The 144179-nt window shown below is 44.6% G+C and overlaps 1 long non-coding RNA gene across 1 annotated transcript; it reads left to right on the plus strand.

Annotated features, from left to right (window-relative positions):
* Positions 1 to 37962: 37962 nt before the first annotated feature.
* Positions 37963 to 80401, plus strand: LOC138259057 (uncharacterized). The gene is made up of 3 exons (XR_011198629.1): positions 37963 to 38022; positions 38151 to 38220; positions 80323 to 80401. It is a non-coding gene; the product is annotated as an uncharacterized lncRNA (long non-coding RNA).
* The last annotated feature ends 63778 nt before the right edge of the window (positions 80402 to 144179 follow it).

The raw sequence follows: 144179 nt of genomic DNA on the forward strand, positions 1-144179 counted from the left end.
TTGGTTGTTGAGTGAGTATGCGGAGACGATGGATGCAAGAAATTGTCTTGTGTTTACTCAAATTCCTTCCTCTGTGGAAGAAGGGGTTAAGTACCATAGCCTGCCACTAACTTATGGCATAATTTGTAGTTTGCTTCTAACAAGATTCTATAACCAAGAGTATATTCAGTATTTTTATTCTAACCATGACGCTGTGTTTTCCTTTGATCCTATTATTAGATATCTGAGTAAAGTAGCTAAAGAGCATGATATAGTATTAGTTAGAGGATTCTTTGAGCCAACACTAACATTTGGCACTGCTTATGCGCATAAAAATAATCTAACCTGCTTACTAACCTCGTTAGAGAAGAGCTTCATAGAGCATACTGACGACAGGAGAAAGGCATTGAAGGAGCAGTTAGAGAAAGGATTGGAGAAAAGGACTTATAAGAATGATTATGCTTACACTGCTATCAAAACGCAAGGGAAATTAGCTTTAGATGCATTACATGTAGGGAAGCTTTGTATATATAGGCTGAAGTCACGCACTGACACTTTATTTGTGGGAACGAGTGAATGTAGGCATGTGTTTTGTTTCAGAGTAAATGGACTTTTATGCTGAATGGTCAGGACCCTACGATTCGTGGAATCTACTATATTTGTGGACTTAATGCCTATTACCGTCTTCTTAGAGGATGGTATGGGACATGCTATTTGGGGATAGTTTTCCCTAAAATTTATCAGACAGATGATTTAAAGAAAGTGACTGAATTACATAATGAGCAACAGAGGAAGGAAACCTCTTCTGCAATTGTGGGAGACATTTTTGGTGCAGTAACTCCTTCTGTAGGAGTTATTTTTAATGCAATCAAGATGCAAAAGTTCAAACCGTATGAAGGAATGAGAACCCACGTTGATAAATTTAGTGTGCACAGTCTTTATTTATAAGTTCATAAGTCCATTCTGGTGCAGTAGATAGAAATTGAATCAAAAAGAAGAAAACAATCATTGATGCATAAATATATCCAGGGAGTTAAATGAATATAAGACAGTTGCAGCAGCTGACACGTGTTTCGCCCCCTACGGTAATTCCGCCTGGGGTTTTCTCAAGGCAGTATAATATTCATGGTTATGCAGCACATCATTATGGTCAATGGTCCGAATACCTAGGAAAAATGATGATCTTCCGGGAGAAGGGCAGCAAGTTGCAGAATGCGCGTCTCAAGATGGCGTCCAATTAAGACTGGGCCTCGCACTCTCGAAACATGGAGAAACCGGACGCCTTGCAAAGGACTGGAAAGCGCTGTATGCAACCTTGACCCGTTCAAAGTTCAAGTTACTTAGCTAGAATTTTCTGCAATGTACCGGCTGACAGGAAATGATGAAGACAATCTGATACAATTATGTGTAGAGCAGACTAAATGTACTTTCCCAGGCACTGACTGGAGCGCCATATGCAACAATTTTGATACCTAAAGGGCCGGATGATGAGGGCATCGTATGAAGAACCAACCCGCTTCTTGTGACTTGGGACATATGAAAATTAGTAGAATTGGTAAACAAAAACTATAGGTTAAAGCCATATCTGCTGACTGACTGACCAATTAGCAATCAGTGGGATGGACTGAGAGACCCTAATAAAAAGTCATGACAAGGGGTGAGAAATCAGAATTGCGGGAAGAAAATTGATGGCGTCAGGAGATGCTGTACGAGGTGCTGATATTGGGTTCACACGCTGTGAGCCTGATCTGTAGCTGACTAATTAATGTGCTGATCCATCCTGGATAGGTAGCTTTGACATTTTGTGCCTTTTCTTCTAGGTACCTACACTGTTTTATAGAGATTCTAACTTAGGTAGAATTTTCCAAATTTATGTTTTCTCTAATTGCATTGTCGCATATGTTTTCTTTAAGAAATAATGTCTTTCTATTAAAGAATTAATAAAAGTTTGATTTGAATAAAGATTGAACTAACAAGTGATATAGAATTATAATCAATAGGGAAATAAAAATTGTTAAACTCTTTCCTGCATAGTGGTTATTCTTAATTAATGTGGTTTATAGTTGTTTTCCATAGAAAGTTTCTTGATTATTGATGTTAGCTACCGTTTCAGTAGTCACTGCGTGACTAGGATACTCCATGCAGTTCAAAAGGTTCATCGACCTATACGCGCCCCTTGTAAGTTTACTTACTAAGGACCAGGTGCGCTAACACCTAATGCCCAATCAAAATTAGAAAATTTCATTTTCTTATTACCATGGAAGCGTAAACTCTTGCTCTTCAAAACATTAACCTCTAAGAAGTGGGACTCAGAGAACTGTAACAGAGATTGAAGACTGTTCTGTAGGCCTTTAGGAGTTAAATCAAAAATAATAATATCATTGGCATACAACAAACAACAAACCTGGAGTCCGCCTATTTGAGGGCGAAAACCCTGACTCTGAGATGGAAAGGAGGGCAGATCCAAGATGTAGAAGGAAAAGGGCAAGGAAGCCAAGAGGCATCCCTGCTTTAATCCATTCAAAGTAGGCATCTCAGATGATAAACCTCTAGCCCCCCCAAGAGGATTCTACACCAGGTAGAAGAGTGGAGAGCAATCAATAGCTCAGAAGGTTGGAAGGAATGGTAAGGAGTGGCCAGTTTTCCCATAAAAGAGCTCTATCTACTTTATTGAACACCGTTGGGAAATCGTTAAAAGCGGAATAAATCGCTTCGTCTCTTAGCCTCACATATTTTTCTGTAATGACTTCTAACACTGCAATATTATCTTTTGTACCATGACTGCGCCTGAACCCCATTTGCTCCAGGGGGATAATATTATTCTCCTTTGCCCAATCAGTAAGTCTAGAAAGGATACCTTTAGCAAAAACATTTCCTACTGCATCTAGAAGGGCGATCTGCTGATAATTAGCTGGGCAATTGCGATCACCTTTCTTAAATAGAGGTATGATGATGCTACCAGTCCATGAGAGAGGGGTACTTCGAGAGAGGAAGCACCTACGAAAAACCACAAATACGATCTTACTCCAAGGACCGATATCTTGTTTTACTACGGAAATAGGCACATTATCAGGGCCCATTGCTGCAGAGAACTACATAGAGCAATTAGCTTTTTCTATCTCTTTCACTTTCGGAAAGGAGATGGGATACAACTCCTTACTTTAAAGAGGCCGAGAAAATGCAACCCCATTTGAAGCAAACAGGAAGGCGATAAATTCAAACCACCGGGCATCAGATATGGCAACGGCAAAGGACTGAATTCTAGCTCCACACGCCTCCCCAACCAGATCCCAAAAACATCTAGCTTGACCCTTTACTACTGCTTCCCAGAGAAGAATCCAAAGCTTGTTACAAGCGTCTCTTGCGATGCATAACTCCATACCCTTCCATCTCCTTTTTAGTAGAGCCACCCTGGCGTTTCTTACAGAGAGTAGTCTAAATACTATGCATGAACCAAACTGTTTATTTCCCTATTTAGAGTGAGTAGAGGAAGCAAAATAATCCTCTGACTACTTTTAGGGGCACTCGGGGGAGAGTTGATTAATAACTGATTCATAAATTTTGTAAAATTTAGCAGTTTGTTTCCCTCCTTGGTATCCAAGACTACAACCGCAGATTCCAGTAATTCCCTAACACCTAACATCCTTCTAGGGTCTCTCTGGGTCCTTCCTGTCTTTTTTATCAAAGACCTGTCCAACTCCTGAGCCCTCGTCATTAACAGATTCAAATCTAATGTAAATAAGATAGAGTTATGATCACTTATCAAAGTGTTTATAACCTTTAAGCCAACTAACAAGGAGTAAGCACACTACCCCAATATCACATAATCTAAAATTGCATTTCCCCCTGGATCAACATAAGTAAAAGAGGCAGGAGAGTCAGGTAGAGATCTTCCATTTGCAATAATACAGTCACTTTCCATAAGGAGATTAAGCAAGAGTTTCCCTATTTTATTTGTTTTAATCGAGGAAGGGATGAGGTAAGCAGGGATTTGTAAGGCTGTCTCTCAAACTCAAAAACTTGCAATATGGCATGGTTAGATATCTTACAATTTAGGTCACGTACCAGTACTATAAGAGGAGGAGACTCACTAGTTATAGCATTTTTTATTTACGCAAAGACTTTTTGTATCAAAGCATCGTAGTACGAATCAGGCGGGATGTATGCGTTTACCAATAGCAGAGAGGTAAAACCTGTGCTATTTTGCATCTGGAGAGATACAGCCATGAAAAGGTTACTGGGGTCTTTAAAACATTCAAAATTCCACTTAAGTCTAGTTGACAACAGACAGGCCACACCTCCCTTGGCATGCCCCATCCTAGAGGGGGTAGCCTTGCAATCAATAACATAATAATGAACCCACAATAGATTTCTATCAGAGCATGTCTCCTGAAGACAAATCAGATTGGGTTTTATTGTCCCTTAGGGAGCTAAGGGACAATAACTTTTCCTTCTCATATTTTACCCCTGTTATATTCCAAGAACTAATATTTGGGCCTGCACTAGTTAAAGTAGCTGGATAGCGGTCTGGACCCCCGTGCCTGGATCAAGACGCCCGGGAGCCAACTCCACCCATCCAAATCAGAAACACTTTGCTCAGGGATAACCTGCCTATCATTCCCAGCTAAAGAGACTTTAATGGCCTGTATGTCCATCCTAGGCCTAAACTCATGATACTCAGGCTGATTGTAGGACTCAGAGACTGGATAGCTGTCTGTGAGCCTATTAAAAAATCTTTCCTCACCCCTCTTATCACCCACCCCAGTATAGCTAAAGCCTAGAAAAGGAACCACATCAATACCGCGACATTGCAGAAAGTCAGCATTTTGGAGGACCAAGTTCATCACACGCTTACAGTGAAATGTAATCCTTGATTTACAACCTCCATGAGAGACCTATAACTAAACCAAAGTGATGTCTTCACTTTGAATTGACTTCCGTGAACTAGAATCTGAAAACCAATTTAACATGGTAGATCTATTCAAAATTAAATCAACATCAAAAAGTGGGGAAAAATCTAAAGTAAGGGAAGCCCCATAATGTCCCCCCACAGGGGAACTCTCCAATCATGGGACATCATTAAGGTCTCCCGAAGGCCTTGACGGCAAGAATACTGGAGCTGTTGGGTTCAGAGCAGGAAACCACCCAAGAGGGAGGGTCGGGGGGAGCTCCCTTCTAGGATCCCATCCATGCTCCTTTGAGGGTGGCAAAGTTGGAAGAGTTAATCCTTGAGTGGGGCAAGGCTCCATAGTAGGTTGAGCAATTGAATTTAAAGACTCTAGACAAACTTGTGAGGAATCGCTTATCTCAGGAAAATGTACTTTTCTTCTGCCTTTTTTATTAAACCTTTGAGTCAGCATCTCACTTTTAAGGTTCTTCCTCTTACATTTCTTATTTTTCTTATGTTTTCCTTCCACTCTTTTTAAAGGAGGCTGCAGATCCGAGGAGCCTTTCTTATGATTAAAAGAAAGTTTGAAAATTGGAAATATCTGCTGGGCAGCGTGGTTAAGATTTTCCTCTTGTTTAGTGATAACTTGGGATGAATAAAAGATAAATCTGATAAAGTCCACTGGACTATCCTGCAAAGACCATTTATCATGTGGCTTATGAAGTTTAGAAGTTTGTGTACTCACTTTGGCTCTGAAGCCCCTACTAAGAGAGGCCTGATCCTTTGTTAACAATGATGTCACAGTCCATGCCTCAATAAGGTCTAGGGGCAGACGCCAGTTATTATTATCTTTAGTCAGTTCCTTCAGGTTAGCCGTCACAGATTCGAGAATACAAACTGATCCACCTACAAATTTCTTCAGCAATTTTAAAATTGAAGAGAGAAGCTTTTGCAAGCTATTCAAGAAGGCAGAGAGCCTAACCTCCTGATCAGGAGGTTAACTAGGGAATACACTTTACCAAATGCCCACATCTACTGCAGAAGTTTAAGTCCAAATCGGGCAGGGTAATGTCTTGAAGGCTGATAGCTGACGAATCCACAACCTTTATCTGGAAACCAAGTTCTTGAGGTGCTGACATAAGCTGTTCCAGCGGGGGAGAATTAGCAAATGACAGGTGGGAGGAGGGGGAGGAGAGAGGAGGCTGCGTTCCAAACAGACTTTGTGTATCCTGAGAACTCTGAATATACTCCGTAGTTACTGATGGAGAGAACCGGGTAAGTAGATCCTCTGCGCCCCCCTGAACTTTTCTCCACTGGGCAAACACCTTTTAAGGCCTCTTTTGACGAGGGATCAATTAACTCGATACCCTCTGTCAGGCCAATAGAACTGTTGCACTTTGACTCAACCTGGGAAGATTTACCTTTCTCAAAAAAGAATAATTGTTTCTGTCCTTTTTGCTGGAAAGCCAAGGTGCCTTTATTTAAAAGAGGATTAGATCTAGTTTTTACGCAAGACCTTCCAGGCAACAAACGTCCAGAGTGAAGGTTCTTTAAGGTCATGATTTCCTCCTTTCGTGGGCCGCTAAGATCAGAAGTATGATAGTGCGAGTAAATCAAGTCAACTTGGACTTAGAGATAAGGAGGCCAGTAAAGATTACAATTGACAGGCAGGCACCAATGTCTCAGCACAATATTGAGCGCTGCCTAGCCCCCCCATCTCTCCACCACTGTATTCTGATTTTCTATCACCATAGGCCAGGGGGGCACAAACACGCTCAAGGAGTACTCTGTTGTAGAACCAAGCAATAGTGCACTGCTGGCATTCAATATTACTGCACAGCATTTTGTGAGGATTGGATGGGCTTTGGGGGGATGTGACAATGCGTGGCGTGGGGGTGCATAAATTCAACCCCTAGGTTCTCATTCCGACTTCAGCAGTCTTTTCCTCAGACTGCCGAAGTCATGGATGCCAGAGGACCGCCAGTGCTGGCAGTCCTCCGACTGCCATATTACGAGTACTGAAGGATTTCCACCACAATTTTGGCAGAAATCCTATAGTAGTCGTGCTGGTGGTCAGAGGTGCTGGGGCGGTTCCACCACCGGCCCGCTCTGCCAGTAGGACACCACCAGCCATATTACAACCTGTAATACTGCCTGGTGGTGTCCTGATGGAGGTACGCCGCCGGTGGTGGGAGAGCCTGGGTCCCGTCTCCTCAGGGAGGAGCACCTTGTCGGACGAGGTAAGTGTCCTCTGCAGGGGGAGAGTAGTGGGGGGTGTGAATGGGTGTGTGTGTATGCATGTCATGAATAGGGGGTGGGAGGGGAGTGTCTGTGCTTGCATGCGTGTGTGTCTGTGTGTAAATGTGCTGATAGTGATGCGTGTGTGGGTGAATGTGAATGTTGAGATGGGGTGCATGTGTGCATGCATGTGGACAGGGGTGGGGGTGTGTGTGCGTGTATGTGAGTATGGATTTGGGGGGTGTTGCGTGTGTGCACATGAGTGTAAGTGTGTTGTGAGTGTGAGTGAGTGTGTGTCTGGGTGTCCGTGTCTGTGGGTGTGTGTGGGTGCATGCGTGTGTGCGGGGGCAAGTACAGGGATCAAGGGGAGCGAGGGGTAAGTACAGGGATCAGGAGGGGCAGGGGAGTTACTACTGGGAGTTTGGGGAATGAGGGAGTCATCTACCGGCAATAGGAATGCAAATTCCTGTCGCAGGTAGCCTTTCTAACAGGGATTTTGTGGCGGCGTTACTGCCATGGAATCCCTTGCGGAAAGGGGACTCGGAATACCGGCAGCGGTATTGGGTGGCCCCCCGGCTGGGAGATGCTCATCTCTGGCCTAGCATGTCCAATCACCCTGGCGGTAGGAAAGAGTAAATGGCGGTTTGAAACAGGCCAAACTGCCATACTTGTTATATGGTGGTCTGCACCACCACCCTGGTGGTGGTCAAAACACCGCCGCCGGTGTGGCAGTTCAGTTACTGCCATACTCGGAATGAGCCCCCCAGTGTTTAAAGTACAAATTTAAGGACAAGCTATGCTCAACTCTGCTTGTATCTGTGCCCACTCAGCTCCACCCATCTCTGGGATTCCAGTAATCCGGCACTCACCAGCTCCAGCTCTGAAGTTCAACAAAGGGGTTACAATCGGACAACAATGTCTGGCTCCGACTCTGGTGGTAAAGAGGTAACAAGGAGGCAACAAGAAGCGAGGACCATCGGGGGAGCAAAGAAACACCACAAAGACCCTCGTCTACCTCAGCCCCACTAGACCCCCACTGTCCCCTGTCCCTTGTCCATCCGTTAGAGGGTGGAAAGTGGAGAAGGCGCCAGGACAGGGAGACAGGGGAAGGACAACACTGCGAACCTCCACGTTCCGCTCTCGGTGTTTCAGCGTTCAGCGATCAGAGCCGTGCCGCGCTGCTGCTGCCGGACCCGCCCTGCTACGTCTCAGCATCAGCATCTCAATGTCGTCAAACTCTCTATCCTCTACACCTTGAGACCTAATCCAGTAGGAAAATGCATGTATTCTTCTCAGACAGGACCTTAGATACAATGTAGCTCAGAGAAGAGGATAAAATGGGAGATAGACATGTTCTTGTTGTTTGTCTTTGGACAGCAGTGATCCTCCAGCTTGCTCTCACCATTGTATACTAATGAAATTTCATGGTCATCTCAGTGTAATTCTAATGACAGATGTGCCAAATATGTGAGAGACCATTCTGCAGTCAACACTTCTTCCAAAGTTCAAGACTATTATAGCAAAAACAATGAACATAGGGAGTCATTCCAACCCTGGCGGTCGGTGTTAAAGCAGCGGTCAAACCGCCAACAGGCTGGCGGTAAAAAAAATGCAATTCCGACCCTGGCGGAAACCGCCAACAGAGACCGCCACTTTAACACACCGCCCGCCACGGCGGGACAAACAAACAGCGCGGCGGTCACCGCCAACAGACAGGCGGGAGACAATGTACCGCCCACCCTATCACAACCCACCAATCCGCCACCTTTTCCGGGGCGGTAGCCCCGCCGATAAAAACACGGTGGAAACAGCCATTTCAAACGGAAAACGCTCACCTCCATACACCCCACGAGGAATCTGGACAGCATGGAACCCGAACTACACATCCTACCAGCCATTGTCTTCCTGCTCCTCTACCAGGAGCACGAACGCCGGCGCAGAAGACAACGGTGAGTACTGCACCTACGACACAGGGGAGGGGGAGGCAAAAAATTACGGGGACACACATATGCGACACACCCACCCTCACCCTCAACCACTACAACACACACATCAATGCATAGCAACACATCACAGTTACACCCCCAAACCCCCCAGAAGAATGCAAAGGCAAAAGGAAATGATTATAAATATAGAATTATATTGTAAGACTGAGTATAAAATATATCACACATCTATAACTTTATACATAAATTGTCCAGTCCGATATGTCTATCAGCCATTGTTCGTGGGCCACTGGGCCAAAACACATGGGCAAAGACCACACAGGATACCTGCCTCCAACGGAGAGAACACTGCAGGGGCATCAGATAGGAAAACTACAGGCACCTCAGGGGGAAGGGAAGGGGGGGCACCTAAGCCAGATGAGTCCACGACGCCAGATCCACGAGGGGTCTCCATGGCCACTGTGCCATCCTGGGGAGTGCAAAGCCACAGTCTCACAAGTCTCTACAGTGGGTGGGTTGCCCACTGTGCCATCCTGGGGAGTGCAAAGCCACAGTCTCTCAAGTCTCTACAGTGGGTGGGGTGCCCACTGTGCCATCCTGGGGAGTGCAAAGCCACAGTCTCTCAAGTCTCTACAGTGGGTGGCTTGCCCACTGTACCATCCTGGGGAGTGCAAAGCCACAGTCTCACAAGTCTCTACAGTGGGTGGCTTGCCCACTGCCATATCCTGGGGAGTGCAAAGCCACAGTCTTTCAAGTGGATAACAGTCTCCACTGGTACTGGAGGGGGACTAGTGCCCAGAGTCCTTCGTGCAGCCCTGCCCGACACAGATGCGGGCCTGCCCCTTCCGCCAATGGGCCAGCGGTGCTTGAGATGAAGGGCCCAGTTCAGCAGTGCTTGAGACGGCGGTGCCCTGTTCAGCAGTGCTTGAGATGAAGGGCCCAGTTCAGCGGTGCTTGAGACGGCGGTGCCCTGTTCAGCGGTGCTTGAGACGGCGGTGCCCAGTTCAGCGGTGCTTGAGATGAAGGGCCCAGTTCAGCGGTTCCTGAGACGGCGGTGCCCAGCGGAGCGGTGCTTGAGATGAAGGGCCCAGTGGAGCGGTGCTTGAGATGAAGGGCCCTGTTCAGCGGTGCTTGAGACGGCGGTGCCCAGTTCAGCGGTGCTTGAGATGAAGGGCCCAGTTCAGCGGTTCCTGAGACGGCGGTGCCCAGCGGAGCGGTGCTTGAGATGAAGGGCCCAGCGGAGCGGTGCTTGACATGAAGGGCCCTGTTCAGCGGTGCTTGAGACGGCGGTGCCCAGTTCAGCGGTGCTTGAGATGAAGGGCCCAGTTCAGCGGTTCCTGAGATGGCGGTGCCCAGCGGAGCAGTGCTTGAGATGAAGGGCCCAGTTCAGCGGTTCTTGAGACGGCGGTGCCCAGCGGAGCGGTGCTTGAGATGAAGGGCCCTGTTCAGCGGTGCTTGAGACAGCGGTGCCCAGCGGAGCGGTGCTTGAGATGAGTTTCCTGGTCAGCGGATCCGGCGCAGGCATGGATGTCACTCGCCACCTGACATGTGGCTGGCGGGGCCTTCCTGCCCATCTGTCTGGTGGCTTGCGGGCCCCTCCTGGGCTGCAGTTCTCGGCCTGTGGGTGCCCTCCTGCCCACCTGGGACGTGGCTTGTGGGGCCCTCCTGGGCTGCAGTACCGCGCCTGTGTGTGTCCTCCTGCACACCTGGGATGGGGCTAGTGGGGCCCTCCTGGCCAGCTGGCCTGCTGCCGGACTTGTCGGGCGTGCTGCCCTTCCCACCCTTCCCTGCACGCTTGTGGCCCTTTCCCACCTTTGGCGGTGTGCCAGGTGGCACCCGACTTCCTGGCGGAGCACATGAAGGGATTTTTGTCCCTGGGGTCTCTGGTCGCTCGCGCTGGGCACTGGCAATCTTAGGATGCTTTTCCGGTGGTGGGCTGGCCGTGCCTTGGCTCCTAGCTGAACTGGATGCCCTTGAGGGTGGGGGACTCCACAGTCCATGGACAACAGTCTTCACAGGTCCCGGTTTTGTGGTGGCTGAGGTGCTGATTGGAGTCTTATGAGATGGACGGGGTGGGGGAGTTGTTGGAAAGAGGTTAAGGTTGGCAAGAAAAAGCAATTTGGAAAGAGAGGGACGGGTAGGTGTAGTGGGTATGGGAGTGGAGGAAGAGGATGTAGTTGTAGGAGTGTGAAGTCTGGTGTCTTTTGGTGCAGGTGCTTGGACTGGAGGCTGTCGTGAGGTGGATGGCTCTTGGGTGGGTGGCTGCCTGCGTTTGTGTAGTTTGGAAGAGGGGGTGACAGACACACTGGGAGAGGGCACAGGGGACGTGTAAATGGTAGTGGGGGTGGTGACTGCATGTGTGCGGAGTGTTCTGGTGGGTGTGCTGGTGATGGACGTAGTGGCTGAAGATGTTGTGCATGCAAGTGTGAGTGGAGACGTGACAGGGAGGGAGGAGGGAGACGAGGAGGAGGGGGACACAGTGGAGGCAGTGGCTGTTGGTATGTCTGCATGTGGATGTTGCTTGGGTGAATGCTTGTGTGATGTGTGGTGATTATGTCTGGATGAGCTTCCCTTGAGTGTTGAGGTGTGTGCAGGCTGGTCTGATGGTGTGTCTGGGATAGGCAGAGGTACAGGGGATTGGGTCTGGGTGGAGGGAGTTGGAGGGGGGAGGCTAGAGACAGGGACAATTGCTGCAGTCAGTGCTGAGGCCAGAGCGTTGAACGATCGCTGATGGACAGCCTGACCCGAATGAATGCCCTCCAGGTATGCATTACTCTGGTGCACCTCCCTTTGTACACCCTGGATGGCATTCAAAAGGGTAGACTGCCCAACAATGATGGTCCTCAGGAGGTCAATGACCTCCTCACTGAGGGCAGCAGGGGCGACATGGGCAGGGCCTGAGGTGCCTGGGGCGAAGGAGATGCCCGCCTTCCTGGGTGAGCGGGCACGGGGCAAACGCTGAGGGCTGCTGGGAGGGCGGTGCTGGTGCGCTGGGTGGCGGCTGTACCTGTTGTTGCGGGGGGCACGGATGTTGCCGACACCACAAGGGAGCTCCCTTCAGAGGACGAGTCGCTGTCACTGACATCAGCACGAGTCCCCACTGTGGAGCTCCCCTCGCCCTCCGTCTCACTGGTGAAATCCGAGTCAGTTGCATGGCCCGCCATGGCCATGTGAGATGCAGCTCCCTCGTGCTCCGATGCCACTTCTCCTCCGCCTGATGATGCTAATGCACACATGAACAGGAAGACCACAAAAAAGGGGGGGAGGAGAAATAAAGACATGTTGAGTGCATGGATTACCGCTACAGTTGGCGGACAAGACAGACACAGAAGCCCCCTGCACTACGCCGCGCACTTGGGGTCCACTATGCAATCCGTGGGACATGGCCTACAAGCCTATGGATGACAACTGCACACATAGATGACACAGGGCCATGGATACCTGTACTTGGCACCCTACAGAGGTGGGGGGCGGGGGCACTGGGCCATGCCTTACGGAGGGACCTAGCCTACAGAAATTGCCCTGGCCTAGGGATACCCACAGCCCTCCTCCCCCACCCAGACACCTTCACTGCGCGCAAAGTCAGCAGAATGTATTTGTACTACCCCCTTGTGTCTGCTGTGATGTCCTCACGCGCCCATCCAAATCAGGGTAGGCCACCGCCAGGATCCGGGACACCAGAGGGGTCAAATGACGACTGGCACCCCTCCTACGTTGGGAGGCCATCCCCAGCTGAGCCTCTGCCGTCTTCCTGCTCCAGCGTCGGATGTCCTCCCACCTCTTCCGGCAGTGGGTGCCCCGTCTGTTGTGGACCCCCAGGGTCCGGACGTCCTTGGCGATGGCACGCCAAATCGCGACTTTCTGGTGGGCGCTCACCTATGTGACATGTACAGGGAGAGAAAAATTGTCGTCACCTTCTGCATGCTCGATGTGAGTGGCCCCCCATCCCCACCCTTGCCATGTGGCACATGCTCTCATCTGTCGTTTGATGCATGCCTCAATCATCGCTCCCCTCCCCACCATCTTTCATCCACCCCACTCAACCCAGGCATTGCCCACTAAGCATGGTCCCAGTGTACTTACCTGTTGGTCTGGAGGACCGTAGAGTAGCGCATACTGGGGGAGGACCCCATCCACAAGTTTCTCCAACTCCTCCGCAGTGAAGGCAGGGGCCCTTTCCCCAGTCGAATGAGCCATTGTCTCTTCCAGACCGAGGTCACAGCAGCACTTGCAGTGTAGGTCCTCTCCTGTGGAAGATCAGGTATCGAGTGATTAAGCAGATAGAAAATGGCGCACATCGTCATTGGCTCCTGAAACCCATAGGGTTCAATGTTAACCAATGCGGCTTAGAGCCGCGGTCTTCGACCGCCTACCACTGCGGTGTGCCACGCCAGCGCATTGACCTCACATCCCAGTGTCGCACTTCACAGGTCAGGCAGCCGCCATTTCAAGGGCCCACATGGCCTAATTGCCAACTGCGTCACACATACCTAGGCCATGCACCAACACTCATACAAGCCATTCAATGCATTGGGAATCGTGTTCTGTGCAAGCTGTGGTTACGTACCTGTGGGTTGCTTGACTCTGTGCTCGCTGTTGTCCTTTATAGGCACCGTCCGCTGGGACATGCGAGGAGATGGAGGAATCTTCCCGTGTACAGACCGCTGGTGGACCTGTCGACAATGGAGGAACGACATGTCATACTGACATACAGGCTTGACTGAGCAACTATACAGGAACTGTGTGCCCAGCTGGAGCCAGACCTGATGTCACCCATCCGCCAATCCACAGGGATCCCCCTCTAGTGCAGGTGCTGTCACTACTCCATTTCTTAGCAAGTGGGTCATTTCAAACAACAGTGGCCATATCATCAGGGATGTCCCAGCCTATGTTTTCCAAGGTGTTGTCCAGAGTTTTGTCTGCCCTGCTGAAACACATGCGGAGCTACATCTTTTTCCCTGAGGTGGGGGATTTGCCTACAGTGAAGGGTGATTTCTATGCCCTTGGACATATCCCCAACATCATAGGTGCCATTGATGGGACACATGTTGCTTTGGTCCCCCCAAGCAGGAGTGAACAGGTGTACAGGAACCGGAAGAGTTATCATTCCATGAATGTACAGATGGTGTGTTTGGCTGACCAGTAAATCTCCCATGTTAATGCCAAGTTCCCTGGGTTAGTGCATGACGCCTACATCCTGCGGAATAGCAGCATCCCGTATGTGATGGGTCAACTCCAGAGGCACCGGGTGTGGCTATTAGGGGACTCTGGTTACCCCAACCTGTCCTGGCTACTGACCCCAGTGAGGAATCCCAGGACAAGGGCAGAGGAACGGTACAATGAGGCCCATGGGCGGACTAGGAGGGTGATCGAGCGAACCTTTGGCCTCCTGAAGGCCAGGTCAGGTGCCTCCATATGACAGGTGGATCCCTAATGTACTCACCAAAGAAGGTGTGCCAGATCATCGTGGCCTGCTGTGTGCTTCACAACCTGGCTTTGCGCCGCCAGGTGCCTTTTCTGCAGGAGGATGGTCCAGATGGTGGTGTTGTAGCAGCTGAGGAGCCTGTGGAGAGTGAAGAGGAGGAAGCCGAAGAGGACGACATAGAGAACAGGAACACAGTAATACAGCAGTATTTTCAGTGACACACAGGTAAGAGTAGACACCAGCATATTACATTTACTTAATGACTCCTACCTCTCTACTGTCTGACTTTTTCCCCCAGTGTATGGTAACTGTGTTGTGACTTTCCCTTCCGTTTTCAGAGATGTGGGCCCCACTGCGTGACATCTGCTTTGTTTCCCCATGGACTACAGCTGTGTGACAGCGGTTTGTTAGCATCACAATGTGAATGAACATTTTGGCACAGTCATGTCTAATACATTTGTTCTAAATCACAGCCAGACTCCAGATTGTTTTGTGCAATAAGTGTTTTTATTCCAGTGCTCTAAATTGGATGGGTGGTTGCAAATCGGTGAGGGGTGATGGTGGAGGATTGTCCATGGCAGAGTCCAGACTATCAGTTTCACAGGTGCATTGTCCAAATGCCTGTGGGAAGTGGAGCAGGGGCAGTTTAAGGTTGGACAGGGTGACAATGTGGGACAGTGGGATGACAATCAGGGCGGTATCCTTTGCTGGCGGGGGTCTTGACATCTTACTCTGTCTTCTTCCTGGATCTCAGGGCCCGCTTGCGGGGTGGTTCTCCTTCTGCAGGGGGTGGGGTTCTGGTGGCCTGTTGGTCTTGTGTCGGGGCCTCCTGTCCACTAGCGCCGGCGGAGGTGGTAGGCAGTTCTTGGTGCATGCTAGTGTCAGGGGCCCTTTGAGGTGCCACAGTGTCCCGCAATGTCGTGACTACCTTATTCAGGGCCACTACGATGGTACCCATGGCGGAACTGATGTTTCTTAGTTCCTCCCTGAACCCCATATACTGTTGCTCCTGCAGAAGCTGGATCTCCTGAAACCTGGCCAGGACCGTCGCTATCGTCTCCTGGGAGCAGTGGTATGCTCCCATGATGGGGGAGAGGGCCTCATGGAGAGTGGGTTCCCTGGGCCTGTCCCCCCCCCTGTCGCACAGCAGCCCTCCCAGTTCCCCTGTTTCCCTGGGCCTCTGTCCACTGGACCGTGTGCCCACTACCACTGCCCCCAGGTCCCTGTTGTTGTTGGGGTGGTGGGTTAGCCTGGGTTCCCTGTAGTGGTGGACACACCGCTGATTGACGTGATCTGGGGACAGAGGTATGGGCCCGCTGGGTGGGTGCTGTGCTGGTGTTCCCAGAGGGGGGAAGGTCTACTGTGGCCTGTGGCTGTGTGAGGGGAACCGACTGTCCCGAGGTCCCCGATGGACCGGGCTGGTCATCTAGATCCAGGGAGACAGAGCTGCTGTCCTCACTGTGGGCCTCTTCTGGGGGTGGAGTGGACATTTGTGGACCCTCCTGCGCGGTGACGTGGCGTTCGGGTCCTGCAGGGGTATAAAAGTATGGTTATTGCTTCTGTGTGTGTCATAGCGTGCAATGGGTGGGTGCCCGTGTACCCCAGTGGTGGCATTCCTTTGTGGGGGCTGTTGTGAGGGTGGTTGGGGGGGGGGTTGTATGTGTATGTGCAGTGGGCATGCTTAGGTGATGGGTGTCCATGCTTTGTGGACGCATGCAGGGCTAGGTGTTGGGATGGGTGGGTTGTGATGGTGAGACAGTTGCAAGGAGTAGGATGTGATGGGGGTGAGGGTGAAGGTGGGGGTATGAGTTGGCATGCAGGTGGGGTGGGGGGAAGAAGTAGTTAAGATTTGCCTTACCAGAGTCCATTCCTCCGCCTACTCCTGCGAGGCCCTCAGGATGCAGGATGTTCAAGACTTGCTCCTCCCATGTTGTAAATTCTGGGGGAGGAGGTGGGGGTCCGCCGCCAGTCTTCTGCACCGCGATGTTGTGCCTGGATACCATGGAACGCACCTTCCCCGTAGGTCGTTCCACCACTTCCTGATGTCATCCCGATTTCTTGGGTGCTGTCCCACAGCGTTGACCCTGTCCACTATTCTGCTCCATAGCTCCATCTTCCTGGCAATGGTGGTGTGCTGCACCTGTGCCCCGAACAGCTGTGGCTCTACTCGTACAATTTCCTCCACCATGACCCTGAGTTCATCATCAGCGAACCTGCGGTGTTTTTACGGTGCCATGGGGTGGTGTGGGTGATGTGTACGGTGGATTGTGTGGTGCTAAGTGTGGGGATGTGTATTGTTGTGTTGTGTGAAGTGCGTGCAAATATTGCTGGGTGACAGTGAATTGGGCGTCTGGGTGCTCGGATGTCTTTTCTCGGTGCGTGTTCACGAATCTCTAGGAGTGGAGGTTTGTGGGTGATGTGGGTGTGTATTTTATATTTAATTGGGTGTGTGGGAGTGGTGTGTGTATGTGTCTCAGGTATGTGTATTTTGAATTGTCCAATGTGGTTGTATTTTGTAAGTGTGTGTGTATTTTGAGCGTGGCGGTGTGTACCGCCAATGGAATACCGTGGTTGAAAGACCGCCGCGTGGATTCGTGTGTCGTGAAAGTGTGGGCGTATTTCTGTTGGCGTGACGGTGGAGGTTTGGTCATCGCCAGTTTCTCGCTGCCCTTTGGTGTGGCGGACTTTTGTGGATGTCTGTATTTTGGCGGTTTGCCTGTTGTGGGTCAGAATGACCGTGGCGGTTTACCGCGGCCGCTGCGGTGTTATGGCGGTCTTCTGAACGGCGGTAAGCACCTTTTACCGCCGAGGTTGGAATGACCACCATAATGTTAATCTCAAGCATAAACAAAGTAAAGACAAATGGGACCCTTTTGCCTCATGTCACTGGACTTAACTTAGATGGGCAGAGTCTCTCCCTTAGACTGTGTTCCAAGGTTACGTATGAGCAACCTTTTTTAGTGACTAACCACAAGAGAGTGAACACACTTCCCAACTATGTTTGTTTCTCTACTTCAGATTTGACCTCTGTGCAAACCACTATACTGTACATTGTATTTTTCTGCCCAAACTAGACCAGGCAAAGATCAGTCTGATTTAATCTGAATTAAAGGACTAGAGTGCTGATCTAACATTTTGTAGATATACAGAGCTGAGGAATTTGCGTTCAAAACCGATAGCCAATTTTATATGAAGTTCTGGAGAAAACTTAGAAACTTTGTCTCATTTAGTATCTGTTTGCTATTGTGTGCCACAATGAATAATTTGACAATTTCAAGTCTGTGTTGAATTACCTCAGGCAATAAAAAGAAACATTAATTGCTGTTTTCATAAGTGTTTAATAATTTTAATTGATGATGCTGTTTCAGTACATTGCAATTTCCCATTTGGAACTCTACCATATTATGAAACTGTCTGAGTGACTTTCAGAGTAATTTGCAATCTTGCATAATGCCTTTCAAGGAATCCCATTTATTTGAATTTGAATTCCTTTTTTATGGTCCATTTGCTCCTTTACCCTGTGCACCCTGGCACTAATAGCCTTTTCAAGGCAGAGGATATGCTAGTGTCCATTTAATGTTCACGCCAAACTCAGAATCGGGTTCTATGCCAGAATATCATTGACCAACATATCGTCTGACATAAATATTGTGTCCTAAATATCATTTTGGTGTAGATTTTCTATGTGTAAAGCTAAAGTTGTGATATTTTTGTAAATTACATTTAGCATACAATATTTTTGTAAATGACAATTAGGGCCAAAATAACGAGTTTGACGACCTGAGGACCAACAAACCTGTGGTGGAGGTTGGACCGGCACACTCCTAGAGGTCTGACCGCCAGATTACAACTCCGGGTCCCTGTCATGAAAAGGCTGGCTGAAAGCCAGTGCTGGGGGCCCCTGCACTGCCCATGCCTATGGCATTGGCTGTGCAGAGGCCTCCCTGCCTGCACCCTTGGAATGCACACCACTGTGCAGACAGTGCGCATTCCGAGGGTGCTATTGTCTGACGGCATTGTCCTCGGCTCTTTAAGAGAGCTGAAGCCAATGCCGTGGCACTGTTTCTCCCGGGCTAACCGATGTAAACAGCATTATACAATGTTTATGCCGGTCAGCCTGGTGGAAACATCATCATATGACTGAGGGGAGGCTGCCAGTATGACGGCAGCCTCCTCCCTTGGGCTTTGGCAGTCAGCTCATCCGAGTGCTAAAGTCGGAATAAGGCCCTTAGTCTAGATTATTTTGCCACCATACCTATAATCAATATGCACGTAGAACTGGAGTATGCAATATAGTAATCCCCAAGATTATTCACTCTAAATTGTGATGCTGAAATGGTTCTAATACTCTCCTAGACTCTTCTCTTTCTCTTTGCTTCAACTCCTGCACCTTTCTCCGACAATCTTTCCTCTCCTATTCTTTCAACTTTCTCTATCTTCACAGCCCTACTTTCTCCTTCTTACTTCATCAAATCTGCCTTTTCGTTCTTACCAATCTTGGTCTACATTGTTTTCTCATCCATTGTCTGAAATCTTTCACCTCTTCCTTTTGCTATATGAGTCATTTAAAAAGGCAAGCGATTCTCCTATTCCTTTTTCTTTTTCAATGCCTCATTCTTACAATTGCTACTGTTTTGTTTATTTTTCCCTCTGAAACAGCTACTCAATAGTGGGTCTTTGTCATTTTCGAGAAAACAGTTGTCTCACTTTATTTGATTCCTCAAGCACTATCGGTTTTGCATGTTCAACAAAATTATGGACATCCCTCAGGTTTACTCCCTAATTTTGGCTAAGAGACTTTTTTAAGATACTTGCTACGTTTTTCCAATGAACCACGATATTTTATTATACGTTTAATTTGAAAACATCACAGAATAAATGATACACACACATATATGTATATTCACTGAAAAAAAAAAACTTTCCCCGAATTCACAGCTCCATCATCAATAATTTTACAGCAAATTTTGCAGTGATATTATGAATGATGTCAAAAAAGATGTCATGGCTGATATAACGTGAGGTAATTAGCAGTGCATTGTAAAGGCGTGAGTTCTTGTTACCTTAGGGCACAGGTTATAGTTACTTGAGATAACTCTAAATATAACTGCTGAAATTATATGGTATGGTGTGTGTAAAATCTGAACCTAACTATAACATCCCTGTAACCTTTGGTTTTTAGTGAATTTCTAAGTTGTTTAATTCCATTTCCTACCTATAATGTCCCTGTAACCTTTGTTTTTTTTCAGTGAGTTTCTAGGGTTTTCTTAGTGTTAAGTAATATTTAATTACCTTATGGTAATCAAACCCCGAAGGCCGTGAGTGGCAGGGTCTGACTGCAGAGCCTGGCCTGTGGCCAGGCCCTGGAGACAAACCCCATTAGGCACCCAACCGTGCGCCACACACAGCCTTCAGCTATGCACAGCGGGGTTGGCTGCATCCAACCCCCAGCCATTTACTAAATGGGGAGGAGGCCATATGGTCCTCCACCCTAGGCTGGTTTCACCCCCAGGGACCCAATCCCTGGGGCCCAGCCAATTAATGCAAGGGAGGGGGCCATGTGGCCACCTCCCTGGGCTGATTTTGGCCCTGGGGACCCCATCCCTTGGGGCCCAGCAAATTAGTGAAAGGGGAGGGAGACCACATGCACCCCCAAAGGCGGATTTTGGCCCTGGGGACCCCATCCCCAGCCAATTAGTGAAAGAGGACGGGAGACATGTCCCCTCTCCCTGGGCTGACTTTGGCTCCTGGGACCCCATTCCCCAGAGCCATCAAATTAGTAAAAGGGGAGAGGGGCCCCCTCCCCAGGCCTAAGTTGGCCCAGGGCCCAGATACTTCATTCTGGGCCACGCAGTGTACACTTTTGGGCCCGCAGGGGGAGCCTCAATGCCCATACAATCCCTGCCTCCTCCCCACCTCCAGTGGGACCCACCATTTGCTCCTGCACACAGGGACCAGGGGCCAGAGAAACAGATGAAAAGTCTGCTCCAAGGGGGCAGGAACAGTTTTTTTGAGTGGGCACCTAACGACATAGGGAGCCAGTCCTGTGGATTGGCAGTCTCCAGGACCATTAAGGCTTCTTTTCTATTTGCAAACCCTGGCCCAAGGGAGGAGGTGGTCCCCGGGCCAAATATGGCCCAAAAAGAGGAGGCAACATGACTCCCCATTTCCAAAATCAGCCCGGCCCTGTGGAGGTGGTTTCCCTGGAGGAGCAAATGGCCCAGGAGGGGTTGCAGGAACCCCATCCACTGGGCTGGTGAATTAGCAAAAAGGTAGGGGAACTGCACTTCCTGGGCCAATTGAGGTCAAGTGGATCACATCCCCCAGGGCCCAGTTACTTGCTGCTGGGTGTCCTTACCCAACTGTTTTGCTTTCCTTCTCTTATCTTACGACCGAGCTGACAAAACTTCTCTAGAATGCACTTCTTAGTTTAAAGAAGACATTTCTTATTATTATTTCACCATGAGGTTCCTGAAAGACGAGATTAGTAGGTTGGACGCACAAGTTTAAAAGTAGTCCCAGCAATGAAACAAAATATACCAAAGTACTTATCAATTGCAATGTACACAGCAAATACATGTGATTATATTATAGCATAACTTCAAAGCAAAGATTAAAAATCAAAATGTAATCACCGTAGTGCCTATCACTGCTCGTCATCCTTCTCATGCCTGCAAGTTGATGACTCCTGTTCAACTGCGAGAAGGGGATTTTCCACCCTAACGGGAGGCCAGGCAGCTGACGTCCGCTCCTGATTGAAGTCCTGGAGAATCTCCCCTTGCTGCTGCCCAGGGACACTGTTAAAAAAGCCTGGCCCCTTCCTCTCAGACCTGGGAAATAAAACAAGCCATTGGAGATTGGCCAGATCTCCTAAGCCTCCCCTCTTCCCAAGGCAGAGCAGAAAGGAAAACACCAAATATACGCTCTCTTATCACGTTAGGGTTCGTGTGAATTCAATTTGAAAAACACAGCTTGGTCTACCATGTGGAAAAACACAGCTCATCTGCAATGTCTCAACTGCAATGTCTAACTCCACGTTAAAGCCAATAGGTAGCTAAACTGAATACAGAATGTAATGTGCTCCTGATGAACATTGAACAACTAATATGCGCAGTGGTAAAACACAAAGTCTTTGGGCAAACACAATTAATGGCATAACACCAACCCAGGGTACCCAGTGTGCACTGTTGAGGGCTGCAGGCGGAGCCTCAATGCCCCACGGTCCCTGCTGGCTCCTCGCCTCCAGTGGAAAGCAGCACTGCAGGGAGTACAAAAACTGCTGTTCGCTGCATGCAGGAGCAATTTTCTCACCTGTTTTCCTGCCCGCTTCACAGTGGGCAAGGAAACAGATCAAAAGTCCTTTCCCAGTGAGGGGAGCAGTTTTTCTGCTCCCACCCACTGGGATCGGACTCACTGTTTGCTCTTGCTTGATGGGAGGTGCCAAAGCTCCTGCCAAAGCAAACATTTATGTCCTGAGGGTGGGAACCTCTGGACATAGGGAGCCGACCTTCGGGGTTGGTGGTCCCAGAGCCATTAATGGGATCCTTTCTATTTCCATGGACTAGCCCCAGATAGGTGGTGTTCCCCGGGCCTGGCAACAGCCCGGTAGTGCGCGGTCCCCTTACCCATTCCCAAAATGAACCTGGCCCCTGGCAGGAGCTGGTCCCCAGGGCAGAAAATGGCCCAGGAGGGGGCCCACACATCCCACCTCCCATTAGAAACATAGGTCTTGCCCTGGGGAGCTGGCAGCCCCCGGCGCTATAAATGGCCTGGGGAGGGGGGCCATATGCACCCTACCCTTCCCAATATACTAATTAAGGTTTTCTCCCAGGATCTGGCTCATCCGGGGGGGGGGGCTGAAATATAAACAAACACAGGTGACACTGCTTGTTTTGTTTGTAATTTTTTCCCAAGCTTTGTGGATCCTCCGAGATTATCCCTGTTGGGCCTCACCACTTGGCCTAGGGGGTTAGGGTATTCCTACCCTGCCCCTTCTCATTTTATTTTACTTTATTTTTGGGACTTGGCTGACTCTGAGTCCCAAAGTGACTGCCAACACTTCCTGGTTGAAGTGTTGGCAGCCAATGAGATTGCTTGATGAATCACCCCAAAGCATTCTAGACAGCAGCTGAAGTGATTGCCAAACTATTATTGACAATTTTGTAAAGATTCATCGAACAGCAGCAAAAAGTTATTGAGTTATTGGCAAAACAAAGAACCCTTTATTTCTCTCTCTCTCTCTCTATATATATATATATATATATATATATATATATACACACACACACACACACACACACACACACACACACACACACACAAAAGTTTAGGTGGAGAGCAGCTCCAGTAAGGAACACCCTGCAATACCAGCAGCACTCCAGATTTGCTCACCTCAAATTTCTGTTTTTCTAATGAAGTTTTAAGCAAATAATTAGAACAGTACCATTCACACCAAGCTAGAAAGGGACATAGGCCCTCATTATGAGTTTGGTGGCCAGACGAGCCAACCACCAAACTTGAAGAGAGGATGCTGCTGTCATGCTGGCGGCATCAACCCTGTCGCATTACAATGCTCCAGCCGAGCTGACTGCCAGAAACATCAGGCTGACCGTCGGGAACAGTGCTACGGTATTGGTCTTGGCTCCCGCCAATACCATAGCACAACAGCACCCTCGGAATGCGCAATGTCTGCAATTCTCAGGGTGCTGGGCAAGGGGGCCCCTGCACTGGCCATGACATGGTCGTTCAGGGGCCCCCCTGTCACCCCTGCACTGGACTCCTGCAGCCTTTTCATTGCAGGGTTCACACCAAGAAAAGGCTGGCAGAAAGTTCAGTTGCAATCAGCATGGCGGTACTGGGTGCAGCGCCGCTGTGGCTGACCACAACTCAGACTGCGGTCAGCCCTTCAGGAACCAGGTTCCTGGCAGTGATGGCAGTGCCCTGGGGGTCCGACCGTCAGGGTTGTAAAGTGGAAGTCAGACGGCCTACAGTGAGGTGGTCCGACCATCACCGTCTCATGACTGCCAGCCTCGTAATGTACCCCAAAGATTTTTGCCATTTGTACAGCAAAATCTTTAAGCATATGATTAGCGCAGTGCCATCCTTGCTAAGATGTAAAATGACAAAAGCCTTTCACCACTCCAGAGAGCAGCTGAAGTGAGTGCCAAACTACTATTGAAAATGTTGTGAAGGTTCAGCAAATGCCGCCAAAGTTATTGCCAAACAAGGATCGCTTTGTCTATGGGAATTAGGTCTTATCTATATGCATATATGTGTGTGTGCATATATATATATATACATATATATATATATTCACTTAATACACCAAAGGTTACCGTAAGGATGCCCTAAGGTAAATATAGCTTGCGGCCCTGCCATGCAGTTTTTTCCTAAAATCTTTTACTGCAAATATTACGTTGATATTATCAAGGACATTATCAAAGATGTCATGGGTGCCGTAATTTGTGGGGTAATTAGCACTGCATGGTGAGGACCGGAGTTCTAGTTACCTTAAGGCACGAGTTATAGTTACTTGTGATAACTTTAACTATAACTGATGAATTTCTATGGTTTGGTACGTTTAAAATGTGAGTCTGACTATAACACCCCTATAACCTTTGGTTTTTTAAGTGAAATTCTATGGGTTTTTTTAAATTCTATTTTCTTACTATGAGGTCCCTGTAACCTTTGATTTTTTCAGTTTATTTCTATTTTTTAACATATAGTTATTTACATTATTGTACTTTATTCCAACCACTGCCGCACAAGGCCTTTGCACCCAACCTTACATCATACACGGCCTTTGCCCATGTGCAGCAGAGGTTGCCCCCAAGACCTGGCCTGCAGCCAGACCCTGCAGCCAACCCCCTAACCACCCAGCCCCATGCTGTGCACGGCCCTTTGGCCGTGCATGGCGGAAGTTGGCCACGGCCTCTCTGTGTGTCAGAGTAGGTGTGAGAGGGTGTATCTGGGGGTGAGAGCGGCTGTGACTGTGCCTGTCTGGGTGTGAGAGTGTGTACATCAGTGTTTTAGTGGGTGCACCAGTGTCTGAGTGGGTCTGTGAGTGGGTGTATGAGGCTGTCAGTGAGTCTGTGAGTGGGTGTGTGAGAGTCTGAGTGGGTCTGTGAGTGGGTGCGTGAGGGTCTGACTGGGGCTGTTTGTTTGTGCACGAGGCTCTGAGTGGGTCTGTGAGTTGGTGCCTGAGTGGCTGAGTGGGTCTGTCAGTTGGTGCATAAGGGTATGAGTGCATGTGTGAGTGGGAGAAATTGATTGAAAGAGAAACAGAGAGAGAGAGAAAAAGAAAGTGAGAGGGAGAGAGATAGAGAGTTTGTTTGGCTTTGATGTATGATATACTAAGAATGAGATATTTCTGTACAATTTTTAAAAAAGTATATTATTTAAAAAAAATGTAAATACTTTGGCCCATATTTATACTTTTTGATGCAAAAACTGCGCCGTCGGCTAACGCCATTTCTTTGCGCCGTGCGGGCGTCAAATTTATACTTTGACGGACGGCGGCGCAAACCACAGGTGTGAGTCATTTTTTTTTTACTCAAACCAATGCGTTACGTCGTAAAGGAAAACAACGTTAACGCGGCGAAAATGACTGTGAGCCGGTTTACGATGTCACAAACCGGATCCCAGACGTTTTTTGACGTAATTGCATCAAAAAGCGCAGCAAACACTGCAAAATGTGCAAAGGAGAGCCAAAATGTATCCCAGATGCTTGCACAGACACCAGGAAGATGACAACAGACCAGGACCCAGCCAGGAGGACCCACAAAAGACCCAGGACAGGGAGAAGGAGAACATAAAATGTCGCTTCAGTGCAGAGGAGCAGGAAATTCTGGTTAAAGAGGTGACGGAACACCAGCACCAACTGTTTGTCACCTCAAAGTTGCCAATCAGTAGGAGAGAGGCAATATGGCAACAAATTGTTGACAAGATCAACAGTGTGACAGAAGTACAGAGAACTGTCATTGAGTGCAAGAAACACTGGCATGACTGCAAGCGCAGGACCAAGGAAAAGATGGCCAGGAACAGGAAGGCAGCACTGTAGACTGGAGGTGGGAGTCCAGAACCGCAGGAGGCCCTGGACCACATGGAGGAGATGGTCGCAGCCGTCCTCCCTGAGGAGATCGTCACAGGGATTCAAGGACAGGACAGCGCAGACTACCAGGAGACAACACACATGCAGGGTAAGTGGCATGGGGAATTAAATTGCACAAATGTTAACTGTAAGCAGGGGGTAGACATACCTACTACACAATGCATGTAAGTCATGAAATTCAGGGAGTGGAATGGGTAAAGGGGCACGGCATGGGGGCATGGCCTGTTCTGAGGAAACCTGGGGCACACTACTACACAACACCAACAACCTTTGCATGGGGGTATGCTGCCATGCCAAGGATGTTGCAAAGGTAAAGCCAGGCCAGGAGGGCAGGGTACTGCGTAAAACTGGCAGCCCGTCACACGTCAGCCAGTATTCTCCCTACAGTAACTAGGGCCCAATTAACAACCTCTGTCCATACCTGCAAGTGGAATGTAACATTGACAACATTTGCCATTACCACCACTGCTGTGTGTGCAGGTCAAGTAGCTAATGGCAGTAACGTCCCCATGGATCAAACACACCCAAATTAGAGGGTTCAGGATGCCAACGTTATCAATCACCTGAAATCAAGACAAATGTTCCAATCCAGTCAAATGTGATTGTCCAAAGTTGCTACAAACATCAGCCATTGTCATTAACATTAGGAGGTACACAGCACTAATGCCATAGCCATGCTGCATATATCAGGGTCCACCATGTGCCTGGGTCACAATAGCTCCAATGACACCATGCAACATCCCAAATGTCATACTGCTCAGACAACAGCATTGAGGGGGAGGACACATGTAACTGGTTACAGAAATACACCTGCACAGTCAGAGGAGGAAATAGAACACTGCTACGACTATCAGTGCAATCCAATGTGCCACACATTCCCCAACATCAGCAGTACACATTACCAATGCTGACATCCATATTGTGCCATAACAAAGCTATACAATGTATATGCTAGATCTCAACTACATATTAGGTGGATGTGAAAGATCAGAGACTGGGGCAGGTCCAGATTGTTAAGTGTGGTGCTAGTGCCATCAGAGCACCCGCAGCCAGTGAAAGGCCTCACCATGAGAATGGAAGTAGACGGAGGGTTGAGTAGGACAAGAAGGTGGCAATTCACAATTTGGCCTGAGCCAACACCTAGAGGATGTGATGCTGACAAGTCCACAAACTGACCACAATACATGTGACATGCAGGTGGGGCATAGGCCTGGGAGAATGCTAATATGGAAGACAGGAACAATGAACAGGAACCAAGATCACAATGTAAAAATAATCGGAAGGCAGGCATGTCACATTACAAAGCCCACAACACAGACACACTAATTGTACCGTATCTCATTGCAGAGGACGATGGCTCTCCTGCGGATATACCTATCCAGGACTCCCCTGATGACATGGATGACGAGCTGACAAACATCAGCCAGCAGATTTCCCAAGATGTCCTTGGAACCCTCCAGACCCCACCTTCAGTCACAAGGAGGAGCACAGATACCGCAATCATCACAGAGGACACACCCACCACCCCAATTGTACGACCTGCCAGCTCCAACACAGCTGAGGACTCTGACGGCCCTGGCACCAGCTTTAAGAGAACTGTAGTTGGAGTACAGCAGGAGCTGGCCAAGGAGGTGCGGTGGGGATGCAAACTATGGCAGCCAGCCTAGAGGGGGTGCGTTCGTGCATGATGTCAACTGAAGAACAGGCAGCAGCTATGCAAGGGCGAACAACAATCTTGCAGGAACTTGAAAAAAGGTTGAAGGAAATCAGCACAGCTGTAATAGAGTTGACCCAACACCTACAACAACAATCCTGTCAACGCGTGCACGAATGCAATATAGAACCCCTGAGGGCCGACCTGGGTGCCTACCACCGTGATGTCGCTGCTATTTTTAAGAACAGCAGCTCCTCCTTGCTGCAGTACTGCCCTTAAGACCCCCACAGTTAGCAGCTACCGGGATGTCTGACTTCATGCCTTCAAACACTGAGGTGTGTGTTGCCCCTTCACAACCACCACCACAAAGGGCAGAGGAGACTACACACACATCAGAAAATGAAGACATGGAACAGATCACCTTCACCCGTAAGAGTACCCGGTAGCACTAGTCCCTGCCACATGGCCACCTATTACCAAGGTCCTGTGCTTTGTAACATGCCGGCTTTGCAACAACTGTACTCAAGCACTGTTCTTCAACACACTGTTTATCTTGTCACCCTGCCCTGTGATTGTCTCTCACTAACTCATTGGCAAATCCTGTCCCTCTGCACTGTCTGACACTTCACCCCAGCATGTCCAATGACATGTCCCTTTGCACTTGTGTAGGATCACAATGGAAGATGTCACACTAATTGACTCACAATCATGGACAATGTACATATAGCACTACAGCACTTTTAAATAAATAGCACTTACACAACAACTTTGTCTCTGTGTAATGTGACACATCAACTGTGATGGCCATCAGTGATGTTAACCTCAGGTCAATGATCATTGATTGTCTATACACCAGACCTGAACGAATCTTGGCTAATAACTATGCACAGTGGCCCGGATTGTACCATCATCTGCCCTCCCTGAATATTATTTCAGAGGAAAACATAAACTATACACCAAAATGCTGTGTTGTACAGAATAACGCCTCCTCAAGGGATGTCTAAGCCAGAAAATCGTGCCTTCAATTTTTACTGAAACTCAAAACTTACGTATGTGACATTTTCCCCAATTTTTACCTAACACACACCAAACAGCATGAAGGGATGTGTATGATTTTCCATACAAATAAGTAACCGTGCTGAACATTGTAACAAATGATATGTGTGAGTTATGTATACCATACTACATGAGACCATACTACCACTCACCTTATGAGGATTTGCTTGGACATCAGGCTGCAGGCAGACTTAACACAGTGTCCCCAATACCAAATCTGTTAGCAAAGTATGTGACATTGAAAACATACATCACAAAATAACCACACTTTGGGATCCATAGTAACTGTGAGTGGTGGGTGCAATGGATGGCCGAATCTTAGCTAAGTAGTTTTGGTGTAGCTGCCAGTGTAACAGGTCAGTTGGGATATGGACAATCCTGTCAACACTTATCTTTGGAAATGCAGACCATTGTCAACATAATTTCCTACCAGTAACCCATTACTTACAACAAACAGATAGATGCAAGCACACCTCTGGCCATGAGCTGCATGCACACCTAGGGCATTGTACTCAAGTGCCTCGTACTCGTAGCACAACATGTGGAGCTACATGCTGCTAGGAAGTTAAACATACAGTCAAACATGTTCATTAGTGAATAGGGAAGCTGAACTCTGTGGGTAAGACTTTGGCATCCCTATTCTGGGAGACTCAGGGTCTGACTGGCTGACTAATTCACTACTATGGTCCACTGCTACATTTTCTGATTTCAGGTTTTATCCACATAACTTATCCCTATTCACATTGCCGTGCCTACAAGGCTGACCTAGAATCCCAAATTATGACAATACGATAAGGATTGGCCAACTCAAAGATGGGGAAAAAATTATACTCCACTCAACGAACAAAACAGATCATTGACCAGAGCATCACACCTTGCTATGTGTCCAACACACAGGAGTCAATCACACATCATCAGCAAACACAACACAGAACAGAAATATAAACACTTACTGGAGATGTCTGGGTCCGCAAATTGAGCCACCTCTCCGATAGTGTAGGGTGCAGGTCCACCTGTAAGGCATCGAAGGGAAAAATGTGCTTAATGTCTGTGCACTGTACAGCACTTCCAAATACAAATAATATGTGTAATAGTAACTAGGAAAGTAAAGCCTCTCAGACATAATGATACTGCATTCTACATACCACTGCAAACATGTGCAGACCCGGGGACTCCAGTAAGTGATACACACACATCTGCACACATGCAGTGGCCCTAACTATCATGTGATGGCAAACATGTTCCTTCATTAGTGAGCAGACAAAATCATGGAGTGTATTCCTCTCATCATGTGTATCCATGAGAGACAAGCAAAGCCATTTTCTGTGAGGACTGCAATACCAGTCACCCAGACATTGTGACTAAGACCAATTTTAGACACACAGGTACAATGTACAGAGGGCCAGGGACAGTTGTTAGCCCTCAATTTGTATCATTTTCTTTATTTGATGTGCCACAGCTATGGTGAGTTGCACCAACCATAGAGATATGAACCCGTGTGCATACCTTTTGCCAGCCAAACCTAATTGAAATGTGGCACTACAAACTCAAAATATCAGTCTAAGATGTTACCTGAGGTAAGCTATAACTTGTTACGTATGTGTCAGAATCCAGTTCAGACACGTATCCGAAAACAATTGAGGGACACAATATTTCTTGAAAAATTCTGGAATTCCAAGATATGTTTCCTGATACACTCACCGACCACACATGAAACATATATTTGAGCCACATTGCCATCATCAATTGACGTGAAGCCAGCACTAATTTTCAGGCTCCTGTTGTGTTTAGAAAGTTAGTCTAGCTGTTGCGTCAACCAATGACGGTAATATGTAGGAAATTTGTATACCTCACAGGCAACTGTGGCCCATATCTATACATATTTGGCACCGCATTTGTGTTGCTGATGACACAAAGGTGGAGCAAACTTACAAAATACAGTTGTATTTTGTAAGTTTGCACCGCTCTTGCTTCAAAACAGGTCACAATTGCGGTGCTAGCAAAGTAGAAATATGGCTCTGTATGTTTCACTAGCATTCCACATGTTCAAAAACATTGCCGGAAGAATATGAACAAATCAGCTACTGTCACTACAGAGCATTTAAACGTACAAATTTGTACTCACCAACAGGGCCACCAATCACAATCCCCAGGTGGTCCAGCAGGTCGTGCTCCCTGGCAACAAGGTCAGCCCAGCAGTGCTTCAGCTGGTGGTCATTTTGCGGTGTGTTGTATATTCTCTGCAGATGGTACAACACCTTTGCCCACCGGAGCCTCCTTGCCTCTGTGTGATAGCCTTGGATCACACAACCACCTGCCTCTATCATTAAGGGTAGGAAGTGGCACACCAGCCAAATAAACCCACCCAGCTCCTCCTCTCCCATCCTGCCAAGACGAGTCCTACCCAACATTATTGCACCAAAAATAAAGAGGGGATCAAGGGGTACAAATGAGAATAGAGGGAAAGTAGGACAGGAAAATGCAAAATAACTAAGAACATATCCCAACTATACCCAAACTACCACTACCCACAACAGACTCCCAACACAACAAAGACAAATGTTAACAACACAAATGACCAAAAAACACTCAGACAGGATACCACAGACAGTTATTATACACAAAAAGACAATTTAAAGACCACACTGGAGACAAAATCACAAAATGCACAAAGAGACAAGTCTAAACACAGCCACGCAGTCAGGAAATATCACAGACTGCAAAGTGAAAGTGAAAGTACACCCACTGTACCAAATTAGTAAATAGGATATCCTATTACATCACTTCCTGCCTCAAATGCGGTGCGTTTTTCTTGTTATGCGTCAAAATATTATGACGCTTACAGTCTATGCGCCATTTTGTTTTTACGCACATGATTAGAAATAACCCCGCATCGATATTGTTAAATATGTTTCATTCTTAACCAATTTCCGGGTGTACAGTGTGGGAATTTCCGCTCAGGGCCAATGGATGTTTCATGGCAATGTGTGTCATATTTCGATGCATATGCGTCATTTTTTGATGCGTATGCATCAACATTTCTGTCATTATCTGGCTTTGGGTCATTTCTCATTTGTAATGGGGCATGCCAGTTGTGACAATACAGAGATAGGCTGATTGCACCCACATTGGGAATTGCGGTGTATGGGCACATGTGACAGATCATACTACTGCGGACCATGATCCTCTACTTGGTGTACCGGATTTTCAGTCTTCACTGACGCAATAGATGGCCAAACGCTTGGGATACAATTATGTATTACCCAGTTTGGGCATGTTTTGCGTCAAGAGAGGATAGCAAGACGACGCAACTCACTACAATAACTCAATGCCTATGGATCAATGTGTGTGATTTGGCTCCTACTATTGTTGTTGACCCACTGCGTGAGCATCACAAGATGCATTTTTGCAAATCTGCTTGTATGCATGTGGAGTCAATATGTCCAACCCTCAGATGCAAGTCAGTGTGGAAATGAGAGAGGACATGTGTTAGTCATACACATAGCAACAACTGCTGTGTGCACTTCCTAGGTTTTTTGGAACATAAATACCACCAATGACAAAGCATGCACTGGATAGATAGCAGACGGTTGTTCATGTCAATGTACCAAAACTTAGCCATCACATGTCCTGGAATGTTGGATACTACTTCCTAGGCACTTGTTTGTTAACCCACCATGAGTCAGGCATGGGATCATACACGGAGTCCAAAATATAATACACAATTGTAATGTTACGCCACAGTTTGAGTCATATAACTGAGCCATGTCTCTCCTGTGGCTGTGGAGGACCAGCAGACCAAGCAGCACGTGTTCACATATTTCCAGTGGTAAAATGCACAGAGGTGTCTGGTTCATGTGTGTGGGCCAATGTTTAGCCTGTATAATTATTGGGGTCTATGTTGTCACAGTTACGTGCATGTCTAGTCATGAGTCTATGGAGCCATTTCCTGTATCTACAAAGTATCCTTCGCAGATCAATAGAAGGAAAGCCAATGAGGATTTAAGAACACACATGGGGATGGTCCAACCCTGTCATTGCAGACGTGTTATGAGACTGTCAACAGGGCAACCTTGGTGTGCTGACAAAGTTAATGTCTCAGGATTCTTATACCGGCAGGTGTCCTCACAACATTTATACACAGGTTGGCCTCTAAAATTCCCACTGCATCTGGGAACATCAGTGCCTCTGTACTGATTAATCTCACAGCTATTCACCACACAAGCCCCATCAATATGTTGGGAGCAATGTAAATCAGTGTGTGGACTGTCTGGGTCCTAACATGTGTAGACATTTCATGCACATTATCTGACGTTGTTTGTTGTGCTGGAGGCACCATACCCAATTCATGCATACAGCCATGGTACACTGTCACAAATTGTCACTCATGCTTACATGAAACCCAGACAAGGGATAGGCCATGATTCGGCTATTTGGAGACAAGTTCACCCCCATGGCACAATAAATAAACTGATTATGCTATACAATGTATTTTAGTGTGCATTGTAGACGCACCTGACACAATACCCCAGGAGGAATTTGAGGGTTGGGAAAGCAACTATGATACAAATATAGGCCCAAGGAACCTTTAGGGTAACACAAAGACAGGAGCCAGTCAGGCTAACAGGATTCAGGGTCAATCAGGATCCAAACATTTCACAAGGTAAATGCACAGTGGTCAGACTGAGACTGGTCAAAGGTGGAACAGGACTGTGGAAACGGAAAACTGTTTGTCCTGTGTGTTGGAACGTAACACATTAACCCAAGGGCTGTGTTACACAGCTGATTTATACGGCAATGCGTAACACTGTTATAGATAAAATGGCTGCTTCTATGCTGTTCCAAGCAGCTGCAAGGGCAGTGCATGTTCAAATCGCTGGTCTCCATGGAGGTGCTCACAGGTGTGTGCAGCATCAGTCTCTCACAAGTCCTGTAGGTGAGATTCAAGTTCAAAGGGCCAACAGTACTTTTCACATGGGAAGCAATGTACAGGTGATTACAGGTCCTACAGACTACAAGCCAGTGCATTATTTAACCTGACGTCCATGCAGACAGAAGTACAATGACTATGGCATACCATACTAAAGAGGGAAGCACACTGGATTTACATTGTGAGTCTGTGAGTGTGTAGAGGAGGGATTATCTGGGGACACATATTCCCATTCCAGGGACCTCTGAAGAAGGGTGGGCTGAGACAGGGAACATTGGTGTGGCTGGACTTACATTGCGTCTGTTCAGATACTTCGGATTGGTTCAGTGGAGACTTTGTGACTAGCTTTGTACATTCTTTTTTTGGGATTTGGCTTTTGTATCTCTCTTTATATATTTTCTTTAGATGGAGAGTATTAGAATCTTTGGGTTTTCTGAAGCGGATTTCACTAGAATTGTAGGTGCTAGTCTAAATACGGGGTCTGAACCCCTTTTCTCCAACAGTTTAAACAATGATTGGCTTAAACTTCTCAATTTAAAGAAAAAAGCCTGTAGAACTGATGCCCATTCAGAATCCCTTTTAGAGTATCTAAGAGCAGGTACCATCCGCAATGGTTTAAGAGTAAGGAATATTCCTGGCCTGTTTGTGGAGATCAAACAATTTCTAGAAAAATGGTCATTGATCTTGAATCGCTGCTCACGGGACTATATGCTATTAATTATTGAGACAGCTAGAGAAATTGTGTCTGCATTACTCATTGAGATAGAGGAATTGGAGGCCAAACTAAAACAATCGACAGCAGTTGAAGAAGCCAAAAAAAGCTTGACCAAATAAATGTAGATTTTGAGGCATTCAATCAATATCTCATTAAGAGAAAAAACGACAAATTGAAGAAGGATATTAGGTATTTTACTCTAGAAAGGACGTATCCATAATTGGCAGAGCAGTATTACAAACAATCGTCCGGGCCTGTGGGCGAGAGGCAGAATTGGACCTCGAAGAAAGTTGTCACTTTCTCAGATACGTCTGAGTCGAAGGGAGAAGGTAGTTCTCATAGTTTTGATACATTTGGTAATAGACACAATCAGGCAGATTATTTTCAGGCCAATCCTCGTTTTTTAGGCAATCGAAGACGCAATTTCAGATCCAGATTTCGGCAAAATCGTGGGTCCAGACCCCCGAATTCAGATCAAACATTCCATCTCCTTCAGACAAGACGCAACCAGTACTGGAGGGACTGAATAGTATCCCTATCTTCAGTCTAAGTACTAGTGTTTTAAATAAGAGCTCAGAGCATCTGTTGGCAAGGGGCTTGTCATTTGTGCCTAATATGGGTATTAATACATTTGAATTGATGAGAAATCTACAAGCCTTTTTTATATTTATTAGGCTTAAAAAATACTTTTTCTCTTCTCCACCTTCGCTTGTTTCTAATAGATCAAGTCTGAAGCCTCCGTCATCCTTCACTCTGAATTTAGAAGTTGTAGGACCGGAAGTAGCCATTTTTTAGAAATCGGTTGTACAGAAATTTGAGGACATGCTTAGACATATACCTAAATCGAAATATAATCTTGACAAAGAGGAGAACAATTCTTTATGCCATTTAAGAGATAACAACAAGATTACAGTGAAATCTTGTGATAAAGTGGGAGGTATTGCCATATTAGACAACGCAGTATATACGGAGAAAATACTTAATATGCTAAAATGTTCTGAATTCTATAGAGAGATACCTGTGAACCCTTTGAGCGTGATTAAGAGACGTATTAAGGACATAAACAATACTGCCTTGGATTCAGGCCTTATTTGCCAGAAGGAGTATGAATTTTTGATTCCTGATTATACTAGAGTTCCGATTATATATGGACTTCCTAAAGTCCATAAGGATGCGAAGGATCCACCATTACTCCCCATTGTATCTATGATTGGCTCAGCCATTGATCCACTGTACAAATACGTTGAAACATTCTTGAAACCTTTAGTTTCTCAGCTTCCTTCGTACGTCCACGATACGGGTCATTTTATCTCAAAACTTGAGGGTTTGCAATACAACCCAGAACAAGAGATATTAGTTACGATGGACCTGGAGGCACTATATACTAACATACCACAGCAACAGGCTCTTATCTTGAGAGTTTGGGCGAGGATCCCCTCCATGGATTCATTTTGAATTGTCTTGAGATCATCTTCTTTAACAACTATTTTGACTTTAATGGAACAATTTACCAACAAATCAAGGGGCGTCAGCATGGGAGCTGTCTGTGTCCCCAGTGTAGCCAATTTGAATGTTGGAGCATTTGAGGAGAAACATATTTATAATGAAGTGGCTCCTTTTTTTGAGAATGTACATCTATGGTGTAGATACATAGATGATGTGTTTTTCATTTGGAAAGGTGAGGAGTATGCGTTACACAAGTTTTTCCTATGGTTGAATCTTTGTGACAGTAATTTGAAGTTTACTATTAAACAAGATCATAATCAGGTGGAGTTTTTAGATGTTTATATTAAACATCTAGATGGACACCTTGCAATGTCTCTTTTTACAAAACCGACGGCTAGGAACACTCTTCTACCCTTTGATAGTTTCCATTCCAGGAGTCAGAGACAGGCGATTCCTTTTTCACAGTTTCTACGATTGAGAAGGAACTGTACAGAAAAGAAAGATTTTCTAAAACACGATGAGGTTCTCTCGTACAAAATTGAACAAAGAGGCTATCCTAAGAAAGTGATCAGAGATTCGCTAAGGCGAGCGAAGTATTACAATCGTGATTCTCTCTTTCAAGTTAAGGACCAGAGTAGCAGTGATAGATTAGCCTGTGTAGTACATCATTCCACTCTGAATAAACAGATTAGAAAGATCATTAAATCTGAGAGGCATATCTTGAACACCAATACAGATGCAGTTTGGCTTGAGAAACCATTATTGGCATTTAAAAGGAATAAAAATTTGCGAAACATCTTGGTGAAATCTGCTATGAGGCGTACTTCTGATCCTGTTCAAAGATCAATCACAGGATTGGACCAGGTGAAGGGGAATTTTAAATGTGGCAATTACCATGTCTGTGAAACAGCTTTGGCAACTAGGGACATTACACACAATGGGAGGAAAAAGTTCCTCACTGCAAAGACAAATTGCAGATCCAAAAATGTGATTTATGATTATCTCATCCTATGCCCGTGTAACCGGGGACATTTTGGTGAGACTTCCAGGGAGTTCAGAATTCGTTTGTCTGAACATAAGTCCACAATTAGAACTCGGAGACCCAATGCTCCGTTAGTGGCCCATAGGGTTGCCCACAACCATGACGAGAATCAGATGAGATGGGTCATACTGGAAAAAGTAAGTGCAAGGGATGATATGGGTTCAGAACAATCTAGGAAAAAGAAGGAAGTATTTTGGATTTTCTTTTAAGAGACATACAAGAGAGGCCTGAACGAGGATATTCCTGGTGTAATGTCATGTGAGATCTCTGTGGGGGGTCTCCTACGTTCCTACCTATTGGACCAGTCTCTGTGACTGCATTTTTGAGTCAGGGATTTCTATTTAAGTTATTTTTTCCAGTGTGAAATTTTTTGAGTGCTTATTTATGTATATATATTTTTTAATGTACGGTTACCAAAGGGTGGATATGATTATACTGCGTAGATACTCTGAATACACCTATTGGGTGACTGGTTATTTCGTTTTTCCTGCTGCTCTGCTGAGTATCTGTATATTTTCTACATTAAGTCTGAAAGTATTATCCATGGGAAACATCCTTTTTTACGACTTTTTTTTTCCGAAGGTCGTGGTTAACGAAAGCGCAACAACGCTTTTTTTAACCACAACTTCGGTTTTTTGTGCCTTAACTACGTATGTTCTGAACAACGAACATGCGTGGTTAAGGTACAAAGAAGGGACTTGGCGAAGGTAAGTGTGGGTTTAGGTTTTGGGGAGGGGGTGGGGGGTCAGGGGGTTTTAGGTTTTGGGGTGGGGTTGGGGGGGGTGGGGCGTTTTTGGGAGTGGGTGGGGGGTCAGGGGGTTTTAGGTTTTGGGGTGGGGTTGAGGGGGTGGGATGTTTTTGCTTTTGGGGAGTGGATGGGGGGTCAGGGGGTTTTAGGTTTTAGGGTGGGGTTGGGGGGTGGGGCGTTTTTGGTTTTGGGGAGTGGGTGGGGGGTCAGGGTTTTTAGGTTTTGGGGTGGGTTTGGGGGGGTGGGGCGTTTTTGGTTTTGGGGAGTGGGTGGGGGGTCAGGGGGTTTTAGGTTTTGGGGTGGGGTTGGGGGGGTGGGGTGAGGGATGTAGGGTGAATGGTGCCTATTGCTAATGATTTTATCAGGAATGCCTTTACAACGAAATATCGTTGTTAAGGCATTCGTGGTAAAATCATTAGTAGTAGCAACGAGGTTGGTGTTCCGACCTCGTTGTTAAGGCAGTAGTTGTTTTTGCAGTCGTTGTTTCGTCGTACAGTCATTATCCATTGTTGTGGACAGGATTAGGAATGGTTAAATAACCATTTGCATCTTTTTTTTCCTTCTGTTGCAGGTGAACGATATTCGTTCACCTGTCTACATCATGGAGTATTTTTGGCACTATTTGCGGTGTATTTTAGCGTATGTATTACCCTCCATGCTAAGATGGCCGCCATTGAGAAGGGATCTGAGGATGTGATGTGTACATCCTTTTTCTATGTTGATTAAATTCTTCTCGGACGCGGTTATTTGGCGTTGTTTAAAGTACAGAGAAACACGGTGTGTCAGTTTCTTTACTGCCGAACCGGTTGTTTCATATGGCTGACCCCCGCTACCAGAACGATAAGGTATGAGACGGTCTTTGGGTATATATGAGGAAGGAAGAGGCGATATTTAGAAGGCTCTGTAGTATTGCACGATTTGGGCTAATTACAGCGTTTTTGGTTCTGTTTGCGCTATTCCCTTTTGCCAACAGCTGTAGCCCCGCTAGATCGAATAGGGGAAGAGTTGATATTTGAGAAGAGTTGAGCTAGAGGTTATACTGGGTAAGCAGTTGATTATTGTTTCACGTGTTGGGTTATCCTTTTCTTCTTCTTTTTGGGGTCTAAACTCTTCTTTTTCTGAAGACACTTGGGCTTTTAGGTGACCTGCACTATTGGTTGCATGGGCACGTATTCTCACTGATTCCGATCAGTTTTATGTGTGAACAGACGCAATATATGTTTTGGTGTTATATTGAGGTGTTTGGTATAGGATTATCTTTATTATTTTAATTAGATACTCAATGTGAAGAGGATATTTTGTGAACCACTACGGATTAATTGCCCTGATGAAGGTGGCTGTGAATAAGGGGTATTGACCCCGATGTGGAACTCCACCGAAATGCGCGTCGGCAATTTCAATAGCGCATGATTGAAGATAACGGGAAATGGATTATACTCCAAAGATGGACAGGATGGAGTAGCGTCAGTGAACATGTGAACTGACGGTACTAGCACGAACCTTTGTGACATTCACTTCGATAAGGAATGCTCGGATCTTTTGATAACCATTTGAAGACCAGTTTGATTTCATTCAGCCAAAAGTTGAATTTATATATGGACAATATTGGCGATCTGAATGTGATTTGATGTTAATGTCGTATGTGTTTGTAGGATGTGGTGTTGTGTATAGTGAATTGTTTTATTGTTTTCTTTGTTTGTATTGTTTTATGAGCTCTGGGTAAGGGGGGTTTATTGATCAAGCATTAAAATAATATATTTGTTTTTGAATACATATTGATATTGTGAATACATGTTGATCATTATCAAAGAAAGCTATATTTCAGTTTCTGTACTTCCTGGACTGAACTGACTGGCGAAAGGTTTAGGAGAGTGATACTTCTTTCTACTGGTGTGGCTGGACTTAGGACATGGGCTGCCATGTGCAGGGGATGTCATGTGAGCAATGCTAGTCATACCTGGGGCACTTGTGCTATGAATTTGCTGCTTATATGGAAATCTAGTCACACATAGGGGGTCATTTTGACCTCGGTGGTCTTTTGACCAGACCGCCGAGGGACCGCCGTGCTGAAGACCGCCAGTGGTGGCGGTTTTCCGCTCGGCGTATTATGATTGCTGGCAGCCCTCCGTCCTTTTTCGGACGGAGAGCCGCCAGCAGCCATACTGGCGGGCGGCGGGGAAGTGGAGGTTGCTCCACCTCCACCGCCACGTCAACAGAACACCGCCCACCGAATCACGTCCCGTGATTCGGTGTGGCGGTGTTCTGTTGACGGTGTGGTGGCGGCGGAGCAGCCCCCATGGGTCCCGTCCCCTCCCGGAGGATCAATGGACCAAGTAAGTTGATCGTCCGTTAGGGGAGGGGGTTGGGGGGGTGTTGTGTGTTTTGTGCGTGCATGGGGGTGTGCGTGTGTGTATGTAGCGGGGGTATGTGAGTGCGTGTATGCATGCGGGGGTGTTGTGTGTTTGGAAATGAGTGCGTGTATGTCTGTATGTATGTCTGTATGGATGTGTGCGTGTATGTCTGAATGTGGGTGTGTGTGTATGACTGTGTGTGTGGCTGTTGGCATGTATGCTGATGTGTGTGCGGGTATGTGTGTTGGTGGTGCCTGCGTGCGTGTCGGGTGTGTATGTGTAATGTAATGTTGGGGGTAGGGGTGGGGAGGGGGGTCCTTCCACCTTTGGGGGTGGCAAGGGTGGTGGGGGGTGTAGGGGAAGGGCTCGGGGTGGGGGTGGCGGGTGGGGGAGACCCCTATCAGTGCCAGGGAAGGAATTCCCTGGCACTGATAGTGCTCACCGCCATGGATTTCATGGCAGTTCCAAACACCATGAAATCCATGGCGGTCAGCCGGGTCATGATACCACCGGCGGTATTGTGACGACCGCGGGGCTGGAGACCCAGGTCTCCAGCCCAGCGGTAGTCTCCGCCCTGGCGGTCGGAACGGAGAAGTGGCGGATGACCATGGCGGTAACCGCCATGGTCATAATTTCAAAATTTTTACCGCCAGCCTGTTGGCGGTAAGACCGCCGCTTCTCCGCCGACCGCCAGGGTCGTAATGACCCCCATAGTCCTTGCAAAGATAGGTGATGTAAGACTTACTGCTGTCAAGGGTCTGGTCATACATTCCTGTTACCAATGCAATAGCACATCCACTGCCTCATGTATGAGGCATTTTTTTACCTTATTGACTGATGGTGTCTTTGTTGTGTGCCATATGCTGCGATGAACCATGTTGCCAACATGCATGTGTGAAATAGGTGTGGTCCTCTGCTATTGCCCTTCAAATGTGAAATGTACAGGATATATGTCATTTACAGTGTGAGTGAATGTGGCTGTACATTCATACGCATCTAACTAGTTTAGGAATGTTCTGTGTCCTAATCGGTATTTCAGCAATGCTCCATGAGGCTACACTCTGATTCTGATAATTAGAGATAATGTTATGCACAAATGATTATCCAGACCATGATAAAGTGATTAGTGTAGGTGTTTATTTACATATGGTAAGACAGTGGTGATGGATGAGTAGAGTCAAAAGAAATTGTGGACAATGTGTTGTCTCCGACGCAATCCTGCAGCTGTGTTTGGATGGTCCTCCTCATGTTGATGGACAACATCCTCTTCTTCCTCCTCTTCAGGCATAGGGGAATGTTCCTTCTTACACATATGTTGTGCAGGATGGCACAGGTCAAAATTATTTTGCACACCATTTCTGGTGAGTATAGGAGGCTGCCTCTGGTGATGTCGAGGCACCTGAATCTTGACTTCAGGATGCCAAAGGTCCTCTCGACTATGGCACGTGTCCTCCTATGTGCCTCATTATAGGCACGCTCTGCTGCAGTGCTTGGGTTTGCAAATGGGGTCATGATCCATGGCTGGATCCCATACCCTGGATCAGCTGAAATAGAAAATGAGTGAGAACATGTTGATGTACCTTGCACCACAAATATCACTTTGCATGGCAGATGTTCTCTTGTGTTGTCTGTGACTCATTGGTGTTTGTGTAATTGTGCAGAATCCTAAGCTTCTAGGATGTACCCTCAGCATTTAGTTGTTTCCTTATCTGAATGGGTGTTTGGCTGTTGACCTGATGTCAGCAGTATTTTTGTAGAGTTGCAGTACAGTGTGTACTCCCTTGCATTGTGACTTGTGAAATAGGTGTCCCTGTTTCTTAAATGGGGGTGAGATGATACTTTCATACACAGAATCAATTCAACAGTGGTGGTAACACAGTTGCATCTATATACCCTGGACATCCCATACAATTACACATATGCAATAGAATTATTTAACCATCAGTGAGACCCTTAGATTTTGCAAGGTGACAATGTGCAAAACATCTCCGTACGTTGTGAGCACTGACGTGTTAACAATTGACTATGCACTAATTTTACTTGTGTGACAAGTTCACTGCAGACCTATTTCTCTGCCCTTGCCAAGTCGACTCAGGTTGTAACGTGTACCTATACTACTGAACATGTTCTAGTTCAGATAGCTAACTTGGTTGTGAGGTTGTCATTTAGAGTTTCAGAAGGTCCGTATGCCAGTACATCTGTTGTGTGTGTGTTAAGTTGTCGCAATGCGTATGTGTAGGAATGTGCACTTTCAATATTGTCCCATCAATACGTGTTTTTCGCACAGTCCACGTGCTTCTTGGTTGTGGGCAGTGTGAGAGCAGGAGTGATGTGAGATATTGGTACAGCCTCAATGATTGCACATGACCTTCAATGGAGTCATCATCATGCAATGTGTGTCATGGTGTTTGACCTGCAGCAAAAAACATTACACACCCCTTACACAGTACGTATTGGTTTGAAGGGTGTTGGATTGAGTGTTATTGATGTGATATTGAAAGATTAATCTTCCCAAATGTACTGCCAGTTGGGGCCATGTCTTTGTCATTGTGTTGTTGTAAATGTTTCCCTGTGTCTGTGGAGTGGCATCTGTTGTTATTTGGAACTGTCATTTGTCCCTAGGTGTGTCTCCCATTGGGTGAGGATATCAAACATGCCTAGCGGTGTCACAACTTCAGTGTGTCCCTGTCCACGTGTCGATGTTGTGGTGTATGTGTTGTATGTCCTAGAGGGTTGCTGTGCAGTGTGTATGTAACTGGGTTTCTGTACTTACCAACAAGTAGGCCATTTCCATATCTTCCATCCTGGAAGTGTTGATTGATGGTGCAGTGACGGGAGATGAATAAATCGTGTACACTCTCAGGATACTTTGCCACGATGTTGGTGATCAAACCCCGGTGATCGACAATGGCCTGCACATTAATGGAGTGTATGTGCTTCCTGTTGCGGTATAGATGTTCGGTTGCAGCAGATGGCACAATGCGTACATGTGTGCAGTCAATGGCACCAAGGACGTGTGGGAAGCCATTAATTTGGTAAAACCCCTATTTTGTCTCCTGCTGCTTCTGCTGTGTGTTGGGAAAGCTGATGTGGGGCGGGGTGTGAGGGAGATGATGCCATCCAGTACCTTGGGTAGGAAGGCGGAGAATGATGGCTGTGAGATCCCAGCAACCAGGGAGCCAGTGGTTTGAAAGGAGCCACTTGCCAACATGTGTAGTACAGCTAGCAGCATGGTTTCTGGTGGAATGGTGCAGGGTGTCTGCAAGTTGGGTGCCAACTGTGGCTCAATGTTGCACGGCAGCTGCTGAATGGCTTGCCAGTTAAGCCTGTACCTCTGAAAGATGTCTTGTTGGCGGAGTCCCAGAAGAGTTGTCCTGGTGCGGAATATCCTCTCCTGCCTTCTGCGTTGCCTTTGGGGTCCCTGCTGGTGTTGTGGAAGCTGCTGTTGTTGGTCCTGTGCTCTGCGTCTGCGTGCATGCTGGATGAAAAGCACCTCCATGTCTTCCTTTTGGAGCTCTGCTTTTGCTTCTGTGTGTTTTCATTAAGTACAGGTGGGTTTGCCCCATTTTAACGCCTGCCCTGACCCAGGCGTTATTTTTTACGCAAATCGGGCTGTGCGTCATTTTCTTCCTCCGCCTCCCGGCCGTGCGTCATTTTTGCGAAGTAGCATAAATAAGGCGCACTGGGTTTAAGTAATTTTTGGGACGGGAACGCCTACCTTGCATGTCAATAACAAAAGGCGGTTTCCCGTATCCAGAAAATGATGCACACGGCGGAATTTTGCCATTTGTGGGCTCGGGCGTCAGAGTTTAAATATGGTGCACGGTTTGCACCGAATGTACGTCAAACTTTTTGATGCACATTTGGCGCAAACAGAGTATAAATATGCCCCTTTGTACTTAAAAAAAAGAGAGGGAAGCAAACCCAGCTGGACGTGAACCCTGAGTGCTCAGTGTGAAGGTCGCAGCTATAGCTTTCTTTTTATGCTTTTTTTTTTTTGCCCTTTATGGGCTATCTGGTATCTCGAGGGAGCCCTCAAGGGATCCCCTGTGATCCCTATATATTTTTTTAAAACATTTCACAACGCCCTTTACTGGCTATCTGGCACAACCTTAACATGTGTTAACGTGTTTTGCAAAATCAGAAATTCACAACATCTATGCTACCCATTACTTGCACATCTGCTGCAATACTTATGAACTCACAACATTTATACTAATAGTAAGAACACTTAAAACCACATCATTAAATAACAAAACATACTCAAAAATAAACAATACTAAATTCATTGTTGACATTAATTCATAGTTTTAATACTAGTTCGATAGATAATCTGACCTGTTTTATTGCTTGTGTCATTTGTAAATGCAACTGTCACAACAAGGTGCGGTCATGAGCAGTGCATGTGATGTGTGCATCTCTGATGTTTTTAAATGTAGGTCAAGGCAGAATAACTTAAGCTAATCAAACTTTCATTTTAATGCAAAAAACATACATGTATATTACAGGGTAAGCCTTCATATTGAATGTTTGCCAGTTGTTTCAAAAATTAAAATTCACAGATAAGAGGCCCCTTCACTGTGGATAGTGAACCAGATGTACAAAGCCATTTAGCATTTCTTAATGGTCCGAATCGCTATTTCGGGCCGTTAAGAAATGCTAAATGAGATTTTCAGATATACAAAGCCCTTTAGGTAATCGCAAATTACGATACTCTAAATAGGAGATCGCAAACAAGGATTACCTATTTGCGATTCCTATTCAGATGTACAAAGCATTTCTTAAATGCGAATTGGGCTTTTAGGAAATGCAATTACTATTGACTCCAAGTCGATGTTAAAAAAACACAACCAAAGATGCTTTTTTTAAAGTACAATAGGGCATATGTGTGCTCTACATGTGCACCACTATTTTTGTGGTGCATCACGGAGGGGCCTTTTGCCCATAGCCATCCTTGGTTTTGCATTTACAAAATAGCGATTTCCTAACCTAATAGGAAATTGCTATTTTGCAAATGAGAAACCGGCCCATTTTAACAAATGGCATGGAATTTCTTAAATGTGATTTTGAATCACTATTAAGAAATCAGTATTTTGATACATATAATTCTGCATTTCCTAAGTAGCGATTTCTATGGAGTTGCTATTCAGGAAATGGAAAATTGCACCTCTGTAAATGCAACCCAATGTCCCATAATTCATAGTCTTGAATTCATTTGCAGGACATTTATCTTTCCTAAACAAATAGTTACATATTTAACATAGCAAGTCTTACACGGGGACCTCGCTGCTCATATAGCATTAATCAGATGACATAATAAGCTCACCCATGCAGACTGATCCATGGTTCAGGCAAGTATCAAATAATCCTTGAGTCTGTGAAAATAAACATTGTAAACACAAAACCCTGTCAGAAAATATGTAAACACGCTGTCCCACACTACACTTACACCTGAACATAACTAAGCATTTCAGTGGTTTTATGCGTTTGAGCTCAAACATGCCTCGCTTTTTAACTGTTTTGTCAGTGAATTTCATTGCTTTTTTCTGTGATTAACTTATTTTATTTTCAACCTACACTGTGCTCGGCCTTCGTTTGTGTATAACAGGAGTTGGCCACTGCTCCAGCGATTAGAAATCCTAGCTGTTACCTCAGATTAAATAGTGGATCTCACACCTTAGGCTGATGACTCAACACAACATTGATTTGAGAGGATCTCAATAGTGCATGTCATAATAAGCATCAATTAACAATAGATCAATAATCTAATTACACTACAATGACCACACCAGTTTATTAAGAAGGTTTATAAATTTATTTCCCTATATCAACAATGCTAAAGTCCCGAAAATAATTCTCAAACATAAATGATACACATAAGGAATCATAAATGACTGATTAGAACGCCTCATATATATGAGTTTAAGTAAAGCAAGTAAACAAATTAATTCAATTGTTATAACACAACTTATTAGCACCAAAATCTGCGACAGCGAAAAATATACATTTAAGCAATAGATCAAAGAATGCCAACATGAATCATGAGCATTTAATGATAAACACCCTCACTAACCACTAATTAGCATTAACATGTTTGGGCTTCAAGTAAAAGTTTTAGAAACACAAATTTAGAAAAACATACTAACTTGGATTATTTAAAAAAATTATATTATTATGCAGCAATTAATCCATGAGTTGCAGCTGGTACCTGTAAAACAAAAGACACATATAATAATTGCAATTTATACATTAACCGTAAGATAACAACAAGAAGATTGCTTCAGTAAGGGGACACCATCAGTAAGAACAATCTATAAATCTCATAAGTCTATATGACTGGAAAACACTCCATTTATTCTAACTCTGTCTGTAACACTGGAAAGTCTCTGAAAAATCTCATAAAGTCTGCTGTTAGCTCTCTCTCTCCATCTCTCTCTAAGAATAAGTGACAGAATGTTATATTAATCTTTACAAAGCTCACGATTGGTCAGGACATGGGATGTTGCACATTCAGCCAATAAAACTACTATAATAACTAAAATTCATTGACGACATCACTATCTAAACACAATTGTAACAATTTCTTTGTCTCTTCCATCTCGTCTGTGGCTCCATTGTTCCAACTCGTCAGAATCTCAGGTTCAGAAGGAAACGTCTAACATTGTTTCATCTACTTCCATCCTCGAGGAAGAAACCACACGTTAGTGACATTTTCTAAACAATAGGACAGTCAAACATTAACAATGACCTAATAAATCTGACCTTGTAAGACATAACACAAAACTCCACTAGGAGAAGCTGTTTGCATGTCTATAAACTATTAAGCACACTGTCTTTTGAGTAAGCATTGAGCAATGAAAAGCAACTGCAAAGCTATCTAAAGTAAGCCTTAAGTAGAAAACAAAATGGATTATGGTGGCCATTTACAAAAGTCACCCATTTTGTTAGCAATCATTAGATAAATCACACATTAGTTTATCAAGATCAATACATTAATAATCATAACTTTTATCAGTAAAATCTCTGCTCCTGCACCACCCTACCTGGCCTGCTGCCATGCCCTGCACCCAAACAGCAGTGGATGTCATGACCGCTCAACCTAGGCTGCACATGGTGAAGGCCATGTGCAGTAGGGTCGGCCATAGCTTACAGAAGGTTGGACACTGGCCTGGGCTGAGCAACCTACCTCTTGCCTTACAAGCAATATCAAACACTAATTTGAGAGTTTTGGCTTTACTTGTACTGTTTTTCTTTTTACACAGCCTAGAAAGTCGCAAGTTAAAGTGACTTGTGACAAAATGTCCATCGAATTTAGCACCTAAAATGGCTGCTCACTCATTGCTGTGTACTCATGACTCAGAGCCACCAGAGTTTTAATACATCCCAAAAATATTTCCAGCACTAATCCAGCTAGTCACGTTGTAGAGTTTGAAAATGGAATTGACATGATTGATTCACAAGTTTAAGCGCCAGAGATACAGAAACGTATTAACCTGTTAAAGCCCACCGGCATCTCTTTTAAAAACTAATATCACAAAAACCTTTGAATGGATTCACAAACCATACCGAAAAAGCTCACTCCCTGGGTAAAGTGTCCTTTCATGCTAAGGTTGATGTAAAGAGGCCTCTATAAATTCAACTTAGAGTCATACCTCTTGGTGATGTGTTGTGATTCATTTACAAACCTACATTGTACCAACACGCTGCAAAATGGCTTTCTAGTAAATATTAGTTAACCTACTAAAAGAGAAGGAATTACAATGAAACACATACTGCATATTTCTTAACGAAATCACATTGTAGGGAACAACAAACTATGGCCCTCATTACAACCATGGCGGTATTGACCGCCTACCGCCATGGCAACAGCCGCCAACATACAGCCGCCGTGGCTACCAGCCAGCAACGCGTATTATGACCGCCAACGGTATGCCGCCAGAATCTGGCAGAACACCGCCGACGGTCATGGCGGCGGTAAGGCGGCGCTGCTCACAGCAGCACCGCCTCGCCAGCAAAACACCGCTGACCGTATCATGAGCAATGATATGGCCTGGCGGTGTTTTGCTGGCTGACGCTGCTGCTGACAGCAGCGCCGCGGACCGTCTCCAGCCAGAGGACCCCCTGCAAGCAGGTAAGTCGGGTTCTCTGACCGGAGAGGGGGTTGGGGGGTGTTGTGTGTATGTGGGGGTGTGTGTATGTTTTGGGATGCGTGCATGCGGGTGTGAGTCGCGTTGGATGCATGCATGAATGAGTGATTGTGAGTATTGTGTGTTGTGGATGCATGTGTGTGACAAGCTATGTTGGTGTGTGTTGTGGTGTGTGGGCATGTATGTGTGCATGCGTGGGTGGTGGTGGGTATGCATGTGTGCATGTGTGTATATGGGTGCGCATTTGTATATATGCGGGGCAGGAGCGGGTAAAGGAGGGTGGAGGAGGACTCTGCGGAGGGGGTAGGGGTGGTGGAGACCCCTATCGGTGTCTACTGCCATGGTTTTCGGGGCGATAAGTTTGGTGCGAAAACCATGGCGGTAGGCCGGGTCATAATCCCGAAGGTGGGAAAGTGACGGCCGCCGGGCTGGAGACCAAAGTCTCCAGCCCAGCGGCCCTTACCATCCTGGCAGTCGGTGTGTTAAAGTGGTGGTGTTGGATGGTGGTAACCGCCAGGGTCCAAATCCCATTTCTTTTACCGCCGGCCTGTTGGCGGTATTACCGCCGCTTTAACACTGACCGCCAGGGTTGTAATGAGGGCCTATGTATTCATCATATAAGAGGCCTTAGAAATAGTTCTGATTTCACTATTCCCAATGGTTTAACCACCTGATATGAGTCCAGTGTGGGGTGCAGAAATCCAGAGTGGGGTGGTGTGAGGAAGAAAGTTCTGAATATCTTTTTGAGGGGGGAGCATTACATGAGCCCTGGTCATTGGTTGCAATTTGGTTTGCGACTGCCGAACAAGTCTGTGCTGCAATGCAGCCCATTCCCCCAAACTGCTTTTACTGACTGACGTTTCCAGCTAATAACATGGGGGTCTTAATTCCTGCTCTCTGGAAATTGGGGTGTGGGAATCATGTCATAATTGTACAGAGTGGCGCTCTACAAGGTATTTCCACACCACACAAGTCATAATCAAGTCTTTGTCTTTGCAGTGCCAGGAGACCACTACGGTGCTGAATGATTTTCTAAACAAATGCATAAGGATACGTTTCCGCCCTATCAAGAATGTACCTAGATTCTTTCCGGCAATTGAGAAGTATAACAATAGGACAATTTAATTCTCTATAATAGTTCATGTGCATATACCGATAAATTAAAATGTTAAGTGACAAAATTAAGGGGATGAATATTCGAAAAAAACTAATAGAGGTCCAGAAAGTAAAATGAAATGTCCAAAAAAGCATGAATTTGTCCACGACCGTGTTCCATCACGGTGGAGTGTTTGGAACATTGAGGAATAATACAACATGAATGATTTTAAACTGTAACTAACTTGAATTTATTATAAGTGATTGCAAAAGTGGAATTAAAAAGTGTATTCAAAATGATAACTTGGAGAAAATAAAAATTTGCCCCAGAAAGCACAACTGGCAGAGAAAAGAAAGCAGTTCTAAAACATTGCAAACAGAGAAGGTTTGGGAATTCATTAGACAAAGAAGAACCCTCGTGGCGGAGCCTGCAAGCTGGTATGGTACCAGAAAACACGTTATCCAAATAACAAGAAAACAGCGCATGAGGAATATTGTTCAGGAAATCAGCCCAGCATGCCTGCATTAAAAAGTAGGAGCATGTTCAAGCAGGCAATGATATAAATGTTTGTCAACTATAATGCAGAACTGAAAACACGCCATATGACAAGAGGTTGTTGTCGGTAGCACAGAAAAAAAGAAGAGCAACAAAAGCTCAAAAATAAAAACTCCGATAATAGGCCAACAAATAAAAAGAACTCGCGTCAAGAAGAGATAATACATCAGCTGCCAGCTGCAAACAGAAATAACACCTGGTGTAAGGAGTACAAAAGGAACAGAGCTCGATTGTGAAACATTCCCTTAGTCAAATATTGATCGATTCAAGACACTGGTGTGCAGCACAAAAAACTAAAAATGACTGACCTGATTAAACCAGCATACTGTGGATACTTTGTGGAATTAATACATTTCCATGCAGACTCAAATATGTATCGGTTATATGTCTAACTATTCAGGGATATGAACTGTTTAATTACTATTACGCTGAGATCCGTAATCACTTATGAATCATCTCTTTACTCCTGCTTTTTTTTTCTTTACGTGCACTGGAACAGTGCTCCATGAAATCCATGTAGGCTGTCACTTATGTACCGGATCGGATTTCTTGTGTAAATTTCGCTGGAGAGTGTGATTCAGTGATATTTTACGTTGGATTATCAACATTGGATTATTATTTTATTATCTTAATGCTCCCTACTTCCCATCATTTTTATAATTTATGGGGAGGGAGCCTGATTCAAGTAGGTTGTAGCTTTGCAGGGCCTTGGTTGCTTCCAGACTTTGGCCCAAATTTCCGAAAAGCTAGCTCTGTCTTTGGGCTATTTTCTTTACGCAAAAGAGGTGCTACCCAGCGATATATTTAAATATTGCGCTAGAGCAGTTTAACTAAACATTTCCTAACTTTGCATCATTTTTTAGGAGCGTCTCCTCACCTTGTGTCGTTTAACGACAATGATATGCAAGGTAGGCGTTCCCTCCTAAAAAATGACACTAGCCCGCTAGCGCCATATCTATAAGCGATGGAAAAATGACGCACACCTAGGATCGGACCCAAAAAATGACACTAATGCCAATTAGCGTGAAAAATTTAACGTCTGGTGAGACCGGGCATTAAAAAAGAGGCCCAGCCACAGCTACATAAGGTAAACACATAGAAGGAATCCCTTTCTGCCTTCCTCCCTATGGTAATGGACGCCATCATCCACCTCACACCCCACCACATCCGGTTCTCAAACACCCAGCAACTGCAGCAGGAGACCAAACAAGGTTTCTACAAAATTGCTGGGTTCCCGCAAGTGCTGGGTGCAATAGACTGCACACATGTCCAACTTGTATCTCCTGCTGCAACAGAATACTTCTTCAGGAATAGGAAACACACACTCAATTAATGTGCAGACCATTGTGGGCCATCATGGAATATCTACAAACATCCTGACTAAATATCCTAAAAACGTCCATGATGCCTACATATTCAGACACTCAACAATTAATCAACGCTTTCAGGATGGACAATATGGCAATGACCTACTCGTAGGTAAGCAAGCTTACACATCATAACACAGACAAAACACTAAACATGTTGGAGAAACAATACCTACACCACACTACACACACATGGACAGGGAAAAACAGATGTGTGCACAACAGCACATATGCCACATTCCTCACTACCCCCCACTCAATGCACAATGCACATCATCTTCATATATGCCCATATGTAGAAGTTCTTAGCACCACCTGAGTGACACTTTACATGAGGGACTGGTGGAGCAATGTCCCCTTTGCATTCAAATGCTGGGGTCAAACCACTACATGTGCCCACATGTTTATAGCAAAATACAGATTCCTTACACATAACACTTAGCAGGGAATAGCTCAGCTATATGTATTGCATTGACCATGTCACCGTAAAACAACTGACATATTGGTACAGCCCCACATTTACCATGCTGTAGAAACCTGAAGCAGCACCAACAATTTATGTCACCCTATTGGTGGCATCACCATCTACAAACCACCAAAAAATCCCTGATATACTCGCATTGAAATAGAACATCACCATCATTGATAGGTCATGTGTAGGAATAGACACCTCACAGCACACCAACAATCATACCCGTAAATCACACATGGGACTTTACAGGGCTGGATAGGTGATGCAGGGTAGTGCAGAAAAGCACCTCATGCCCTGTCCTGTCCTACAGGTGTCTGGAAACCCGTTGAATACATCACAATACACCCCATACAACTGTGCTACACTGTACATACGAACCACAAGCACATATGCATGCTACCTAGCAAATGTCAATAACAACACTTTGCTCAAGGGAGGTATTTCAAGGCCAAGGGTGTGGGATCCACATGCAATACACAGGGCGCAACACCTGTCTCATGGAACAGAACACACAAAACTGGTAAAGTTACGCAAATATCACTCTTCTGTAGGTCTATAGTAATGGGACTAAGGGACATACATAGACAACACCACACATATTCTGCATGGATAAACTGTCAGACCAGAAATTAAACAACAATCATCAGGTCCTTGAGGCACAACCCATGACTGGAAAATGCACCACCACATCCAATACAACCATGCATTCAACAGGAACACACACAATACTAGATACAAGTCTCAATCACCCCTCCACTGAAAACAAATATGTGTCATGGCACATAGCAAGTAACAAATATGCACATTTTCTCATATTCCATTGTAGCAGACAAAGGTTATGGCATCTTGCCATGGATCATGCCCCCATATGGAAATCCACAAACTGATGCTGAGCGGGCTTACAATGAAGCAAACAAAAGGACCAAGAATGTGGTGTAGAGAACATTTGGCCTGCTGAAATCCAGGTTCAGGTGCCTAAGTCTAACAAGAGGAAGCCTGTTATATGCACCACCCCTTGTATGCAAATGAATACTTGTCTGTGCAATTTTGTGCAACATCTGTGTACACACCAATGTCCCTTGGGGAGAACAGGTAGATGTCCCCAATGAGGAGGATGAGGACAATGATGCACAACAGGAGGATGGAGAACAACCAAACTCTGCTGCTGGAGCGCACAGAAGATGCCAAATTGTGCACAGCTTTTTCTATTAGAGACTGTACTCCAAGCATCAATAATTAACATTTGTAAATAAATCACTTGAACTCTGATTTCTCATGGCATACTTCTTTTTACCATCACATACCTATTTAACTCACCCACATCTCAGAGAGCATGACTAAACCACAACAGATGTAAAAAACTTAGGAACATAGTCAGGGACTGAGAACAAATAAAACAATGCACTACCACATGAATGTGTGGGTGAAATGATGGCATAGTCTGTAACACTAACAATTTACATTGTCACACACATATCACACAAGTGTGTTGGCCTGACATATGCCTGCAGCAATCCTGGAAATACACTTGAAGACTGCTGTACAGATGTATGGCCAAGGTAGGAAACATGAAGCAATTACCTACAATGACAGGTTTGTGTCTGCTATGTAACCAAGCAATGACTGAATGTCACTATCACAGGTGATAACAGAAGATATACTCCTCAGAGGCGCTCACATGTTTGATGAAGAGAGAGTGACACACAGGGACCAAAACACCTAAATGTCTAGGTCTCTCACCCTCAATCCTGTTTGGAATGTGCATGTAAGTCAAGAAAAGTCTACGCAAGTCACAGACCCTTGCCAAATTGTACATGTGATGATGGACACAAATAGGTTGAATGTCGTATCTTCTCTACTCATAGCTGTCATGAATAATCATACAGTCTAAATACACCCATAGTAAGTGTGACAAAGGTTGTAGAATGCAGATGTGAGTGTGTGCCCATGTCGAATAAAAGATGTGGAAGGACAGCTTGCGTCACTTTGAGATCCAATATGTGCAGGTCTCTCAGACACTACGCAAGTGCTGTGGTTGGTGCTCTGTAATGTGTGGGGGTCAGTCACGTTATCTCACAAAGCCTGGAAATGTGAGGTCAAATATTGCTTAGCCTGTAGAAGAAGATATGTCCATCAACAAAGTACACAAGTCTGACTTAGTATGCTGTGCATGAATGAAGGGACAATGTGGATGATGAAGATGGGTACTAAGGGTAATCTGCAGAAATTATGCCAGCAATGTTGAACTAGAAGCATACCTGACAAAATATGCCCTCAGCATGTGTGAAGGAACACACATAGACTAATACTGTACAACACATCAATGTTTCCATGTAACACCAAACAAATATTCACAGAGGTTGTGTAAGTCTGTGCATATTGCAGTCACATTGGCGACAACTACAAGTATGTGCTTGGCCAGCACAAACAAGTGTGACAGAAGCAAGTGACAAATGACAGTATCTGTAGCCTGGGTCTGCAGGTATGACCCAGTTCCACAATCTATCAATGACCTAACCGAGCATCATAGGAATAAACTCACCTGTGTATGCCAAGACATGTCAAATCATGCAAATGATGAGACTTGTCCAACACAAACACTCTCTAAGTCCCTAGTAAATAACAGGAAAGTCTGACATCAACAACCTCAAAGTTAACAAAACATACTTGGCCATGGGACCACAAATGTGCAGGTGTATGCCTGCAGGTGACTGTGCATTGCAGTGCTGATGATCTTGAGGATGGAAGACCTCCCCCACAACCCTCCAACTAAATACCCAGAGGAAGCTACTTCAACTCTAGACACAGTCAGGGGCCTGCCTGCTGCCTGTGCTGAACACCTGACTCTAAGTGGCAAAGGGGATGCATTTGGAAAGCCCAGCAACTTCCATCACTCTGACAACACTTGTGTGGTGGCATGAGGACCTGACACATTTTGAGGCCTGTTGATGTGTGGATGCATCATGTTGGGACAACCCATCAGCGGAGGCATTGTAATCATAGAACTAAGGAGTGACATTTTTGTAATCCTATTGTGGACTACTTTCAATGTGTATTGCAATCGTCATCAACCATTGTAAGTGGCAGGCAACATTTCTGTTAGTTGAATTTGCAGGATGTGTACCTTCCTGCACATGTGCATTAGGACTGGCAAGAGGGACACCCTCACACCATGCAGTTTGTATAGCAAAGTTGGTATTGCCGTCATATGTTTTGCCATAACCATGGTTAATAAAGGGTTGCATTGACTATCTGTGACAAATACACATCCCTGCACACTTCAAATGGTGCTGCACACCACAGCAAGCTGAGCTGTTGCACTGCATCTTTCTTCATAAATGGGTAAATATGTGCTACAGTATCCAGAAACAGAGATAATAGTGCACTACCAATGCGTATTTTTTACATTACACTCCAGTGGTGGATAGTAGTACCTCGTAATTAACATGCCAAGGTAGAGCACCTTGCATACCCTATCCTGTCTAAAATCTCTTGTGCCCCTCTCACACCTGACACTGCATGTAGTAGGCATTCCATGTGTATAGTTGGGATCTTCACGTGCAACACATGTGTGACCCACTCAGCTTCTGATGCCTTTAAAAATATTGCACATCTGTACTTGGTTCAGTGTAATCCAGGAACTCAAGGGTGGTGTAGGAGTGACAAGTGTGTGTGTGACAAGTTTGTATTTCCAAAGAATGTAGTTGTCCATTGTGTGTTGCATTGTGTATCACAAATAGGGCAAACTTTCTGTGAATTAGGTGGATTGATCCCAAACCATCATTTTCCTTGCAGCCCCCTTGCCCCAGCCAACAACACCATGGAGGCACCTTATTTACATTACTGATCTCCATGGTAGACATTTCCACAGTAGCCTCATGAATTGTGTCACTATAGTTGTGCTTTACTGCATTATACTCCATAAATAATGGCACTAGTGTAGCAAGGCACCGGTAGGTCCACTGCTTACAATGCTTGCATCACTTTCACACCTGCCTTTGGCAGGCCTCACAAATCAGGGTAACAGACAGCACAGTGAAATATTTATGGAATGTCTGCCCCATATGTTATTCCCTCCCTGCGTAAGAAATATTTCCTTGAATGCATCATATGTAACACAAGCATATTGTGGTGCAGGGATGTACAAAGAGGATCTATGCATGCATTGTGTGACTTTGTTAATGTAGCACAAGGGGAGTGGGCAGCTTGAGTCCACATTGGCATCAATCAGTATGATGCTAATGTTGCAGTAAGAGCGTGTAAATATGGGCCCCTAGTGAGACAGTGAGACCACATGTAGCTGATGTTATGCATGAAGGTGTACCTTTGTGCATCACACCAACCATTCCCACTACACAGGCAACTTTGCTACATGGTCACATAGAAGCTACTTGTACAGCAGCATAGATGATGATCACAGACATGCCCCATATGTTGTGTATGATCACTTTTGTGCCCATTCTTAATGGTGCATGGAGGCATCTCGCAGTTCTTGTTAGCCCACCCTGTGCAACAAGTGTAGTACATGTTGACCAATGAGTGTTACACATGGGCAGGTGGTTGAGTTGCAACAGTGAAGGGATTGATGTGTGGGTTGGGAAATGGTCTGTGCATATAGGGGGGAAGGTGTGAGCGCATTAGAAGTGTTTGGCCATTATTGTATCCCGATGGAAACCTTTTGCATGCATTCAGTGTGTCCTATGTGCCTCCCCCTTCTGTCATTTGTTAGTTTCAAGATGACCTTCCCACTGCAACTTGTCCTGCATTCGTGGTAGGTCTTGGAACTCTGAACTGTCCTTTCCCTGAGACTCTGGTAACGCGCTCCTCCGGAATGACCGCTGACACCATATCCTCCAGGTCATCCAGTTCCTTCTGGGGTGCTGGACTTTTACCTCCAGTCTGCAGTGCTGCCTTTTGGTTCCTGGCCAATTTCTCTTTAGTTCTGCGCTTGCAATTATGCCAGCGCTTCTTACAATCAATGGCAGTCCTCTTCACCTCTGCCACACTGTTGACTTTATCGACAATTGACTGCCATATGGCCTCCTTCCTACCTATTGGTAATTTGGAGGTGACAAAGAGCTGGTGTTGGTGCTCTGTCACCTCTCTGACTAAGATGTTATTCTTCTCCTCATGGAAGTAACACTTCCGCTTCCTTCTCCCCTTCTCCTGTGATTTTGTTTGTCCATCCTGGATTGTACTGGGCTGATTGGGGTCCCTCTGTGGGGCTGCCCTGACCTGTATTGTCCATCTTGGGCCCTTGGGGCTTGATTGGAATTGTCACTGGCTATTTTTTACGCTAATGCTGCGAAAATGGCACTAGCACGATTAGCATAAAAAACATGCCACTAATCATGCTAACAACTCTTTTGCAGTGTTAGCATCATTTTTCTTTGCGATGTGTCGCAATGGTTAGTCGTTTTCTGAATACTGTGCACAGATGGCGCTAGGAAATGTCGTTAAGCGGCCTTAATTTTTTTGACGCGCAACTGCACTAGCGCGATTGTACATCATTTTTTTCACAATCCTACAAATAACCCATCATCAGCCACCCCTTCACTAGTTAATGTATGTAACCATATTACTCAAGACTGCAAATGCTTGACCTTTCTAAGCAGAGTGTCCTCCTTGTTTCAGTTTAACATATTCGGTACACATACCCAAGCTGTGCACTTACCCCCTCTATGCTTTCCTTTGTTTTTTCATGCCATAGTTTTCCTATTAGCACCAAATCTTTATTCCCTCTAAATCTGTTTTTTGGCATCAGCGTTTTCCTCCGTGAATATTTGTAAACTCTTTCCTCTATGTCCACTCACTAAATGTAGCATCTTCTTCCGGTGATAGACCAGAACCCAAGCTAACCTCTCTGTCTTACCTGAGATTTGATTAAGCTCTCCTTCTGTATTTTTCCTCTACCCTCTTATACTGTCTCCTTTTCCCCATATCGTTCCTACTGCTTTTCTTCATTAGCTTTTAAGCCTGTAATTTTCACATTGGCTCCAAAAGAGCACACAAAGAAGCCCACCAAATCAGACTATATGAGAAACGTGTAACACTCTAGAAATACTCTATATTTCCAATCTATCAAAAAGTGCCACCAAACATTTGACTTTTTTTGTTTGAACCTCTATTCCTGAAACTCTTGTATCTAGCAAATATCATATCCAAACTAAACAGACTATCCAGACAGACCTTCTTTTACTTGTTTCCCAAAAGCCATGACCTGCATTATTATGTTTGTAATGACTTCTTTTTAGACAAAAACTATGAAGTAGCCTGCTGGAAAAAACTATTGCCCCTGCTTTCAAAACTAAAACTGTGAATTATGCATCATCATTTTCAAAAAAATGGGCACATAGTGATCTAATCCTCAGATAAAGACCTTCAAAATCCACCCAAGCCATTTAACTTATTCAAAATTGAAACAGCCACCTACTATTCTCCTGCACCAGTGCCCCTCCACAGCTCACTGCCCCCTTTGACCAAACATCTGAGAACACCCATCAACAAATCTCAAGGCCAGTGACTCAGGCAACATACTTCACCTGGCATAAAAAACAAGCCCACATCCTTATGTTCAACTATGGGACTATGATAGGTATAGTTTGCCATGATTCAAATTCTATGAACTCCAGGCCCAATCATAACCTCCAATATCCCTTCTTCCAATGCCTTCAAACTGATATTCAGATTTTTCCCCCAGACACCATTAAATCTAACCCAGTTTATCACTCCTTCAGACCTTCACTTCATAGAGGACTTCTTTGCCCACATATTTTGCCAAAGGCTAGCACCTAAACACTGTATCTTCCTTACTGATATGATTATCCACTGGAAGAACTGCTCTCATTTCAAGGGCAAAGCACTCTTGGCCTTCCTGCTTAAATATGTTTCAGCAAAACTGCCTAAAACCTACCAAATTCAAAGGCACCATAGCAAACTTCATCAAAACAGAACTCAACGCCATAGTATTGGATAACCCAGTCCCTATCAGTTGATCAGGTCACCTTAGATCCCCTTCTACAGCCATATCTCATCATCCCATACCTGTAATCAACATGAGCTACCTACTAATTTGCTAGAAATGTTACTTATAGCTGTATGACCCTGCTGAAAGGCAATGCTTGCTCTCTTCTAACATATTTTCCAGACAATTCCTACTTTTCTCCCTTACTCATGACTACAATACCTCTTTATTTAGAACTGTAAATGGGATTCCTCTTGCAAAAAAGGAAAATAAGCCAAGAAATCTGCCAAGTAGTACTCAGCACCTTCAGACACAAAAAGAGGACATTTTTGTGATCAATAGAATGTTAATCAAGATAAACCCCTTCTGCTATTCTAAGATCATCACTGAAAAAGGCAGACGACTGAGAGCCAATTCAAACATCTTCAACAGCAAGGCTAAGTTATTTAAGAGTCAACAGAAATATGGTAAAAAGTCTTAAGAAACTGAACTTGCCAAACAACCAACACATCCATTCATTTGATTTCCCTTCACCTAGACTACTGTTAAAAACTGTTTAAATTCAATGAGCACGAGATCACTAATATTAGAAAGGACATTGAAATGACAAATCCACTTTCTCCTTTTCTTAACAAGTCCAGCTGTCCCAGATGTCCTTGTAACAGCTGGACATCCTTTATTCCAGTAGTCTCAGTTGCACTTGATAACACAGTAGTAAATACTAAACCATCTAGCTACTGTCCGATCCTCTCTCTTCCCTATCTAGCTAAATCTGTTTGCCTAACTCTACTCCGTTAGTGACTAATTATCAGAAATGTTTAACTTTCTTGAGGAACAGTCCTTATTGCTCTCAAAATAGCAACTGTCAACCATTTCCATAACAACTCTCAGGTAGACCAAAACTACATCTTTGGTTTCCCATTTTTGATGGAGTTTTTAGAAAATATGTATCTAAACAATTAAAACTCTTCATAAACTAGTGGGTGATGCTCTGAGAATTAGGGGCAATGGAAACCCATTTTTACTAGTATTCCTAGATTGTTCATGACCATCAACACACTGACCACAACTTTCTATATTTCGCATTACGTACAGGGTAAACATCGGAGGAAAGGGCTTAAACTGGTTTAAATCATACTTATCCAATCAATCCCAAAAATGCAATTTCAAAAACAATTTTCCCCTCTATTTTCTGCTAAATTTGGTGTCCCTCAGGCTGTATTCTTGCACCCACCTTTACTACTGTGCACATCTCAAAAACGGTCTCAAACAAATTCCGCCTTGGATCATCCATGTGAAGCTGAATTCACAAAAACAGAATTCCCATTCCTTTCACCTGAAAACACAAAGGTCTCATCTGAAAACTGACTTGTTGTTTTCAGGACATCCAGCATTTTCTCCAATATTATTTCTATATCTATGGGTTTTAGTAATGCTCGAATGGACTTACATGTACATACCATACAAACGCAGGTCAATGAGTACTTACTGCCAACTGAGACTTTTTAGAATAGGTAAGATTTTTGCCACCGTGAAATAATCTTAAGCATACTGTACACAATCTTGACAACTGTTGCCTATATCATGGGAAGTTCCTCCTTCTACCCCCCGTGCCATCCATCTTTCACCTGTGTCACCAGTTCTTCATACAGCTGCAAACGTCTGCTCTGAAACAGAGAAATCCGAACAAATAACACCTGTACTAAAACCCATCAAATCTCTACTTATGCAAACATGCTGCACCTTCAAGACAGCATCCATAATCTAAGAGTGAACAGCCCCCAATATCTGGCAAACAAACTGATCATCCCATGGAGGTATCGAGCCCTGTCTAGCATACCTTTTTGTCAGTCCTAAACTCCATTTGCACCAACAAATTGTGTTCTCAGAATCATGTTGGTGCCAAGTGCCTGAGATATACAAAAACATTACAAGTGACCTCAAAAAGCTACCAGTGTTACCATCCCTCAAAAACGGTTTGAAAGCTTATGTGTTGCATAAATCCCATCAACACACCTAATTTGATAGTCCTCTGAAACCCTCTATTCTTGACTACAACGTCCTGTTCACTACTGTGCTAGAATTGGCCTCCTCCTTTCTACTGTACTTATTGCTCTTTCTTTCTCTTGTCTCCCAACATTATTTTCCTACGATACAATGCCTACATGGTATTGTGAATTACCATCTACATTCTGATTGTTAATTATCTCACATATTATCACTTGAACTATCATATATATCAATCAATCAAAGAGACTTATAGAGCGCGCTAATCACCCGTGAGGGTCTCAAGGCGCTGTGGGGAGGGGGAGGTAGGGGGGAAAGGGGGATCACTGTTCGAAAAGCCAGGTTTTAAGGCTCTTCCTGAAGAGTAGGAGGTCCTGGGTCTTGCGGAGGTGGGTGGGGAGGGAGTTCCAGGCTTTGGGGGCCAGATAGGAGAAAGATCTGCCTCCAGTGGTGGTGTGTTTGATGCGAGGAACTGTGGCGAGAGATAGGTCTATATATATATATAGACCTGTAGCGTTTGCATGGAAATAATCCCTTTCCATAGCAATGTGCATCATTTGTTCGCAATTGAGGTGATTAGGCACTGGCTTCACACCAAGCAAAAAGGAGAGAAAAAGCCATAGGGTGGATTCTTGTGACTCACCATTTTAAATAAAGCCAACAATCACTTGGCATGGGTCGCACATTTAAAGCAAAGTACATTTCAAAGTGTAAAATAGTTTCAGATGATAGTCGTATGTGATGTACTGTTTTTGATGATCAGCAGAGAATCTGATTTATTTGATTCATGGTTTAAAAGAATAATATAATAAGTTGAAATAAAAGAAACATGGGCATTAAAACTTGCTTGAAAAAGGCAAATACACAAAAGTTTATTCTACAACATAGTGTTAAATCTTAGCAAGGAATCCTAAAAAAATGTATATCTAGCAGGGGTAAAATCTACTCACCATCTTAAATTGGCATCAGAAAAGACTGAAAGCAATTAGATGATGAACAAAGTAATTGTGTGTATATATATAAATATATATACACATGGCCCAGTCGAAGACTTTTTGCTGAAACTCGTAGGCCAGTGTTTTTTGTGGCACCTCGCATTTTGCTCTTTGCACTTTGCACTTTATTCTGAAATAAATGAATTCATTTGCATGAACACATCGACTCATACCGGTTTGTGCTGTTTTCCTGGTTTTGCCTGTGGGAGAAGGTTGACGATCGATCGGGGCAGAACTCCCTGGAAGTGAAAAATGTATATATATATATATATATATATATATATATATATATATATATATATATATATATATATATTGTGTATATATATATATTTATTTATATATATATACATTATATATTATATAAATATATTATTATATATATATATATTTTATATATATATATATATACATTTATATATATATGTGTGTGGCTTGTAGAGTTGAGTTACAATTATATACATTTGCATTTCTTTATAAATACAGTGATAACTCATTGGAGTTTTACACCTGTTAAGTCACCTAACAAAAACATGCAAAAGTTATTAATCCTACATCTCAGACCATAGGTAAAAACATAAATGTTAGAAACCAGTACTCTTAGTTTAAATGGAACAGCTAACATGAGATCATTTTGTTATTTTACTTGGAAATTCATTATTAGAACAACAGACACTCCTTCCAAAGGCTAGAAAGTAAAAGGTAAAGAGCCACATACAAAATTAAAAGAGAAATAAATGTGGACAATTGTTAACAATTCAAATTGTTTTTTTTTAATTTAGAAGGGGAATTAAAAAACACTTTTAACTCTTAGAAGTGTTAATGTGACACACTGCAAACATGGAAATAATAAGAAGGGTTGAAACGTACAAGTGATAAACAACCAGCTATTGGTATGTTATTGGGATGAAATATAGTATGAACAATAGAAAGACGTTTAAATGGATATGGCTAAGTATATTAGTCTCTTGAATGGCGATGTAACACAAAGGTAATTGCCACTGTGATTTCAGTAATCTCTAACTGTGTAGCCATGCACACTTGCTGGATATAACAATGGGTATATTGTTCTAGTCAGAAAAAGTAAAACTAAAAACTAAATGGATAAAACAGTATGATACCCAGAAACAGTATATACACAAATAGACAATAAAAAAAGAGCAGACTGCGATAGTAGCAATGCTTTTTGATCCCTTGTGCAGTTGGTTTGCTGTCTAAAAAGAGAAAAAGGCTATAGGCACTGGAAGTAAAGGTGCAAGGGGTGCTGCAGCACCTCCAAAATAACCGCACTGAAGTCCAGAAGGTAGATGAGCAATAAAGAGTTCTTTAAATTTTGTGTTTACCTTGTTAATTTTGGTGTGTTTTTAAAGACACGTCAATTGCTAGGCTGTGTTTTCTGACAAATGTTATTAGGATCAGAACAAATCAAGATGCTTTTCTTGGTGATATGCAAAATGAAAAAATCTCTTTGCAATATATTGTTTTATCAATAAAACTGCATGTCAGTGAGATTGGTGTGCCTACTTCCATTGAAAATTTGCTGTCTATAAATGACAGTGCACTACGACACCAGCTTCAGTAAAACATTTGTGACAGATTGCTCCAGAATGCACCACCAGCTACATACCACACCCTTACCTCCTGCTGAATGGGCTGGCTCATCTACTGAACTTTTTCTTTGTGTGACACTTAGATTTTTCAAAATCCGTATGACTTCAATGATGTACATTGATGGTAGCAACCCCACTCTGAAAATTGTATCAGCACAACTGAAGAGGGCTTTTGCTTGCAATGGTTTATAAAACCCATTAATTTTGCATCTTGAATGGCGATCAAAAAGTGTCTGTGGGAAAGTCACCCTTACTGTCCTGGGGGAAGGTCGGGTATGACGGGTGCACATCCAAGCACGCTCTAAGGAGTCGGCCTTCTTTGTGACCGGCATTACATAATAGCTTCTTAGCTGGTTATATTTTAGTGTGTTTGTTTATAATAGCTTTAAGGAAGTATCATGTCAGAACACTCGAAGGCAAAAATCATGCCTGGAAATGTGTGTATGTAGTATATGTGTTGGGGCATTGCAAACCTTTTACCAAAGTCAGTGGTGTCTCAATACCCTGGATAGAGACTTACTTATAGAGGGGTGAACATGACAATAATATTGAGTCATAAAAGTGAGCTATATTAACATTCCGAATCGGGTGATAGCGTCTGGCAGGTATAAGATTCTTGGAGTAAATAACATCATAAACAGAAGAATTGCATCAGAAGGGTTTAGCACAATGACCATATAGGTAAGAATAAATATGTGCAATTGTTTAGAGACAGTACTACTCCTGTGGTATGCAGACTGATTAGAGACTTTACAATGATGAAATTTGGTGACTGATACAACCATATGACTACTTAAGTCAATTTACATAATTGCTAATGTAGCAATGGAGATTCAGCTTGTAGGACTGGTTTGAAGTGCTGAAAGGCTCATAGATGCATAGGCCTGAGTAAAACATGTATCAACTAAACACATTTCGACTATTTGTTAATAACCAATCTCGGCTGTTAATCCAAACAACACGGCTGTTTGGACTAACCTGATACAAGTTGGCCCATTTATTAAGGTTGAACTATGTAAAAATACTAAATTTATGATGCAATTAAAAGAACCTACTCAGGATTGTATTTGCCCATTTATTTTTACAAAGCCTTGCAGAATGTGCATGATTCCACCATCAACTGATTGTAATTGACCGGGCTCTATGTCCAGGGAAGCTAGCACCTACTGTAACATAACTTTTATCATTTTGGCAATTACATTGAATGTCAGAACCTTTCTCATGGTGAGAAATCTATTAAAATCTATTAAGAAGAGATGAAATAGGGGCAATATTTGTATCATTTTTATAGCTCGACTGTCAAGAAGGAATAGGGCTAATGAGAGTAGTAAACATATGTGTCAAGAGAGGAAAATTTGCCTACTATGCCTGGTAAGAAGATTGAAGAATAAAAAAAGTGGGGTTGAGCTGTGGTAGCTCTAAAAGACTAATATGTGTGATGGTAATTAGCAAAGAAACGCTGGACCAATCCATATTTGCTATCATTTGTAGTATGAAGAGAGAGTAGGACATTACAGTGTTTATAACAAACAAGCATGAAGCTCTGGGTCTTGATTTAGTCTCATATCCACACTCTGAAGAAAGAAACCAATATGTCACTTTTTATATTGTTTAGTTTCTTTATCTTGCTCTTGGTGGTCCATGGAACCTTCAGCATTGTTATGACATGTCACAGGGTGTTTTGCAATCTTTATTTATGTACATAGTTATTGTATGTGTTTTGTCAATGAGTGAATCATACAGCTATTACCAACTCCATTATCATTAAATGGACCCTCATAATCGAGGATATAGGTGGTCATTCCAACCTCGATGGTAAAAGGCGCTTACCGCCAGACAGAAGACCGCCATAACACCGCCGCGGTCGCGGTAAACCGCCACGGTCATTCTGACCCACAACAGGCAAACCGCCAAAATACCGACATCCACAAAAGTCCGCCACACCAAAGGTCAGCGATAAACTGGCGATGACCAAACCTCCACCGTCACGGCAACAGAAATACGCCCATGCCATTACGACCCACGAATCCACGCGGCGGTCTTTCAACCGCGGTATTCTATTGGCGGTACACACCGCCGCGGTCGAAATACACATACTCGTACAAAACACTACCACATTGGACTATTCGAAATACACACACCTGATACACATACACACACCACTCCCACACACCCAATACAATATAAAACACACACCCACATCACCCACAAACCCCTACCACCAGAAATTCTGAGAGAAGGCGAGAGAGAGACACCACAGTCAACTACCAAGCATCCACAGGCACACAATACCAATACCCACAGAACTTCCACGCACCTCACACAACACACCACTAAATAGCACCCCACCTATCACTACACACTCCACCCCACACATCATCCACACCACCCCATGGCACCTCAAAGACACCCCAGGTTCTCAGATGCTGAACTCAGGGTCATGGTGGAGGAAATCGTACGAGTAGAGCCCCAGCTGTTCGGGACACAGGTGCAGCACACCACCATTGCCAGGAAGATGGAGCTATGGAGCAGAATAGTCGACAGGGTCAACGCTGTGGGACAGCACCCAAGACATCGGGACGACATCAGGAAGCGGTGGAACGACCTACGGGGGAAGGTGCGTTCCATGGTATCAAGGCACAACATCGCGGTACAGCGGACTGGCGGCGGACCCCCACCTCCTCCCCCAGATTTTACAACATGGGAGGAGCAAGTCTTGAACATCCTGCATCCTGAGGGCCTCGCAGGAGTCGGTGGAGGAATGGACTCTGGTAAGTCCCATCTTCACTACTTCATCCCCCCCACCCCACCTGCATGCCAACTCATACCCCCACCCTCACCCTCACCCCCATCACAACTACCCCTTGCAAATGTCTCACCATCACAGCCCACCCATCCCAAAACTTAGCCCTGCATGCTGCCCCAAAGCATGGACACCCATCACCAAAGCATGCCCAATGCACATACCCATCACCCCCCCCCCCAAAACACCGTCACAACAGCCCCCACAGAGGAATGCCAGCACTGGGGTACACGGGCACCCACCCATTGCATGCCATTGGCACACACAGAAGCAATAACCATACTTTTATACCCCTGCAGGACCCGAACGCCAGGTCACCGCGCAGGAGGGTCCACAAATGTCCCCTCCACCCCCAGAAGAGGCCCACAGTGATGACAGCAGCTCTGTCTCCCTGGATCTAGATGACCAGCCCGGTCCATCGGGGACCTCGGGACAGCCGGTTCCCCTCAGACAGGCACAGGCCACAGCAGACCTTCCCCCCTCTGGGAACACCAGCACAGCACCCACCCAGCGGGCCCATACCTCTGTCCCCAGGACACGTCAATCAGCGGTGTGTCCACCACTACAGGGAACCCAGGCTAACCCACCAGCCCAACAACAACAGGGACCTGGGGGCAGTGGTAGTGGGCACACGGTCCAGGGGACGGAGGCCCAAGGAAACAGGGGAACTGGGAGGGCAGCTGTGCAACAGGGGGGGGACAGGCCAAGGGAACCCACTCTCCACGAGGCCCTCTCCTCCATCATGGGAGCATACCACCGCTCCCAGGAGACGATGGCGACGGTCCTGGCCAGGTTTCAGGAAATCCAGCTTCTGCAGGAGTAACAGTATATGGGGTTCAGGGAGGAACTGAGAAACATCAGTACCGCCATGGGTACCATCGTAGTGGCCCTGAATGAGTTAATCTCCACATTGCGGACCACTGTGGCACCTCAAAGGGCCCCTGAAACTAGCATGGAACAAGAACTGGCTACCACCTCCGCCGGCGCTAGTGGACAGGATGCCCCGACAGAAGACCAACAGGCCACCAGAACCCCACCCCCTGCAGAAGGAGAACCACCCCGCAAGTGGGCCCTGAGATCCAGGAAGAAGACAGAGTAACATGTCAAGACCCCCGCCAGCAAAGGATACCGCCCTGATTGTCATCCCACTGTCCCACATTGTCACCCTGTCCAACCTTAAACTGCCCCTGCTCCACTTCCCACAGGCATTTGGACAATGCACCTGTGAACCTGATAGTCTGGACTCTGCCATGGACAATCCTCCACCATCACCCCTCACAGATTTGCAACCACCCATCCAAATTATAGCACTTGAATAAACACACTTATTGCACATAAACAATCTGGAGTCTGTCTGTGATTTTAACAAATGTATTAGACATGACAGTGCCAAAATTGTTATTCACATTGTGATGCCAACAAACCGCTGTCACACAGCTGTAGTCCATGGGGAAACAAAGCAGATGTCACGCAGTGGGGCCCACAGCTCTGAAAACGGAAGGGAAAGTCACAACACAGTTACCATACACTGGGGGAAAAAGTCAGACAGTAGAGAGGTAGGAGTCTTTAAGTAAATGTAATATGCCGGTGTTTACTCTTACCTGTGTATCACTGAAAATATTGCTCTATTACTGTGTTCCTGTTGTCTATGTCGTCCTCTCCGGCTTCCTCTTCTTCACTCTCCACAGGCTCCACAGCTGCTACAACACCACCATCTGGACCATCCTCCTGCAGAAAAGGCACCTGGCGGCGCAAAGCCAGGTTGTGAAGCATACAGCAGGCCACGATGATCTGGCACACCTTCTTTGGTGAGTACATTAGGGATCCACCTGTCATATGGAGGCACCTGAACCTGGCCTTCAGGAGGCCAAAGGTGCGTTCGATCACCCTCCTAGTCCGCCCATGGGCCTCATTGTAGCGTTCCTCTGCCCTGGTCCTGGGATTCATCACTGGGGTCAGTAGCCAGGACAGGTTGGGGTAACCAGAGTCCCCTAATAGCCACACCCGGTGCCTCTGGAGTTGACCCATCACATACGGGATGCTGCTATTCCGCAGGATGTAGGCGTCATGCACTGAGCCAGGGAACTTGGCATTAACATGGGAGATGTACTGGTCTGCCAAACAGACCATCTGTACATTCATCGAATGATATCTTTTCCTGTTCCTGTACACCTGTTCACTCCTGCTGGGGGATACCAAAGCCACATGTGTCCCATCAATGGCACCCATGATGTTGGGGATATGTCCAAGGGCATAGAAATCACCCTTCACTGTAGGCAAATCCCCCATCTCAGGGAAAATGATGTAGCTCCTCATGTGTTTCAGCAGGGCAGACAACACTCTGGACAACACCTTGGAAAACATAGGTTGAGACATCCCTTATGATATGGCCACTGTTGTTTGAAATGACCCACTTGCTAAGAAATGGAGTACTGACAGCATCTGCACTAGAGGGGGGATCCCTGTGGGTTGGCGGATGGGTGACATCAGGTCTGCCTCCAGCTGGGCACACAGTTCCTGTATAGTGGCTCGGTCAAGCCTGTATGTCAGTATGACATGTCTTTCCTCCATTGTCGACAGGTCCACCAGCGGTCTGTACACGGGAAGATTCCTCCATCTCCTCGTATTGCCCAGCGGACGGTGCCTAGGAAGGACAACAGCGAGCACAGAGTCAATCAACCCACAGGTACGTTCCCACAGCTTGCACACAACACGATTCACTATGCATTGAATGGTTTGTATGAGTGTTGAGGAAAGGCCTAGGTATGTGTGACGCAGTAGAAATGAAGCCATGTGGGCCCTTGAAATGGCGTCTGCCTGACCTGTGAAGTGTGACAATGGGATGTGAGGTCAATGCGCTGGCGTGGCACACCGTGGCGGTAGGCGGTCGAAGACCGCGGCGCAAAGCCGCATTGGTTAACATAGAATGCTATGGGTTTCACGAGCCAATGACGATGTGCGCCGGCGGTCGCGGTACGCACCGCCGCGGGCGTGACCGCCATTTTCTATCTGCTTAATCACTCGATACCTGATCTTCCACAGGAGAGGACCTACACTGCAAGTGCTGCTGTGACCTCGGTCTGGAAGAGACAATGGCTGCTGCGACTGGGGAAAGGGCCCCTGCCTTCACTTCTGAAGAATTGGAGAAACTCATGGATGGGGTCCTCCCCCAGTATGCACTACTCTACGGTCCTCCAGACCAACAGGTAAGTACAGTGGGACCATGCTTTGTGGGCAATGCCTGGGTTGAGTCGGGTGGATGAAAGATGGTGGGGAGGGGAGCGATTGAGGCATGCATCAGACGACAGATGAGAGCATTGGCCACATGGCAAGGGTGGGGATGGGGGGCCACTCACATCAAGCATGCAGAAGATGATGATTTTTTTTCTCCCCCTGTACATGTCACATAGGTCAGCGCCCACCAGAAAATCGCTATTTGGCGTGCCATCGCCAAGGACGTCCGGACCCTGGGGGTCCACAACAGATGGGGCACCCACTGCCAGAAGAGGTGGGAGGACATCCGACGCGGGAGCAGGAAGACAGCGGAGGCTCTGCTGGGGATGGCCTCCCAACGTAGGAGGGGTGCCAGTCGTCAATTGACCCCCCTGATGTCCCGGATCCTGGCGGTGGCCTACCCCGATTTGGATGGGCGCGTGAGGACATCACAGCAGACACAAGGGGGTGAGTACACTCTCATTCTGGTGACTTTGCGCGCAGTGGAGGTGTCTGGGTGGGGGAGGTGGGCTGTGGGTATCTCTAGGCCAGGGCGATTTCTGTAGGCTAGGCCCCTCCGTAAGGCATGGCCCTGTGCCCCCGCCCCCCACCTCTGTAGGGTGCCAAGTACAGCTATTCATGGCCCTGTGTCATCTATGTGTGCAGTTGTCGTCCATAGGCTTGTAGGCCATGTCCCACTGATTGAGTAGTGGGCCCCAAGTGCGCAGCGTAGTGCAGGGGGCTTCTGTGTCTGTCCACTCCGCCAACGGTAGCGGTAATCCATGCACTCAACATGTCTTTCTTTCTCCCCCTCCCCTTTTTTGTGGTCTTCCTGTTCATGTGTGCATTAGCATCATCAGGCGGAGGAGAAGTGGCATCGGAGCACGAAGGAGCTGCATCCCACATGGCCCTGGAGGGCCATGCAATGGACTCTGAGTACACCAGTGGGACGGAGGGCGAGGGGAGCTCCACAGCGGGGACTCGTGCTGATGTCAGTGGCAGCGACTCGTCCTCTGAAGGGAGCTCCCTTGTGGTGGCGGCAACATCCGTCCCCCCCGCAACAACAGGTACAACCGCCACCCAGCGCACCAGCACCGCCCTCCCAGCAGCCCCTCAGCGTTTGCCCCGTGCCCGCTCACCCAGGAAGGGGGGCATCTCCTTCGCCCCAGGCACCTCAGGCCCTGCCCCTGTCACCCCTGCTGCCCTCAGTGAGGAGGTCATTGACCTCCTGAGGACCATCATTGTTGGGCAGTCTACCCTTTTGAATGCCATCCAGGGTGTAGAAAGGGAGGTGCACTGGAGTAATGCATACCTGGAGGGCATTCATTCGGGTCAGGCTGCCCATCAGCGATCGTTCAACGCTCTGGCCTCAGCACTGACGGCAGCAATTGTCCCTGTCTCTAGCCTCCCCCCTCCAACTTCCTCCACCCAGACCCAATCCCCTGTACCTCTGCCTATCCCAGACACACCTACAGACCAGCCTGCACACACCTCAACACCCAAGGGAAGCTCATCCGGACATAAGCACCACACTTCACACAAGCATTCACACAAGCAACATCCACATGCAGACACACCAACACCCACTGCCTCCACTGTGTCCCCCTCCTCCTCGTCTCCCTCCTCCCTCCCTGTGACGTCTCCACTCACACTTGCATGCACAACATCTTCAGCCACTACGTCCATCACCAGCACACCCACCAGAACACTCCGCACACGTGCAGTCACCACCCCCACTACCATTTACACGTCCCCTGTGTCCTCTCCCAGTGTGTCTGTCGCCCCCTCTTCCAAACCACACAAACGCAGGCAGCCACCCACCCAACAGCCATCCACCTCACGACAGCCTCCAGCCCAAGCACCTGCACCCAAAGACACCAGACTTCACACTCCTACAACCACATCCTCTTCCTCCACTCCCTTACCCACTACACCTAGCCGTCCCTCTCTTTCCAAATTGATTTTCCTTTCCAAACTTGACCTCTTTCCAACAACTCCCCCACCCCGTCCATCGAATAAGACTGCAATCAGCATCTCAGCCACCCCCAAACCAGGACCTATCATGACTGTTGTCCAAGGACTGTGGAGTCCCCCACCCTCAAGGGCAACTAGTTCTGGTAGGAGCCAAGGCATGGCCAGCCCACCCCGGAAAAACACCCAAAGATCACCAGTGCCCGGCGCCAGAGGTCAAGGACACCAGGGACCAAAATCCCTACCCTGGCTCCGGCTGGAAGTGTGGTGCCACCTGGCACACCGCCAAAGGTGGAAAAGGACCACAGACGACCAGGGAAGGGTGGGAAGGGCAGCACGCCCGACAAGTCCGGCAGCAGGCCAGCTGCCCAGGAGGGCCCCACCAGCCCCATCCCAGGTGTGCAGGAGGGCCCCGCCAGCCACAGCCCAACTGGGCAATGAAGGAGCGCCAGCCACAGCCCAGCTGGGCAATGAAGGAGCGCCAACTCAAGCACCGCTGAACAGGGCAAGGACCGCTGAACAGGGCAAGGACCGCCAAGGCAAGCACCGCTGCACAGGGCACGGACTGCAGAACAGGGCAAGGACCGCCAAGGCAAGCACCGCTGAACAGGGCAAGGACCGCTGAACAGGGCAAGGACTGCCAAGGCAAGCACCGCTGAACAGGGCAAGGACCGCCAAGGCAAGCACCGCTGAACAGGGCAAGGACCGCTGAACAGGGCAAGGACCACCAAGGCAAGCACTGCTGAACAGGGCAAGGACTGCCAAGGCAAGCACCGCTGAACAGGGCAAGGACCGCTGAACAGGGCAAGGACCGCCAAGGCAAGCACCGCTGAACAGGGCAAGGACCGCCAAGGCAAGCACCGCTGAACAGGGCAAGGACCGCTAAACTGGGCCCTTCATCTCAAGCACCGCTCCGCTGGGCCCTTCATCTCAAGCACCGCTCCGCTGGGCCCTTCATCTCAAGCACCGCTGCACTGGGCCCTTCATCTCACGCACCGCTCCGCTGGGCACCGCCGTCTCAAGCACCGCTGCACTGGGCCCTTCATCTCAAGCACCGCTCCGCTGGGCACCGCCGGGCACCGCCATCTGAAGCACCGCTGCACTGGGCCCTTCATCTCAAGCACTGCTGCACTGGGCCCTTCATCTCAAGCACCGCTCCGCTGGGCACCGCCGTCTCAAGCACCGCTGCACTGGGCCCTTCATCTCAAGCACCGCTCCGCTGGGCACCGCCGTCTCAAGCACCGCTGCACTGGGCCCTTCATCTCAAGCACCGCTGCACTGGGCCCTTCATCTCAAGCACCGCTCCGCTGGGCCCTTCATCTCAAGCACCGCTCTGCTGGGCACCGCCGTCTCAAGCACCGCTGCACTGAGCCCTTCATCTCAAGCACCGCTGGCCCATTGGCGGAAGGGGCAGTGCCGCATCTGTGTCGGGCAGGGCTGCACGAAGCACTCTGGGCACCAGTCCCCCTCCAGAACCAGTGGACACTGTCATCCACTTGAGAGACTGTGGCTTTGCACTCCCCAGGATGTAACAGTGGGCAAACCACCCACTGTAGAGACTTGAGAGACTGTGGCTTTGCACTCCCCAGGATGGTACAGTGGGCAAGCCACCCACTGTATGGACTTGAGAGACTGTGGCTTTGCACTCCCCAGGATGGTACAGTGCTTCCCATGCCACTGGATTCAAGCTAGCCTGTTTGATGAGGGGTGAAACTCCAAAACCGGTCTCAGGATGCTTGTTTCCGGTCCTGTGAGGACCTGGCTTGGCAGTTCGGGCTGGACTGTTCCCATGAGGAACAGGGTCAAGACTGATTTGCATATGGCTGGGTCCAAACTGGGGTGGCATGGTGAGCAAAAGAACGATGGATTAAACCCAGATCTGTGACTGGGGGTGAGTGTTTGACAATGTTCAGCATTCCGTCCATCACTTGTTGTTTTTGCTTTGTTGCCCTAAGTGGGAAGGGTATGCCCAGACGTGGGTCCCGTGCTTCCCATGCCACTGGATTCAAGCTAGCCTGGCTGATGAGGGGTGAAACCCCGAAACCGGTCTCAGGATGCTTGTTTCCGGTCCAGTGAGGACCTGGCTTGGCAGTTCGGGCTGGACTGTTCCCATGAGGAACAGGGTCAAGACTGATTTGCATATGGCTGGGTCCAAACTGGGGTGGCATGGTGAGCAAAAGAACGATGGATTAAACCCAGATCTGTGACTGGGGGTGAGTGTTTGACAATGTTCAGCATTCCGTCCATCACTTGTTGTTTTTGCTTTGTTGCCCTAAGTGGGAAGGGTATGCCCAGACGTGGGTCCCGTGCTTCCCATGCCACTGGATTCAAGCTAGCCTGGCTGATGAGGGGTGAAACCCCGAAACCGGTCTCAGGATGCTTGTTTCCGGTCCAGTGAGGACCTGGCTTGGCAGTTCGGGCTGGACTGTTCCCATGAGGAACAGGGTCAAGACTGATTTGCATATGGCTGGGTCCAAACTGGGGTGGCATGGTGAGCAAAAGAACGATGGATTAAACCCAGATCTGTGACTGGGGGTGAGTGTTTGACAATGTTCAGCATTCCGTCCATCACTTGTTGTTTTTGGTACAGTGGGCAAGCCACCCACTGTATGGACTTGAGAGACTGTGGCTTTGCACTCCCCAGGATGGTAGAGTGGGCAAGCCACCCACTGTATGGACTTGAGAGACTGTGGCTTTGCACTCCCCAGGATCGGACAGTGGCCATGGAGGCCCCTCGTGGATCTGGCGTCGTGTACTCATGTGGCTGAGGTGCCCCCCCTTCCCTTCCCCCTGAGGTGCCGGTAGTTTTTCTATCTGATGCCCCTGCAGTGTTCTCTCCGTTGGTGTCAGGTATCCTGTGGGGGCCTTGCCGATGTGATTTGGGCCCAGTGGTCCACGGACAATGACAGCTAAAATTATCGGAATTTTAATATTTATGTATATATTAGTTTTAAATGTGTGATATTTTTATATGCCGATAATGCAATATATTCGACTGTTTATGATCATTTCATTTTGTCTTTGCATTCTTCCGGGGGGTTTGGAGGTTGTAACAGTGATGTATTGCTATGCATTGATGTGTGTGTTGTAGTGGGTGAGGGTGGTGGTGGGTGTGTAGCGTATGTGTGCCCGTAATATTTTCTCCTCCCCCCTCCCCTGTGTCGTAGGTGCAGTACTCACCGTAGTCTTCTGCGCCGGCGTTCGTGCTCCTGGTAGAGGAGCAGGAATACAATAGCTGGTAGGATGTGTAGTTCGGGTTCCATGCTGTCCAGATTCCTCGTGGGGTGTATGGAGGTGAGCGTTTTCCGTTTGAAATGTCTGTTTCCGCCGTGTTTTTATCGGCGGGGCTACCGCCCCGGAAAAGGTGGCGGATTGGTGGGTTATGATAGGGTGGGCGGTACATTGACTCCCGCCTGTCTGTTGGCGGTGACCGCTGCGCTGTTTGTTTGTCCCGCCGTGGCGGTCGGAGTGTTAAAGTGGCGGTCTCTGTTGGTGGTTTCCGCCAGGGTCAGAATTCCATTTTTTAAACCGCCAGCCTGTTGGCTGGTTAGCCGCCGCTTTAACACCGACCGCCAATGTTGGAATGACCCCCATAGTGTTTAAAGCAATATGAATAATTTGAGTGTCATTAATTTATGCTCCTCCACATTCAGCCCAAAGTGTCAGTGATTCCATCCAAGAAATAATTCAGCCGTACATCGAGGAGCAAACTGGGAGACCTTCTTTTTGGATAATTTCCATCAACCAGTAAGGAATTCTAATGAGTTAGAGAACATGGAAACCAACTGTAGCAGTTCAATCATACAAACCTTAATATCAGCCAGGATCAATTCCAAGCAAGTTCCCCTACAGTAGTACATAAGCCTCTACCGGAATTCTTACCAGTTTGTGAGTTTCCATGAAGGTGAGGAGGCAAGTGATGTTCTTAGTAGCCTATCGCTACAAAAGTCTGAACCACTCTGCTCTTTGAAACATCCGCTAATGAGGGCACAGTGCACAAAGAAGGAGTTAGAGTGTCATCTTCTTTCTTTCAGAAGGACCCTTGTTGACCCCTCGTGATGATCACTTACTTGGACTTGGAATCCAATTTAGGTGATGTCTCTATCTCCCCTGTACTTTTGGCATCAACAGTATATGTTTGCAAGGCCTCAAGGAAAGGAAACGTGTTATCCATTTCACAAATATAAGCCAGAGAACTGCCCATATTTGTTGGTGGGTTCAGCCCCCGGGGTGTAAACAGTGGATCCATTTGTTTCAGTAATATGAATTTTCCTTTTAAGGATGATTCAAGTCACTGGGCTCAGGCACATCATTCTCAGAAGTGCCCATAGCCTACGTTGGTCCTGCAGATGTTACACTTACTTGCTATAGAACTGTTGTCCAGTTTGTTGTCAGTACTGAACCTGGCAAACAACAATTATCCTGAAGATAGGAAACAACTTAATAGTGCATTGCATGAATTGACTGATACATTAATCAATGGCATCAGTTGCAGGAGTTCTACCTTCTTCAAAAGATCTTAAATCAGACTGATCACATCTCATGAGCATCTTATGTAAATGAGAATTTGAGAGATTCGAGCAACTTTGCTCTTTCTTTACAGATTCAACAGATCTTCTATGTCAGTGTCAAATACCTATTTGTGGACAGCCTGGATGTCAGCTCCAAATGTTTGGAACTGCTATCATGTGTGGCACATCACATTCTTCATGACTGAAAACAGAGTTCTATTAATGCTTTTCCCACTTCTGTGATGATCTAATGGACATTCTGTCACGTGCTATATCATTTGGCTTCTCTTACAATGGTGGCCCAGAATGGCTGCACCAACCTCTGTTTGCCATGTCCATCCATCTTCTAGTGCACTAACAATGTTATTTCTGTAGAGACAGACTTTTTGACCATTGTGCTGAGCTACCCTCAAGATCTCTGTTTCAGAGTTCTCACTTTTTGGCATTCATAAGATTCTCAGGGGATTCCCTGGCTTCATGAGCATTTTAACAGAGAATGCAGACTTCATAGGGGGGTTTTGGGTCCCAGGCTCTAGAAAGTGCTCTCTGTTTGCTAGGGACAGGTGGGACAACCATTGCTATAAAAAGCTCACGGAACCTTTAAATCAGACAGGTCGGCAACTAAGCACATTTAAACAACTGGGATTAATTAAAGTGCACTCATTAGACTTGCGCGCGCTGACAAATCCCATTTGGAAAGTTTAATCAAGTTTACTTTGCTTCCAAGTGTTTTACTATTGGCACATCCGCTGTTTTGTCTACTATTTGTACTGCAAAGTTTTCATTTTTTGTGTAATCCATGTTTGTGATAACTAGTTATTAAATTCAGCAAAAGGGTGTACATTTGCTGTACATTAAATGCATGCAGGATTAACTCTCTCCGGCAAGAAAAGAAATGTGACTATAAGTGAATTCCAGGTGAACCGCTGTACAAAATGTATATTTACAGTACCAAGGGGCTCTATGTAAGGAATCCTGGGGTCCTCCACATGTGATAGGGATCTTTTGTGACCTGTAGGTGCCCATTTGATCCTACTGGTGTCAGCTGGAAAAGTAGGAGTTGAACCAGGGAAGGACATTGCCAGTGGATCCCATTCACGACTCTAGGGTGGATCTGAGGGTGGAATGGGTGACTATGTTGAAAGCAGCTGAGAGGTCCAGCAATATCAAGAAGCCAGTGTCCTCTTCATCTATGGTCAAGAAGGAAACTTCTATGATGTGTGATGTGGTGGCCACCATACTGCAGGGTGATCTAAAGCTAGACTGGTAGTCATACATGAGATGGTTATCACTGTTGTGATTGAGGAGTTGAGTTTTTTCATTATCTTGCTGATGAATGGTTGGTGAGAGATGGGCCAATAGTTGGAGAGGTCATCAGGGTCTAGTGTAGATTTCTTTCGGAGTGGAGTATCTTGGAACATATCATGAGTGAGGGAGGCCTTGACAACAAAAATTAGGAGTAAGAGATTATTCCCAGAGAGAGTTTGGTGAAGGACAATAGTAAGACAACAGTTTCATAAGAAGTGACTTTGAGGGAATTTAGTATGTCAGCCAGATCTGAGATACATAGGACTTTGAATGTTGACTATTGTGGTATTGTATGGGATGGGATAGAAGTAAGAGATGAAGCGGGCTTGGTAGCCCATATGTGCTGTTGGATCTTCTGTTTTTGGTCTCTGAAGGAGAGGTTGCAGCCATTGTACTTTTCTGTGGAGTGAGGAATAGATGGATCTTGCAAGGACTTGATGCAGTGCTTCACTATCCTGAACAGTGTTCTGCTTTTGTTGGTGACTTTGTTGATGGTAATGGTATAGTACCTTGGTTTGGCTGATGTGATGAGCCGCCTCATATTGCACAGAAGGACTTAAGCATCAAGAGGTCCTCAGGAGTTCTGTTTTGCTTCCATTTTCTTTCTTGTTTGCAGATGATTCATTTATTGTCAGCAAATGTTTTAGAATATCAGTATGCTGAAGTCTTTGGCTTGTATTTGCATGTTGTAGTTGCCTGTACTTGCATGTTGTAATTGGGCATGGATTGTTACATAACTTTCCCAAAAATTGTTAGTGTTGTTTAGAAGGGTGTTGGGATTGGAAGTGAAATTGATGGCATGAAACATGAATTCAATCATTATGTTTTCATTGAAGGATTCGAAGGCTTGGTCCTCTTTTTTGTGTTGTCCTTGGCTTGTTAGTAGTGCGCTGAGCAGGGAGATGGGAATGGGAAAGTGGCCAGTCCAGTCTAAGGATAGGTGTGCTTTGCATTAGATTATTGGTGATTTAAGAAGACAAGGTCTAGGATGTGGCTTTTGGAATATGTTGGTTGTGTGACATGCTGTACCACGTGAGTATATTGATGAGTTTGGCATGGGTCTCTCTTTTTTGGAGCCTGTGTTACAATCTGGGAGGTTTAAGTAACCCAAAAGGGTGTGGGCATGTCAGATGAAAGAGTTGGTGAAGAGATCTGAGAATTCATGAATGAAGCCATGGTTCTAGATGAAGTCCTGTAGGTGAGATTGACAGTGACGATCTACATTGAAGAGAGAGGGAAATGGCTTGAAAGCAGCTCCACTGAGTTGAGTGTTACTTGGCTGACTGGGGTGCAGGATCAAAAGGAGTTATGGATGACAATGAGGCCTCCTCCCTTTATCTGGCTTTTTCATCAGAAGGAGTGCACTTCCATGTTGACAATAATAGATCTCTTACCACTTTGAGCTTCTGGTGTGGGTTCCAAACATTCCCATGCACAGAACATACTCAAATGCAAACTTTAATTAGTTTTGTAAAATCCCACAGTGCTGTCCCCCTTGCTTACCATCATCTTTAGATTAAAGAGATGATAGAGAAGATGTATTTTGATATTGTTAGATAGGGGGCCACTTTTCCCAGAGACGTCATTAATAGTAAGTTAGATGGTACTAGAATGTGGTTTGAGTAGATTTTCAAGGAAAGCATTTGTGTCTATGCATTCACCATTTGCAGTTTGCATTGTAGGACCTGACATTTTTCAGCATTGTTGTGGTACTGGAGTGATAGTGACCCGTCTTTAAACGTGCATATTATTCATATCTCTCTGTAAGTTCAGCAAATAATACTTTTGAGAGGCAATTGATGGAAAATAAGAATGTTATACTCAATAAATTAGAATGCTATACTCAATAAAAAGGCACACCACAATTTCCACTGTGTCAATAACTTCCTTTCAGTTTGCTATTTGCATCCCGTTTTTTATTATATAGGGTTGTCTTGTGTCTTGCTTACGGTATGAACGTGGATTCTGTCCAACTGTGTTTGACACTGAGCTTGATGAAAAATATAAAGACGTTTACTAGTGGTTGACAGAGATTTCGATTTTAAGGTTCGTTCGTTAATATGGCCAAAAGAGGAGGAACCGTGACACGGACGGATATGAATGAGGACCTGTATGTGATCTCTGGCTAGCTTAAATTGTTTATATCAAAAGTGCATTTACAGATTTCTTCTTTGTTTGGCTATAATAAAGGTGATTTGTATATCCCTCCGCATCTCAGTATCATTTACACAATTACGATTTGTAATCAAGCTCCTCTCTGAAAATTCTACGTTTTCTTAAACATAGCAACTTTGTAAGAATACACCTATGTTGGGCAAACAATTCAGCACAGACAATTCACCTTTATCAGGTAGTTGATTTACTACATACTGGTGTATCCATCACCTAATTTCTCCCTATTTCTTCATAACCACAGTCAGCTCTGGCACATTTTCCCTCAATAAACACATTCAAATAAAACCTAACCACTTCATTGTATAGTTTTTAGGTGTGCATTTTTCCTATAAAAGCTCACTGCAAGCACTATTGAAAATCCACAACACATACTTATAACTGCTGACTGGGTGCTTGTACATTACTCCATATTATTGAATAGCTGGTTCCTTTAGTCATTGGTTCATACTCAACTCCTAAATCCCTCTTGAGCTTCGGGTGTCTGATTTATGCTTCTGGACTGGCCTGCTACGGTCGATGGAAATGTTCCCAGAATTAGCCATGAATCCACAGTGCTATACGGCATGGTTAGTAATTTGCACAATTTTCCAGATCCTCGGATAGATCAGGCTCTTCAAATGCCTATGTGATTCCCATCCCAAAAAAATATTTTTGAATGAAAGGGGTAACATTTAATGGTCACCAATGACTGTATGACAATAACTGAATTACTCCTCATCAGAACCAACATTTTGGAACTTCTCAGCAGTACATTGTCCGGGCTTTTATGTAACTAATGTGTGTACTGGGTACGTGTTGCAGTACTTTTTAGATTGGTGGCTTAGTGCTCATAGGTTTTTCGGGTCTTTTTTAAGTAGCTACCTTCATTATCCTGATTCGTGTTTTATTATGTTTTACTATTTTCTGACTACATGTTTTTATTTCAAGTATCAAATATCTGTAAGTATCATACAGATGAATGAACTTTGTTAGATAGTCACACAAGCAACGTTTTCATGACTAAAATCAGGTTCAATCATCCTAATGTGTTGATCTTCCTATAGTACTACTTAATTCAGCACACTTTAAGAAGGTTTATCTATGGCTGTATACTGGGTTTCAGCATTGCATGCTGTTAGGTACTCCACTCCCAAAAATGAATCTTTACTACTTGTTGAGTCGTCATGTAACTCTGGAGGGATTGCTTGAATGAGGAAGTATCTTTTTCAGAGGCACCTGGGAGGCAAGTTTGCAAATTTCAGTTGAAAATAAGTCTAGATTTCAATATGACTTTCTTGTCGATGCTCGGGTTTCAGTTAAAGTGCTTTTCTTAGCTCATCGAGCATTGTATGGCAAATCTCTGTCATATCCGGAGAAGCATCTCTTTTCCTATAATCCTTCCAGAATGCTTTTGTCTCAGGAGACAGGCGTTTAACTCTCACCAGATTTACATCAATGGCTACTCTCGTTGTGTAATCCTCCCAGCAGAGCTCTGCAAAACTGAAACCTTGAATATGAAACTGAAAACTTGAATTCTTGTTTGTCACTGCCTCAAAAACAATTCTTATCTGATTAACTCCTTCTAGCTATGTTTTCCTGTTTTTGATTTTTTTTTGGTTAGCGCTAAGACGGTATTTTGCATCTACATCTTGAGAACTTCACCAGTACCACCGAAAAAGAATGAGCATGCCTTCTCCCCAAACAGCATCTCAGGTACATCATTTAAATGTTATCTATGGCTGTATTTCTAGTTTCTTCACTGCTCCCTGGTTTTGAATCTACCCATGAAAATATTCATAAATTAGCACAAATTTAAACTTGCCTTCGGATGAAGGCTAAAACTCTAAAATGTATAGAAAACAAAGAATGCCCAGAAGCTTTCTCCCCAAATGGGGAGAGCTGATATTATAGGGGGTGTGATGGGCCAGGCAGCGTAGCCCCTATGTTGGGCTCGACCCGCCATCTTTTGAAACCTTGTGCCTGTGCTGCATTAGATGCTGTCTCACAGCAGCTGGTGGTGACAGTGGGCTTGTAAGCAGGGTGGGCCTGGTGGAGATAAGGGCAGTGAGGTAGGGCATAGCTTTGTTTTCTGCCCTCCATGTAGGATGATGCCACCACCCACCACAAGGAACCAATATTATTTTGGAAGCTGTTGCAGTCTCAGAGATCTCTCTTTTCCTACATCGGATGAGCGGCTGCCTTGGCGGAGAATGGGGGCTGTTGACCGGCTCATAGGCTGTTTTTCACAGGCATGCTCACCCTCTTTGGTGGCTAGAGGGGCCAGTGCAAGGTTGGTTTTTCCTGAAGGGCATCCTTTTAGCAGATAATATTTAAAACTTCATCACTGTTTTTGGTGGGAACCATGTAGCAGCGTCCCAGGGGGGAGCAGTCAATTTATTTACATTAACTGCTGTGGTTATTTCCAGGACAGCGGATGTCAGCTTGGGACATTTGTTTGTACGTCTTGCACTGAGTGTCTTTTTATTTTATTGCTTTCCTTAACACTCAGGGAAGGGCAGCGCCTTTTGGCAGTATATTTACTCCATATTTTCACCTTTTGGTATTTGCCAATGCTCTGAGCCATAGCTGAGTAGGAAATCATTTTCTCTCTACTTATGACTCACAGAGCCATTAATAGGAAATAGGGCCTGCCTGTGACTCAGGGAGTCCTTGAGCTAGGTCTTGTGGTGGGGGGATGGGCTAAATCACTAGTTTTCAGCAGCCACCTGGTCACACGCTGCCCTTACCCGTTTTGCTGGGGTCAACTGCTTGCTCCCTCTCCAGCACCTGGACTAAGGAGATAAGTAGTCAAAAGGGGAACCGATGTTGCTACTGCTCAGTGATTGTGTGTATTTTTCATCTTCTTGGGGAAATTAAAGTGTGCTGTGTTTTCTTTTGGTATACCAGCCAAGCTCAATTAGAGGGTGGTGAGCCACAGTGAAAAGTACCGGGATAAGGAGAGAGTGACGAGTAGGCTGAATTGCATGAACAATTATTGTAGTTTTTGCATCAATGTGGGTTTCAGGAAGGGCATTGCACCCCAAAACCAGCACGGGGTTCAGAGCTGCCTAAGAGAGCAGAAGTGGCTGCCAGGGCTGTTTTTCCCCCTGTAGAGAAGAATTCTACAATGGGGCAAAAGAGGGTTTGAGGATTGTGGGCCTACCCCCTGCTCAGACTCTGCAGGGTCCCAGGGGTCTCAACAGTGCTGATTTGGGAGGGTGGGAAGGAGCATAATATGAAAGGAGAGGGGTCCCTAGAGCTAATCGGAGGGGGGCCAGGAGGAACTGCAGTTAACCAAACCATTGCACAGAGCAGTATTAACTACACAGTGGTCAGTTCTACACAGTGGTCAGTGGCGTTGCTCGTTTGCCAGCAGCTAGCTGTTACAATGCTGTGCAGCATGTGGTGCCCATGCCCGTACTGAACAAAGACGGTTTCCTAAAGTGTGGGGGTAAGGGAGGAGCCTGCCCAAGGAGTACAATCTCAAGCCCTGCATTGAGGTGTCTGCACTGGTAATGGGGGAACCAACAGCACCAGTGCAGTGCAGCTAGCCAATAGTACTCAGCAGGGTTCCAGCACTCAGGGGATAAGCAGCAAGTGGAGGTCAGCACCAGTCCTAAACGCATTGGCCAGGGAGGCAACCATATCAGGTACGATTTCCCCATTGCCTTGTTTTCGGCTGTGTTCTGTGCAAACAGAACTAGATCAATTGCAGGAATGAAAGACAAGATTTTAAAGGGTACGCTTGTTAAAATCTTTGACTTGATCTTGGAAACCCCAGCAAAGGAAGAAACTAAGCAAAGCAAAAATGTTCACAATCTACAGAGTGTTGACACACAGCACAAAGAGTGGAGGAAAAGTTAGCAAATTGGGTCAAATTGTTCACTATGTTTCAGTGTGTTGGTTGAGAAATCCCCAGAGCTAGAGCCTCAGTTGTCATGCTATCAACGTAAAATTGTCTGTTCGCATGATGAATTTGGTGGAAAGTCATCGAAGAAGCAGGACAGGATATTCAGAAGAAAGAACATCACCTGTAAGATTTAGTTTTGGGATCAATTGGGGATTAATGCATCATATGATTCTTGAAAAGTCTAAAGAGCATATTCAACAGCCCTTTCTCTCAGTACACAGAGGGGGAGAGAGGAGAAGGGTATGTTGTGCAAATAATAAGACAAATAGCAGGTGCTGAGGAAGATATATGTTCAAACACAACAGCTCGTTCTTCAGTATGCTCTCCCATTCGGAGATTAGATGTGACAAAATGGGCATGAGAAGGGGCAGAAGAAATTCGGAAAGTCAGTCTCCCTTTGCAAAAGTGTATTCTGCAGGGATCCTACAGGTTATGAGCCCTTGGTTAAACAGTTATAACAACACTCAAGCAACCCAAATTGTATATGAAGGCTTCAAGTGTAGTTTTAGGATTCTGGATCAATGCCTCCTTTCATAAGTACCAGCATTCCTTATGTCAAAACCAGGCATTAGCCTTGCAAGAGACGGACAAAGAGAAGAGGTAGGGGCAGATAAAAGAGCATTTTTCCAAGGTACAAATAGATGGGTTTGTGTTTTCCACCCTGAGGGTGATGCCTGAAAACATCCGGGGGAGTTTTGCTTTATACACAGCCTATCTGCCCCACACAATAAATAAGTCACTCAAGCAATCGACTCAACCCTATCCTCTGGAAACTATGCGTTGCTTGACAAAGCTATTGCCATGGTGCATAAATTGGTTACAGGGATATTATTGGCAAATCATAACCTTGAATCAGCTTTCAGACTAATACTAGTGCATCCAGGGGATTTCTGTCTTTTGGGTTTCAATCTGAAATTGCATATTACTTTGACAAATGTGTGACAATGGGCTGCTAGGTCTCTTGTTCATTCTTTTTGAAATGTAACTCAATCCTGGAGTGGGCATTAAAAAAAAAATCAGACTCTCTCATTGGGTCCTACAAACCCAACATACTCTTATTTTTGGGGTCCCCAGAATCCCCTTAATGTGGGAAAGCTTTAGAAGATCTTGTCCCTAACCCAGGAGAAGACACGTGGACCCCTTTCAACTCTACCTTTTTGGGTATTGAAGTGGGCTCTGTAGCTGGTCTGTGCAGGCTCTCCCAGGGCCAGAGTTGGTTTTCAGAGATTCAATAAGGGCCCTTTTGGCAGCTAAGAAAGTGACACGTTATCATCTCCAAGTCTTGGTGCAACAGCTCAGTGGGCTCCACATCATTCCTATGGGGCACCCATTCTTAAGATACATTACACTGGCAATTTCAGGCCTTAAGCTGAAGCATCACTGAAGGCTGCCTGAAAAGATGAAGCAGGACCTGCAGATTTGGGATTCTTTGTTGCAACAGTTTTATGGGTTGGTGGTCTGGCCAGCACCGCCCCCCCCCCACCAGATCTGATTAGGAGCTCAGTCTATTTACTGATGCTGCTCAAAGTGTGGGTTTCAGTGAAATTATGGGTCACACATTGTTTGTGCAACAATGGCCTGCTGAATAGTTTGGAATGGGCATGGTAAGAAATGTGTCCATCTTGGAATTGTTTCCTATTTTGATAGCTCTCACAGTTTGGACTGGTCATTTCTATGATCAGTCTGAAATGTTCTGGTAAAACAAAATGGCAGTTGTGGAGTCCATAAACCAACAAAGAGCTAGCTAGATTTACCATTGCATTGAGTTTCCTGAAGGAAATAATTTTGCTGAGTCTGAAAGCTAATGGTGCCTTTAAGTCCTTGCACGTACCAGGAGTTTTGAATACTGCTGCTGACTCTCTAGCTCTATTTAAGCTGCAGAACTTCAGGCATTTCCAGACAGAGGTGGCAGACAGAACTTCCTATACCACTGCTAGAACATCTATGGAGACCTTGAGTCCTGATTATGTGTCTTTCGGTCACTAGACTGCCAGGCTTGCTGTGGCTGTCAGGACTGCTGCTGGTAAGACAGCCCCATTATGACCCTAGCCATCAGACCAGAGGATGCCACCATCTCCGCCAGGATAGGTGATTCCAACAGGTTGAAGCGGGTGCAGGTCACAATCGGCCAGGGCGGCTCTGCATGCAGCGCTGCCCTGCTGATTATGACATGGTTCCCTGCCAGCCATTTCATGGCAGTTTTACCACCATGAAAACACTGGTGGAGAACAGGTGCATGGGTAAAGGGGGGAGCTGCACTACCCATGCACTTTACATGGGCAGAGTAGGGGTCCCCCTGCCTAGCACCCTCGCAATGCTCACTATTTGCTAATACTTTGGTTTCCGCCCGTCAGCTAAGCAGGAAAGTTATAATGGGCCCGTCAGGGAGGTAGCCAGTAAGGCAGCAACCTCCCCGTTGGAAGTTTGGCAGATGGGTCATCCCGTCTGCCAAACTCATAGACAGGCCCTTGGTTTCCATACTATAGAATTTGAGGCAACCACCTTATCCCCCAAGTACAGGAGAGTCTATGAATGGGCATTTCAGTATTTTCTTTCATGGGTCAGAGGGGCAAGGGGGACATTTTCTCTGGGGCATCCTGGGTGGCTTTCCTTGCACTACTGAGACACAAGGGCTTATCTGCTACCTATGCGAGGAAGCATTTGTCTGCCATGTCGTTTTTTGTCAAAGTACAAGACATAGAGATTAGAGATATTTTAATCTTAAGAGGGCCATGAAGGGCTGTCAGAGGTGAGATGGAAAGGAGGTAGGATTCTAGGTGACTGATTGATGGCAGCAAGCTGCCTGTTATAATGCCTGGGCTCCCAACGAAATGCTGGTCTGACTTTAAGACCTTGATTTTTAGGGTGTATTTTCCTTTGGCATTAATGGGGTCTTGAGGGTGGGTGAGTTAGTGGCCCGATACAGGTCAGACACCAATGTGGTTGGGGGGTGGCAGAGGAGCTGAGCTGGCCAAACAGTGTGATTACCTTTCTCAAAGAGAAGGGGGGACAGGAGGAGCAAATTATCCTTCAAAGGGCCCCTGTGTCCAAAAATTGCCTAAGCTGGGCTGTGGAAGAATACCTCAAAGTTCATCCACAGGGGCAGACAAGACAGTATTGCTCCTCTGACACTGATGGAACTCTACTTTGGTCTTTTCAGTAGTAAAGATTGACTCAGCATATTTTGAAGCTCACTCTTTCTCCATTAGGGCAGCACAGCTGCTAAGTTGTCTTGGCTTAACGATCAAGTAGTGCAGAGGATCACACTGTGGATATTAGAGTGTTTTAAATGGTATATTCACCTTAGCATGATCTAACGTGTTCAATTTGGTGGCACCCTGCTCTTCCTTAATCATATATTTTTGTGCATCAGGTGCTATGACTACTCGTGAAGTACTAATGTTCAGCCACGCAAACATTGGAAAGGCTCAAAAGGTGTATCAGATCAGAGGTTTTGTGAAGTGTGCCAGAAAAGTAGGTTCCGCCATGAGGTTATATAATAAAGGAGGTCTGTGCATGAGGAACTTTAGGACAGAGTTTGAGAAGATGTTACCAAAGGAGCTTCTTCCTCTGGTCATTGTGATACTACATTTGGGGAGCAATGATCTTGCTAGATTTGCTTTTGGCAGAAGTGTTGTGGTTGGCAAAGTGTTTCCGCAAAGCAAGGATAGTTTGTTCACACATAGTGCCAAAGTAGGTATGTCACAGAGGGCTCTTTGTTCAGGTGCTTACCGAATCAGCAAAGAGTCTGAGCAGAAAGATATCTAATCTCATGAGGCCAACTAGGTTGAGGTACGCCCCCCATATTTGTATCAGAGGAGGAAAGTTTTTTTCTCTTTGATTGGATTCACCTTTCCACAAGAGATAACAACATTTTCATAGAGAACTTGCTTTAATTTGCGTGCCAGAATATTCTTCAGCCAGTTGAGCAGATGTTGGGTGAACCACACTGGCCTGTGATTAGTTGAGACCATGGCTGATGGGACACTTCAGGTCACCTTGGCATCTCACATGTAAATAGGCAGAGATAAAACCAGGGAACATAGACAGGGATGTAATGCAAAATGATGGGATCCTCCTGCTGAATTTTGTGAGGGGCCCCTGAGTCTCACATATCCCAAAAATATTCATTGACCTTGGGCCCTTGGAGGGCTGAGGTCCCCTGAAGGGGTAGGGGCCCCCACTGCTCTGCAGGGTCAGCAGGGGCCTACATTATACACCTGTCTCTGGACCTCACCCCTGTAATTAGTATTAGTTTTTGGTGGCTGTTGGCCAGTTTGTGATAGGGCATCTTTGTTGTTTTGTCAATGTATAAACATATTGTGAAAGACAGTGCCTCTAACTCTGTTTTGTTGCAGGTAGATGCTAGGTTACATTGTGTTGAGTTGTTCATTTTATACCTTTTGCCTTATTGGGGTAGGGTGAGTTTATGGTTGGCACTAACACTTCAGGTCCCATTGGCATCTCATATGTAGTTAGGAACAGTAAAAAACAGGTCACCTGGACCTCAAATGGGGCTGTAATTCGGCTGGTGTAGGGTCAGTCACTTTTGCTGTCTTTTACCCACTTTTCCCGATGCTCAGTTGGTACTTTCAAGATACTGAACCCTTTAGGGTTTGTTGGAAATGCGGTCTGCACCTGGAGACATGACCCCGTTGCCCAACTAGCCCTCTAGCAGCTGTGGGTCTGCACCAGATAGGGTTGTTTAGGGGCTAGAGGGCCTTCTGCATGAGTTTAGAGAGCACAAATTTGCTTAAGAGGGAGTTTCCAGTTTCTGTTCTGTGAAGTGTTGTTAACAGGCAGAGGCCCTCATTATGACATTGGGGTAAATGTTGCTTACTGCTGCAGTGACTGGTGCCAACATACCGCCTCGGTGGCACATATCCGTTCGCCATATTATGACACATACACACCAAACCAACAGAATACTTCCACATACACAAATCCGCTAGCCCAAATGTCAGTGCAAAACTGTTGGTGCGAACACCCATACCGTTACGCCAACAAAACAACGCCCACCACATTATGACCCACAAATCACCACGGTGGACATTCAGTGGCAGTAAACCATTAGTGGTACTCCCGCACGCTCAGAATGGCCACCAAAATACAAAACGTCACAACATTGGCCTAAACAAAATCCACACACCAGACACTGATACACACACCATACCCACCCACCCATAGCACTATAAAACACACACCAACATTACACACAACCCTTTACAAACACCAATAATCACCACGAGACCAGTGAGACAACTACACACACACACCACAAACACCCGTCCATCCGACACGAACCCCCATCCCACATCCCACACCCCACCACATCACTCAACACCCTCTGCACAACACACTCCACACAACACCCACGTCCCCACTAAGGCACCCCATTTCACTGATGAGGAGTTGTAGGTCATGGTGAAGGAAATAGTCAGGGTAGAGCCACAGCTGTTTGGAGCACAGGTACAGCAAATATCCATTGCCAGGAAGATGGAACTATGCCGGAGAATCGTGGACAGGGTGAACACCATGGGACAGCATCCAAGAACAAGAGACGACATCAGGAAAAGGTGGAACGACCTATGAGGGAAGGTACGTTCCATGGCAGCAGGGCACCAGCTTACCATCCAGAGGACTGACGGTGGATCCCCACCTCCTCCCCCACAGCTCACAGCATGGGAGGAACAAGTCTTGGCAATACTGCGTCCTGAGGGACTCACTGGAGTAGCCGGAGGACTGGACAATGGTGAGTCAACATTTACTACCTGTCACCCCCACCTACCTGCATGCCATCACACCCCCTCACCCTCACCCTCACTCCCATCACTCCACTCCATTCCACATAGTGCACCTACACATCTGACTAACCCCTATGCCAACCCTGCATGCTATACCAATGCATGTACAGCCCTCCCAGCCCTGCCTGTACACCCATCGCCAAAGAATGCACAGCATGGAGAACTAACAATCCAACAATACATCACCATGTACAAACAAAGGTGGCAGGGCAACAGCAACAATAGAGGGGAAGCCAGGGATGTACAATATGTCACAGACATGAAGCATAATACATCACATGCATCCCCACAGGTGCCCCAGCCAATCTCAGAGGAGAGGAGATACCACGACTATCTAGTCCCCAAACAGAAGATTCCTCCAGTGATGACAGTAACTCTGGACTTCAGGATCTGGATGAAATACCTGGCCCACTCACAGTCCACCACAGAGCCTCCTCCATCAGTATCCAACACCACAGCACCCACCCAACATCCCCACACCTCTGTCCCCAGGACATGTCAATCAGCAGTGTGCCCACCTGTACAGGGACCCCAGCCCACACCTCACCCCCAAGACAGTCAGGGACCTGGGGTCAGTGGCAGTGAGCACACCGTTCAGGGGACACAGGCACAGGGTAACAGAGACACTGGGAGGACCACTGTGCGCTAGGGGGAGGCACTCAGTAATGTCCTGGGGGCTTACTAACAATCCCAGTACAAGATGGGCCAGATCCTTACCAGCATGCAGGAGAGCAAGCGGGCGGTCATTTGGAGGGGCTGCAGTGGGAACACCATCAGGAGATCAGGGAGGATTTGCAGGCCCTCAACACCAGCATGGTCTCCATGGCAGGGGTGCTGGCAGATATGGCCACCATCATGAGGGAATGGACAGCACACCAGCAGGCCCCTACCACTAGCCAGTCTACTGACCATACCACAACTTCCACTGCAGCTAGTGGGCAGGAGGGCCTGCCACAGGACCCACAGGCCACCAGCACCCCTCCCCCTGCAGAAAGTGAACCACCCTGCAAACATTCCCTGCAACCCAGACAGAAGCCAGAGACACTTGCCAAGACCAAGACCATCGCCAGGAAATGAGACTCTCCTTAATGTCCCCCTTGTGTCCCACCCTGTCACCTTGTCCACTTTGAACTGCCTTTGCACCCCTTCCTATGACCCCTTTGGAGACTGGACCTGTGCTACCAACAGACTGGAACAATATCCTGGACTGTCCTCTACCATCACTCCATTCCATTACACTTTTCCGTTAATTATTTGCACTACAATAAACACCCTTGAACACAACTTGAGTGAAAGTGTTTTATGTGATGAAAATGTGCATTTATGGAAACATTCACATCTTGTGCAAATGATCTGAACATTGTGAGAGCATACATATATGACCTGTAGCTGTCTGTAGTCATCTCATCAGTACACAGTTGTTATATCACCAACATCTGCAAAATTAGAAGCCATAGGTGACAGTAAGTTGAGATGCAAAGGAAGTGAATGCCATCCTGCTACAGCCACACAGAAAACAACAATATTCAGAGGAATGGTCAGTTCCACTGTCTCATCTGTGTGTCATTGGAAGTATTGACGTATAACTGATGTTCTGTTGTCTACATCCTCATCCTCTGCCTCCTCATCCTCACTGTCCTCAGGGTCCACTGCTGCCACAGGGGCATTTCCAGTCTCCTCCTCCTGCAGATAAGGTACATGTCGTCTGAGGGACAGGTTGTGCAACATGACATGCAGCATGCCACTACTATCTGGCAGACCTTCTCGGTGAGTAGCACAGGGATCCACCTGTTACATGGAGGCATCTGAACCTGCCCTTCAGGAGGCCAAAGGTCCTTTCAATAATTCTCCTGGTTTGCCCATGTGCATCATTATAACGATTCTCAGCCCCTGCCTGGCACACCTCACAGGGGTCAGGAGCCACAATAGGTTTGGGTAGCCAAAGTCACCTGCAAGTATTGAGGGACAAACATCAGCCTTACACAGTGGTATGGGGTCAACACCCTGTGCCTCTGTAGTTGGGCCATCACATTTGGGATGCTGCTATTCCTCAGGACGAAGGCATCATGCACCGACCTAGGAAACTTGGCTGTGACGTGGGAGATGTACTGGCCTGCTAGGCACACCATTTGCACATTGAGTAAGTGGAAACTCTTCTGATTCCTAAACACCTGTTCATTCTGGCGGGGGGAGACAAACACAATATGTGTACTGTCAATCGCCCCAATAATATTGGTTATGTGTCCCATTGCATATAATCCTGCCTTCGCAGTGGCCAAATCTTCCACCTGGGGAAAAGCAATGTAGCTGCACATGTGTTTGAGTAAGGCAGACAAAACCCTTGCCAGCAGGATTGAGAACATTGGCTGTGACATTCCTGCTGCCAAGCCCACTGTCACTTGGGGGATTGTCTCCTCCTCCTATTCATCCGCAGTGGTAGATATCTAAGGGGCACAAGAGTGAGTAGGCTGTCACAATTTGAACAATGGAACCACCTCCTCAGTGTACATTGAGCATTGATGTGATGGGACAATTGGAATGGCAATGTATGTGCAAATTGTAGCAATGACGCAGTTATGGATTATCTGAATGTAGTCCACCACCATGAAATGACGACTGCCTGTCCTGTATCTAGGGACAGGTGGAAGTGAGGTAACTTCACCGACGTTGTGCGTCATGGCGGAAGGTGGTCTTGCACTGCCATGCAATTCCTCATTGGCTAATATGGGGCTCTATGGAGTACAGTGGCTAGTGGGGATCAGCGGCGGCGGTGACAGTGTACACCGCTGCGGACGTGACCACCATTTTTTATCTAAATCCTCACTTGATTCCTGACTTTCCATAGGAGAACACCTACACTGTGTGTGCTGCTATGACCTGTTTCTGGATCCTGCCCTGGCCCGTGTGACCGGGGAAAGGGCCACTGCCTTCACTTCGGAAGAGTTGGAGCACTTGGTGGATGGGGTCCTACCTCAGTATAGACAGCTGTATGGGCCTCCAGATCAACAGATGAGTACACCTTGGGCACGATGCATGTGACAAGCTTGCACGGAGATGTGTGTGCAAGCATCGTGGCATTTGGGGGGGTGGTATGTGTGTTGGTAGTGTACATGGTGGGTGCTGGGTGATGTGTGTGCCAAGGAAATGAAAATGGAATTTGTGGGCCGTACGTGTGACAGGCTGGATTGTATGTGCAATGGTGTCCTCCTGTCTGTGTTTTCTCTGCAGGGCAGCGCCCATCAGAAGAAGGGATTGTGACGTGCCATCACCAAGGATGTGCGGACCCTAGGGATCTACAGCAGGTGGAGCACCCACTGTCGGAAAAAGTGGGAGGACCTGAGAGGCTGGGCTCGGAAGACTGCAGAGGCCCAGCTAGGGATGGCCTCCTAATGAGTACAGGGTGCCCATCGGAACCTGACACCCCTAATGGTCCTCATACTGGAGGTGGCCTACCCAGAGCTGGATGGGCGCTTGATTGCATCAAAGCAGCCACAAGGGGGTGAGTATAGTGGGTGTTACAACTATAATTAGTCGGTGGCATGGGATCCTGGTGGTGGATGTCAGTTAGCGGGTGCCCATTAATGCTAGCTCAGACATTGCAGTGTGATCCAGTTCAAGGGTAATAGGTTTATTGCAAAATCTGGTAACCTAGCTAGGTTGCATTCCATGTCAGACAGGGCTTAGTGACTCCCAGGAGGGGAGGAGTTGGTGGGGGTTGGCTCACATCCTGCTGTGGTACCTAGCCAATGGAATGCCAATGTGATGCATGGTGCTCAATCCTGATTCCTGTGTGTGACGGTAATATGTATGCCATCTGTGGTGTTGGTGCTGTAATTCACCCAGTGCTTCCTTTCTCTCTCTCCCCCTTTTTTCTTCTGTCATCCTGTCCATGTGTGCATTAGCATCAACTGGCGGAGGAGCAGGGGCACGGGTGACAGAGGGAGCTGTATCCCACATGACGGAGGAGGCAGAGTCCACCATGGCCGAGGGGACCAGTGGGATGAAGGGCTAAGGGAGCACAATGGTAGAGACAGGAGGAGACAACACTGACTCTGAGTCCTCCTCCGATGGAAGCTCCTTGGTGGTGGCGTACTCCAACAACCACTCCCTCAACCTCTACTCTCATCCCTACTCCCTCATCCCACCCCACCGTCCCTAAGAAGCTTTTCTGTGCCCAACTTGACCTCTTTCCTCCCCCTCCAACTCCCTGCCCAGCCCGTAAGAGCAGGGTAACAACGACCCAGCCCAGCACCTCAGCCAAACAGTCCACGGGTACAGTGGAGGCACCTCCTAGTCCTGGAGGCAAGAAAGGGAAGGATCCCACTCCCCCACCCAAGAGAGGGAAGGATCCCACTCCACCAGCCAAGAAAGAGAAGGTTCCCACTCTACCAACTAAGAGAGGCAAGGGGCCCCCTCCAACAGCAGTGGGTATGAAGCCCTCACCTCCAGCAGAGGATGGCAGGGTTTCCCCTCTAACAGCAGTGGGCAAGGATCCCTCACCTCCAACAGAGGCTGTCAGGGTTTCCTATCCAACAGCAGTGGTCAAGGAACCCTCACCTCCAGCTGGGACACAGCAGCCCTCACCTCCAGCTGGGACACAGCAGCCCTCACCTCCAGCTGGGACACAGCAGCCCTCACCTCAAGCTGGGACACAGCAGCCCTTACCTCCAGCTGGGACACAGCAGCCCTCACCTCCAGCAGAGGGCATGTAGGCACCCTCTAGGGGCTGTTGTACAAGGTGTCCCCTCCAGAACCAGTGGGCAAGTTCCCCACCTCAGAAACTGTGATCTTGCACTCCCCAGCAAAGAGAAATGGGCATGGAGCCCCCTGCAGAACTGTGGGCAAGTTCCCCACCTCAGATACTGTGACCTTGCACTCCCAAGCAAAGTGAAAGGGGTGTGGAGCCCCCTCCAGAACCAGTGGGCAAGTTCCTCACCTCAGAGGCTGTGTCCTTGCACTCCCCCACACAGAGAAATGGGCATGGAGCCCCCTCCAGAACTAGTGGGCAAGTTCTCCACTTCAGCTGAGGTGCCCCCAAGGCCCCTTCCCCCTGAAGTGCCTGGTCCTTCCCAACATGATGCCCCTGCACAGTTTAGTGCGGATTTCATCAGGGAACAAGTTGGGCTTTGGACAGTGCCCTGTGGCCATGTGGACCTTTTGCACTTTGGACTGGCAATAGGCCCTTTCTGAACAGTGACTCAAATATCTCTTGTCACACGGACAATATGGTGGCTGTTGGCATCAAATTACACTATCCGTTCTGGCTAAATTTTGTCCTTGCATTGTTATGACGTGTGTCCTGTGAGACTGGTTTTCCTCTGCAGCTCTTTGTGTGTATGGTGTGTGTTGTGTGTGTGGGTCACTCTCCTTTTCCTCCCTCCCTCACCGTCGTCTTCATTGGCGTTGGTGTTCCAGGTAGAGCATGGCTTAGAAGAGCATCGGGAAGGCTTGAAGTTCCGGTTCCATGGTGGCACTGATCTTCTCTGTGTCTCTGATGGTGAGTCTTTTGTCTTCTATGTTCTGTTTCCACCAGGCTTTTGGTGGCATTGGTACCGCCCCGGAAATCGTGGCTGTTTACTATGTCATAATATGGTGGGTGGTGCCTTATCTTCCGCCTGGATGTTGATGGCTACTGCTGTGGTAAGTGGTGTTTACACCCTGGCGGTTGGTGTGGTACATTGGCTATCGATGGGAGTTATCTCCGCCTTGGTCATAATTTGGTGGTAATTACCACCAGCCTGTTGGCAGTGTTCCCGCCACTTTAACCTCCCCACAATTGTCATAATGACCACCAGAATGTCTTGTTGCACTGGAAGGTATTGGGTTGTGGGTGACACCATGTCTTACAGACTGTGTTTGTGGTAAACAATATTCCAACCTGTAAATATGTTTGATTTTACCTACTCAATTAAAAACTGCCAAAGACTTTATATCGCACACGAAAAAAGAGCATTAGTCTCAGGCTTCTATTGTGTTTGAGGGTTGGAAAATTGTGTTAGAGTTTTAGCAATGGCCATCAATATATCCTTTCCATGTAACTTTACTTTTTAAAGTGACCGAAGAAAAAAGGGAGGCATGCATGTTAATGTAAGGAAATGCCTACCTACAGGACACAAACATCAACAATCAAACTCAAAACATACATGCTTTAGTGCCAAAATCCAAAATCAGGATGAAACATTGGGACACAGATAAGCACAAATGGTAAAAGTAAACTAGCACCATTATTTGAAAAACCACAAATGCAAGCAAAGCAAACTTTTATTGTGTCAAGAACTACTTGAATGCATTTTTACTTGTTGGAGTAGTCTGAAGCCAGCTTAGTAGAGTAATGCACACTGTTACCTGCTAGTAACAAATACAAGTGCAATATGCCCATCAAAAACACACACACAGTCAAATGTTATAGGAAAGGGAGATGTAGGTCCGTAATACATACTGTGCGTGTGGGGTGCATGAGGTGTCTGGTTTCTGTGCCACTAGGGCACTGCAAAAATACAGCAGAGACCACAGATGCTTGTGTAGTGCCATCTATAATACAGATAGTGCTGGCGTACATACAGTGCAGGTGCTGTCATAACAGTGCATTCCTTCATTTGTATAAGGGCATTGCCCCATACAAATGAATGAAACACTTTGCTTCTATGCCGCTCTTTAATAAGGGTGCAGAGGCAAAGAGGTCTTCAAGAGGCATACAGGCCCATATTTATACTGTTTTTGTGCAACATTTTCGTAATTTTCTGATGCAAAAGTGGTGCAAACATACAAAATACAATGATATTTTGTAAGTTTGACCGCTTTTGCGTCAAAAAATGACACAAATGCGGTGCAAAAAAGTATAAATTTGGGCCACAGTCTGTGCACTGAATAAGGGCACCCTCTGAAGGATGGAAAACGGTGTCCCAACCCTCAGACATTCCTCTGCAGGTGGATGCAGTCACTTTTTCTTGTGGTGGAGATGTGTAAGTCTACACCTTTGAATATCTTTACTCTCAGGTTTTTTGAATAGCTAAAATCAGTGAAGTTACTCAAATAAATTACTCACAAGTGTAAGTTACCTTTGTGAATAGGCCTGTCCATCCTCATGTGAATCAATGTTATTAAATGTGGTTAGATTACTTCTTGTGGCGCAAAGATTGGCCTGGACATCCTTTTCTTACCATACTTCATTGTATTTATGATGGTAACCTGATTTCAACAGGTTATATGTTTGAATGGCAAGCCATTATGACATCCTTATACTACAGAGTGTTGACCTATAAAAAGTAAATCTTGAGGACAAAATGTCTGTGTGAAAATAAAACTGATTTATCTCCTCTGTGTGTCCCTTATTTAAACTCATTCAGTTTTGCAACCCTTTATCCATCCTTACCAAAAAAATCTTAACATCTGTCGTAATGATACAGGATCATATTGATCGATCCCAATATGAGGTAACCAATTTGTACAAAGCCTATGGTATTTAATACAAAAGTCTTCATTCCTAAACCTTGTTTCAACTTATTTCCAAAAACATTTAACAGCACCTCACCTTAACACTATTAGGGCATGCGCCTTCACCCTCACTCAGACTCATTAACGTGATTGGTAGAATGTATTATTGCTTTCAGATTTCTAAGTAGAACAACAATAAATTCCTATTTCATTTATGCAGTCATATTTTTATTCATAATCTACAAATAGCTGACCTGAAATCTACGACATCATCTGCAACTAAAACAGTAAAATAATTTAACACACTATATATGATATATTAAATGCATTTAGAGCTGCAAAACAAGAGCAAAGAGCAAATAAAATTGTCACTATTATATACTCTAAATGCATTTTTCTATTCATTCAGGAATCTCACCTCACAATTATTGATCGTTGCAGGTCCCTACGTCATCTATCCATGTATGCCTATGCCTGTGATGTCTGTTACTATATAATGTTTGTCTATGTTTGTCTATGTGTGTGTGAGAGTGCTATGTTTCTTGTCTCTGGACATAAATTAATGTTCTTTTTTATAGACCCAGTTCACAAAGTTTAATATACATGTGTACATTTATTCACATGTATATTTACTAACACACTAAAGTGTAACTCTTCATGTTGCCTCTATTCGTCATTTCCTTGTGGAGATTTACACATACATGTAGATTTACACAACTACACCCACCACTTTAATGAGGGTTGTAGAACTTCCTACAATGGTATTTACAATGGTAAAGTTAGTAGAAGTAACTTTATGGCGATATTTTACATTCTGCCTAGTTAGTGGACTTGTCCAGCACCGGGCCAGAAACAGGGGCCATGGAGATGGAGATTTGTCTATGGGAAAGTATAAAGAACTTTAATAAAAGTTTACTATCAAATACATAAATACATGTATTTTAACGTCTAATATAAATGGAAATTAGTTTCTACTTGCATTATTAACCTGGATATAATACAATCGAATTTTACCTCACTCTGCAAATTCACTGTGAACTGAACAGTAAAATAATTTTAATAATTAACGTAATCTATAAATAATGAATTTAAAACAAATATTAAACAAATACTGACCTTCACATTTTGATCTTTATTTCATATTTATTAAACTTGCTTAAAGATAATATAATTAATTTCAAACGTGTTACAATTTTTAAAAAATGCCAATGCACTTTTTTCAAATGAGGTGTATTATTACATTAAAAGAATAATTATAGTAATTATATCGACTTTTTAATCACTTAAAACATATATATTTATATTTTGTATAGAAAGTACAGATCCATCAAGTATGTTCTACTCAGAAGTCATTTAAAGCCAATTCAGAATGAAGAAGGTTAATTGAAAGAAAAAAACAGGGTTCCAGAAACACAGAAAATGTAAGACTTTTAACCACAGCTCGAAAATGGCTTATTATACCTTCTGTGTAATAATCAAAACATATTGGTTGTAATCTGACTTTGTAGGATGTGAATTTCTATACCCATGTAACAAGGAGACAGGGAATGAAAATTTAGAAAATTATAGTCCCAGCATATACTCAATCCTGAAACCTGCGAGCACCAGAGGTTGGGGAAGAATTAATTTCTCATTGGATCCAATGAACGCATTCCATGATGATTGATTTTAACTGGCTTAGCACCAACAAGTTTCTAGGTTGTTGTTTTGCTGTAAAAACTTTCTTTTGTTGTTTTTTGAGAACCATTTTCTTTCTATTGACATATATACACATATGAGAATAGGAAAAAATAGGTTATAAAATTATTTTAGTTACCTTCCAAACCATCATGACTTGTGAAATGTGGACATCTGTACTAATGTGATTATTCAGTCCCCCTGTGGCTACATAGTGTTAACAATAGAGGTTGCCAAACACGATTACCAGCTGGTACAATGGATGAGAAATAGTCTAACTGTATTATGAACAGATTTATTGTAGATGTATTGTAAACTGGTTATAGTGCTGGGATTGGGAAGACATTAGAAATCTATTTGAATTTATCAGATGCGTGCTCCATGTTATACTCAAATCAAGGCCAATCTGGCAAATATTACTACATAAATCGCTATATTGCTATGAAAGACGAACATTGGTGTATGTTCATGCAGACTAGGGCTTGCCTATGGTCTTCAACACAAGAACCAGAATGATTTCCATCATCACTGAGATTTTATGAAATACTCCTTTAATTTTGATACATTTCTGTTTCCCTGAGCAATGTGTAACAGCGTAAACACTACCTGGCCCTAACAAAAAACTTTTTGGCATAGTCTGTTTTCTCTTTTCACTCTTGCAATTTTTTTTAGGCAATCAATAAAAAAATATGACTATTTGTGAACAATACTCGCTCTGATGAGTTGAAACACTTTGGGCCTACTTTTTCCAGCAGAAAAATAAACTTTAAGAAGCAACATATCTCTGTTACATGTGTGTGTTGCAGAGAAACAGCCTGGAATCAATAGATTCATGGCAGCCTGTACACATCTGCAGTCTCATAAAGGCAGGCAGATATTGGGCAAATAATTTGTAATATATATGTTGTACAGCAGGAAATAATTTAATTTATTTAACATTAGTTTATAAGGTGTCCTATTTTAATTCCCTGCCTACCTTCTTTCTATTGCAGTGTGATGTAGTACCAGTTGTTGCCCATGTGTGATGCATGACTTACTCCAAGACCGGGCTGGTGTACATTTGAACTTGTTTTGACACCTTCAGGGCTGTAGCAACTTTAGAAGTATATTTTGTTAACTGCAATTGCCTTACTATTTTGTAGGTGTGTTTTTTATTAGTGTGTCCTTCACTAAACCAGTCCTTCTATTTCCCTGAGCTACTCCCATCTAGTAGTACATATTCCCCATGCTCCAGCCACACCCCCTTTTCCCTTGCATATTTACAACAAAAACACATATCTATGTGTGGGGAGATCTCTGTACACATAACAGAATCCCCCACACAGAAGAGTGGAGAGGTGAAGGTGGAGGTCTGTGGTTGTAGTTTTGTGAATGGCATGTTGTTCAATGTGAGCAGTATTACTGTAGTACTACTGCTTATACTGCAAAATGCAGTTGGTGAATTGGGCCCTATGTTGCTCTGTGTGTATGTTGGGTGTATGTGTAAATGCATATCAGAAGAGAATTTGTTCTGTCTGATTTGTGCCTGTTTGCTTCTACACGTCTCTCTATGTTACATGGTTTTTGTGCATCAGTTGTACAAATGTCATTCCTATTGGCTTAGACAATGTCTTCATGTGCATTCACCTGCACCCTATAACTGGAAACAGAGTATACATTTAACAGCCCTTTCGGAGAACTCTGTTAAAAACACCTAAATTCCTCTTTTTTTGAAACTCTAAACTGCAAAATATAGAAAAATCGAAGCAATAAATAAAGGTTGTGGAAGTGTAAATCTTATTCTCAGTAGACCCAGATGTATGCTAACAACTGAAACCGTTTGATTACAGACACTGTGCCCATCATATAAAATGTATTAAAACCGATGCCCAAATGCTTGGGCTTTTTTCATGTTTGCTATCCTAGAAGTTCAGCATCGAAGCAGAACAGCGAGAGGCATTTGAATTATTACTAGCTGGAATATTATTCGCCTCTAACTTTTTCTATTCATTTTCATAGTTTATCCAGAAGAAAAAATTGAAGTTCTTATGAACTTTGGATCTGTGCTTCTATATTCAAGATCTTTTCAGCAACTGCCTGACCACTGCATATATAGTATAGTTAGCTTCACAGCATCCTCCCATACATCAGATTAGGGCTCTGATTATGAGTTTGGCGGATGGGAACACCCTCCCGCCAAACTCCCGCCAACCTCCCCGCCCGACTTTCCCACTGGGTTGACGAATGGAAACTTGGTTTCTGCCAGCAGGAAAGTGGCGGCAGCATTGTTGCGGGTTCACAATTGAGCCAGTGGCACTGCTGCCGCCTTCAGGGGGCAGCAGCACCCTTGCAATGTTCACTGTCTGCACAGCAGACAGTGTGCATTATGAGGCTGGGCAGGGGGCGTGGGCAGTGCAGGGGCCCCTGTGTGGCCCCGTGCATCTGTTCTCCACCAGCCTTTTTATGGTTCTTTAACTGCCATGAGGAGGCTGGCAGAGAACAAGAATGTAATGAGCAGGGTAGCGCTGTGTGCAAAGCTGCCCTGGCTGATTACAACCTACAGCTGCCATCAACCCATCTGGATCACCGATCCCAGCAGATTCAGCGGTACCCTGGTGGTCGGACCACCGGGGTTGTAATGTGGCGGTTGGACCACCACAGCAGCGGTGTTCCAGACCACCACCGCAAGTCTGGCTGTCTGATAATTAGGCCCTAGGTCTTTTGAAGAAGCAGGTGAACATCGTTGCAAGACACAGTATGATTAAAAGGGTGTAGAGCAAATCTTGTCTTCAGTTTTGCCAAAATGCCTGAAATATTTATTCTTTTTTTGATTGACTTGTATGGATTGGATCACATTTTACAGAAGAAGGATATTCAGAAAAATAACTATTGAAATGTCTTCAGTTTCAGTTGGTCCTCTGCCTTTTTTGGTGGACCAAGAGTAGCACCTGTGAAGTATGACAGTTTGAACATCAGTCCAAGAGATGTACTTAGCAGAAGGTGCAGAAGGAGCAGCCACCCTATTTGTTTTCTGAGTATGAGTATTTTCTAAGCTCACTTACCCGTGTTATTGTTTCTCTCTGTTTATATTTTACTTCAATATTTCTGAGTGCTTAACAGGTGACCTTGTGGAGTGAGTGATGTTAAGAGTTGAAGTTGTGACAGAAGACTTAATGGAGCTGCCTGGCAGTTTCTCCCAGAAGTTCCTTCATGAATGTAGTCGCAGGGTAGAGTTTAATTTAATTAAACCTACCTGAGACCTTTCCCATGCTAGATCATAGGAAAGATTTGTGGTTAGAAGAGAAGATGTTCCACACAGGATGAAAAAATCACTAACAGGATCTCCACATTAAGCAGCACAGAGGAAAGGTTTATGCATTTCCTTTTTAAACTGCCTGAGGAGCTAGTAGTAGGTAGGACAGAATGACTGAAAGGAGGTTATGCTGTAGTCTGGCAGAGAACCTGTGGATACTCTTTCTTCCAGGGAAGATTAGTTATTCAGGGAGTACATTTGTTTCAGTGTAACAAAACAATGCCATACTTACTCACTAGAGCCAAAGCATGGTTTATGAATTACCTGTGGCATTAAGAGTTCACCTGGAGCTCTTTCATTCTGAAGTTACTGAGTTGAAGAATTTAATCATGTATGGTGTAACTTCATGGCTGGCCAAGACATAAAGTGACACGTTCTTAGTTATCTTATGTTTGTTTTAGTCAACCACAATTGAGGGCTTGATACAGAACTAAATGGACCATATAAGTAATCTCCACTAACATTCAGTATTTGTATATATCCTTACTAAATTCAACTTTAAATTTAGATAACATGACAAGCTGCAATAGATGAGTAGGTGCTTTACGAAATCTTCATCGATTGATGATGATTTTCCAGAAATCATTTCTTCTTCCATTCTGGGTGTTAGATCAATAAAGGATAAGAGTCTGTAAAAGGAATTAATGGACCACCTTCATAAAAGGAAATCTGGAGGTTAGAACCTCCAAACTCTCCTTGAGAAAATCAGATCAAGAGGCCATATGTACCATATAAGTAATCTCCACTAACATTCATTAATTGTATATATTCTTACTCAATTCAACTTTACATTTAGATAACTTGACAAGCTGCAATAGATGAGTAGGTGCTTTACGATATCTTTATCTATTGATGGTGATTTTCCAGAAATCATTTCTTCTTCCATTCTGGGTGTTAGATCAATAAAGGATAAGAGTCTGTAAAAGGAATTAATGGACCACATTTATAAAAGGAAATCTGGAGGTTAGAACCTCCAAACTCTCCTTAAGAAAATCAGAACAAGAGGCTGCCACTGCCATCTTGCTCTACATATTAGAGAGGCACCTTGTGAATACAGGGATGGAAATGATGCTTTAGGTGATGGGGTTCAATTTAACCTTTAGACTGATACTGGTCTTTGAATACTTGGCAGGAGAGGAATACAATTGGCAGTGGTACTTTACATGCCAGGGATCACACACACACACCTAAGGAGTAAAGATATGATATGATCAATGAAAGGCCTGATGGGTGAATCCCGTTGGAAACCAAGGGAATCCCTTGCCCTTATCTGAATGGAAAGTCACATCCGGGCACTGAGGTGGTGGCTATCTTAGACAGTGGGATTCTCATCACATCCAAAACATCCAGCTAAATTTGCACTCTAGTCATAATATTGTTACTGTCAACGACTGGATGCTGAGAAGGCCTGCTGAGTTCCTTTCTTGGCTGCCTGAGGAAAAGGTGACTTCTCTGAGTATCCACAATGGCACTCTTCACAGATTATTGTGCATGAAAGGTGTCAAGTGTCTCTGTGGGTGGGGGAGGGGAGTCCACTTAAGAGGAAAAAATCTAAAGGATAAAAAGCCTTCTTGGCCATATTCTAGCTTTAAATATGGGTGATGAATGAGGCACCAACTTGGAGATGCCAGAACAATGTAGGTGGAGATCTATGGTTAATTCTTTGAACTGCACTCAGCTAAGCTTTTGGCGTAAGTCTCAGTACACATGTATCATGTAACAGTAAGCCCCCCCTTCTGAAGCTCCAGGGTTCTGATAAAATAAGCAGCAGGCAAACAGTGCAGCAAGAACTGATGAAGCACCCACCCTCACTAAAAGGATAATCTTTCAAGAAGATTATAAAGTAAAGATGAGCTTGAATCACCACAGAATCACAAATCTTCCTAATTTCCTAGTTGTCATTGTACAAAAATGAATCTAAAAATGCAGCACAATTTCAGCTGAAAGGCCACAGGATTAATCTGAAATCTGAGGAGTTATCACAATAGAATCAACATATTGGGGTTAAAATTTGATGGGCAAGTTATGAATGGGAATATGTATGTGTATTTTCCTTCATTTCATTTATGAGAAGTGTAGGCTTTCAAAAACAAGTTGTGTATGCTTCTGCAACTGGTTCAAATAATCAGAACTAGAGGAACAATGCAAGAACATGTGGGTGGAAAGCTTGCATGCACAATACGTGGCACTATGAGTTGCATTAACAATAAAAATGTTTGTAGGTGGTAAATAGGAATACCAAAGGTCTTGAGTTGCACTATAGTAACACTGTTAATGTTGCACTGATTAGTTTGCTCTGTGTGATCATTTAACTGAGGATAATAAGCAGAACAAAGACCTCATTCAGTTCCCTATGTGTTATAGACAGCTCTTCTAAAACCTTGAAATGTATTGAGAACCTCTATTAAAATGCTATTATGAGGCAGCTGGAAAACAAAAAGCTTGTAAAAGTAAAATTTGAGTAGTCTTTATTCCTAGATGACTAGACTTGGCTGCAGAGTCATGACACATTTTTCTAATTTCCAAATTTAGAGCCATACGTACGAACACATTTTCCCATAGACACAGAATGGGCAAAACTGCTTGCCACATCTGGCCCCTAATTACTTAGTTGGAAGTAAAATAGATTATTGCATGGAATACAATGCATTTAATCAAACTGAAGGAGACATTGGGTGAAGATTTTCTAATACTTTTTTAATACTTTTCAATTCATCTGTTTTTGAGCCATCTTTGCCTAAGAAAGACAGAACTATTCTAATAACATAATACAGGTTGATCATAAGAAGCCAGGTTAATTAGAGGAAAGAGCATTGACTGACATGAAAGGCATGAAGCAGAAGCAGAAACGCTCGCAGTTCGCCGTGTGAGCCGGTCGGCAGTGGCTGAGCTTCCTCAGGCTTCCTCAGGTTTCCGTCAGAGCTAGCAACCCGGGGTCTGGGAGCCAGGAACCACAAGCTGGGGAGCAGCAGTTTGGCAGCTTGGAGACTAGGTAACTGTGGCTGCTGGGCTTCAGGCTGGGCTGCAGGGGCTCTGGGTTCTGCCTGGCTGACACCAGTATCATGGGAGCCCCGGCCGGGGGGGCCCGAAAGGCGGCTCTGAGGAGCAGCTGAGAACGCGCCCCGAAGCACCACCCATACTTGCAAACTGCTGGGGGTCTGAACAGCGGCCTTATAGCAGCAGTGGTGCCAGTATCTGGGAGGGGCAGTCAGCAAGTGACCTGGCACTGGGGCCCGAGGAGCGAGAACGCAGCCCGAAACCATGTGAAAAGTGCTGTTCATGTTTGTGGAACATGATTGTATAAGTCTGTATCGTGGCCAGGGAACCTCAGAGCAATAGAAGGGCCGAAGTGTGACCCAGTGGTTCTGGGGGACAGCAATTGAACTGGAGTCAAGACCCAGTAGTGGCAGCAACAGTGGTCCGAGAGCACAATCCAGTAGAACCTGGATCAAGTTCAAGGAGATCAATTAATTTGAGCCTTGGCCAGAGGGGTAGGCGAAGTGAATTGGAATGAGTGGTGGTGATGAATCATTTTTGACTCAGTTGTAAGGTAGCAACAATTGCTGTACAGGGGAAAGGGAGCGGCAGAGAACCTTTAAAGTTGACAGCTTATAACCGGGGGTCTGGCTCGTACAGTGTCTGGGAGACCCTAGACAGTGGCCTGTCTTCGAGGTGCATGAATATTTGGTGCCATTCAAACAATCATACGCTATTCCGGTGCTCTTTCAGTGCAATAGGTTACATACTGTTGTTTAGTGGCATTTCGGTGGCATTTATCCTGACTCTTATCCTGGAGCTTTGACGTTCACTCTGCCAGGCCCAAACAGCAGAGTGTTCTGATTAGTCCTTACTGAGTGGGCTTTGGAGTTTTGCTCCTTATACCCCATGCTGTTTACTCTTTGCGAGACTTTTCAGAGACTTTATAATATTATTAACTTGGTTCTACTCTAGAGTGTGTGGCATTATAATGACCATGAAAAAGCTACGCTCAGGTCACCTGCTCCTATGAAGATCATGTATAAAAACTAAAGCCAAACTCCTTCGGAATAAAGCAAATCCTGCTGTTCAGCTGAAGGGTCAGAAGCAAATAATTACCTTTTGAGAAAAAGAAAAAATCCCACACGAGGAATCAAATGGAGCTATCCTTTTTTGCATGAAACTCGATATGGAGCCAAAAGGGTAGCCTGTTTAAGAGGTCTTCAAAGCATCCTTCAAGGGAGTCTTATCACATGGATAAAATCCAGGAAAGGGGAGTTTAAGTTTTGGATCAGACCTTCCCAGAGCCTTTCTCTGAGACCACAGAGAATAAACAGAACATCCAGATCATCCAGAATATTCAGCGCACTCAGAACTCTCAGAACTCTCTGAACTTGTCCAGGTTATAGCCTCATTCCTCTCCTCCCTCCCTATCCACCCTGCTAATTAGTCCTCCCCCACTAACTGAGCCCAGTGGAAACCCCCTTATGGTAGTCAACAGTCCCCAAGAATTTGGTGCCCTTCAGTTATATACAGCATCCTCTGCTGTTGACCCCCAAGACTTTACCGTGCCTGATCTGGATTTAGACTTATGTCAGAGATACAGTTTTCAGGCTAAAGATTTCTCTCCACCATGCCCATGCTTATACCTTCATCTACAGGTCTGCACTTGTTTAATAGTACTCCCTCTCTACAAGACTTGGTGTATTCTCATCTGTCTGTGACTTCTGCCCAAGAAGTAAGTGGTATTCTGCCTAGTCAACCCCCGGAACTGGAAGTCAAGCTCTCGACCTCCCTGAATAGCCTGGAAAATTTACTTTAATCAATCATAAAGCTTCTGGAGAAATTTGTAGGAGGATCGCACTGCATTCTCGACTCCAGGACTGCAATTTTAAAGGAATTGACTAAAGAGAATAAAAAGAGGGATTCAATTGCAAACCCATCAAGGAAAAGGGCTGACCACTTGCTGTTATCAATAGATCAGATGACCCCCAGGACATCTCCCAGGGTAACTCATGCGGTATGCTCGAGAGTGGATGTGAGCACACAGGCTGGTAGACCTCAAAGTAATAGGTCCTGTGACGCAAAAGCTTTGCTGGACAGCCCAGTGGACTTCATTCGATTTATTTTTGATTCCATGAAGGTCGAGTCTAAACAATCGCCAAAGTCGAAACAGCCTGCGCAGAAGTTATTCCCAATCTTTAAAACCTTGTCCAGCCAAAAGAATGGTTCTATGGAGTCTCCCTCGTCATCACCCATAGGAGGAGGAAAAATTAAGGGAGATAAAGCTAAAGGCATGAAAATATCAAAAAGATCTATTTGGCGGATTAAGAAGAAAGGCAGAAGGAAAGTACATTTCCCCGATTTGATAGTTCTTCCACAAACACGCCCAAAGTTACTGTCTCCGTCATCACATTCTCTTTTAGCGTCACAGCCTAGGGTTCCCTTCAGGAAGCCTGGAAGGGGGCATAAGCCTGAACTTCCTCTCACCCATCCCTCAGGAATGCCTCAAGCTTTGAACCCAACGGCTATGCCTTTCTTGCCACCCGGGCCGGTGGGCGACTTTAATAACCTTAATGTCTTTTTTCCCAGGAATGGTGCTTCCCCATTTGGTCATAATGGGGATACCCACATAGTATACTTTATCCCAATTTTTGCTAAGACTTAACTCTGCATAGATCCACTCTGCTAAGATGCTTCTCAGAGTCCAGCTCACTGAATCTAATTTCAAGCCATGACATTGATTCGGTTTCCTTACTGGATTCTAATGTAGTCTTTAAGTCTAGGATCGCATTTCGCTCTATGCGTTTGGCGAATTTGGTCCATCAAAATGCCAATTTTATGTAATGTCGTGGGATTGATATAGTTCCTTTCTTGGGTCATGCTGATGCCCTTGGGAACACTGGAGTAGCTCAGGTTAATGACTGTTACTCATCTCCTGATCTATTTAAGTTTACTGAACATTCTGTGCTTAAATCTAGAACAGATCAGCAATCCCTTAAAGTCTCCCTAATAGGGAATGATAGACAGGTGCAACTGCAGGAATTACAATCTGTACTCGAGCAACAAAATACGAATGTTCTGGACGAGTGGGGCTGGCTCCCGGGTGTCCTAAATTAGACGCTGGGGTCTAGGTCCCTGTCTCAACCCTTTAACTAGCATTAGCCTAAAAATTATCTCATGGAATGTAGCAAGGGTGAAATTTAGTCGGGAAAATTTATCCTAACACAGTTCGCATAATCCCAACTTGATCTGCCTTCAGGAGACTTGGTCTGATATAGATCTATTTTGGGATTACTTTTTTGTTATTGATTGTAAGGCCACTACATCTCAAAGGGGGCACACTAAAGAGGGAGTTGCTTTCTTGTTGTCAAGTACACTTAAATGGGATTTTTCTTGCAATAAAGACCCCAGTAATCTCTTTATGGCCTTAACCCTTCAACTTCATAACACTTCTTGGGGTTCCAACCCGTAATTACTAATTAATGCGTATATTCCTCCTGAAGCTCCCTATGGTGCCTTGCTGCAGAAGGTTTTTGCCTTTGCAGAGAACACATTAGATAGTGAGTTTTCCCCATTTATAGTATTAGTAGGAGATTTAAACGGCAAGATATCCAACTATGCCCTTTGTCAAGTGCGCAAAGCTGAGAGAGAGGCCGCGCTGCGAATTCCAGCTTGTTTCTTCCCCCCTCGATCAGAACAAATAAAAGAGGGCAACTCCTCCTTAGCCTTCTCAGGAAAAACAATTGTATTATAGCTAATGGAAGGTCTCCCTCTGACTCTCCTACTTCCTTTACTCACAACTGCCGCTTCACCTGCCTACGGACCCACACCGCCACCACCAAGAACGACGCCCCCGGAAGCAACCTCGAATGCATCCTGGTCAACACCCGCTCCGTCCACAGGCACGCCATCGAACTGTGGAACCTCATCAACTCAACGAACCCAGACATCGCCTTCCTCACCGAGACCTGGATGAACCCCTCCTCGGCACCCGACATCGCCATAGCCATCCCCGACGGCTACAAAATCATCCGGAGAGACCGCTTCAACCGCACCGGAGGAGGCATCGCCATCGCAAACAAAAGCTCCATCAGCATCTCGACCCACACCGACAACTCACTTCCCGACGCCGAACACCTCCACTTCGCGATCCACATCGACCCCAAGACAACCCTAAGAGGCACCCTCATGTACAGACCACCAGGACCCCGCACCAAGTTCAGCGAAGACATCGCAGACTTCGTCAACCCCCACGCACTCTCATCCACCGACTACATCCTCCTAGGAGACCTCAACTTTCACCTGGAGAACCACACCGACAACAACACCACCGCCGTTCTAGACAACCTCGCCAACCTGGGACTGAAACAACTGGTCAACACCCCCACCCACTACGCCGGACACACGCTCGACCCCATCTTCTCCTCAAGCAAACACATCACCTTCAGCCACACCACCGAACTCACATGGTCGGACCACAGCTGCGTCCACTTCAGCTTCAAGAAAACCACCGTGCATCACCACACCCGGCAACCACCAAAAAGATACTGGAACCGAATCACCACAGAACAACTCGCAGCAACGCTCTCCCTGAACCAACCCACCAGCACCAGCAACCCCAACGAGGCCGCCAACAACCTCACCAACTGGATCTCCGACTGCGCCAACCTCCTGGCCCCTCTGAAGACCCAAACCAACACCAACAACCACAAGAAAAACTCCTGGTTCACCACCGAACTCAAAAACTCCAAGAAAGAATGCCGCCTCCGCGAGAAGACATGGCGCCTCAACCCGACAGAGGAAAACCTGACAGCTCTCAAGGACACCACCCGCCAACACCACCACCGCCTCCGCACCGCACGAAAAACAGCCTACCAGAACAGACTTGACAACAACGCCCACAACAGCAAGGAACTATTTGGCATCGTCAAAGAGCTCTCCAACCCGGACGCAGAAACCAACCCCATCCCTCCCTCACAGGACCTCTGCGACTCCCTCGCGACCTTCTTCCACCGTAAGATTGCCGACATCTACAACAGCTTCACGACCACCAACATGAACCCGCCCCCGGAAGCCGCAAACGACATCTCCACCATCCTCGCCTGGAACCCTACCACCACCGAGGAAACCACCCGCGTCATGAACTCGATCCACTCGGGATCACCCTCCGACCCCTGTCCTCACCACATTTACAACAAGGCCGACAACATCATCGCACCCCACCTCCGAGACGTCATCAACGCCTCCCTCACCACTGCTACCTTCCCTGAAAGCTGGAAACACGCAGAACTCAACGCCCTCTTAAAGAAACCTACAGCAGACCCCACCGAACTCAAAAACTTCCGGCCTATCTCCCTCCTACCGTTCCCCGCCAAAGTGATTGAGAAAATCGTCAACGCTCAACTCACCGCCGCCCTGGAAACCTCCGACTCCCTCGACTCCACTCAGTTCGGATTCAGGGCCAACCACAGCACCGAAACCGCCCTCATCGCAGCCACGGACGACATCCGAGCCCTGACCGACAAGGGTGAAACCGTGGCCCTCATTCTCCTGGATCTCTCTGCAGCCTTCGACACGGTCTGCCACCGCACCCTGATAGACCGCCTCTGCACCGCCGGCATCAGAGGCAAGGCCCTGGAATGGGTCATCTCCTTCCTCTCCGGAAGGACCCAGAGAGTCCGCCTCCCCCCCTTCAGATCCGCAGCCACGGAGATCATCTGTGGCGTACCCCAAGGATCCTCCCTCAGCCCCACCCTATTCAACGTCTACATGACCCCCCTGGCAAACATCGCACGCAAACACGGACTCGACATCATATCTTACGCTGACGACACCCAGCTCATCTTATCCCTCACCAACAACCCCACATCAGCAAGGACCAGACTGCACGACGGCATGAAGGAAGTAGCGACCTGGATGACAGACAGCCGACTGAAACTGAACACAGATAAAACGGAGGTCCTCATCCTCGGCCCTACCCCCTCCGCATGGGACGACTCCTGGTGGCCCCCCGCCCTAGGCAGCACTCCCCAACCGACCAACCACGCACGCAACCTCGGCTTCATCCTGGACTCCTCCCTCTCGATGACCAGACAGGTCAACTCGGTGACCTCAGCGTGCTTCAACACCCTCCGCATGCTCTGCAAGATCTTCCGCTGGATCCCCATCGACACCAGGAAGACCGTCACCCACGCCCTCGTCACCAGCCGCCTGGACTACGGGAACACTCTGTACGCCGGCATCACCACCAAGCTACAGAGGAAACTTCAACGGATCCAGAACGCCGCAGCACGACTCATCCTGGACATACCTCGCCACCACCACATCTCCGGACACCTGAGAAAACTCCACTGGCTCCCGGTCAACAAGAGGATCACCTTCAGACTCCTCAACCACGCACACAAAGCCCTCTACAACCTCGGACCCAAACTCATCAACTCCCGCGTCTCCTTCTACACCCCTCCGCGCACTCTGCGCTCCACCGGTCAGGCCTTGGCAGCCGTTCCCCGCATCCGCAAAACCACCGCCGGAGGAAAATCCTTCTCTTTTCTGGCAGCGAAGACCTGGAACTCCCTGCCCAGTCACCTTCGCGCCATACCCGAACACCTCCCCTTCAGAAGGCAGCTCAAGACCTGGCTCTTCGAGCACTGACCCCCTCCCCCCCAGCGCCTTGAGACCCTTATGGGTGAGTAGCGCGCTTTATAAATGTGATTGATTGATTGATTGATTGATTGATTTCTTCGGGGGAAGGGCAATTTTAGACTATTTGGTACTTGGTTATTCCACTTATTGCCTACTGAATGATTTGAATACCTTAAACACCCCTCTCAGTGACTATAATCTGCTTATTGTTTCCCTAGAAATGAACTTACCATTGTTGGGATCTTGGGAGCTGGGTGGGTTAACCCCGGTCTTTGATAAAAAGACAGGGAGGTCTCAATGGGACCTCAAAAGGTTGTAGGTGTTTCAGAGATGTTGGGAACTGTGGTTGCTGAGTTGGTTAATTGGAAAGAGAATGAACTGCGTAATGTTTCTAATCTCATGAAGCAATTGTTAACAAACTCCTCTTCCGGAGCTTCAAAAAATAACCGGAAAATGATCCCTCGCACATTACTTGACTTAAGACAGGAAATAAATAGCCTAATCACGTCACAGTATTTAGCCTATTCAGCTGAAAGGAATTTTAGGGTGGCTTTGTTAAAGAGGAGAAAGAGGCGTTTGAAGGCCCGCCTCACAAGAGAATCTGGATACAGGCTTTGGATCCATATTCGCGAAGCAGCAGTAGAGGGTCAGACCAGCCCAGGAATTTTTAGGCACTAGTCGGTGAAGGCTGTGGTTCCAGAGTTCGATCATCCCCTGTTGCCATATCTGAAGCCCTCTGGCTTGAATTTTGTGCCTTCCTTTATGCTTCCAGTGGGGTTAAACCGTTTCAGCCTCTCAAAAGTAAAGGGTCACATTCTTTCACCTCTCCCTCAGTAAAGGAGATAAAACTGGCCATTCGCTCTATGCGTCCCTCTGCCACAATGGGTCCTGACAAACTTCCCATTTCTGTAATAAAACCAGATATCTGCTCGTGGAGTAAGATCTTGTTTGTGGCCTTCAGAAGGTGCTTCCTCTCTAGAAGCATTCCCCCCTCCTGAATTGGTAGTACCATCTTACCTTTATACAAAAAGGGTGATCAGAATTGTCCTGCCAACTACCTGCAGATCGGACTTTTGGATGCAGTCTGAAAAATCTTTACTAAATGTCTGCTTTCCAGACTTATCATCTTGGCACAGGAGAACAACATTATTCCCCTGGAGCAATCGGGGTTAACGCACAATCATAGTACTCTCGATAATATTGCAGCTCCACAAGTAATTACTGAAAAATACGTGAAACTTAGAGGTGGTACGGTCTTTGACGCTTTCATTGACTGTTCAACAGCATTCAACAAAGTGGACAGTGATTTGTTATGCAGAAGGTTGTCCAGTTTGGGGATAACCTAGGTTTCTCCTAGAATTAGTGATAGCACTCCACTCCACTACTTGGTGTAGAATTCTCCTAGGGGGTGATAAAGGCCTTTCCCAAGAAATACCTACTATGAATGGACTAAAGCAAGGATGCCTTTTGGCGCTCTTGCTCTTTTCCCTATATATTTCAGATTTTCCCTTTTTTCTGTCTCAGAGCAAGGGCTTTCCCCCGCAAAAAAGTGGGTACTCTGTCTGTTGCCTATTATATGCTGATGACATCATAATTTTCGACTTAACACCCAAAGGTTTTCAGAATCATCTCCAGTCTCTGTCAAAATATTCTGAGGGCTACTTTTTTAAGATTAATGCCTCAAAAAGTAAGGTTCTCCGCTTTCATGGGAATAGAAAGATTACATTTTCTAACTTCCATTTGTCGCTAGGAATGCAAAAACTGGAAGTTGTGGAATCATATCCCTTTTTAGGGAAAATCGTTAGCGTGAATCTTAGTGATTTAGCTCATATTTCCTTTAATAAATCGAAAGTCAAGGGTCAAGCAAGAGGTCCTGGGGCTCTATACACAGCTACAGGAAGAAGGCATTTTGCATACCTGCTATCAGTATTTCGAGCTAAAATCCCTGCATCCCGGGTTTTTGAATCAGTTGGAAGGTAAAATCCTTAGAAAACCTCTATCTGTTAATACAGCAGTTTCTGTGGTGGCCCTAAGGCTGGGAATGGGTTTAAGAAGTGTGTATGTTCAGGGATTAGCAGAGGTTATACGTTGGGCTATGGTGCTTATAAGGAGCGAGGAAAATACTGTAAGGTCTGTGCTAAGGAAAGACATTTTTCTAGATAATAACAATGTCAAGTACTCCATTTGGAAGAACTTTTTCTACGCTCTTTTAAGGTTGGAACTAGATCGTAACCAGGTCCTGGCATTATCTCCCTCGCAACAGAAAATTGAACTGAAGCAGGTAGAGTGGTTTTTAAGTTTTAGGCTGAACTTTGAGACATGCGCAAAAAAGAGCTTCTTTCTGAATCTAGCAAACTCTCTAATAGTAAAAAAAGCACAGCCCTATATTTGATGGAATATCCCACATAGGGTTAGGCGTTTCTGGATACTACTCCGCCAAGCTTTGCTTCCCTTGAACATGCTCCTGGTGAAATGGCATGGCACAGCTAAAGAATGTAATTTTTGTCTTGCCGAAACTCAATATTTGAACCATGTTTTATTTTTATATCCCATTTGTCTTCAGCTTTCCTTGCTGTCCGCACCTGAGTTTCTCTGAGCCTTACATGACCCCCCAATGAATTATTTTGTTTCAGAATTTTTTTTTAAATGTTTTTTTTACATTTATTCTAACTACGTGCATTGTAAAGTAGGCTAATTGTGTTCCTTGCGGTTTGAAACAATATAATTCAGTGGATCCTTTATAATGATGCACTTTATTACACTTATAGGCTATAGGTGGTGTGGCAAAGTATCTATGTGATTTTCCATACCTTTAACTATGGGTTCTTTCCGTAGACGAGCGAGGTATTTGATGGTTTTTGCTCATATTTAACCCTCTAATTTATGTGGCTTATGCTTTGAAGCACTTTATTATAATGCATTTTATGAAGTCCTGGGTATGAATTGTGATTACCTCTTCCATTCATGTTTATTTTATTTATTTTTAAATTGTGATGCAGACGGGTATAGTACTAGTTTGTTTTTGTCTCAATCCAGCAATCTGTCTTCTTAACATTTTATCTGCCCATTTGCACTTTACTTTGTAATGTTAATATGGAATGGAATGTCCTTAAATTATACTTGCGCTTTAGCAAACCATTTATTTTAACTGAGTCATTATGCACATTTGCACTATTTTGTTCCTTGCACTTTAATTAGAGTAATGTATTTTGTAATAGTATTTTGTAAAAATCAGTGTTGAGCTCTTCACAGAATTTTTAGGGATTTTTAAATGTGCTCAATCTGTTTACCTGTGTAAACTGTAATAGGAACAATTGTATGGTTTTAATGTATTTTTTAATGTGGATCTCAATTGAGTTCCAAAACATAAATAAATAAATTGAATTGAATTGACTGACACAATTTTGATCTATGAATGTAAGTGATAGTAACAAAATATATGCAAAGAAAAATGTTCTTCTAGCTTCATGGCTATTCCAATGAAGAATTCCGAAAACATTGCAATTTTTCATCTGTTCAGATTTCAAAAGGTTCTACTGTGCCCCTCAAAATATGTTCCCATCCAGTAAAGTTTCTATAGATGTGGTGCCAAACTGCATGGAATTAAATGCATGAAAGATGGCAAGTGTCTCTTTAAAAGGGTCAGAATTAGGCAGAAAAAACCCTCAAATGCTTAAAACCTCTTAAGTAGTCTTGTAGCTTTTAATTGATGATGAAGTTTAACACTGAAATTGAAAGCAAGGCATCTTCTACCCCATGTCATAAGGGAGGAGGGAAGAGCCAGGCTAACCAGTGCTAAAGTGTTTGAAATGTACCCTAAAAACATGTTAGACTGACTTACACCCTATTAGCATACTTGATTGACTTCTTCGTCCCAAGAACATGTGCCCAAGGCCTGTAAATTGAATGCTACTAAGGTAGCCCTTTAAACATGTCTCAGGCCTGCCATTGCAGACCGCGTGTGTGCAGTTTTAAACTGCCATTCCAAACTGGCAAAAGAAACCTTTTTCCAGGCCCAAAACATCCTTTTTAATACAAATATGTCACCGCTCCGGTAGGCCCTGGACATCCCAGAGGGCAGGGTGCAATGTATTTCAAAAGTAGGACATGTATTTTTATGTTTTACATGTCCTTGTAGTGAAAAACACTTGAATTCCTTTTTCGCCACTGCAAGGCCTATGTCTCCCATAGGATAACATTGAAGTTATCTTATTACATTTTATAAGTGTAATTTTCAAATGGGAATACATAACCAGTTGATGTTTGGTGTCTTTGGAATTGGAATTTAAAATCCAAACTGGATTTGTAATTAATATTTTGAAAATGCCACCTTTATAAAGTTTCTCCCCTTAGGCATTAGGTGCCTGCAACTTGTCTATGGGTCACATGACTGTGTGTAGCTGACAGTTGAGCTTTGTGCATTCATCCTAGACAGCCACACACATTGGGGAGATTAGATGTGAATGAATGGGTCATCACTGGCAGAATGGGAGAGAGGAGCTGGGCTCAGACCCACTTACACTTAAATAGGATGTATGAATGTGTTGCCACACAAAAGCTGCATACCCACTGTAGTTATCCTGGAGCCATGGCCAGGAACGCAGCCCACTTCGAAGGCATGCCTATAGAAGGTTCTGGCCACTTCAAAGGCACAACTGTGTACAATTATGGGACTTCAAACACCAACTACTTCAGTATACTTATGGACCTGTGGATATTCTGCCAGGTAGAAGGACTACCGTAATGCTACAAAGAATGCCACTCTGCTGGACTGCTGCTCTAACGGAACTGCTGCCCTGTTATGCTGACCTGCTGCCTGCTGCAATTTTGCCTGGGGTAAAAGAACTGGACCTGTAACTTCATCTTGAACCCAGGACCTAAGAGTGCCTCCAAGGGCCAGTCGCCTGGTCTTCTGACCTGAGCCTTCAGTAACTTACATGCTCCCCAACCAGCTCATGGGTGCAGCTGCAGCAATTTTCTGTCTCCTAGTAGTGCCCAGGAGGCCTTGAACCCTTGGTGTGCCTCAGTGAGCATAAGTCAAGATTTGGGCTTTTCACAACCACAAACAGGGCTATTTCCACTGAGACCACGCCACTTGCACTGAAAATCAGCTCATGCTGCTGCCAGCCCATCTCGACTGCCAGCGGAGGACTGCCAATGTGAAGCTCCAGCCGGCCCATCCACATTGCCTGGCCTACTCTTTGCACACATTGACAGACTCCTGTAATACTCTCCTTGATCCTCGAGGCCCACTACAACATGAACGGCACTCTTGGCATAAAACCTGAGAAGGAAAAACTTATCTAGGACTGTATCTGACCCATGCTCCATCGCAGTCAGCTTGAACTTTTGATTTTTTACCCAGTCCAGCGTGACCCGGCAGCCACAGTTTGAGCTTTATACTTTTAGGGACTACTTTCACTTTATTATTTAAAAATTCATAACTCATTTTACTAATTGGATTTTTGTTGTTTTAGTCTTGGTCTGCTTATTACATTGTGGTCTATTTGTCTAACCTGGTGTGGGATCTCTTTGTGTGCTGTTTTCACTCCTTTACTGTTTGAAGTGTTGCATAAATACTTTACACATTCCCTTTACGATAACCCTGATTGCTCTGTACCTAGCTACAAGGGGTTTGAGTATCGGTTAATTTGGGGTTTGCTTGTGCCCTACCCTGACAAGGATTGTGGTTGCTGCTTTACCTTGGCTCATACCCCAGTCAGCCACCAACCCCATTTCCTACACTGGTCTTAGTGGTGAGGACTGGTCTTGCATCTGTGCAGTGCCATATAGTGATTTGGTGTGCATTACTGTCCCATATCTCAGACCAATTTGAGTTGAAATTCTCCCTGATAAGCTTTTTTGAATTTTCAAAACTTTTGCTGTGTCTTTATTGTGCCTGAATCCACCTCTAAAAGTATGGAGTTTGAGTTAGCAAACATGGAATCCTATACTCTGGCCTACCTAAAGGTATTCTCTAAAGAACGGGCACTTCCAATCAAGAGCACCACTAGGAAAGTAGAGCTGCAAAAGGTGCTAAGGGCCTCTGTGGAAGTTCAACAGACACTTGCTGCAGCAACTGATGAAGATGATGAGATGGACAGGCAAGGAACAGACCTGGATCTCAGTCCTGAGAGGCAGCAGCCTCTAAAGGGCATGACTTGACCCCTGATTTGGAGCTCCATGCCAGGACAAGGGAGCAACATATCTTCTTGCAACCTAACCCCAGAGGCTGGCAGGAAGGAGAGAGGGGAGGAGAGTACAGGATGGAGGAGAAGGCTGCATATCAAGGCAAGGCAGGCAGAGTCTTGCAGTGATGTTAGCAGCAATTCTACCAAGTCTGAAAGAGACAAGAAGGTCTGAATACCCAAAGATCGGGTGCCCAACTATGTGGTAGCAGATGCCATAGACTTGCCTGCCGCATATGAGGAAGTTTTAAAAGGTACACTGGATTCCAGAAGAACACTGGGGGTGGCTTGTTAAACACATGCCTCCAGTGGGGAAGGACACTAGAAGTGGAGGACCAAACCAGGTTTGGCCCCATGAAAGCCATCCTTGTCACCAAGTTTAGACTCATCCCAGAGAAATAATTCTGTCCCAGACGTATATTCAGCAGACAGACAGAGGCATAGAATGGTTAAGGAAGAAAATGCCCACTTTCGAAAAGTGGCATTTTCAGACATACAATTCAACAACCATCTTCACCAACAGATGTACTTTTAAATTGTGAGTACAGAGATCCTAAACTCCATATCTCTATCTGCTCCCAATGGGAAATTACACTTGAAAGATATTTCAAAGAAATCGCCAATTTACACTATGGGAGAGATAGTCCTTGCAATAGTAATACACAAATATGGCAGTATTTCACTATCAGGACAAGTAAAACACACCAGTACAAGTCCTACCTTCTAAATAGACTACATCCTGCCCATGGGGCTGCCTTGGGTCTACTTTAGGGGAGACTTACATGTAGTAAAAGGAAAGTATTGGGCCTGGCAAGTGAGTGCACTTGCCAGGTAGAATTGGCAGTTTGAAACTGCCCATGCAGACACTGCAATGGCATATCTGAGACATGTTTACAGGGCTACTTGTGTGGGTGGCACATTCAGTGCTACATGACCACTAGTAGCAATTGATTTACAAGCCCGGGACACACATAGTGCACTTTACTAGGGACTTACTAGAAAAGCAAATATGCTAATCATGGATAAACCAATCACCAATACAATTGAGACAGAGAGCCCTGGCACTTTAGCACTGGTCAGCAGTGGTAAAGTGCCCAGAGTTCTAAAGCCAGCAAAAACTAAATGCAGCACACAGTCAACAATAGGAGGTCAGAAGCAAAGAGTTTGGGGATAATCATGTTTGCATAATTAGTCGTCATTTCCTTTTCTGAGGAGTTGGGATATAGCTAGTCCCATTTATTTTCAATCACCAAGCTTACTTGTGTCTTCCATGTCAAGAAAGGTCTCCCTCGGATGCTAGATCTCTTTGTACCGAATGTTATTGCATTAGATACTTTTCTCTCCCTAAAGGTACAATTTGTATATATTATTGAATCATGGCTAGGTTTGAATCTGTGTTTGGACAGAATAAAAAAATGTCATATAACAGTCTCATTGCAGGAATATTATGATGTCAAAAATATAGTGGACATAAACTTGAAGGTAAGTGAATCATTTTTAAACTTCTTTTAATATTATTTTTTAACATTATTTTAAAATGTGATTTACTAAAATATTGTTGTATAAAATGTGTTTTTACAATATTTTTGTTAAATAGCTGTGTTAGTTTTGAAATGCAATTTATATATTTGATTATACAATAGTCTGATGTTATGTATTGATATAAAAAATATTTATTGTTATGCTTATTGTATTTAATTTGAAAATGTATTCAGTGAAACTTTTTAAAATACAAATATATATGTTTAATACAATTTTTAGAGGCATACTTGCCTATGTAAGGGCACCATGGGTTGTGCACTTTACTTTTATGTGGGAAATGTGATAACTTAATATGGTTATACATTTTGCTTTTCCTGCAATTAAAAGGTTGTGTTTTGTATGTTGTGTTTTAAATCGTAAGCTACTTTGTATAATTTTGATATTGCATCTTTTTGGTTTTCCTATGAATAGATTTAATGACATATTAAACTAAATAATTTTCATTTAGCAGTCTTATTTTATACATTCTTTTTATTGGGATTTTCAGCATAAGAAAGAAAAATATGGGGTAACAATACAATATATCATGCCATGGATATGGATAGTTAAAGAAAAACAATTCGAGAAATAGTAAGTGATACATTGCATACAACCATAACTGAAGTCTCCATGAAACAAGAGTCATAACTGAAAATATAATGACAAGAACCAATAATTAAACAGAGGAAGCAACACAGCAATGATAAAGGCTATTGTAGGTGTCAGGGGCAATGAGGAAAACACAAAAAACCTGACTGAGAGAGTATTATAGCAACAGGGCATTATTCATGAAAGCAACTAGATGGGGCACCGTGGGAGTTCAGAAGGTGTGTAGGAGTGAGGAGGGGAGTGTATGCCCAGTCAGGTTATAGCAAGAAGCTTGTGAGGCAGAGTTTGAAGTTTGGTTGACTGAGGTAGTGAGGTGTAGAAACTGAGAGATCACTGTATCCCATGCAGGAAATATGGAACACCTGCAAATGCTTCTCATAACCAAGAGCAGTACCTTCTGCAGCCTCCCATTTCCACATTGCTCCATACCATGCCTCTATAGGTGGGGTGTTGGGTACTTTCCAGTGCAAGGTAAGTGTGTGTTTAGCTAAGAGCAAGGCTAGGCTGGCAAAACAAATGGTGAGTATGGTTTGTAGCACAGCAGGGGTTGACAGTTCTTTTATCGCTAGTTCTCCACAGTCTATAGCAAGTGTTATAAAGTTGGTGAGAAATAAGGGATTGAGCAACCAGGAGGCCAAAGTCTGCTTGAAGCTGGAGAAAAGGAAGAACATGGGAATCAGTAAAAAATAACACTGGCTGTATTGATCATGCAGTTCAACCAGGTGTGCAAGGTCCCAGCAGAATAAAAATTAAGATAGCATGGAAGGCCCACCAGGGGAAACCCAGGAGCATACGGGAGAACCTGTTGCATAAGCCTACAAAGACACTTGTAGGAAATATACCTATAAATGTACCTATAAAAACTTAAATGAGCGATGTACCGGTCCTGGGAGGAGGAGGCTTCTAATAACAGCGGGAGTGAGGAGAGGAATGATGACAGGTTTCTCAGAGGTTTCGACCAGCTATCCACCTGGATACCCACTATGGTTGAGCTGCCAGGAAGTATAATTCAAAAGAGGGAGCACCCAACCTATTCTAATCTGGTAGTATTTGCAGCTTTCGCAGAGCAATCCTGTGCTGTCCCCTACCTCCGATTAATTAAATGAGCAAGGAATCAATATCCTCCACATACTCCTGGGGAGTAATCACAGGGAGAATAGTGAAATAGTACAGAAGGTGCTCTGGAGAGTGACAAAAGGGTATTCCCAGATAGCGTACTGCAGAATTCCGCCAGGTAAGAGGGACATCATCTATGATGATCTATCGAGTATAAGGGTATCATGTAATGGATAAATGGAGGATTTGCTCCAGTTGACCCAGAGATTGGACAGCTTTGCAAATGACTGCAACGTGATGTGAATTGGAGTATGATTTGCCCGGGCATTCTGTAGAAGGAGATCATCTGCATATAGTGACACTGCATGTGGCCCATCTGAAAGTGGAATACCCCAGTGTTCACCATCCATACAAAACTGGATTGCCACATGAGCCATAGCTATCAAATAAAGTAATGGCAAAAAGGGGACAACTTTGCCGTATACCATGTCCTATTGAGAATGTATCCAATATTGAGCATCCCACACATACCTGTAAGAGAGGTTTTGTATAGAATAGTTGTGTTTACGAGAGAAGGTGAGGGCGAGATAAGATGAGTCCAGGGATTCAAAGGCCTTCTCCAGGTCCAGCACCAGGCACAGCAAAAATAGAAATTGGTCTTGCACCTGGTCTTGAACGTGAAAAAGGCATCAGAGGTTGTGGGAAGTACTACATGCGGGCACAGACCTGTTCTGATCTGGGTGGATGAGGTCTGGAAGGCTTTGGGCATATCTAGAGGATAATATCTTTCCCAGGAACTTGTAAACTGTCCCTGAACTAAGATGTCACAACAGCAAGACCTTGGTTGGGTTTCGGAATTGAGCCGAGCAAGGACTCTCGAAGCATGAATGGCAATTCGCCCAGCCATAGGGCGTTGTTGTACATTGTAGCTAGATGAGGCAGGAGAGTATCAGTGAACATACTGCAGTACTCTATTAGAACACGTCAAGGCCAGGGTTATGTTCCTGGCCAAAACCTAGATTGCCTATTTGACATCTACAGGGACTATGACTGTGCCTAAAGTGGTTTGGAGAGGTGCATCAATGCTTGGAAGAAAAAGATTATCTAAAGCTGCATTAATGGTGGTTCCACCACTCGACTGATACATATGGGAATAATAATTGTAGAAGGTTTAAAGGATGTCATTTTGCATGTGGAGCATTACACCTGAAGGGGAACAGAGTTCAAAGATGTGAGTTTCCCTTTGTTCTTGGTGAGTCAGTCAAGCAAGGAGGCTTCCTGAGTTATTGCTTTCCTTATGAATTTGCCACAAATGTAGTAAAATTGAAGCAGCTTAAGTGTTCCAAGATAGAGGCATGTTGGCCCTTAGCTTTCTCTAGTGCAAGTAGGCAGGAAGAATGTCATTCAGCTTGACATTCCAACAGGGTCATGTGCAGTTCATCCTCCTCAATCTTCGTGCCCAACGTACGCCGGACCCTAACTATCTCCTGTAGGCAAATACTCAGTGTGACAACCTTGAATGCATCCCGCTCAAGGAGTTTATTTCAGGCAGTGCCATTGTTTTCATAAAGAAATGTGGGAGGCCTAGTAGTCCCAAAAAGCTAGGTCTTCTAAGCATTCATGAGAGAGGCCCAGGTGGGGAGCCAATAGTGTGGGCATCATGATCAGACACTAACCTACCAAGATTGTCTGTAGTTTGTAAGGAAGGTGGAAGTGCCTGAGAACACAGTAAAAGATGGAGTCAGACTTATAACTTATGAGGCGGGGAGTAGAAGGAATAGACTGGTTTTGTGGGATGAAGGGCTCTCCATGCATCCACCATCACATAATGTTGTACCTAGTGTGCAAACCTGGTAGTTTGAATATAAGGAGAGAAGTGGGGAAGGGGTAGGTGGAAGCGGTCTAGTTGGATATCGAGGACACAGTTGTAATCTCCCTCTAAGATCCATAGAAGGTGGGTTTTCTGGGACAAAATACCAGAAAGTGTCATCCAAAAGGTGTCTTGGCCAGAGTTGGGTGTATGTATGCTCCTACAAAAATCTAGATGCTGTCAAAGTGGCCTTCTAGGTTTACCTAACAGCCATTTTAATCAATTATAGTGTCACATGCCTGAAAGGGAGTCACTGGGAGAACCTGTATCAATGAGCCCCTTACAAATGCAGAATACGTGGTAGCATATATGGAAGCTCACCATCGTTTCTGGAATCGGGGTAGCTCCGTTAAGGTAGTGTGCATCTCTTGAGGAAGAATATGTGAGGATTGTACTGTTTGAGGTAAGATTAAATGCAATAGCATTTACCTGTGGTATGCATGCCTCTGACATTGACAGTGAGAAATCTAGTAAAGACTTCAGTTGCCATTTGCACGATGAGAAGGTTTGATGGTAGTGAAGTGGCGTGTGGAGGTGGCATGCTTTGTCGTACCCCTTCGGCTGTGTCCTTGCTTGGAGGATGCTATATAAGTGCTGAGTACTTCCATGGTGCTTGGTTTGGAACAGTGTGGGATAGTGGGGGAGTGGGTAAGTATGGACAAGTAAAGCCATCCTTCACGGGCGAAATGCCCAAACTGAGAATTCGTGAAAATGAAACATACAAAGAGGGGGGCGGCCATGACGTATAATATGAGTGGGCGTGACAGGCCACCCTGTAAATGTTGAGTAAATATAGCGGGCCCAGTAGGGCAGATGTGGTGGGATATGGACAGTTCCTCCTCATCATACTGTCATGTAAGTAGAAGGAGCATCGTGGATTAACATGTCAGATAGTTAGGCACTACAAGGCCGCATAAATACTAACAATCAACAAACAGAGATAAAGACAATAGATTATTATATCAGCAGTTTGAGGTGTCACCAGTTTGAGAGCAGGTGAGCGTTAAGTAGAGACTTGTGACAAGTGAAAAGAAGGAGGTGAGCTCTGAGACAAGGACAAATTAACGGAACCAGGTGCCCAGGAATTGAAGAGGATCTTTCCTCTCCACCCCTCAAAGTAGGCCTATTGTCTGCACATTACTCCTGCTGGAGTTGCCCTCTGTGACATCTGCATGATCTTTTAGTGTGCGGACCGGGTCCTGGAGGTATTGAATGGCTTGTGCACTGACAGAAGTTTGACGTTGGAGTGTGGCAAGAGTTTGTTCTCCGTCAGTCACTAATTCTTTGAGTTCATGATAACCATCCCGGAGAAAGGTCAGTTTCATGACTAAAGACCCCAGGGCAGTTTCCATGGATTTGCGGGAATTTTCAGTGACAGCCAGAATTTGATCCAAGGGCGAGGGTTGCGAGGTTGTGGCAGATGAGTCTTGTTGAAAGGTATCAGAGATTGTGGAGGGGGTCTGGCTACAGAGTCTTTAGGGTAGATGCAGAGGTTTTTGAACGCTTCATGTTTCAATACCGAGAGGTTCAACTCCCAACTCAGGTGACACCAGTCTGAGTAGACTCAGGGATAGTGCCTGAATGACGTGACCCCATTGGAGATGCAGTTCACTGTGCCTCGACCCGGGCACAGAGGTCATCAGGGATAATCAGTGGGGCAGAAGAGACAGCACAAGGTGGGTTGTATTATGATGTAACAACGTGCCAAGGGGATGCAGCAGGAGGGTTCCTCAGGATAGTCAAGGCCAGTGGTTCCCAACCTGTGGTCCGGGGACCCCTGGGTGTCCACAAAGACTCCTCAGGGGTCCGTAACTGCTTAGAAAATTAAATATTATTATCAGATTAGGTCCCCAGTTTTAAGTAATGGCTCAGTGGGGGGTTCCTGGATTCAAAGAATGATTCAGTGGGGGTCCCTGGGTTCCAGTAAAGATAAAGTGGGGGTCCATAGAAGTCAAAAGGTTGGGAACCACTGGTCTAGGCCATGATCTGGGGACAGGGCCTGCCCAGTGATGGCAGAGAGGCCCGCACCGCATAAGTGTTGTGCATGCCCTCCGGGACCCCACCCAGTAGCATGGGTCAGATCCGTCCGCATCATAGCCCCTCCAACACAAATGTCTTTGGTTCAGTGCGGGTGTTCCGGGAAGAGCACCAGAGTCCACAGGCACAGCCGGGAGGAAGAGTTCAGGGCCTTACTGGTGTGAGACAGGTGTGAGCCACTTGGTCTGAGTAGACTTGGGGATAGTGCTTGGGCGACGTGGTCTGGTTGGACTTGTGAGTCCCCACGGCCTGACCTGGACACCAAGGAAGTCAGGGATGTTCCAAGGAACAGAAAAGATAACTTAAGGTGGCCTGTGATGAGCTATAACAAGGTGTCAAGGCCTCCAGAGGGAGGGCACCTAAGGTTAGGCTAGGACATAAGCAGTAGGTAAGGCTGGCACAATAATGGCAGAGAGGCACGTGCTGTCTAAGTGTTGTGCTGTGCACCCCCTTCAAACTGAGATGTCTCCAGTTTAGTGCGGGTCCCCCAGGAAGGAGCACCAGAGTTCACGCATGCAGCCAGGAAGAAAAGTCCAGGGTCCACTGGTATACGACAGGTGTGAGCCATTCAACGATGGGGTGGAAGTTCTGATAAGCCTACAATATAAAATAGGGGAGTGCCCCCCCAGGTGCATTCCACATGCCCCTCCCACAAGGTACAGTTTTAAAATCCGGGAGCAGTTGCATGAGGCTTGAATGCGCTGGTGTTCAAAATGTGGAGCAATCAACAAAGAGCAGGCCAAACTGGCAGGGGAGCTGACCGTGAGCTCCGTGGGTCTGGACAAGCCACAGCAGCAAAAGGAGGCCCTGGGGAATATTGCTGTGAGACACACTGCTCCCCCAGCAACCCTGGCAGGTAAAGGCCTTAATAAAGCGGTGGGGAGTGCAGTGTTGTCTCGTTCCTCCCAGTTGCTGGCGGGGATGCGAGTCTCAGGTGGCTGGAACCACCGGCGCAGGTCACTGCCAATGAGGGAGCTCTCAATGGGACACTAGAACAGGCTGCACTGCTCCACCACTGTCGGCGTGCTATATTTGGCAATTGAGGGTAGGAGGTGAGGGTGGTTCACCCCCCACTGCAGGCGCCGGCCCCAAGCAACGGTGTCAGCAGAGGTTCTCTCCGGCTGGAGACTGAGGCTGCGAGGTGATGTTAGTGGGCCATCCTGTTGGTCACAAAGCGATCACCCCAGCAGAGAAGTATCCCCATCTCCCATAGCAGCCAATTAGGTCTGAAATGTGGAGTGGTTAGTAAGATTTCCCAAAGAATCTGCCAGCGATGTCAGGCCCCAGACAGGATCTTGTGACAATGGCAGGATGGATGGCACGGAGGATTGTTAAGATGTGGCCGCCATCGTTGCCTGCTTGGCCATACCACCAGTCTTATTTTGTACTTTATTAATATATTTTTGTTATAGACTGATTTATAAAATGAATCATTCAAGTATTTATTTAAAATTGTACATGTTATAGTGGTGTTAGTTTTTGTTCTATTTTATATGTGAGTAGATTGTTTGGAAGGTGATTTATAATAATGGTTTAGCCATAATTTGTAGGTAGTCTACTAATTTATTATTTACAAAGAATCTGACATTGATTTGTAGGATTTTGTATGTTTCCCTTGTTTATTACTTATTATTTTAGGTTTGATTTGGTCTACTGACTGCTCAATCTATAGATTTTTTTAGCGTTGCTCTTTTTGAAGGACTTCTATGAATTTGTGGAGCATTGGGTCTTCTTACACTGTGCCATCCTAACACTGTGTTGTTGGTTTTGGTGTGTTGAGTCATAGTGCTACTGTAGACATTCCACCAAGGTATTTGGAATTTGGGATGGCATTGGAATCTGGAGAGATGTGCAGTTTCCCGACCCAAGTATCTTTGAAGTAGTCTATTTATTAGTGGACTGAGGTGTTGTTCATTTCTTTGGTAAAATGGGCATTCTATCAGCATTTTATAATGCTTGGCTACTTCTGTTACAAGTACGTATGCCTCTACTATTAACTTCTAAAGTTGTTTTTTTTATGTATTTTTAGACTTAGGCCTGATTACGACCTTGGCGGATGAGATACTCTGTCACAAATGTGACAGATATCTCATTGCTGTATTAAAGGTTCCATTACAGTCTAGGGAAGTTGTAAAACGGCAGGCGGGATATCTGTCACATTTGTGACAGCGTATCCCATCCACCAAGGTCGTAATCAGGCAGTTAGTATATAATTTTGCAGACGTTTCCACATGCTTTGATTGAAGTGGAATTAGCAGCCTAGTAAGACTACGTATGCATTTGGTTTCAGTAATGTTGCTATCAATGCCTGCTCAATGTCTATTAATATTTTGTGTGGAAAGTAGATTTTAGTTTTTACTGTGATGTGATTTAAAAGTGCATATTAAGTTGCACTTTGTTTGTTAGGTAGCAGTGCATATCTGTGTGAATGGAGGCGGCCCATTTTAAAAGTTCTATCCATCATCCATGTTTCATATTGATGTGTCTTAAGAGGTTATTTACAGTTGCAAAAATGATCATTCTTCTGTCATTGTTGTGGTTGTCATGCACACGTAAGGGTTCCTTGTCATGTATCGAGGTTATGCATTCTGGAATATGTATGTCTTGGTATCTATCGTCAATGGGCAGCAGGGGATATACTTGTTGCTTTTTAGTATGTTAGTCATTTTAAAGTAGATATTGCTGGTAGTTCATCTACAATGGGCTCAGATACTTTAAAGAGTATGTCCTTAAACATTTTAGTATTGGTCTCTTGGGAACTAGTACTTGCCTCTTTTAAATCTTGATGGTTGTGCCTTAATTCAATCTCTGTTGCATTTGGGGGTGGTTGTGTTATCTGACATTAACTGCAATATTATTACAAGCAGTTGTATAATATTTAGTACATTTCCAGTTCATGTTAATGATGCATGTGCTTTCCTGGCTGTATGTGTATGCACGTGCAAAATTAGTTGCTTGGTTTTCTCTGATGTGATATGTCGCTCTTTCTACCAGTATGCCTGAAATTAGAATATTTTCAAGACAAGTTTTGCTAAAAAAAACAGTTTTCTTCCTCACTAATATAAGTTAAACATGCCTTCAAACATTTTACATTTTATATTTACATATGTGCTGTTGCTTTAAGTTGTTCTTGAGTCTCTTCCACTTTTCTTTTATGTCATTGCTGTTTGGGTTAGGTGGACTTTCCTTTTTTGTTGGTGAAAAAATATTTGCTTTAGTTAGTTTAGTTTAAAGAGAAGAGGAGGAGAAACAAAGAGAGATGGGGAGAAATAAAGGAAAAGAAAAGAGAGCTGGAGGAAACAATACAGGTTTGTTTAGTTTTGGGGTTTTTGTTTTAACCTTAACATAGAGGGTTTTTATTTTGATTGAAAGCTGAAATTTAGTATCTAAGAATTAATAACCACAATATAAGAGAGAGTTTAATATTTTATTTATATATTGGCATTTTAAAATTATGTCAGGTTACAGTGTAGTTCACATAATTTTTAAACTTACATATGAAGGTGCCTGGTTATTTTATTGAAAACGTCCTTCTGGCTTTTCTTTGTACAATTTGGCAGCATGTCACCTCCTGTAGTTCTTAAGTTTTTCTTATCAAAATAGTGAGGTTTTCTGCTGGTTTAATCATTTAATCAGTTAGATTTATATTTGTATTAGTTTGTGTTGCAGTAACCATTATTGGCTACTTTTTTGTGTAATTTGAGATTTTTCTGTTAACACCTTTTTTGTGGGCATCTATTTGTTCGATTGTGGCATAATTTAAATATTCTAAATGGTAAGTTTATTTTGTATTTATTTTTAATGTGTGATGCAATATTTATTTTATTGTAATATTGTTGGTTTTTATTAAATGTGCTTGCTTTTTTAACATTAAGGGCCAGATGTAGGAAGCCTTTTGCGCCTCGCAAATGGCGAAAAATGCAGTTTGTGAGGCGCAAAAGGCTGAACGCGATGCAGAATCACATTTTGCGAGTCGGTCCCGACTCGCAAAATGTGATTCCGACTCGCAAATAGGAAGGGGTGTTCCCTTCCTATTTGCGACCGCATCACGATGTAGAGTTGCTTTGTGACCGCGAAAGCGGTCGCAAACCAACTCGCAGTTACCATCCACTTGAAGTGGATGGTAACTCATTCGCAAAAGGGAAGGGGTCCCCATGGGACCCCTTCCCCTTTGTGAATGGCCACAAAAATATTTTTTTCAGAGCAGGCAGTGGTCCTATGGACCCTTCTTTGGTCTTCCAAATATATTATTGCTCTGCTACAACTAATTTGCACCCATCTTCTCTTTTATCTTGACTGTTTACACTTATATTACTCTATATATACCTACTAGTTCTCCTACTTCTGTTTGCAATTTGTTCTCACAGTTTCCTGACCTCCACATGCTTCTTTCACTTTCGTTTCTTCTCGCTCCTTGCTACTTTTCCCCATAATACACTCTCTATTTCTATGTGTTCTGCTCTTATTCTGTTTGTTCTTGGGAAACTATTAAATGAACATTTTCAGACCGTAGCAGAGTGAGGGAATTTTGTTGTGTCTTTAGAGACATTTGTATTACTTATATTATGCAGTCTGTGCCTATGCTCCTCCCTTAAACATTGTCGAATTAGCTTATTCTTAATTTGTACATATACGTACTAAAAACCTTATGGTAGGTTAAACCCTTTCTTTTAAAAATGTATGTCACCTCTAAATTGGCACTAAAGTGCATAAGGAAGGGTTCCTGTTATTTAACAGTAGAAGATGTAGAAATGTAATGCTAATATGCCTGTGCAGTGACTAGCACCCAAAAGTAAATTTTCCCTGTGGCAGACCTAGCTGTTGTATGTAGAAAACTGGAGTACAGGTTAAAATTCTAATACTGTATCTCAAGAATAGGACTGGTCAGGGATTAACCTTTGAATAGGTGTGAAAAAGGTGAAAGGAGCGAACAATTGGCTAATCTGTATGGGCAGAGATTATTCCTGCAAAACTCACCGAATATGCAGGGATGGGGGCTGTGAGCATCCTATTTGATATTAGAATGTCAAATCCTGCTTTAGTATCCCGTCCTTCTAGACAGATCAGCTAAGTTTACATATAACACCTTGAGGCGCACTTGAAAGGCAGAGAACAGAAGTCTTACTAGCTCTTCCAGGCAGGGAACACAGGTCCCATTCAGCAGTAAAAGAAGTTAAACATTCTAATATATTCCACCCCAATATAATGCATTCATAAAAAGAAACACGTAAAACTCTTGTATTTTATGTGATACTTCTTCAGGGCACATAAATTGCAACTATCCAGCCAGTGCTCGCTGGCACCTATGATGGATGCTGGCAGGGGAGCTGACAGGGCCACAGAAACCTTGGGCTTCCATCTGTGTTCCTCATAGATTGTAAATGTTGTGTGTGCCCCAGGTGGGACAGGTCACTGACTAAAAATAAAAGGCAACCTAACCTACTCTGCGCACAGCCAAAGGGAGTACGCAGGGTAGGTTTGGTTGCCTGTGGGGCATTGGCCTCAGGATCTGAAGCCCCATCATGCAAGCCATGCGCAGCGGGTTCACTTTACTTATGGTAATAAAACCTTACTTTACATTTTAAAAAAATTCAATAAATTCACTGGGAAAATCAAAGGTTAAAATAACGTTATAGTTAGGGTGAAATGTTCAGTAACAATGTAATGTTTTAACTCTAAAAAACATAGACATTCACCAGTCATAATTACCTCAAGCAACTATACCTATTGTCCTAAGGTTACTATAACTTGAGCCCTTGACATGGACTGCTAATTACACCAAATATTGAATCACTCATGACATCTGTTTTAATATTGTGTTGGATTATTGACCCTTATGTTATTCCATAGCACTGTTCCTTTTCCAGAACGTATTGTGATGTAATTAAGAATGTTGGTGTGGAGGAACAGTTGCTGACAGAGGAGCTGGAAATCACAGCTTATTACCTTTTCTCTTGCTTGTGCTGAGGCCTATATACACTAATACATTTCCTACTAATATACTTCAGGGTACAAGCTTTACTACAGCATTTTCTATGACATCAATGATAATATCACTACAACATTTGCAATTAAATTATTGATGAGAAAACTGTGCATGGCAGGGAGCGAGTTACAGTTACCTTACGGCTCAAGTTATAGTTATTTAAGATAACCATAACTATGACTGGTGAATATATATAAAATATATATATATATATACACACACACACACGCACACACACATAGTTATAGTTAGGATTATTGAAAAAGGGTTTTTTGACTTGCCTATATCTTTGGTGCCGTTTGACGAATTGTCACAAAATATATTAAAAGAAAGTGTTCCAGTGAATCTTGTTGTACATTGGAAGTTTCGGATGGATCCATCAAGTGGGGCCAGGAAAAAGGGGGAACATAAAACATGCATTTCCATATATAATTCCCATAGGGATTTTAGACACAAGTACAGCCGAGCCGCTTGATGGAATTACATCAAATTTGGCAGAAATGTAGCTCTTGGTCCAGAAAGAGTATTTTTTGTTGAAATATAAATGTCAACAGGAGCCATGGGTTCACAAATAATAACAGGCTCATGCAGGGAAATGCAGAGCTCTGATTGGCTGCCAACAGTTCAGCAAGGAAGTGTTGGCAGCCATCTTGGGAATCTGCTTCAGTTGAGTCCCACAAAAAAAAGATTTAAAAAAAGAAAAGGAGCCAATGTAGGAACACCCTGACCCCTTAGTTCTGGTGCTGGGGTCCGATAGGGACCCCCCAGTGAAAAAGCTTTTTTTCATGGTGGATCCATGGATTCGCTGCAAAAAATTGGAAAAAAAAGTGCTAGCTCTTGTTCTTGTTTTTAACAAGCCCAGGGTGGGCCAGGTCCCAGGGGCATTTTGAAATAGGAGAAGGGGTGCACGGAGCTCCCCCTCCTAGGGAAATTTGATGCCCCAGTGACCGCCACCTCCCTGGGCTTATTTATGATGAATGAGGGGGGGGGGTGCTGCCCCCCTGTAGCCCCAGGGACCACCACCTCCCAGGGCTTCTATGAAATACAATGTGGAGGGATGCGCAGCTCCCATCCCCCGCAGCCCTGGGGACTGCCACCTCTCCCGGGGCTACTAAGAAATACAATGTGAGGTGCCAGCTCCCTTGCAGCCCCAGGGATCAACACCTCCCCGGGGAATAGAAATAATGGGTGCGGAGGGGACATGCTCCTCTCCACAGCCCCAAGGACCACCACTTCCACAGGACTTCAATGAGTACTGTCCGGGGAGGCCTTGGCTGATTAAATCATTGGAAGGGGGCCACGCAGCCCCCCCCTCGAGAAGCCATAGATGGCCCTGAGCACCCCCCAGGGCCAGCTCCTGCTTTGTCCTGGGGTTATTTCAACTAACTATAACTCAGCGCACTAAGGTAACTCTAACTCACGCCCCTGCCATGCACAGTCTATTCTTCAATAATTTAACTGCTAATGATTAATTTATATTTTTAATGATGTTATAGAAATTGTCATGAGTGCTGTAATATCTCTGGTAAATAGCACTGCATGGTGAGTTCACAAGTTATAGTTACCTTAGGGCAGGAGTTATAGTTACTTGAAATACCTCTAACTATAACTGCTGGATTTCTATGGTTTTGTATGAGTAAATTCAGAACCTAACTATAATGTCCCTGTAACCTTTGTTTTTTTCTGTTAATTTCTATTTTTGTTTTAACATAAAGTAATTTTAATTACTATTCATTGATCCAACCACTGCTGTGCACAGCGGGGGTTGGCTGCAGGGTCTGGCCTATGGTCGGGCCCTGCGGCCAACCTCATATAACCACCCAACCCTTTGGCCGTGTGTGGCCGGGGTTGGCCGCAGGGCCTAGCCTACAGCCAGGCCCTGCAGCCAACTCTCCTAACCACCCAACCCGTGTCTCTAGATGAGGAGTGTTTGTGTGTGAGAGTGGGTGCATAAGGGTCTGAGTAGTTCTGTAAGTGGATGTGTGACATCTCAGTGTGTCTGTGAGTGGATGCGTTAGTGTCTGAGTAGGTCTCTGAGTGGGTGTGTGAGAGTCTGAGTGGGTCTGTGAGTGGGTGCATGAGTGCGTCTGTGATTGTGTGCGTGAGTGTCTGAGTGGGTCTCTGAGTGGGTGTGTTAGGGTCTCAGTGGGTCTGTGAGTGGGTGCATCAGTGTCTGTGTTGGTCTGTGAGTGGGAGTGAGGGCTACTATGAGTGAATGAATTAGTGTGTGACTGACTCTGTGAATGTTTTTGTTGTCCCAGATATTCAAGAATTCTATGCAATGTTACAAGGGGGGCCAAGCTCCCCCTTACAGATCCCTATATCACAGCTCTGGTGTCAGGGTACCTCCACCCTGACCCTTATGCCACTTTTCATTTTATTTTATAGCCCTGTGGACCAAGGGCCACAACTTTCCGTGTCAGGTTGTGGCCAGCCAATCACAGCATTCCTGTTGGTGCGTGCATTCGCAAATTCACTGTGGCCTTAGATATACAAATTTATTTCCCCTTTAATTTCTTGAAAACTACTGAACGGATTTACACCAAATCTGCAAAAGCGTAATTTGCGAACCAAAATTGCCAAATTTGGTGTAATTCCATTCAGCAGTTTGGGCTGTAGTCGTGTTCAAATCTCCTATAGGAATTAACATGGGAAACACATATTTTTTTTACCCCTCCCCCTTTTTCTTGGTCCCTCGCTTGATGGATCACCCCAAAACATCCCATGCACAACAAAAATCATCAGCACACTTTATTAGATAGATAGATAGGTAGATAGATAGATAGATAGATAGATAGATAGATAGATAGATAGATAGATAGATAGATAGATAGATAGATAGATAGATAGATACCATGCATTTCAAATGTTGCAGTGATGTTATCAATGAGGTTATACAACATGTAACAGAATGTCATGCGTGATGTAATATGTGGGGTGATTAGCTCGATAGTGTGAATTATAGTTACTTTAGGTCATGATGTTACTAGAGGTGGGTATAACTAGTAAATTTCAGTGGTTTTGTTAGTTTAAAACAGTATGTTTTAGCTGACATTTTGCTATAACGTCTCTTTAACATATGTTTTTTCAATGAAACTGTGAATTTCTAAGTTTTTAATTTAAAGAAAGATTAATTACCATTCCTAACTATACTGTCACTTTAACTTTAGTGTTTTTAGTGAATTATCCTGTTTTTTTAATGTAAAGTAGAATGTCCACAGGAACCAGCACATTTAAAATATGTGCCATCTGACCTCTGTTTCTACAACTGAGCAGTAACATTGTTCTGTAAGCATGCGCGGTTTGAGTCACAGCCTAAACATATGACTCGTAATCTTCTAATAAGGGGCTAGGGTTAAAAATGTATTAAAAAATGCGGCATATACATTTTCAAAAATGATAGGCCTTATGATCTTGCATTGCCTTAATACAGAAAAGAGTGGCAGGTAGAGACAAATTTCATCTTAAATTGAAAGAACAGTCCTATATTCTGTTACTTCTGAGTTTATTTCTTTCTCACATTTATTTCAACTAAATTATGTAAATAGCCAAAAAGGACTTATGGTGATATAACACTTATAACTGATTGCACAGTAACAATACACCAAATAACAATTGACAAGACGTACATAATAACTCACATCAAAGAATTACCACCATAAAAACATCTTAAAATAATGCCCTATATATTTGAATGGTGGTCACTTGTTATCACTCCACATGTGATCCACTTTTATATGCTAAGGTATTAGGCTTTTTTAGCATCGTCAATATGTTGTATATTTCTTTCCAACAAGCATGATACAATGTGTCTTAAATTTTTCCAAAATAGTCCATTATTTAACCACCCAATACACTTGCAAAAACAAAAAGGTCGACGCGTTTCGGCCTGCTGATTTAAGGCCTCATCAGGACTGAACAAGGGCAATCATAGCTCTAGAAGAAACAAAAGAGAAAACATGGAAAAGACTTACGAATATACATTCATCTACATAATAAATAAATCAATTTAACGGTGTATGATACATGCCTATAGAATATATTATTACATAAAACTTAAATATATTTGGAACCTTTATTCACTAAATTTTGTAGTATAAGAATCTATGTAAATCAGCATAAACTAATTTTGTAACTCGCTATGGATAACTGCTTCACTACTTATAGAGTAGACTACGTTATTTAACCAGATATACTTTATTTTAATTATGTCTGAAATAACCAGCTGATGTATTTACCTTAATTACACCCAGTGACACGTGCCTAAGATCTTGTCCTTGGTTAACATAAGCGCTGAGCCCAGCTGCTTATATGTGTCGATCTGGAATGGGTCAAGTACTGCTAAAAACGGCACCCTACCAGGAAACATAGAGGCTTAAATCAACATTCAGAACCTTGTTTCAAACTAGCTGCTTTAAATAACTCAAATATCGTTGTTATCTCTACCGTGTACAGCGCGTTAGTTACTGGAACTGGCTCTCCGGCGTGTAGCCTTAAAGTTGCCGGTCTTTCGTGTTCTGATCGTTGCTAGGCAACTAAACGTGCTCGCGGCGTTGCGGCGTCTCTAATAGTGAGTGCCGATCATAGCATCATGGGTATTCTTAAAGACAAGGTGGCTCGCGTCAGTGAAGACGGCGGCCTTCTTAAAACTGAGAAACCAAATTCTCTTTCCCATTAATAAAGCCAGTATTTCCGAAATTCTTTAAACTGGTTCTGGTGTTACGGCGAGTAATTATTCAGAAATGTATGTATCCTCACCTCGTGACAGCAGAAATTACACCCAATTGGTGAACATAAAAATAAGATAATTTACATCTGCTCGATATATCTGTTATATTGCTTCTTAAATTGTTACCAGTTTAGCTATCTTAAGGGCCTTTGCATATTCCTCTCTTCCTAAAAAATATTTTTAAGACTAATTTCTTCATACTACTAGGTCAACTAAAAGACATTAATCAAAGATCAAAAACAAGTTAACATGCTTTTTCTTCGCATCAAAGTGCTACAGAAATACATCTATTTCTGCAGCCCTATTGTAACTAAAGTAATATAACACATTGCACAAGATGCATTATCATTCTATAAATATTGACAAGATATCATAGTTTCTTGAGATAAATAGCAAATCTCACTTAATTAATGCCCACATTTTGTCAACGTCATTTAACCCAGTTCTCGCTGTTTGAAATCTCTCAATGAATCTAGCTTCCATTTTCAATAGTTTTTTTGTCATTGGTAATCCATCCACTTTGGGTTGTATTGCCAGTAAAACTGTCCACCAGATGTCTTCTGTTGTATGCATATATTCCTGATAATGGTCGACTAATGGTGCTCCTTTGACTCCACATTTGATTCTTGACCGATGTTGCAAGATCCTGGTTTTAATTGGTTGAGCAGTCTGTCCAATATATGCTTTGCCGCAAGGGCACTTAATGCAGTAAATCAAATTTTTTGTATTACAATTAGTAAAATCCTTTTGTGTATGTATTTTACAATTTATTTTAACCTCTTTAGTATCTTGTGAGTATTGGCATGCTACACACTTTCCACATCTGTAGTGGCCTTGAATTGCTGGCAATTGTAGTAGAGTACTCAGATCTTTCTTTTTTTCGGTCTGTATCTGGGCTGCCTTAACCCATTGATCTTTTAGGCTGCGTGCCTTTTTAAATGAGAACAATGGTTTATCTATATTTAGCTCACTAATGATTTTCCAATTCCGTTCAATGATAGATCGTATTTTATTCGCCTTAGGGCTGAATGTGATGACACATGTTAAGGGGACCTTTTTTGTTTTTTCTTTTGGAACCAACAGTGTTTCTCTAGGAGTGAACCATGCTCTTTTAGCTGCATTTTTAATCAATTTTCTAGGATATCCTCCCTCGATAAGTTTCTTAGTCAATTCCTCTGCATTGTCGAAATAGTCCGTTTTTTCAGTACAATTCCTCCTAATTCTTAAGAATTGGCCATATGGTAAATTTTGTTTGAGTGTGCGTGGATGGCCACTTGAGAAATGTAGCAAGGTGTTACGATCTGTGGGTTTTTTATAAAGACTGACCACTAAATGGCCATCTTTGTTCAGTATCCATAAGTCAAGAAAATTTATTTTGGCTTTATCTTTACTCATAGTGAATGTAAAATCTATTGTGCGATGGTTTAGCCACTCGTGAAATGCCTCTAATGTTTCCTCTGTTCCTTGCCAGATCATCAAAATGTCATCAATGTAACGGAACCAATGATCAATATGTTGCCTGAACGGATTGGTTTGAGAGTAGACCCATTTCTGTTCAAAATGATCCATTACCAAGTTGGCAATTTCTGGGGCAAAACTGCAACCCATTGCCACGCCTTTAACTTGGCAATAAAGTTGGTCATTATATTTGAAAAAATTGTTTTTCAAACACATTGTCGCTAATTCCTCTAGGAATTCTGTCGGTGGAATATGAGGTTGAGTGTTGTTATTCAAAGTTTGTCTAATGATTTCAATTGCTTCATCTTGTGGAATATTGGTATAAAGTGACTCAACGTCAAAGGTAACCAACATTTGATTATTTTCTTCATATATTAGATTTTCTAACTTATTAATAATATTCATCGAATCTCTAACATAAGCTGGTGTTTTGGCTACAGCTGGTTTGATGAATACATCAACCAATTGTGCTAGAGGTTCTAGAATAGAGCCACACGCTGATACTATTGGTCTCCCTGGTGGGCGTTCTAAGTTTTTATTGATCTTGGGTAGAATGAAGAAACAAGGGATTCTTTCATCAGACTGATTTAAGAAATTATATTCGTTTTTACTTATCCACCCCTGTTCTTTTGCTCTTGCTGTAAGTGTTTCAATTTTGTTCTTAACCTGTTTGGGTACATCTCTGTTTATTTCTCGATAGTGGAGTGGATTACTCAACTGCCTCATTGCTTCCAAATTGTACTGTTCTTTGTCCCATATCACGATCCCACCTCCTTTGTCTGCCGGTTTTATAATAATCTCCTGATTTTCAGCCAAAAGGTCGATCGCTTCTTTCTCAATTTTGGAGCAATTTTCATTGAAATAAATTCTTTTAGAATCAAGTACATCTAATTCCTTCAACACTAGGTTTTCAAATATTTTGATTTCTTCTGGTAAAACATTTCTGTCTGGTAAAAAAATCGACTTAGGTCTAAGGCCACTGTCCTCGTCACCATCTTGTGTTGGGAATGTATTAAAGAAAGCTCTTAATCTCACTTTGCGGAGAAATTTAAACATTTCTGTTTTACTTTCGACCGGGTCAAGATTCCTAATTGGAACAAATGATAGACCTTTGCTCAGCACATGTTTTTCTATCTCTGTTAGGGGATGTGACGACAGATTATAAATCGGAATTAAATTTTCTGATTGCATTATTGTCGTCTGTAGGCCCTCCTTCTGGTTCGAAAGAAATTGTGATCTTGGAATTGCCCTCTGGGGTTGGACCCCCCTCTTGATACTCTGTGGCTGCCTCTGCCTAAAAAAGGTTGAGTCCCAGAGTATGTACCTTGTATTTCTGACTCTGATTCTGACGAAGTGTCTGAGAAAGTGATTAATTTTTTCAGTGATCTTGTTTGGAATTGCAGGTTAAGATTATTGGGATTGTTGTTTTTGATCTTGCATTGCCAGCATTTCTTAACTGCCTTTAAAACAAATAGCTATTTAACCAATTTTTCAGGGGACATAAGGTTTTTAGGGAGGGTAAGACCCAACACCCTTGTGGAAGGTGAGGTTTGTCTTGCTTACCTTATTTATATGGAAATATTTCATCAGTGCCCCTTTAACGTTTTACTCATGTTAGATGAATATATTGCTGTAAAATTTATTTATGAAAAATGATGACAAATATTGTTGGGGGAGAACTCCTGAACCCTCCCTAGAACAGGTCATGCTAGCTTGCTTCATTCACTGGGTCCGACTCAGCAAAGGTCTTGCTGCCCCACCACTTTCAAAGTTCACAAGCTGTACCTGGCAGCCAGGCCGTTACCCCGAAGCTGTGCACATACAACTCTTCACCAGTGCATTCTAACTGCATGGCAAACTGGGTATTGCAAGTCTTGTAAAATTCATCTCTGTTGATCATTGTTTTGAATGAACATAAGAAGAGAATTAAATTAAAAGGAAAAGGCAAATGTCAACCTTTTTGCCTTGCCAGTTAAACTGTTTCTTTACAGCCACTTGTTTTCACTGTCCAGTAATATCATTTCACGGTGGTGCTAGATACTGAAAATACCCAACCACTTTCAAAAACATGGAGAAAACACGTTGTGCTTTTTGGTAAGTTTTATTTTGTTTTTAAGAAACAAACTCCCACTTTGGGGATTTGTTTTTTGAAAAAATAAAGCTTTGCAGACCAGAAGCTTCAAACATGGAACCGCACTAGCGGTTATACTGACGGCACACAGATTCCTACCTATGTGACAGAGGTCCCTAAGTATACAGCCTTGTGGCTTGCACTTGCAGACTGGCAGTGTCTAAATCGCTGAATCAATTACAAACACAACTCAGGAACATTTGTTGGCGTGTTAATTGCTTGTATATTCAGAAACTATGTACTGAGGTAGACAAAAGAGTGACTAATCTAACTCTTTGGAATCAATGCTTCTCAGGCATTGATTGCCCCCATTTAACATAAATCCATGGGGGCAAAGAAAAAGAAAAAGTTAAAGGCCCTGTGCCCCTATATAAGTAGAAGTATACCATACCTCTCCAAATATTCAAGGGAGTGTGTCCATTATGTGATGTCATGCAGAAGACCAAAGATCAATCTGTACTGACAAGAATGTGATTCAACAATTGCTCGCATACATCCCTATTACCAATTATTATTTGGTAATAGGGATGTACGTGAGTCAGTTGTTGAATGTCTGCTTTGAATTGAACATCTTTTCACTGTCTTCGGGTGAAATTGAAACTATGTCACTACTGTACATTCTTGTCAGTACAGATTGATCTTTGGTCTTCTGCATGACATCACATAATGGACACACTCCCTTGAATATTTGGAGAGGTATGGTATACTTTTACTTATATAGGGGCACAGGGCCTTTAACTTTTTCTACTCACTGTATTGCATGAGCATGCAGTGAATAAAATATGGGCAGGAAGTCTTCTCTTCTTCTCTCTTAGATATGTCCTGTTTTTATTTTATACATTTAGGACCCCTGGTTGTAGGAACCCTTAATATTTTCTTATATCTGAATAATCTTTCAACTCTATGGAACTATAAACCAACTGCCAGCATCTGTTCACATCTACCTCATGTACTCTTGCATTTTCTTGTCAAATTTAAATGATTTCTTTTTTCGTTTACATTTATTCTTCACTTGTGGTGGTTTTAGAATTATCTCTCCTTCTTTTTCGCACTTTGGGTGTGTGGGAGATGAGGTAATCTTTTTATTTTAATTTCTATTTTATGCTTTCTTTTTTTTTTTATTAATTAATGTTTATAAAAAAAAAAAATACTAATTCAACTTCATATTTTCACAGCCTTGAGAAAGCCCTAGGTACATGTACCACAGGGGGTGAAATGTGTCGGCTGTTGCTTTTCAAGTGTGTTATAATAAACACTCACTGGATTTTTGACTCAGCGCATTATTCAAAAACATTCTGGCAGTCTGAAGTATCGTACATATTCGATTTATGGTGGGCCCACCAATCTCTCTTTTTCAGTCTTCAGGATCCCCATTGAGGTATATTGGTCCACACCTCATTTGGTAGCTCACAACTGGATGAAAAGGGCATTCTATTAGATTAGAGGGCTTTACCATTGGTTTCTTGGACAATGAAGCAAGGCAACTTTCTGTGCTGCTCTGGGTGACATGGAGAGAGCATAAATACTATGTATCTTCTAAGACAGGAGGCATTCCTGTTATCTTCCTGTTCAGCCAAACTGTGTGTTGCCTACTGTCGAGGCAGGCTGTATTGCACCATGATACAAGGGTGTCTGTGTTACACTATGCAGCACACGTAGAAAGAGGAAATAACAAGAAGGTATGAATATATTTATTTTTGTTACGTCCATTTTGACTCAGTTCCAGGTTTATGAACTTTAGTAAATCTGGAATTGTGTCAAAATCCATGGGTGTATGCATGGAAACGCACATGTCCACTCAAGGAACACCTTCCCAATGCAGAGTAATGCAAGGCAGCTGTTTGCCCTACCTGCATTACTCTGGATTTACTAAGCCACACAGAGCCACACTTTGGATAGCTTAGTAAATCTCACTTAAGCCCTTGCAGTGCCTTGCATCACATTGCGTGGTGCAACAACACTGCAAGGGCTTACTAAATCTGGCCCCTGATTTATGAGGCAGCATTAGCTCGGGCATTGCTACTTGTCATCTTTTTGTCTTTTTTATCAAGGTCAGTGCGTACTGGATGGATCTCACTCTCCTTCGGGGCACTATGTAGAAAATAACAGTCACTCCAGACCTTGGGCAGTGTCTGCGAGAATAAAATGATCAAAGCAGCTAAAAGCTAAATGAAAACCTGTTGAAAGGTGTTTAAAGGTTTGATGTTTCTTGGCTGAACCTCTTCCCCTTGAATAAACAACAAATGTCATTGCCCACTCCTCCAGCTCAGAATACACATTGTTTTCACAATTAATACATAAAACGTAGACCTGACACATTCTAGAATGTGATGACGAGTGACTCATGGGAAGAAGGAGTGAGAGAAGTAGAATGAAGGCTGTTTCCTGTTGGCGGTGGGTGAGGTCCATTTACTGAATAAGAAATATTTTATTTTGACTGCTGAATTATGGTGGTCTTCAGTCTCACAAAATGGGGATGAGACAGAGCTGAACTAACACACAGCTTCCTTGTTGGCAATATAAAGCCTGCTGAACTGTAAAACTGTTGGGGATTTCATGTGGTATCAAGTTTGTGAGCAGTGTTTGTTTGAAAGCGATTAGTGAGGGCAACCCACGTTGTGCAAGTCAACATTGCTGGTAAGGACCCCATCCTTTTCAACTATGGCTACCTTTCATGTTATATACAAACAATGTTGTGAGCGAGAACAGTTTATTTGAGTAATAACCAGTCTACTGTGATTGAGTCATATGCTGCTTCAGGATAATCAAATATGTCACTCAAGTCACATAGTCAAGTAATGTGACCCTCAGGTGCCGCCATCTTAGATTGGGCACTTTTACATGCGTGGCAGTGGTCAGTGCTGCTCACTATTTTTCACTTGTGGTGCACAACTATACTACACTCATTTTTTTGGTGAGTGTTTCTTGTTGAAATACTGTGAGTATTGTTTTGCTGGAAAGGTGTTTTACCTTTAGGCATGTGCCAAAACCTTCACATTAACACCTCTTTAGACTTTTTTACCAGTCCAAGTGAACCTGTGATGAAATGGCCTCCATGGAAGGCATATTTCCTCAACTCACATCTACCATTGGAGATGACTCAAGGGGAAACTGTCTGCTTCTGGGAAAAAAGATCCCTTTTCATACCTTGGGTCTGCAGGGCTTAAATGTTTATGAGCAGATGGAAAAAAACTGAGGCCGGAAGATGATAATGAGGTATTTGTAAATGCTTTGAAGGATTTAGACAATCACTTTTCACCATCTATTTGTATTTCAATTGACCATTTCAATTTCTTTTGTCGCAAAGTGCACAAAAGTCTATTGGAGATTACTTTCCGGAACCCAAAAAGCTTGCTGTGTCATGTAAATTCTGCAGTCTTCATGATGAGGTCATCAGAGATTAGATTGTAATGCAACAATTCAAACATCCAGGAAAGATTATTGGCTAATGATGATTCTACACTGATGGATGCCATTGCCAAAGTGAAAAATGCAGAACTGTGTGTCAAAGTTGTTTTAACAAATATGCAGAAAAAGAACACATCTGCAGGGTTGCTGTACCCGGGAATACTAGTTCAAAGAGCTTCAAGGCTCAATGAAAAAGAAGATGGTTAATTTACTAATCAGAAGGCTTGATTTAGATATGAAAAGAAGGAATATTTGGTGAATGATAAATGTTGTCCTGCTTGGAAACAGAAATGTTATTTTTGTGTCATAGCTGAACATTTTGTCAAAGTGTGTCATACAAAGAAACAGAATGCTACAGTCAAAGTTATTGCTAATTGTTCTGAGTCTTCTTCAGATAATGAAGGAGAATGTGAATCACACTGAGTTTTGAGCTTAGAGTCAGGAGTTCTGTGGTTGGACTTCCATAGGAGGTCCAGACTGATTTGTTCCATTACAGTAAGTGGAGTGTTAGAAGACATCAAGGATAATTCTGGTATCCCATTTACTATTATAAATAAATTGGTGTGTGGGAAAATAGTTTATTGACAACTTAGGAGAAAATTACTTCCAACTGATGTGCACCTGGAAAGCTTTACTGATGAATTAATACCAGTGGTGGGGTATTGGATTTTCATGTTTGAATTCAGAGGCAGGGAGTCTTAGGGGAAACTGTTTGTTGCAGAGAAAGAGCTGTACATTTTGGGATAGCTGGACCAGAGAACCTAGGAATTACGCTGAATCTCACTTGCCCTGAGCAGGTGCTGCTGCTAAATAATGAGGAATGATTTTCACAAGTATACAATGAGTTCCCTAATGTTTTTATATTGGAAAAGTTGATGAGCTACAGAGGTTCCTGCATAAAATAGTTCTAAAAGAGAATTATACCCCGGTCACCCACAAAGTCAGGAATATACAGTTTTGTATTGGGAATGAAGTAAAGGAGGAACTTGACAGGTTGATAAAGGTAGGTATTATAGAGAATACCGAAGCCACTGAATGCCCCCCCCCTTAGTTCTAGTGAGGTGTACCAATGGCAAAGGTAGGCTTTGTATTGATTTGCAGGAACTTATTCAGAACATCATTGATGATACATTTCTGCTACCTGAAATTAGTGAAATGTTGTCATTAACTATGGATGTCAAATGGTTTACATCACTTGATCTGACCCTGGCCTATCTTCAGGTTGTGTTGCATCCTGAGAGTGGACGTTTAACTGCTTTCATTATGCCATGTGGGTGTTTTCAGTTCAGGCACATGCCTTTTGGCTTTGCATCTGCTGCGTTCTAATGTTTAAAAATCAGGAGGGCATATTTTTTTCTGCATGACATCCTCATTATGAGAAAAGATTACACTGAACATGATCAAAGAGTAAAGAATGTGTTGTCTATCCTAAATGACAAGGGTCTTACAGTAGAGTTGAAAAAATGTACATTTGCACTCAGTTCAATTACAAATTTGGGTAATGACATTTCTGAGCGTTGGTGAAGGAGTTGGTGTAGGCAATTTGGAATATTCCAGCCCTAAATTCCAAGGATTATTTTATATCCTTTTTGGGTTCAGCTACGTTTTATGCACCATTACGACAACTGTTAAAGTCTTTGAGTAAATTTGAATGGAATAGTGATCAGCAAAGATGTTTTGAATGTATCAAAGATGAAACTTCTGATGCAATTCCTTTGCATGGCATTCATCCCTGTGCCAAAATTATCATTACCACAGATGCCAGTGGGCAGGATTGGGAGCAGTTGTCACAGATTAATGAGAATGCTTATGAAATTATCATATCCTGTGCTGCATGTTCACTTTCCCCAGCAAAGGAGAAGTTCTCAAGGATTGAAAGGGGAATGCTAGCATGTGTGTGGGGCATCACAAGGTTTAGACAGTACATTTGGGGGTCATAGTTCTTGGTCCATATTGACCACAAACCTTTAACAAAAATTGTTACACCTACTAGGATGTAGAAAACAACTCCTTGTCATGAGGGTTGCCTTTAAGATTGTTGGATTACAATTACAAAGTTCAATATTTTCCTGGTAGAAAAAACAAGGAAGCTGATTATTTGAGTAGAGGACCTTTGCAGAAATTTGATGAAATCATGATGAGTTGAGGGATATATGTATTGCATCACAAAAGATGTGGGAACTAATGGCATTTCTAAGGAACGATAGTTAATTGTTTATGAGTCTGATGGTATAGTAAATGAAATTAGAGAGTTGATAGAAAAGGGTTGACTGGACAAGAAGATGATGAATAAAGTAGTCAGACAGTTTTAGGAGAGATGAGTTGTCGTGGGGCGATGATGAATTCTTTTTAAGAGGTATTAGACTAATTCCACTTATGTTACTTAGAACCAAAATTCTAGAACTATACCATGAGAGGCGTTTGGGTATCATAAAGTGCAAAAAGAGAGTACAATTGCACTGGAGCGGATATTGAGATGGAAAGATTTGTATGTGAGTGTGTTGAGTGTTGAGATACTAAGAGTCTGTTTACTTTCAGAACATCTTCATCTCCTTTCTCTTGTCCTAATCGGTCTTGGGAAATACTAGCTGTTAACATTTCATGGCCTACATATGACTAGAACTATGTCAATCAGTGCATATTAGTTCTGTTTCATCAAATTTTGAAATGGCCTGAAGTGGAAAGCCAACTCCGTTTTCTGTTGTGGGATATAGTGAACATGTGTTTCAGTGGGAAGGCATTCCTAA

This window comes from Pleurodeles waltl, chromosome 2_1 (assembly GCF_031143425.1).
Source record: "Pleurodeles waltl isolate 20211129_DDA chromosome 2_1, aPleWal1.hap1.20221129, whole genome shotgun sequence".
NCBI lineage: Eukaryota > Metazoa > Chordata > Amphibia > Caudata > Salamandridae > Pleurodeles > Pleurodeles waltl.